Source organism: Rutilus rutilus (genome assembly GCF_951802725.1).
Source record: "Rutilus rutilus genome assembly, chromosome: 24".
Lineage (NCBI taxonomy): Eukaryota > Metazoa > Chordata > Actinopteri > Cypriniformes > Leuciscidae > Rutilus > Rutilus rutilus.
In genome coordinates, this window is record NC_140228.1 from 7,701,303 (window position 1) to 7,845,481 (window position 144,179).

The window sequence follows — 144,179 nt, forward strand, 5'->3', positions numbered from 1 at the left end:
GTGGCGTAGGGCGCTACCTGGACTGATCACCCCCGGCTGGGTCGCCCGGGTAAGGGTGTCTGATGTAAGACCCGAAACACCCTATGACCCCAGGAGCATCACTGACGATGTGTTCAGGTTGCACCACAAGGTGTATTCAAGTACTAATAACACCTAGCTGTCTCTCGTCTTTAGTCTGAACCTTAAAAATTAAACTTTTAACAGTCATCTGTTGTTGATGATACAGAGGAATTTGAAAGTGAACACATGCAAAGATTTTTCTACCCTGGAAATGAACGACTCTGAAGGCAATGTAATCACAGTTCATCGGCTGCATCCGAAATCACATACTTCCCTATTATATAGTAGGCGAAAAACAGTGTATGTGACAAAAGAAGTATGTCCGAATTCACAGTACTTCTTTAGGCAAAAAGTACCTGATGATGACCTTCTACTTCCAACGAGATTCTGAAGTGTGGATATGGACACTTCACTATCCCATGAGGCCATGTTTAAGTATTCTGCCCAATCTCTGGTCACAATGCAGCACTGTGTATCTGTGGCTAATATTACTGGCTTATAAAAGGATGGAGAAAATGCTTTAGTTTCCACATGTTTAGTTGATGACTCACACAATATTTTGGCACACATTCATGTGTCACCTGTTAAAAGCTTGCCAAATTAGGCAGATGGTAACACAGACCAGTCATGTGACAAACCCACATCCTCAAAAACCAGCAATATTTGCTTCCAGTGTTTAATTTTAAAGACATTTTTGTTTACTTTTGAACAATGATGTGTATTTCAATTCATTTCCAGTGTCATGAAGTCCTGAAGCAAAATAAGTTGAGATGCACTTTGCTAACTGCCAGACAATGTCTACGACAACTCAGTATCAAATTAAGTTTGTGTAACTCATTATATAGATATACCGAAAGTGTTGTTTACCATATCTTTATGTACACAATAATAATCCTTTACATTGTAATCCTTTTAATTTTAATATTTGGCATGTTTATGTGCTGCTGTGCATCCCTGTGTGTTTAATAAGCAGAATGCGCTGTGGACCCACCTTATAGACGCACATTACTAATGCGCTCTTTAAATAAAAAAAATAAAAAAATAAAAATACTCAATGGCGCAGTCTATTTCAGTTGCCTCAAAATAGCAACGGTCCAACAATGCGCCTGAACACACCTCATTTTCAGACCAGCACGCCCATGGGCGCAAATGCATTTGCTATTTAAACAACGTGGCGCAGGACGTGAAAATGATAACTGCGTCGGGCTGAAACTAGCAAAGGATACTTGCATTGCGCCGGGTGTAAGATAGGGCCCTTGAATGCATGTTGTTTTCAACTAATCTTAAGCAAGCTATTAATGGGTAACATTTGCCAAGCAATAAAAAACATTTTCAGTTTCTGGAATCAATAAGACAGTAGCGATTCGAAATGATGTAAACCTCTAATTTAGTGAACTCAAAGCATGCTTCTTCTTTTCTCTGTAAAGTGCGTTCTGAAGCAGACAGCTATCTTTTGTGTTATTATATCTGACACCAGAACTTAGTTATAATGCTTCTCTGATTACTTTGCCCCTCTTGAACACTGCAATTAATTCTGGTCTCATAGCTGAGAGTTAAACAAGAAAACGAGTGTTTCATCAAGGTCTATGATAATTAAAGCCTCATCCCTAGCAATTAGCCCTTGTCTCACGCAGAGGAAGAAGTTGCTCAGAAACGCTCATCATTATTAAGGCCACCGCATGTCAAACACGAATAAAGCTCCATTGAGCTCTTCTGTGCCTCGTCAGCCAATGCTGAAATGTCTAGAATGTGTCTTTGTAGGCCTACTTTAATATTAACATAATGTTATGCTATGTATATAGCTTGCAGAAAGTTTTATTTTTGTCAGAATATAAGTCAATGTACAAACATTTGCTCACAAAATGGTCTAGTTACGGTGCCGTGCAAAACCCCAAGAGGTAGCCGTTTCTGATGGATCTGTTCAAACTGTAATACATTTGTGCAGTATTTTCTACATGTTCATAATAGCTGATATCTGGTTAAACTAAATCTGTTTCCCAATGGAGAAAATGAATGGGATTTTTACTTTTGGAACACAACTGTGCTCTTTAACAAATGTTTCATTTAACCTTTCATAGCTTTATTTGGGTATGTCATTTAAAAGACGTTCATCAGCTTTTATTAATGATTAAGGCTAAATGCACCATATACAGTGATTTTCTATCATTTCTAATGAAGTATGTTGTTCCAAATTCAGACAATGTCTGCTCAAGGCTCCTTTAACCTTTGACCTTCCTTCCTTCCCACTAATTTGACTTATGACTTTGGCTAGAAGCAGTTGACCTTGATGGCCTTTTCATTTGGTTGGTGGCTAGCAGCAGTTAAGCTGGTTTTGAAAACAGCATTCATACGTGCCACTGACCACAGGCTTTAGCAGTGAAGTCTCTTTTCTCTGCCCCAAAACCTTGACCTCTTAACTGTAATGTCACATTACAGATTCATACAGACTCGACAGCAGTGAGTGCATGAATTAGCCACAAAAGGCACAGAACACAGAACATGTACGGTGCCTGAGGTTATTAAACCCATCTGGGCACAAACTCTCTCAAAGTTCACTCTGAGCCAGTTATAATCACAATATATCTGTAGAATAAAGTAAAAAAGACCTTATCAGTCCTTTGGTGACCAGAATGATAACACTCTTTACAGTATTTAACTTGCTTTCACATTAAAAAACTAGATGTTTTATAAGATATAAATGTAATTATCGTTCTTTCAGCCTCACAAAAATATATTTATTTGTGAGGCATGGTTTTTGTCGCCTTTTTTTTTCTTCCGAAAATGTGTTTTGTACACAAAATACATGCAATTAAAGTAATAATCCATTCAGATCAGCTGTTCATTATAATGCTTCTTATGTGGCTACCAAATAATAGTACAAAAATTGATGTATTATTCATATTATGTTATATTAAAATTGTTATATTATGTGAGAAGAAAGTAACCACAGAGCGGTAGAAAATACATGAACTAGCACTATAGAAAATCAGTTGCTCAGGGCAACAGACAGTTTAGCTGTCATTATATAAAATATTTGTCAACAGAATGTTGAGTCAGCTAATAAAAAAGTATTGCAGTTGCAATTCTCAGCCACTTTTTTTCTGTTCTGCAAAACAATAAAAAATTCCAAAGTAACTTAAAAGTTGACATATAGTGGGCAAAAGTGATGTCCCTAGGGTGCATATTTGTTTTAATGACCATACAACACTGTAAAAAGTGAACAGTTGGATCAACTTTAAAAAATTACTTCAATTGGCACCTAAAGAAATAAAGTTTTCTCAACTTAAATTATCACGTTTTTCACGATAAAACGTGATAATTTAAGTTGAGAAAACTTAATTTCTTTAGGTGTTACCAATTGAAGTAATTTTTTTAAGTTGATCCAACTGTTCACTTTTTACAGTGAAGTTTGATTAAACCATCAAAATGTGAGAAAAATATTTTATATTTTTTTATTATTTTTAATATGAGGGAAGAGCAAAACATTAAACTTGGTTAAGGCATTTATCTGACAAACTTATTTTGCAAAAAAAGGGAAAACTACTACGGAAGCGTATTGCATTCACTTGAGGAAAAATAATCTACTCTGTTTTTCTGAATTAACGAGTTAATTATCTCAGAATTACGAGATAATTTTTCATGAATAAAAAGTTTTTGCTCTGTTTTTCTGAATTAATGACTTAATTATCTCAAAATTATGAGATCATTTTTCTTGAAATAAAATGTATTTGCTCTGTTTTTCAGAATTATTGAGTTAATTATCTCAGAATTATGAGATCATTTTTCATAAAAAAATATTTTGTTCTGTTTTTCTGAATTAACGAGTTAATTATCTCAGAATTATGAGGTAATTTTTAATGAATAAAAGTTTTTGCTCTGTTTTTCTGAATTATTGAGTTAATTATCTCAGAATTATGAGATAATTAAGTCATTAATTCAGAAAAACAGAGCAAATACATTTTATTTCAAGAAAAATGTATCTCATAATTTTGAGATAATTAACTCGTTAATTCAGAAAAACAGAGCAAAAACTTTTTTCATGAAAAATTATCTCGTAATTCTGAGATAATTAACTCGTTAATTCAGAAAAACAGAGTAGAATATTTTTCCTCAAGTGAATGCAATACGCTTCCGTAAACTACAGCTACTGTACAGGTTTTATGATAAAAATAACCTAAAAGCTCACAGGAACATGCATTGACTACAACATATTCAGTTATTGTTTTTAATTTTTTAGTTCTTTGTTGTTTTTGCATATGCACAATTTCTTTGTATGACCATAATAATAAATAATAAACCAATTGACTCCAAGCAAAGCTACGCAATATGCTTACACAATCTTGAACAAAAACATTTGAATAAAGGGTGAAGATGTCAATTTTCCTGTATTGGACATCATTTTTGGCCTCTGTATCCGTATAAAGTTTTAAGAACACATTGAAATCTTAATTCAGATAGAATTATGAGTACCTGCGCTGCCATGAATGTTCATGAGCTTGTTTTGTAGATTCATTATCGCATTTGTTGGTTTGTAAAAAGCAATATTCTCTGTTTTGACAGACGTCTCTCTAGAGACCATCCCAATGCTCCCTCTCTTTCGTGTATCTCTCTTGATTCCCCTAAATCCCTGCTGGTGACACAGATTGCCCTTCACAGTGTTTCTGGAGGAGATAATGAAATCTGTAATGGAACAGCAGGTCCGTCTGAGATGTGTGTCCCTGCAGCTGCTATAGACCTGGAATTACTGAATCTGAACAACACCAGTCAGACACTACCATACTGGAGTTTGTTAAACACAGTTTAAAAGGCTGAATTGTCCATGTCATGTTCCAGTTTTACGGTAAGAGACACACGCACGGATACATTTTCAATTTAAGGAAAAATCTTCTGAGTTTCTTTCTTCTTTCGCTGCTTCTTGTGGCCTTTCTGTCTTTGTCAATCATCACTTTTTCAATTATACTATTAGTGATTAAAGACGCAGCAATTTCTTCTCATCAGACCCAGTGTCTTCATGATTGTAATCAAGCCCAGATCAATCCTTCCTGCCTTCCACTTAATAAAACAGTGTAAAAAGGGAGAAACAGTACAGTTTCATTAATCAAGATGCATCTTCATATCAGACGTTTGAGATAGAAGAGCTAAGAAGAACTACAAATGTATGTACAGTAGGTCCAAAAAGTATTCTGATGCCTAAACCACTCATACATGAATGTCATTGCATTGCAAACAACATATCAACATTTGTTTTCACGTTTTGAATAATGTGCTTGTCCTCAATCAGTTTTTATTCCAAGTGGTGCACAATGGGAAGTGAGTTTCTGCCATTTTTCTGAAAAGAAATAATAATAAAGGTATTTGCGTTATTTCTCACACAATTCTGACTTTATTTCTCACAATTTCTAGGATATTTCTTCCAGTTTTGAGTTAACACCTCGCAATTCTGACATACAAACTCGCAATTTGAGTCAAAAACTCAAAATTTTAAATGTAAAATAATTTTTTTTTTCTAAATGTATTAAATCTTTTGGAATATATATATTTTTTATTCCAAGGGTTCTGACTTTATTTCTCACAATGTCTAGTATATTTCTTCCAATTTTGAGTTAACACCTCGCAATTCTGTCATACAAACTCGCAATTTGAGTCAAAAACTAAAAAAATTAAATTTACAATTTTTTTTCCCTAAATTAATAAAAAATTTGGAATATTTTTTTTATTTATTCCAAGGGTTCTGACTTTATTTCTCGCAATTTTGACTTTTTTTTCTTGCAATTCTGAGTTTACATCACACAATTTTAACTTCTTTTCTTGAAATTGTTAGTTTACAATTCAGCCTTTTTTTCTTTTTTTTTAAATTGCGTGTATTTTTTCCCTCAGTTCTGAGATTACATATCACAATTCCGATTTCTTGAAATTGCGAGTTTATACACTATCTCGAAAATGTTTTCCTCTAAATTCTCAGCCCATTATGAAATTATGGTGCTCTTGGATTGATTCTGACAAAAAAATGGATTTTAAAATTTTAAAATTTAATTTGGATTAATAACCTAAAAAAAATATTAAAAGAATAGGCCTACTGCAAGTTATTTCATTCATGAACGCAGCTGTCACGGTCATGTTCTGTTTCTTTGTCTTGTTTAGTTTCTAGTCGTAGTTTTTCTTGTCACTGTTTTGCCCGAGTTCTTCATTAGTTGTCATGGTTTCTTATTAGTTACACACCTGTTCCCTGTTCCATTGATTATCATGCTCAGTGTATTTAAGACCTCTGTTTCTTTTCTTCCTGGTCTTATGCTAAAGTTACGCTTCTGTGTGTAGTGCTTTCTGGTTCCTCTTTATTGAAAGGTATTATAATTGTTCATTCTGCTATATGCTAATTCTTGGTTTTCACCATACATGCACCACCAGACAGCTACATTTCCCCCGGTATCACATGCAGACAAGCCATAGTCCCAGACTAAAATGCATGTCTGAGCTGTCTTAACTGAAAGTAACTTGCACTGACATATCTTAAAATATGTTAGTGCCATTGTTTTGTCTCAAGATGCACACCAGTAAAGTTTTTCTTTTCTTTTCTATGGCATGCTTATAAAAGCTACTTGCATGTCCTTAATTGAACTAAGGCCTAATCCTGGCTTAATCTAAACCCTGTCTGTGAAACCCGGTCTTTTATTATAGTATATCCTTATACGTTCTCCACCCACGTGCAATTGAAACCAATGTCCACTAGAGGGCAGACGAGTAAAAGACTTGGACTAGAAATGGAACAGGATGTGGAACGGTGCCATTTACATACTAATGACTTCATTAGGCGATGTAAACAGCATGTTTTAATTACCTTAACCCTGTAAATATTATATAGGAATAAGCATAATTGAATTAAAACATGAAGTATTCCAATTTTAATTCGATTATTCCATGCAGGATGTTCATCTGACAGAATGTCTGGATTTCCTCAGTCTAAAATAATTATTCAAATGTGATTTTATTTAGGTGAAGGCAACAGAAAAAAAAGAGATATTGGTTTAATTTCAACAGAGTTTTTTTTTTAATATATTGATCCTGCATATCAATGCCAATGTGCAAAATCCTTCTTTAAGATTGTCATCATTTGCCTGGTTTTTGCCCTTTCCTTTCACCCTCAAGAAGAAATGGATTTGGGTTTTCAAGGTAAGCATTTAGTGAAATTCATATGATAACATGATGACAATTTTTTTTAAATCCACTCTAAAAAAGAATGTGGATGTCTTGCAACTGGGTATTGATATTCAGCTAGTTAAGCACGCAGAGAACTAATCACTAAAGGAGATGATCTCATTTGGACTAATGATTGTGTCCAACAAACTACCTTTAATTAAATCATAGAAATGTTGTGTTGCTCGTTGCCTGGATAGATCCTGCTAATCTGTTTATTTTTATGACAGGGAAGGTTTTTACTGCACAACAGAGAAGCATTTGAAAAAGCCCCTCAAAGTTCAGTTCATTTTGCACATCGAAAATGGAAGACAAATACTGTTTATAAAAGAATGAATCTGATTGTACTTTAAAAGGTTTATTGAATTTGTGTAAATTTGTTGACAGTTTGGTCTTATGGTGAAAGAGACACAAGTTCATCAAGTTTTTGGTCATTTGCAATAATTATACACAACAGAAAAAGTTGAAGCAGTGTATAGCTGTGGTCTTCAACAGTGTAAACTACAGACTTTGTGGTAAACATAAACCTGGTTAAAGCTGGTTTACTCAGTGGCCTATGTTGCCTTTTCAGCTCTAGTACAGCTCTATTAACATACCGCTCTAATCTGGCAATGCAAAAAAAAGGCACTTAAAGCTGTTTTTCTTTTTTACTCTTAACAGAAACAACAAAAGAAACTTCATTCTCTTCCTCTTCTACTCCAGCGTGGATCTTCAGCTCTCTAGTGCCCCTACTGGTCACAGGTACACATGCGGTTCATTCATCATCCTCGTTTTGGGTAGACTCGTTAATTATCTGTGATGATCGAAAGGTCAAAAGGTTATCATTTTCATATAAAAACGTAATATCTTTTATAAAAAACTCTTTGCATGCCACTCACATGTCCATCTCTTGTCTCGATAGTCTTTATCACCACTTTCTTTGACTGGTGGTCTATCTTAGGTCTGATTTCGCTCATGGACTCTGCAGGCAGAATATCAATCCAAATATAGTCATTTCATCATAAAAGTGTGATTGTGCTTCAAAGGGTAATAAGCCCAAAAATATGCAAAGCTATTCACTTGGGCTCAATAGGAAAATGTACCATTTTGATTTCTAAATTAATGTTGAATTTCAATGGTTTTATACTCAAACCATGTTTATTCCGACTGCATGTAAACATGTATTTGATTTGATATGATTGGATGCAATTTTAACACAATATATGGGACATGTGAAGCATCTTCTTGGCTGTTTTAAAAGTTGATAAGCCTATTCATTTTACTATAGTATAATAATTCTGCATGTTTTTTAGTTAGTTGTCATACATTATTTACATTCAGCATTGTTTTCCCTAACGTTCACGACATTCATAAGGATGATCTGAAGCATACTGTACCTCGAAGGGTTAATGATGTGATGTTGGGAAATGGTGTGGTGATCCTTGAGAGAAATAAAGAGAGAAATGATGTGTAAAAACCAATGTCAAGTCAAAAACATCAAGTCTTAAATTTCCACTCAGTATTTTTTCCCCATTAAAAAGTTTTAGCCCTAAAGAACTAAATAGTACTTTTGAAAGATATATTTATATATTTATTTACATTATAGGCCACTTTAAGAGCTGACATGTTGAGATCAAGTGACCAGCTGAATACTATTCACTTTTTCTTTTGCTCACAGAATATTAATTTTAATTATAATAAAATTGTCTAGTTAACAGGGTTAAAAATGCTTTCATTAGTTCTAGTTTTAGTTAATGATAATGTCAACTGAAACTAAAACTGATAAAAACATTTTTTGTCAATTGAAATAAAATAAGTATTAATGAAAAACGTAAACTAAAAGGACAATTAGAAATGTTTAGAAACTAAAACTGAACTGAAATTATAACTGGAAAAAATTAAACCTAAATAGTAATATTTTAAAAACGAATAAAAATGACAAAAACATTTATCAAAATTACTAATAATTTAATTAAAATTAAAAAGAAAACTGAAAATATATATAAAAAAGCTCATTCACAATATTAATACAACGTATATAAATAGTAAATGTTTTTATTTTATTAATTTGAATGTATTATTTTAAAAAACAATGGTTTGAATGAATGATTCAATGACTCACTCATAAAGACTACTGGATGAATCAGAGTTTTTGAATCAGCTATTGTTTTCTTGATGCTGCATTTATTCCACTAAGTGTCATTATGTAAGTCCATGTTGAGTGCACCTTTAAAGAGAACATACTATAAACATGCACAAGCAAGAATTCACCTGCTTTCTTCCCCTTCCAGCAGCTTCCTGTAGGTGGCGATCTCAATATCCAGGGCCATTTTAACATTCAGCAGATCCTGGTATTCACGTAGATGACGCGCCATCTCATCCTTCATGTTACGGATATCCTCCTCTAGATGGCCGATGCTGTCCTGGTAACCGGATGCCTCCATGGAAAAGTTATCTTCCATCTCTCTCATCTGACGCTCCATGGACTCATTCTGAAATTATGGATCCGATAATTTGACATTTAAGCAGCCATAATATAAAGCACTTTAATAAATGCTAATCAGGGTTATTATAGTTAACTAAAACCATAAAATAAAATAAAAAACACATTTTTGTCATTTAATAATAAATAAAATAGTGCTGTCAAATTGATTAATCGCGATTAATCGCATCTAACATAAAAGTTTGTGCTTATATAATATATGTGTACACACACAGACATATACTGTATATATATATATATATATATATATATATATATATATACAGTGCAATGCATAAGTTAATACACCCATGCTAAAGTTGACTAAAAAGAGGAATAAAAAATCATATTTTGGAAATTGAACTTAATGCCTTAATTAAATAAATTAGGAAAAATCCAACCTTTAAGGACACCAATTTTCTTTGTGAATGAATAATGTATCGTAAATAAATAAATGTTCTTCCTTAAAATACAGGGTGCATAAGTTAGTGAAAGTGAAAGAAAGTGAAAGTGACACGTGACGGCCAAGTATGGTAACCCATACTTGGAATTTGACCTCTGCATTTAACCCATCCAAGTTAATGCACACACATTAGGAGCAGAGTAGTGAGTAGTTAACACACACACACTGCAAACGTGGATACACACACCCAGAGCAGCGGGCAGCCTTTGTGTGGCGCCCGGGGAGCGATTAGGGGTTAGGTGCCTTGCTCAAGGGCACCTCAGTCATTTCCCACCAGTTCTGGAATCGAACCAGCAACCTTTGGGTTACCAGTCCAACTCCCTAACCACTAGTCCTTGACTGCCCACTGCCCACTTAGTACACCCCTATGTTAAATTCCCATAGAGGCAGGCAGATTTTTATTTTTAAAGGCCAGTTACTTCATGGATCCAGGATACTATGCATCCTGATAAAGTTCCCTTGGCCTTTGGAATTAAAATAGCCCCACATCATCACATAGCCTTCACCATACCTAGAGATTGGCATGGTTTTATTTCAGTTAGCCTAAAAGCTAGTTTGATTTGCATTGCTCTCAATGCAAATCAAACTAGCTTTTAGGCTAACTGAAATAAAACCATGCCAATGCCAAAAACCATGCCTGGATCCATGAAGTAACTGGCCTTTAAAAATAAAAATCTGCCTGCCTCTATGGGAATTTAACATAGGGGTGTACTAACTTATGCACCCTGTATTTTAAGGAAGAACATTTATTTATTTACGATACATTATTCATTCACAAAGAAAATTGGTGTCCTTAAAGGTTGGATTTTTCCAATTTTTTTTAATTAAGGCATTAAGTTCAATTTCCAAAAGATGATTTTTTATTCCTCTTTTTAGTCAACTTTAGCATGGGTGTATTAACTTATGCATTGCACTGTATATATATATATACACACACAGACACACAAATATATATAATATATATATAAGTATAATAATATATATACACAAACTTTTATGTTAGATGCTATTAATCGCATATATATATTATATATATATATCCCAGCTAACAAAGATATGTTCTAAGCCCATTTTGCTAATATTCTCATAAAGTTTGCCATTATGTTTTTATGTATTTAATTTCACTTATTTCTATTTGCTTTTAATGTACAGTACCAGTCAAAAGTTTGGAAACATTACTATTTTTAATGCTTTTGAAAGAAGTCTCTTATGCTCATCAAGCCTGCAGTTAAAAAAAAAAAAAAAAAAAAAAAAAAAACAGTAATATTATGAAATATTATTACAATTTAAAATAATGGTTCTCTTTTTTAATATACTTTAAAATGTAATTTATTTTTGTGATGCAAAGCTGAATTTTCATCAGAAAGTACTCCAGTCTTTGGTGTCTTATGATCCTTCAGAAATCATTCTAATATGCTGATTTATGATCAATGTTGGAAACAGTTGTGCTGCTTAATATTTTTTTATAACCTGAGATACTTTTTTCAGGATTATTTGATGAATAAAAAGTTAAAAAGAACTGTATTTATTTAGAATAGAAATCTTTTGTAACAATATACACTACCGTTCAAACGTTTGGGAACAATAACTTTTTTTTTTTAAAGAAATTAGTACTTTAATTCAACAAGGATGCGTTAAATTGATAAAAGGTGATGGTAACGATTTATATTGTTAGAAATGTTTTTATTTTGAATAAATGCTGTTTTTATGAATAAATGCTGTTAACGTTTTACTCATCAATGAATCCTGAAAAAAGTATTCCAAAAAAATATATTAAACAGCACAACTGTTTCCATCATTGATAATAACTGAGTATCAAATTATCATATTAGAATGATTTCTGAAGGATCATAAGACACCAAAGACTGGAGTACTTGCTGATGAAAATTCAGCTTTGCATCACAAAAATAAATTACATTTTAAAGTATATTAAAAAAGAGAACCATTATTTTAAATTGTAATAATATTTCATAATATTACTGTTTTTTTTTTTTTTTTTTTTTTTTAACTGCAGGCTTGATGAGCATAAGAGACTTCTTGCAAAAGCATTAAAAATAGTAGTGTTTCCAAACTTTTGACTGGTACTGTATGTTGTTTTGTATGTAGAGACTTTGCACGTTGTCCAAGACAAATTTCCCAGTGATGGGACTAATAAAGTATAAAAGTAAAAAGAAAGTAAAGTAAGTAAAGTTATGAACGTTCAAATATGTTTTAAACATTTTTTCTTGGTTATGCGAATGTTAAAGGAACATTCCGTTTGATCTTTCTTCAAACATTATGGAAGTGTTACTTTTGAATGTTCTCTGAACATTCCGAAACAAGTAGTCACATGTAAAAAATGTTAGACAAACGTCTAACTAAAATATTTCAGTAAGAAACGCTCCATGAACTATTTATAAATAATGTTTTTGTGACGTTTTGAGAACATTATTAAAGACCAGATAACTTTTAACTAACATTCTATTAATGTTACTGGAACGTTACTATGGCGTTCTGAGAACGTTCCCTGTTAGCTTGTATATTATCTCAATGATCCTAAAATAACACTGATGTTAATATAATCTTCTCCAGCACTCACAGTTCCCTTAAGAGCTTCTAAGTCGCAGGTGAGAGACTGAAGCTGGCGACGGTAGTCATTGGCCTCCTGCTTGGCCAGACGCATCGCGTCGTTGTTGCGGGCAGCAGCTTCTGACAGGTCAGCAAACTACAAAGAAAGAGAAAGTCCAAGATTAGGATAAAGATAAAGCTCCATCTGCCTCTCTCTTTTGTTTTCTGTTTACCACTGAATGACACTGATTGTGCTAGTTTCAAGTTTGAAGATCTAGGCTAATAGATCAATAGGTCCATTAGGAAGATCAATACTGTGACACAAGAGCAGATGGTCTCGAAATCCTCTACGTCGACCATCTGCCACGTCTGAGTCGATACTTACTCATTCCTTAAACATCTCACACTGTCTTACAAGATCAGCAGCACTTCCACTCACAATAATGCTAAATGATCCTTTGTTTTATTGTTTCATTGTTCATTTGTTGTTCTTTAGTATCTCAGGAGATTTAATAGATGTTCATCAACTTTTTATTTGGAGAAATATAAATACACATACAGTAACAGAGCTATAAAATTTGCATAGCAGCTCAGACTCTTCAAATCTAAATGTTTTGTAAGGCCTGGTTTCACAGACAGGGCTTAGATTAAACCAGGATTAGGCTTTAGTTCAATTAAAGTAGCTTTAATAAACATGTCTTAGACAAAAACATTACTGGTGTGCATCTTGAGACAAAACAATGGCACTGAAATATTTTTAGATGTGACAGTGCAAGTTGCTTTTACAGTAGTCTCAAACATGCATTTAAGCCTTGTCTGTGAAACGTATGGTAAATGTAGTAGTGTATCTGAAATACACAGGCCTAACAACATGTGGTTGGGACAAAACATGTTTATTCTTGCTGATCTGATTTGAAATTGGTTGCACAACTTTAGATATAGAGAAAGATAATGGAATATGGGAAAGTTTTTTCCTTATTATAAAAATGAATTTTATAATGCATGATTGTTTATTGTTGTGATGGAAAAACGATTAGCTGAGATACTGACCTTGGATTTGTACCATTCCTCAGATTCCTGGATGTTCCTGGAAGCCAGAGTCTCGTACTGCTGCCGAACGTCTTTCAGGGCAGCGGTGAGGTCAGGTTTGGACACTTCCATATCAATCTGCACATGCTGCTCCTGCATCTGGATCTGGATTTCGGCAAGTTCCTGAGGAGATGTCGGAAAAACACAGTTTGTACCGTTCAAAGGTTTGGGGTCTGAAAAGAAGTCACCAAGGCTGCATTTAGTTGATCAAAAATACAGTAAAAACAATAATATTGTGAAATATTTTTCATATTTAATGTTTTAATTTTATTGCTGTAATGGAAAAGCTGAAATTTCAGCATAATTACTCCAGTCTTCAGTGTCACATGATCCTTCAGAAATCATTCTTACATGCTGATTTGATGCTCAAGAATTATTTCTTATTATTATAAATATTGAAAACACTTTATGTGGAAACTGTGATGCACTTTTTTCAGGATTCTTTGATGAACAGAGGTCAAAAGAACAGCCGATAACATTAAAAATGTCTTTACTGTCACTTTTTTATCAATTTAATGCATCATTGCAGAATAAAGTATTAAAAAAAGAATAATAATACCTTACTGATCCCAAACTTTTTAGTGTAGATGTCATTTTTAGTTTTTGATTTGAATGCAAACAGAACAAATATGGCTGAAATAAAGTAGCGATAGTTTATTAGCCCTGAACTAATGTACTGTGTACGTCCTGATCCTGAAACAATGTCTCAGCTTTATTCTCTTGGAATTACTCCCGTTTCCACAACCCATTTAATCACTATGGCAGCCGGTCACACATGCCTGACAATCCCCTGATATTAACAAGCCCAACAAAAGAGTCAGTCGGCCAGAAAACCAGGACTGTGAGCAGAAGAGTTGAATTCCCAGAGGAAATTCAATTCATTTTATTTGATCTTTTAATAGCTCAGGAGATTCTGAGTTGTTTCTTTTAAGTGTCAGCTTTGTCTCAGATGCTTCTCCTTCTAAATCTATAAACATAATGTGGATAGTATTGCTCAGATAATCTGAGACATGACTGATATCTATTCTGAGACGCATATGCGATTATTGGGGTCTTTTTGTCAGGAGCAAAATCTGTGAAAATTGTCATTTGCATTTAATGTTATTGTCATCAATGAGAAACAAGTGAGATATTAAAGGGGTGGTTGATCATGATTTCACTTTTCTTACTTTAGTTAGTGTGTAATGTTGCTGTTTGAGCATAACGAACAACTGCAAAGTTACAAAGCTCAAAGTTCAAAGCAAAGGGAGATATTTGCTTTTAAAGAAATCGCTTTTTAAGGACTACAACAAATGGCTGGTAGGGACTACACGACATTCCTCCCGGGTTAGTGACATAACCAACCCTAGAATTTACATAAACCCCACCCCCTGAACACGATTTATAGATTATCAAGACAGAATATGCTAATCAATGACTAGAAGATAACTACACATAAGCTACATAAATTCATCAACTAACCATTCAGAAATGTCCTGTTGCTTCTATATGTTGTCACTTCTTCTTGAGTCTCTCCATCATTGTCTGAATCCGGTTTGAACATAAAATGCTTAAAGTTTTTGAAATTTTCAGTGCATGTCTTTGTGAGTGCAAGCTGATGAAGCTCCGCCCTCTGTGCCGGAAGCAGCAGCTCATTTGCATTTAAAGGGACACACACAACGGTGCGTTTTTGCTCACTCTCAAAAAGTGACAATTTTAACATGCTATATAAAAATATCTGTGGGGTATTTTGAGCTAAAACTTCACATACACACATCTGGGGACATCTAAGACTTATTTTACATCTTGTGAAAAGGGCGTTATACCACCCCTTTAAAGAGATCTCATTTTTGATGTTTCTGTCTCCAGGTGGTTCAGTACCTCATCGTGAAGCTTCCTCAAGAAAGCGATCTCTTCTATCAAGGACTCCACCTTTCTCTCCAGGTCCAGTCGGGCCAGGGAGGCGTTATCAACATCCTGTGGGCATAACACATGTAAAATATATCAATTATGTGCCAACCTAGGAGACATCTCTCCTAAAAATATTGGGTTACACTTTGTTTTAAGGTGTCCGTGACTCCGTGCTACAGTGTAATTATACATTTAATTACTGAGTAATACTACATGTACTTACTATAGGGTTAGGGTTAATAATAGGGGTTGGTTTAGGGTTAGTTGCATGTAATTGTGCATAATTTCTAGTTATTACTACAGTAACTACATGTAACAAGGACGCTGTAAATCAAATGTTGTTTTGAACTTGTGCTTCCTTGACTTCATCTGAATTCCACACAGTTCCTTTTTTCATTCTTCTATTTCTCTGCACTAAAAGAATCACATTATACACTACCGGTCAAAAGATTAGTTTTTTTTTTTTTAAGGTCTCACCATATGGGCAGCCACTACTCTGGTCTTCAATGTCACATGATCCTTCAGAAATCATTCTAATATGCTGATTTGCTGCTCAAGAAACATTTCTTATTTTTATCAATGCTGAAAACAGTTGTGCTGCTTAATATTTTCGAGGAAACCATGATACGTTTTTTTTCAGGATTCTTTGATGAATAGAAAGTTCAAAAGAAAAACATTTATTTGAAATAGATACAATTTTGTCACTTTTGATCAATTTAATGCATCCTTTCAGAATAAAAGTATTTAATTTCTTTCAAAATGAAAAATCTCACTGACCCGAGACTTCTAACCATTCCTGAATGAATTAAGTAACAATAGCTCGCCTGCTGCTAATTGTTTGTAGAGCTGCAGCTGGTGGTGGCAGACACCCTTTAAAGCGCGCACACACACACACACACACACATCCTCTTCTCTGCGACCATAAGTCACCAATGTCCCCTGGTAAATACTGGCTCCTCCCACTCGTACAACAGTTTGCATTGTCATGAACGCCCAGCCTGCTCTCAGACAAAGCTCTCTTTTCAATTGTGTGTCTGAATCTGATGCCGGATAAGAGGGCAGCTTGACCAGGCCCTGCACTGACCCTTTTATTGTGAGGAGGCTGGCAAACACTGACTGGAACGCTAACTGATCACATGCAACTGGTGCTGGCGCTCAATTAAACATCAGGCCCAATAATATGCCTAAAAAGTGGTTGTTAGTGGATACCTGTCTGAAGCTCCGAAGGCTGTTCTCAGCATCCTCTTTCAGAACCATCTCTTCTTGAAGTCTGAAAATGATATGAATATTTGAGCAAAGCCACACCCTCATAACACAGCCAAACCCACTCAAGCAACTCATGCACTGGAGCATCTCACAAACGAAATATGTTCACCAGATAAAGCCTTTGATATCAAACTTAAATCAATTTCTTTTCATTTGATGATGGGTAGGTCTTAATCTGGTAAAGAAAAAATCAAAGAGCTTTGTTCTTATGCAGAATCAACTTGCACTGTAAAAATGTTGTAACATTTAACTGCTTTTATTAAGGTCATAAATATGATTTAATTTGACTGAATTAACTTTTAGTCATTTAAAAGTCAGGTCAGGGAGAAATAGATCCTCAGCAAATCAGATTTTAAAAGAAATATTTCATAGGATTATAAAATCTTTCTATATTTTCTTACTAACCCACGGTTTATACAGTTTTTTTTTTAATCACATTTCATATTCTGGAGATATGAAATATGAAACTTTAGACAACATTTTGGTTTTATTTGACCTGGTAAAGAAAAAAACTCTGCCTATAAGGAAGAGCTTCATCCTGAGTGAATTAATCATATTACACGTCCAAAAAAAAAAAAAAAAAAAAAGGCAATAAAAGGGGAACATATATTTATGTAGGTGAAAATATGTTATTAAACATGACTGAATCAACCTGACTGTCTTATGCACAAATCATTTTAAAGAAAACTCCGCCTATAAGGAAGAGCTTTGTCCCGAGCGAAATAAACAGCATAATACACTGACAATAAAAATAAATGGGGTAATATATAATTCTGTTGTTAAAAAAAGAATTTTTTATTAACCATGATTTAATCAATCTGACTATCTTATGTTACACAGCAAAAAATAATAATAATAATAATAATAATTTAAGGATCACCAGGTAGAAATAGCTCCTTAAAATGTACAGCTATTATCACTTTTTACAGTGACAGTGAAAGAAAATTTAAAGATTATACAGGCTATATTCTTTTAGGATTTTAAACAACATTGGACCGTCTACTCCAAAATGCATAGCCTTCCATGTTTTGTTGTATAAATGCAACATTTAAAAAATGATATTATAGCTTATATATTTTATGAATGCATTTTTGTTAGCCTATTTATTATTAATTTATGTTAAATGCGAAATGACAATAATCTGATTTAGACTAAACCCAAAATCTAGTTTGCAAAAACTGCCTTTATAAAAGTATGAACGTGCACCTGCCACATGTAGCCTATTTTTTATTATTATTTACTTATTTCTTTTACTTTGATGAGTTTTTGTCAGTTGGACATACTTCTCTTTGAGGCGCTGGATGTCCTCTCCCATATTGTCCCGGTCCACCTCCACTCTGGCCTTGTCGTTGGTGAGCTGATCCACTTGTCTCCGCAGTTCCCTCATCTCATCCTCGTACAGATCCCCGATCCGGGTCGCGCCTTTGCCCCTCATCTGCTCCAGCTCCGCCGTCAAGATCTTATTCTGCTGCTCCAGAAACCTCACTTTCTCTATGTAACTGGCAAACCTGTCGTTGAGATGTTGCATCTGCGCTTTCTCATTGGTTCGGTTGGTTTTGAACTCGATGTTGATGGCGTCGGCGAGCCCGAAATCCAGTTTATCGGTGGCGAGCCTGGGCAGGGGCGCGCTGGAGCGCGTCCTCACGCCCCTGCTCATGTAGACGGACGAGGAGGACGCGCCGCCGCCGTAGGACACGCGTGGGGTTGTGCGCACCGGGCTGCTGTACTGCCGACTCGAAAAATTGGACCGGGACATCGCTTCTCGCTCCCCACCGAACATCCTTTTATAAGAAGAGGTGCTTGTTCGGTTGGCCATTGTAATCCTTTAGTTCTGGGTTGTTGTTGAAGTCTGCGTCTACTTTCACCCTGTCCGGACCAACCGAGACCACTGCAGAGGTTCGGCTTGCATTTATAGTCCACTCCCTATGCTAATGACATAACGGCGCAGGGAGGTTTAGTGACGTAGAGGTGTCGGGGCGGAGGAGCAGATGTGCCCCTCTATTAATGAAAGAGCTTGACCATGGCAAACACTACAGGGAAATTATATAGCTGTAAAACGAGATGTAGGCCTAGATATAGCCTGTTTACGGTACAGTTTATGTGTGTAACAAATGCAGGTTACCACGTTTTATAATATTAATATTTCAAAATAATGTAAACATAAATAAATATAATGTTATTTCAAATATTACTACGAAAATAAATACATAAATACAAAATATTTATATATTCAAATTATACACTATATTATTAATTTATTTGGCAATAGGCAATTTTTACTGTATTTGATAGGCTATATATATTAATGTATTTAGTAGAATATATTAGCCTATATAATATTGTATTTAGTAGAAAATTATATTAATATTAAAAAGAATGTAAACATAAATAAAAAATAATATAATGACAAATTAAATAGGCCTACTTATTATTAATCTTTTATATCATATAATATATTATTATTAAAACAATAATAATATAATAATTTAATTAATTATATATATATAGGCTATATATACAGTACAGGCCAAAAGTTTGGAAACATTACTATTTTTAATGTTTTTGAAAGAAGTTTCTTCTGCTCATCAAGGCTGCATTTATTTGATCAAAAATACAGAAAAAAGTGTAATATTGTGATATATTATTACAATTTACAATTGATTATTGCTTATTGATTTATTTCAAAAAAAGAAAGAAAAAAAATTACTGACCCCAAATTACTGACCAGTAGTGTATATTGTTGTTACAAAAGATTTCTATTTTTAAAACATTTGCTTCTTTTTTTTACTTTTTTTTTTTTTTTTTTACTTTTTATTCATCAAAGTATCCTAAAAAAGTATCACAGGTTATGAAAAAATATTAAGCAGCAGAACTGTTTCCAACTTTGATAATGAATCATCATATTAGAATGATTTCTAAAGGATCATGTGATAGACTGGAGTAATGATCCTGAAAATTCAGCTTTGCATCACAAAAATAAATGATAATTTAAAGTATAATAAATTGAAAACCAATTATTTTAAATTGTAATAATATATCACAATATTAAAAAAAAAATCTGTATTTTTGATCAAATAAATGCAGGCTTGATGAGCAGAAGAAACTTCTTTCAAAAACATTAAAAATAGTAATGTTTTCAAACTTTTGGCCTGTACTGTATATTAATGTATTTAGCAGAAAATTATATTAATATTAAAAAGGAATGTAAACCTAAAACAATATTATTTTAAATAATTACTACTACGAAAATAAATAGGCTACATACACCATATTTATATATTCAAATTATATAGTTTATTATTTATTTATTATATATTATTATCAAAAAAGTTTATCATTTTTGAAGAATGCGTATTGCATTCACTTGAGGAAAAAATAATCTACTCTGTTTTTATGAATTAACGAGTTAATTATCTCAGAATTACGAGATAATTTTTCATGAAATAAAACGTTTTTGCTCTGTTTTTCTGAATTAACGAGTTAATTATCTCAGAATTACGAGATAATTTTTCATGAATAAAACGTATTTGTTCTGTTTTTCTGAATTATTGAGTTAATTAACTCAATAATTCAGAAAAACAGAGCAAAAACTTTTTATTCATGAAAAATTATCTCGTAATTCTGAGATAATTAACTCTTAATTCAGAAAAACGATTATTTTTCCACAAGTGAATGCAATACGCTTCCGTAATAACGTAATCTACTTGTACTGTAACAATTTAAAGCCCAAATGACATTTTAATGTAAAATTATTATTATTATTATTATTAAGAAGAAGAAAAATAGAAGAGGAAGAAATAAAAAAAGCGGAACGATTCGCGTATGGATTTGTTTCTAGACGGTCATGTATTCGGGATTGCACATGCGGCATGTCTGAGACCCTGTCAAAATATTACAAACATCATCCAGCAGTGAAGAATGGACAACATGGACCGACTCCGTGTTTTGGAATTATACAGCGGAATAGGCGGGATGCATTATGCTTTACAGGGTAACGTTCACAGTCTATGGTAACGTTACGTGATTTTGTTTAAATCCGGAGCGATTATTGAAACACATGACTGACACAGGATCAGTTGCAAAGGCTCTGTCTCTGTCAAGTTATTGGCACGCTGGTAAAGTGTCTGTTGTCTGATCCCCACAGGTGTCACTGTTCCCTTACTGTACTGTACATTGTTCTTTATAAACAAAATATAAAACAGATTCACTGGAGTTGTTTAGACTAGCTAAAACTCTCAGTAACTTTAGTTGAATTAATTTGCGTTTCTTTCAGAGAGCTCAGTTCCAGCTGAAGTTGTGGCTGCTGTGGATGTCAACACAACAGCCAATGACATCTACAAACACAACTTCCCCAGTACCCCACTCTTGCCCAAAACTATCGAGGTCAGTCCATGCCCACTTGAATCTAATTTGATTATGTAAATATTAGACACATTTTGTTTGGACGCATACACATAACACGAAATGGCTCCCATAAGCAGTTTTGTATGAATCAGTCTCTTCTTTATGCCGATTAACACAGGCAAACAATATGCATAATTAGTACTTGATTACAAGTAAGATTATTACCACTGACTTGCATAGATTTATGTCACTGTAATCACTGTATTATGTATGCTTGTGCGTATTCAACTGATTTATTGCACTCATAACTACATATCGCTTTTGTAACATCCTTAAAATGACGTTTTTGGAAGTCCTACCAGCACACAGTCCCATGACAGGGCTTTTAAAAGCAATAGGAGGTAAAAGTGTAACTGAGTGGTTTTTGTGGTGGTTAAAGGTTCTGTGCTTTGTCAGCATGTAATAATGTACCTGCCACTGGCCTCAGTTCAGAAGAATATACAACAATGGATGGAGATTTTAAAAAGTGATAAAGAATATGGATTAGCTATTCAAATGGTAGTATTGTGGAGTAAATTAGTATGTTTATGTTCAGGACTTAAAGCATAAATAACTTAATAATCATAAATATTTTTTTTACTTTATATCATCTTTATATGTGGATTGTTATAGGATAAGCTTGTGTTTTTGTCATTTTATTAGTTTTTTCTTAAAAAGTTGTTTAATGCTGTCTCTTTTGGTTTTGTGTGTAAGGGAATGACGTTACAGGATTTTGACAAGCTGAACTTTGACATGATTTTGATGAGTCCACCATGTCAACCATTCACCAGGTGATCTGCGTTTTTCTCTTGTTCATTGAAGAAATAATTCACACACAATTAAAATTCAGATTTTATTTTCTCATGCACATGTTGTGTCAAATTATATGCCTTTCTTTCTTTTGTGGAACGCAACAGGAGAAATCTTGAGTATACCGTGATGGTCGTTTTGTTCCGTGCAATGCAGTAAATGGAGACTGGAGCTTTCAATCTTGGAAAGGGATCATAAAAGCATCATAGATGTGTCTCATACAGTTTTCTGAATCCAAATGATAGCTTTTTGTGAGAAACAGACTGAAGTTTAAGCCTCTTATGATCCTTTATAGTGCTTTTGCATGTTTTTACAAGATTGTTTGCCTCAGTTCCCATATATTGAGATTGCATGGAAAAGAGTGACTGATACAAATCTTTAAAATTGTTCCACAATAGAAAGAAAGCCATACAGGTTTGGAACAACATGAGGGTGAGTAAATAAAATAATATCATTTCTGGGCTGAACTATTCTTTCATAATATTAACATCTCCACCTTTTTCCTAACAAGTCAGCTGTGTTTTAGATTATGGGAGGCACTTCCGGTTTGTTTGGAGAAGTTCCACTCAAAAAGACCGAAACAATCATTTACAATCATAAGGTTTCGCTACAAATAATCCTTATCTGTCGTTTTGACTGAATGAGCTGTAAAATGTCCTTCATATTATATTTTCAGACGTCATGAGAATAACGTGGTATTTTAATGCGACAAGAACGTCTGTCTATGACGAGCTCTTTTCAGTCGCTGCATTCTTTAACTCCTGATCATTCTCTTGTTTTCCCTTTGTATTTCGCTGTAACGGTATGAAAAAAGACAACATATAGTCCGTGTTTGTAGTCTGCTCTCTAGATTTAATATATATCCCATGGATAATTCAGTGGAATGCATTAAGAATCTTGTTTTTCTCCCCAAATCCTCACGCCTCTTTCAAGGTTTGTTTTCACATGGATGCTTTAAAATGTAATTGTCTCCCCTTTTCGCTTCTAATCCCTATAGCAGTGTTTACTGGAATGTTTCTAAAGCAGGTAAATACAATATTTTTTGTCTGTCAAAATGACGAAAATCACTTTGAAATATTATCACGTAACGTTCCAGTTAATTAACATTTTTATTAAGGCAATGCATGTTGCATAATACATGCATGTATTACAACATTGATATTTAACATGTAATATTGTTGTGGAAATAATCAAGCTTATTCATAGTCTGTTTTAGTCATTTAACGGAAGTCACTCTCATGATTTGTGCAAAGCGTAATGGCGCATGCCATGGCGCGTAGGAAAAAGGTGGATACTGTTAAAAAGTTTAGGGTCAGTAAGGCTTTTTATTATTTGTTTTTGTTTTTTGAAAGAAATAAATGAATACTTTATTCAGTGACACTGAAGACTGGAGTAATGATGCTGAAAATTCAGCTTTGCATCACACAGAAATGGTTATTTTAAATTACAATAATATTTCACAATATTACTGTTTTTACTGCATTTTTGATCAGACAAATGCAGCAATCCTAAACTTTTGACCGGTTGTGTATTACTGCTGTATAGGCTAATGTATATCTGTAATGTGAAAAAGGCTGCTAAATTGGTTGACTAAAGCTAACGTGTGTTTCTCAATAGGATTGGTTTGCAGGGAGATGTTGCTGACCCCAGAACAAAGAGCTTCCTTTATATCCTGGACCTTCTGCCAAGGTCAGACTGATCAATCTGAGCTCTTTTGAACGCCTGCTACAGACTGTGCCATTTCAGCAATCCTATAAGATCATTACAAATCACACTGTCCGACATGGATCTTGTAAACTTGGGGACGACACGTGTGTAGACTGTACGATGATGACGCCGTCGCCTATTGAATCATAGGCGACCCAAGCTAGTATAGAACAATAAAAACGCTATCAGCATGCGCTAGTTGTAATTGTGCACTTAGACAATTGTGTTTTTTATGTGCGTTAATGCCTGGTTCAGATTACACGATTTTTTTTGTCTGTTATGATAGTCACTGTGTCAGATTACACGATTTTGACACCTAAAAATCTTGTCATGTCGTGGACAAGAAACATGTCAGACTACACGTTGTTTTCCGACCAGTCATCGCGAGCCGTCTCACACACTCATTCACTCCCACATATACACACGCTCACTCACATAGCCTACACGCACTCACACATGCACTCACTTTCTCTCTCTCTCTCTCACACACACACACACACACACACATGCTCTCTCACTCACACACTCACTCTCGCGCACACACAGTCACACACACTCGCTCACTCACTCGCGAACACACACTCTCACTCACTCTCCCTCACTCACTCACTCGTGCGCCGTCGTCGTGGAGGACCGTTAAAAAATTAAACATGCTGGTCTTTCTGTCGTGATGTCGTGAAGCATCGCAGACGCAACGTAGGTTGTCGCCCACTATGACACATTATACGAGATGAAACGATCGAATCTTGCGTCCCGACGCCCGTTGTCATTTGCGAATCCCCACGACCCTACGTCAAACGGATCGTGCCAAAATCGGCCTAAAATCGTGTAATCTGAACCAGGCATTATTAAACAAAAGAGGAGGAAGCGAAAGAGGAGAATATGAACACGGTCAATGCTAGGGAAGAGAGGCCAACTTGGCATGACAATTTTGTAAGTAGGTTTAAGTTTTAGCGCAATGTCGCATTGATCAATACACCATTTCATGTTGCATTTTTATTGGCTAGTCAGTAGGTGTATTTCGTAGTTGAAAACACACTGAGATGATCATGCTAAATTTCAGTAAATTATCACATGCTATCTTTGGTCACAAGACCGTGACAACCGCCGTCTTTGAACATCTCTCGCTGTAAGACGTAGGACCATCGTTTAGTCGCAACGACCACAGAAATCGGCACAATTGGTCATCTTTCGTATGGGACAGCCCAAAATCGCACAATGGGTACTGGGCATAAGTCACTGAAACGGTTCTCTGATATTGATTTCCAAATTTGAGTTAGATTTCTCTCTCTCTCTCTCTCTCTTTCTCTCTCTCTCTCTCTCGCTCTCTCTCTCTCTCAATACTTCTTCCTATGAACAAAGCCAAATTTCCTGGCAACGTTCATTCTACAGTATTTTTGCACTTCTCACATTATTAATTCATGTTTAATAAAGGAATAAATAATTGCTTCCTCTCTCTCCCTCTCCATTTGCCCTTTCTCAAGTCTATTGTGTTATTCCCGAACTCAGCCAAGGTGTTTTTTTTCCCAGAGTGTGTTTGTGAAAGAATGTGCCTCTCTTTGTCCCTGCAGGCTCAGCGAGCGGCCGCGATTCATTCTGCTGGAGAATGTGAAGGGCTTTGAGACTTCTGCTGCAAGGTAACCAGGGCGCCACAGTGGCTTTGAGATCACCATGGTTATGTGGCTATGAGCCAATGGGGTCATGGGTTTCCCCTCTGTGTTACTGTCATGTATTGTGTTAATAAGAATCTTATACAGTAGTTGTCTGCGCATTAAACTGAGATGGATGAAAGTATTTTAATATTGAAAAAGTACACACTTTGCCTTAAAGTGGTCTTATCAATGTTTTATATTGTCTAAATATATATTAGATGTTCTGTTTTTTTAATTGACAGGGATGCTTTGCTTAAGACACTGAGAGAGTGTGACTACATCTTTCAGGAGTTTCTGATCTCACCAACATCTGTGAGTATGTCTCGTCCTTTGACATCCTTGAAAATGTCGCTTAAAAACCTCAGAAAGTTAATGCCAGTCTTGTTTTTGTGATGGTTATTATGGTCACAGCTTGGAATACCAAACTCTAGGCTCAGATACTTCCTCATTGCAAAGAGACCACCAGGATCCTTCTCATTCCCAACATCAGCAGAGGTACTTTTCTGGTTAGACCTATTCTAACTAAGATACCACAATACAGTAACTATTGAATACTAAAGCTTTCTATCTACTGGCAGATTATAGAGGGTTTCCCCATGTCTGAATCCCCAGACAGCCTCGCTGTTCCACACGATCATCCTACACCTTCTGAATCTGAGAGAGTAAAGACTGGGACGATCATTTTTAAGCTGGAGACTGAACGAGAGTTAGAAAAGAAGAGGAATCAGGACAAACAGGAGACTGTCCAGAGGCTGCAGGACTTTCTGCAGAAGGAGGAGGAGGACATGGACCGGTATCTGCTGCCTCCCAAAACCCTGCTCAGATACGCTCTACTGATGGATATAGTTCAGCCCAGTAGCAGGAGATCAGTTTGCTTTACTAAAGGGTGTGTATATTATTAATATTATTATATTTTATTATAATTAAATTATAATTATTATAAATATAAAAATTATAATGAATGATAAACGAATTAAAATATATGTTTATATACTGTGTACATAATATATACATAAATTGTGTGTGTGTTTATTTATATATATATATATATATATATATATATACACACATAGTTAACATATTTAATTATTTCTCATTAATATTTTTATATTTTAATTATATTTATATATTTATTACATATATATTTATTACATTTTTATTACATACATATATATATATATATATATACACACAGTTAACATGATATTTAATTATTTCTTATTAATATTTTTATATTTTAATTATATTATTTATTACGTTTTTATTATATATATATATATATATATATATTTATATATAAAACAAACACCAAAATATGACAATTTAATTTGTTTTTCTTCCTCATAACCTTTTATAATGTAAAAAAAATCCTCTCAAAATTTTTTTTTACATGTTTTCCTCATTATAATAGCATTTTTAATATTAAAAGTATCATTATTAATATATATAAACTGTTGATTTTCTCTGTGTAGTTATGGTCACTATGTGGAGGGCACGGGCTCCGTCCTGCAGTCCTGTGTGGATGTGGAGCTAGAGAGTGTGTTCAAGAGCCTGGAGCTGCTTTCTGAAGAGGACAAACTGAAGCAGCTTCTCCAGTTAAAGCTGAGATACTTCACACCCAGAGAGATCGCCAACCTCATGGGCTTTCCTGCAGACTTCTGTAAGACGTTCACCAGACACCAAACAGCGGCATCACACACATTCACCAACACAGCACTGAAGAAAAACACACAAGTTAACAGAAATCTTCCTAACTTAATATTATATGCATAGACATGGTATTATGGTATTATATTTCAGACCATAAGCTTTAAAGTCCAGTATGTCATTCCACTGGCGTGTGAAAAGGTTAATGAATAGCTTTCCATTATTTACTTTTGGCTTCCATTTAGATAATTAACTGTTTCAGGATTCATAATTTGTTTTTTGCAAGAATGCTTTACAGACAAAGCAAAGGTGAAGACAGAGAAAAAGAAGATTAGAGAGATTTCTCCCTCTCTGTACAATTTTAAAACACTTTCACTCATATTTTCTGAGAACTCAGACCCATTCATACTCATAAGAAACAGCAATGTGAAAATGCAATAATATTGTCGTTCAATTACATTTATTTTGTGTTTCAGCATTTCCAAAGCACATTTCCATTAAGCAGCAGTACCGTGTGCTGGGGAACAGCCTGAACGTCCATGTGGTTTCACATCTTATACGTCTCATGATCTCATAATAAAACATTGGGAAATTAGATGTTATATATATATAATCATTCATTTTTCTGTAAAGTTGTATATTGTTGAATAAAATATTTTTTTTATACAGTCCATTTGCTTCGTTATTACTGCCTTCTCTCATTTGATCACACAATACAAACCAGTTACGCTATATCATTTTAATGGTTATATCAGCTGCCGGTGATTTACTGTGAAGCTATTCACACTCAGAGGGAAAATTAGCCCTAAGCTGCAGGTTCACTGCTTTAACTTTGGTTACTGATCTCCAAAACACATGTGACAGCCCCTGACACACACACACACAATAAAGTCAAATTACGAGTTAAATGCCCTCTAGACTCTTACATATTCTTTATAAATGATTTTGGGAAATGCAGCGGTGTTAGGACTTCTCAGGGCCAAAGTGCATCTCTGGCTGGTTGGGCTTTAGGCAGATCTTGGTGTGAAGGTTCAGTACAGTGTCTGATGAGCGTCCTGGGACGAGCTCTCTCAGCATGGCTTGGACACTGAGCTTCTCCTGGCCCTTCATCTTTCTCATCTTCCTCTCTGGACTGCAGTGTGACAGTGGCGGTCAACCCCACAACAGACAAAAACGAGACATCAGCAGTGACCAGTAAGTATCTTTTTTTAAATAAGTTTTTGCTTGAAAGATGCTGGAAAAGACTAAAATATTACGCCTTTGGTTTGAGACCACCTAAAGTTTGAATTGTTCATTTGAATGCGAGTTAGAAATTAAATGAGGACGTGCCTTCCAAAGTTACCTGGTAATTGATTTGCAGGCCTCGTATGATATCAGAGAACGGTCACCTCACATTCTCTGCTGGCTACAACAAAGACATTCGCTTCACAACCTCAGGGACGGGAAGTTTGAAGGTGGGAGCAGAAGACCTCGTCCAGCAGATTAATCAGGTGAGTTTGACTGAAACATCAGATATTGTCTGTTAGAGTAAAATTATGGCTAATAATAGAGGAGCTAATAATTGCAAGATACAAGTGAATATTTCTGTTGGTCAAGCATGTTGTGATGCTATAGTGATGTCAGTATCACTCACATAATCTGAAATTAGATTTTGATAAAAATAAAAAAACATCCCAAAATGCCTTTGAAAATGAATTGATTTTGGGTAACACAGTGTCCTTGTTACATATGTTACATGTACTTACCGTAGTAGTAACAGTAAATTATGCATAATTACATGCAACTAACCCTCAACCAAATCCTAATCCTACCCTAACCCTATAGTAAGTACATGTAGTTGCTTAATAGTACTCAGTACTTAAATATATAATTACAATATATATCATATTTTAATGACACCTTAAAATAAAGTGTAACCTAATTCTGTATTGCTTATTTTGTTTTGTTTCAGTTTGTTTTGTTTTGTTGTTCGTGTAATATGTAATTAGTTTAAATGTAATGGTTTTTGTTTAGATTTTTTGTTTTATATATGTTTTTTTTTGTATTTTAGTTTGATTTGATTTTGTTTTGGTTTTATTTTTTGTTTATATTTAATTGTGTTTGTTGTCTTGCTTGTTTCATTTTGTTTTAATGTTTTTATTTTTTTGACTTGTATTCCGTTTCATTGTTTGTTTTTTTTGTATGCGTGGGCATTTTGTTTTGTTTAATTTCGTTTCATTCCATTAACATTCAATTTTCTTCATTCTAGTCTGCGCAGATCAATCATTTTGTGTATGTTATTGAAGCACTTTGCGCCCCCGGGAAAAGTTGTAATAAAGCCTAATCAAGTGCAACTCTGTTCCAGATCAAAATTAACAAAGATGACATCAATACCATAAAGAACAGCGGCCCGTCTCAGGAAGTGACAAACCAGCTCAATCAGCTCAACACCAGAGTGACTACACTTGAGTCAAAAGTTCAGACAATAGAACAGGTATTGCTGTAATCATCAAATTCACTCGAGGCTTATTGCTGCTTATGTGATTACAGGCCTTCCATTTCAGCCTTTACGATTTCATTTCGGTTTTATGATATTCTGTATTTCATAGACAGTCCAGCGGAAGACATGCAGCAGCAATCCATGTCAGAACACAGGAACCTGCTTGAACTTGTTGGACGCCTTTCACTGTCTCTGTCCTGATAACTGGCAGGTCAGTCTCTCAGATATACGTCTGTGCTTCTGTCCTGTTCATATGTGATTCTGACTGACACTTGGATCATGGTCTCTTCAGGGTCCCACGTGTGCTGTAGATGTGAATGAGTGTCAGGTGTTAGCAGGAACTCCTCTGGGCTGTCAGAACGGGGCCACATGTGTGAATACACCCGGATCTTACACGTAATCCTCCGTTGTATGTCTTGTTTGGGGGTTTTAGTGTTTTTTGAGACTTATATATTCATATTTTTCTTTTCTGTTGTTTACCAGTTGTACCTGTACTCCAGAATGGTACGGTCCACACTGTACATCTCGCTATGATGACTGTGCAGGCGGAAGTCAGGATCTGTGTGTCCACGGCTTGTGCATTGATTCAGACAGAGTCAATCCCAATGAGGTGATTCGAAATGATGTGTATTTATTCATTCTTAGTACTCTTCAGTTCATTTTTGGACAGAGAAAGACAATGGCTCACCCCAAAATAAAGGAATTCAGTCATCATGTACTCCCCCCTCATGTCGTACCTGTAAGAGTTTATCATAAAAAGACTGTCATGAGGGTGCCATACAACTTGTGTGCTGTATTCCAAGTCTCCTGAAGTCATACAATAGTTTTGTGTGATGTAAATGCCAAAATTTAAGGCACTGACAGTTTAACAGGATGATCATGTTACCCTTTTCCAATTCCAGTCTCCAAAAATGTCAAAGAGCACCATAAAATTAGTTTATTTGACTATTATAATAGCTTTAATTGGAAGAATAGACTAACATTTCAGTCTGTTCTTCAGAAAAAAGTTATCATACGAGCTACTATTCAAAAGTTTATGGTCGGTATTAATGTTTTTCAAAGAAGTCTGTTATGCTCAACAAGGCTGCAAACATTTCTTGATATTATCAATATTATTATCAAAAAAAAGTTGTCCTGCTTAATGTTTTTGTGGAAACATACATTTTTGCAGGATTCTTTGACGAATAGAAAGTTCAAAAGAACAACATTTATTGGAAATAGAAATCTTTTAAATAAATGTCTCTACTATTATGATAATAATAACATTTTACTGACTCCAAACATAGTGTCATGTATGTGACTTAGGAATCCTGCACACGAGTCATATAAACAGTACACAGAGTTTTGTTGTTGTTTTTTAGTTTTCTTTAGCATTTTGGTCTCCATTCACTTCCATTAGACGTATGCTAAAGAGCAGTGTGAACATCCTGCTTAATATCTCCTTCTACATAACGAAGTCATATGGCCCTTTTTTGCCTCTTTTCAGCCCAAGTATAAGTGCATCTGTGATGCTGGTTGGATGTCTCCACCCGGGGTGTCCGCGTGCACAGCTGATATTGATGAGTGCAGTCTCCAGAACAAGCCCTGCTCCACAAACCCCCCTGTGCAGTGCTTCAACACTCTGGGCTCGTTCTACTGCGGCACCTGCCCTGCAGGTTAGACCACTCAGCTGAGCCACATCACATATGATTATTACAATGATGTCAATATCCATGATGCCAATTACTTATGCCTTTTTTTTTATTTTTGATAGTTTATGTAAAAGATTATGAATGCATTTACATTTGAAGGCAGATTTTTATCAAGAACATCTTTTCATGAAGTTCATTTTTTTGTGTCCCCCAGGATGGCAGGGTAACGGTTACAGCTGCCAGGATGTCGATGAATGTGCCACAAACAATGGAGGCTGTTCCAGTTCCCCTTTGGTGCCTTGTCTCAACACCATGGGTTCCTTCCACTGCGGACAGTGTCCTCCAGGTTTAGCTCACATCCTCATTCTCATGCATTTTAAAATAAGACCTGTTTTCGAAACGAGAATAGTTCACCCAAAAATGAAAATTCGTCCACTACTGTTCAAAAGTTTGGGGTCGGTATGATCTCTCAATGTTTCTGAAAATCTCTTCTGCTGATCAAGGCTGCATTTGTTTGATCAAAAATACTGTAAAAACAGAAAATCAAGATAAATCAACATAACTGTTTTTTATTTGAATATATTCTAAAATGTAATTTATTATTGTGATTCAAAAGCTGAATTTTCAGCATCATTACGTCACATGATCCTTCAGAAATCATTCTAATATGATGATTTGCTGCCCAAGAAACATTTCTTATTTTTATCAATGTTGAAAACAGGACTGCATTTTATTTCTTGTAATAGTCACTCAATTTAATACACACACACACACACACAAAAAAGCTTAATTTCTGACCCCAAACTTTTGATTGGCGTTATGTTGTTTGAAACCCGTTTCTGTGGAACACAAAAGGTGCTTTTTTGTTTTGTTTTTTTGAGAACTGGGCGTTACTCTTAAAGAAAATTCATCATAAAATTTGAAAACTTGTGCACTTTATTTGCAAGTGTTCTGAGGCCATATAATGGCTTTATGTGAGAAACGTTTTTGGTGAACTTTGCATTTAATATCTAAATCTTTAGAATCAAACTTTTGAGGTTGTTCTGTTGGTCTTGACTTTTTTTTTAAAATTCACTTTTGCTTCATAATATCCCACTAGAGATGGCTGGGAAAATGAAACATGCCTATTTTTAGTACATTTCATATGTTTGTTGTTCCTCTGTCCTGCTTACAGCACAGGCTGGCTTGTAAAATCCTGCTGAATCATGTTTTTTTGCTCACTGTAGTACGTTTCAAATAAGAGACAGATGCTTGCTTGAGCTGAAATTTCATTATATTCCCTCTGGGAGAGATGGAGATGGACAGCTAGAGGTGGAGAGGTGCATTTACTGGGTTCATTGAGGACAGTACTGTCTGCTAGTCCTGCTAATACATTCAGCTTTACAAGTCTCAATTGACTGCTAGATTGCAGAGAAAGACCAGACACACCGAAATGATCGAGCTAAAATAGCCATTAAATGTAAGATGAGACTGCTGACCCCCGTGTGTGTGTCCTCAGGCTATGAGGGAGACGGGAAGACTTGCACTCAAGCCAACATCTGCTCCTCCAACAATGGAGGATGTTACCCTCTGGCCACCTGTGCTTCCACTCCAGGTACACATGCATACAAACACAAATCCACTACTTTACTGCAGTTATCCTTTATAGCAGCGCATGACCAGTAGCATTTATGTTATAACAGGAGTAATAAAAAGGGTGTTAAACTTTGTGTTGCAATGTCACCTCCTGATATAAAAGACATTATTGCTATCTCTGTCCGATTTTACTGGGTTTTTTGTTTTCGTTTTATATCTTGCCATATTTATTAATTTTAGTAAATTTTACTCTGAGTAAAATGACTTTTCATTTTAGTAGATAACATTATTTTTTGACAAAAAGTGCAAAATTAGGTTACACTTTATTTTGACTCCACTTTAGACATTCTGCTAACTACTTTGCAACTACATGTCAACTAACTCTCATTACTTGCAAAGTTACTTATAAACAGTAAAATGTCAAAATAAAACCATTGTCATTTAACTTTATTATTTCAAAATGTTAATCAATCACAGAATCAAATCATAAAATACAAAACTAACACGTAAAAATAAACTAATTACTAACTACTTTTTTTAACATCAACATTTATCAAAACCAACATTATCATGACCCCAAAAACGTTATCATGTTCACTATTTTAATAGAATTCTTATGAATTCTTTGTTTTAGAGTTTATTCATTGTTCACGTTTTAGTGCATTATGTATTCATCACAACATCACATATACTGTACATTCTGTCTAGTACATTACGTTCAAGTTCACTGTGCGCCATTTTGTTTTGTGAAATCTGACACATTTTAATTCTACATTTGTTGTACATCTCATATTGTATTGTTTAAAATGATCATATTCTTTCTATTTTTTCTTCTTCAAAAACATATGTTGTGTAATATATTGTAATGTTTTCTCCTAATATTCTCGTCAGCCATATATTTATATGGTCAGGATGCACATTTCTTTTGTCTCATCTTCTCTATCATTGGCAAAATCAATCTTTTCCACATATTGCTGCAAAATAAATTTGAGTAGAAGAATAATTTCTGATTTGGATCATAAATGGGTTAATTTTTGGTCTCCTTCCAGGAAGTATTATCCCATCATGCACCTGTCCTCCTGGTTACGTGGGTAATGGTTATGGACCTACGGGTTGTACTCAGATCAGCGACATTTGTGGCACTAGTAATCCTTGTGTAAATGGCCAGTGCGAGGTTAGTGTTCATCTCTAGCAATCTCTTATAACTTCCCAAAATGCAGTAGCCGGCATGTTTTTTTTTTTTGTCTTGATCTCCCAAGAATACAGCCAGTAGCTACATCTGTCGCTGTGACCCGGGCTGGGCGGGTCAGAATTGCGATCAGAACGTGAACGAGTGCTCTAGCAATCCCTGCCAAAACGGAGGAACCTGCACTGATGGCATCAACGGCTACACCTGTACCTGCACCTCCCAATGGACGGGCCCGCAGTGCCAAACTCCACAGCAAGGTGTGTTTGTTACACAAGTGAGTTAGTAAGTGATGGTATATGTTTTTTCATATGGTGACATCATGACCTTTTATGTGCATTAGAGTGTGGAGGAGTTTTGGAAAGTCCCGCTGGCACTTTCAGTTACCCTACAAATCCTGGAACGGGTGATTATGACCACCTGGTCAGCTGTGCATGGGTCATCAGAACCGACCCTAGCAAGGTTAGTAAAGTTATCAGTGAACATTTTCAAAACCCGGGCTACTTGGTTTTGTGCTTGTGGTCAGTATTCTGTTGTTCTTCCCAGATTCTGCGGATTACCTTCCCGTTCTTCAACATCGAGAACAGCGCCTCCTGCAACTTCGATTTCCTGCAGGTCCACGATGGCGAGACTGCCTCAGCTTACATGATTGGGAAATACTGCGGCACTGGCGCCCCAGCCGAACTCTTCAGCTCTCATAATTCTCTGTACTTCTGGTTCCGCTCCGATCATTCAGTCAGTGGACGCGGCTTCACCGTCGCCTGGCAATCCCAGGCACCAGGTAAACAAAGAATGCCCTTAAAGAGGCCATATCTTTTACAAAGTCTTGATTTTGTTTTTAGGGTATAGTAGAATAGGTTTTCATTCTTGAAAGTAAAAAAAACAAACATTATTTTTCACATATTCGACATTGTTGCAGCACTTCTCTTCCGAGTCTGCAAATAACACTCAGGTGTGCGTTTACCAAAAGCATCGTTAGCCGGTTGACCAATCACAACACACTGGTCCAGTCGACCAATCAGAGCACACTGTTCTATTCCGAAGGAGGGCTGACAGAAACTAAATAAGGATGCGTTTCCCAAAGCCAGCTATGGACGCAAGTTCTTTTGAGTTGTGTTGGTATTGATGGAACTTGCGACCATAGTTGGGTTAGGGAAACGCATCCCTATTTCGTTTCTGTTTTCTTTCCGGAAAATAACTCAAGACTACAATCAAGGTGTTTCAGGGAGTTCAGAAACAGTGCGCACTGATGTGAAGAGTAGTTCCTTTTGGAGTGGACTTGTGCTTTGTAACTTTGCAGACTTGAGAATGTAAAAAAACAATAGGTCCTTGAAAATGTGCGATTTTTTTGCTAGATTTTTGCCGTTCTGTCACCAGTCAACTGTCAGTAATGTAGTAATTGAATGAAGCACAGCTCAGACAGAAGGCACTTTCAAACCAAGCAGCTTTCTGTCAGTCAACATGGTGAATCTAGGTTTTCAGCTTGATCCCGTTGTGAAATATGCATAGGGAAATTTTTCGTCTTTATGCAAAATCCCCAATCACATGGTTTTCTATTAAAATGACTGGAACAAATTCGCAGAACAATGGTAAATATGACCACAACTGATTGGTGCAAATGATTTCCAACCTTGGGATAATAGCAAATATTTGCATTAGCATGAATCGGATCTCATTCCACTACTCCTTTTTTTTTTTCTCCAGTGTGCGGTGGGGAGTTGACCAATACATATGGTGACATCAAATCACCCGGTTACCCAGGTAACTATCCACCTAACCGGGACTGTTATTGGACAGTGAATGTGAACCCTGGTCTGCTCATCACATTCGCTTTTGGCACCCTCAGTCTGGAGCACCATAATGACTGTAACTTTGACTACCTGGAGGTACGCAAAGCTTGTTGCATCCTGGATCTACATGAAAATTTGAACTGTTTTCTGTGCGTATGTGTTAAAATTCTTCAGTTTCCTGCTTTATTTTACAGATCAGAGATGGACTGCTTCCAGAGGACACAGCTCTGGGAAAATACTGCAGTACAGCGTCGCCACCACCTCTACAGACGACGGGACCATCTGCTTGGATCCACTTTCACTCTGATTTCAGCATCAGTGATCGGGGTTTTCATATTACATACACTACCTCACCATGTAAGTAAAGTCCATTCCATCAAAACACAAGACAATGTGTTTTGATTGTCAGACAATTTACGCAGGATAATACACCTGTATGCTACCATTTAAAAGTTTGGATTTGGCAAAGCTGGCAAAATATATGAATTTTCAGCTTCATTACTCCAGTCTTCAGTGTCACGTGATCCTTCAGAAATAATTTTTATATGATGATTTGATGCTCAAGAAACATTTCTTATTATTATCAATGTTGAAAACAGTTGTGCTGCTTAATATTTTTGTGAAAACCGTGATTTTGTCAGGATTCTTCGATAAATAGAAACAGCATTCATTTGAAATGGAAATATTTGGTAACATTATCAATATCTTTACTCTCGCAGCATTTAATGTGTCCTTGTTGAATAAAAGTATTGATCCCAAACTTTTGAACGGGACCCACAGTTGAATTTTACGCCACTATTTTCTTGTTTGCATTTACTTCTTTCAGTATGTAAATGATGTGTTGTATTTGTAATGCATTAGAGGTAATTCCAGTAACTGAGTTATGGTTCATTTTAACAGATCCATCAGTAGAATACTGTCCTTTTAAATGCTCATAAAGCAGTTTATTGACGTTATATAGATAGTAAAAGTCAGGAGTCACATTCTAAATGTTGTAAACTCAGAGTGGAACATGATCCTAGGTCCAATGCTAGGTTCAAATGGGCAAAGCCAACTGTCTTGCAATATTGGGACAAATTGCTTGAGTGTAATTCAATTTACTCTGTGTGCCATCAGCTGACCCAGGCTGTGGAGGCGTCTTTACAGACACAGAAGGCATCATCATCTCTCCAAACTGGCCTAATAACTATGCTCACAATAAGCAGTGCATTTATATCATCAGACAGCCACGCAGTGAATTGGTGGCGCTCAACTTCACCCACATGGACCTGGAGAATCATAGTGGCTGTCTTTTTGATTTTGTGGAGGTATGATTTGTGTAATTAATGTGGATGAGAGGAACAGTAAGTAGCATTTTGATCTTATCATGTCGCCTTATCTATCAAATCTCTCAGGTTCGAGACGGGACGGGTGAAACCGGCCCACTCATTGGGAAGTACTGTGGAAGTACCCTGCCAGCACCAATATTGTCCATCACTAATGGACTCTGGATCCGTTTCAAGTCTGACAGCTCTGTGTCCCGTGCTGGCTTCAGGGCCATGTATGAAATTGGTGAGACAATGAAACATCCTTTTTATGTAAAGCTTATGACGCCCACTGTCATTTTTCTGAAATGTTAAGGAAAAGAGTAAAAACAGTATGGCCAGAAACATACTCTATGCAAGCAAACACATGAATGCTTTGCTAACACATTGCAAGCATGCAGTCCCATATTAAATTTATAATGTTTGTGCCATTAAAGTCACAATGAAATGGAAGTAGTGACAGATCTTTGCTTACGTATTGTGACGCACATTTGAGTGTAACGGATTATCCTTTTTTTTTTTTTGTTCTATTATTCAGTTTTTAATTGGTGTTTGAAATGTGCGCATTGCACTCAAAACTGAAGGTAGATGAACGTTTAAGTGCACAACATTTTTGGAGTAATCCTGCATACGTCACCAGAGCGAAGTCTGTCGTTTTCACTGGAAGGTCCAGTTATGACATTCTGGTTAAACGTTACAAGATCAAAACTTAAAGATCAATAACATGCATTTAGCTAAACTGATGCTTCACCATTTTGGTATGCTAATGTCTTCAAAATATTGTTGAGATGCTCAATATATGCATACTTGTGTTACACTAAGAATTCTGTTTACGCAATGACAATTGCACAATTTGGTTTCACTTGTTACATGTGTCACATGTAGTTACTATAATAATAACTATAAATTATGCATAATTACATGCAACTAACCCAAAACCAAACCCTAATCCAACCAAAACCTTATAGTAAGTACATGTAGTTAATTAATATTACTCAGTACTTAAATGTATAATTACACTGTAACAAGGACACCTTAAAATAAAGAGTAACCCACAATTTGATGGTGTCCATGTTACAGTGTGATTATACATTTAAGTACTGAGTAATAATTAACTACATACATGTACTATAGGGTTAGAATTAAGGTGCGGTTTAAGTTAGTTGCATGTAATTATGTACAATTTATAGTAATTACATAGTAACTACATGTAAACAAAAACATGAAAACATGAAAACACACTTCCTAGCAGTTTACTTTACTTACTGTGTCCTGTCTAGTCTAGAATTGGGTTTGAAATGTTAAAGTCAATGAATATGCTTCTGCTTTAGCTTTAACTGTCATAAATATTTAAATATAAAAAATGTACCCCGTCCAGTATAGACATGATCTCAGAGTTGAACTGTTTTTGCTAGCTTGCGGAGGAACGCTCTCTGGAACCGGTCAGATCCGCACTCCCATGCACCCTGACCCATACCCCCACAACAAAGTGTGTGAGTGGGTCATTAACCAACCCGAGGGCTTTGTGGTCACTCTCAACTTCCTCACCTTTGACGTCGAGGGAAGCAGCACATGCGCCTACGATTATGTGGAGGTACAATGTTAGCGTCGTGCTAATCCTATTCAGTCAAAATACAGATTTCACTGTGCATTTCTTCTGAAACTTCACTCTCTGCTCACTCAGGTGAGAGATGGTCCTAGTGCTAGCTCCCCTCTGATTGGTCGATATTGTGGAATTAACACGCCTCCCATGCTGGAGTCCACCCAGAAGTCCATGTTCATCCAATTCAAAACCGATTCAAGTGTCTCCAACCATGGTTTCACTGCTGAGTTTGCGTCCGCAGAGCAAGGTAAACTATAGTTTTGTTCTTTTGAATAAAGATTGTATATTAAATATATTGTATATACTATCTAATGAGTAGCCTATCTAGACTAAGCAGGCATGTTCTCAAAATTCACCATAAACAATGTGGTGGCAATGTTTACAGTATTACGGGATGCCTGTATATTTTACTCCTTTACCGTATATGTATTAAGTGACAATATTAATATATCAGGTGGGACAATAGAAAGCCAAACAATGAATCAGAGTTAATCGGAGTTAAATGACAATATTCATATACCTCTACAGTATAGATGGTGCACATGGTCATACACAAAAAGACTATCAGGGTAACACAGATTACACTAAAAAACACAAAACACCTTAATGTACATTACTAATAACAAAAATAAGAGGAAACAACACAATAAAAAAATAAAAAAAAGTATGTGATGGGTAATGCAGAAAGTCCTTTTACTGTTTTTCACCATAAAGTATATGGTAATTAATAATTTTGATAGTATTTTATAGTAAAATTACATATAATGCAATTATAAAATTTTTCACTGAATATGATAATGTTCAATATGGTAATTTTATTGTACCATTGTTACAGTATTGTATTTTTTTTACAGTATAGGCAATATTATGCTGCCTTCTGAAATGCTTTTTTGGCATGTATCCTTTGCATATGATTGGAGGCAATCCCAGAAGTCAAAAAGTTAGTCAAAAAGTTAATCCAAGATGGCAGATGTCTCTATTATAAATATGCTTATATTTCGTTCAATAGTGAAAAGTGGTTCAATCTAACTAAAAAAGTTGACTCTCATTGTGCTAACTTGTATTTAGCTGTTAGATTAGCAACATGCTAATCAACTGTGAGTTGAGTTTACTGTCTTTATGCTTATGTTTGGCAGTAGAACAGGAAACCGAAAGGTTGTGGGTTTGATTCTCATAAAAATTTTTTATGGGAACCATTTTGAAATTAATTGATAATTTTCACAGGTTGTGGAGAGACTCTCACTGAACCGACGGGTTCATTCACCAGCCCAGGTCATCCCACGGCCTACCCTCATGGAGCCAATTGTACCTGGTACATCTCCGTTCCGCCCGGCAACATCATCCGTCTGTCATTCACAACCTTCAACCTGGAGTTTCACACTAACTGCGCATATGACTATGTGGATGTCTATGATAATGGCACAGCGCTGACTGGCACTCTTCTAGGCAGGTCAGAATCCAAAAAGCTTGACGTTTGAGGACACTTAATTAAAGATGTGTAAATGAATATGCTGGAAAATGTTGGTTATTTTGTGCTCAGGTTCTGTGGGCGGTCAGTTCCTCCATCTCTAACCAGCACTGATAGTCTGATGACCGTCCTGCTGGTCTCTGACTCCAGTCTGTCTGCGGAAGGCTTTTCTGCCGACTATGTCTCCATCGATGCGAGCACAGGTATAATTTTATTGCAGTAACTGGATATGAAAATCCAATTTGAAAATCCGTGAAAGTACTGGTCTCATTGGGAAGCTTGGGTTTAGATGGCCTTTTTAAGTCAAGTCAAGTGAGCTTTATTGTGATTCTGCTGCATGTAGAGACTAAAGCCTCATTCAGACTATCAGTCCAAATCAGATTTTTGTGCATATGCGATTGGTATCCGATCATATTTAGCAAGTGTGAATGGCAAAAAATCACATGAAATGCCATTTTTACGAATCTGTTTTGAGCTACATTCAGCAATGTGAACATTTGCGTTTCTGGAAATCCGTTTCAGTCCGACCAATCTGATTGGATTTTGCATGGTTTTATGTCACTTTCTCGCTCCATGTACTAGGTATAGGAATATATGCTGAAAGTCACTGCAGAAACAAGTCTCTGTTGTTGCAAAATAATCCAATTTGGACTGACATAGGCTAAATGTCGTGCCTCACAGGACCACGGTGTTACATATATTTAAGATTTTATTGTTATATTATATGCTACATATGTAAAATATTTCATTTCATTGTCATTAAATCTATGTTTTTGCCCATGCAGATTGCAGTGAGGTGTTTAGGTCACCCACCGGGGAGTTCAGCTCACCAAACTACCCTGACAATTACCCCACCAGTCGGGAGTGTGTCTATAGAATCATAGTGGAAGTCAACATGCAGATCATGCTTAACATCACAGACTTCGAGCTGGAGGGATTCAGTTCCTGCGGTTTTGACTATTTAGAGATCAGGTGAGGGACTCTTCCAGTGTCTTGGGTCAATGATTTGGTCACTTTATGGTTTTAAAACACTTTTCTTTCTTTTACAGAGATGGAGGCTATGAAACATCCCCCCTGATTGGTCATTATTGTGGAACAAATGGTCCACCCATAATTGTATCCCATAGCAACAGGCTGTGGCTAAAATTCCGATCCGACCATACGCTCACCTATAGGGGGTTTAAAGCCCACTGGGATGGCACACAGACAGGTAATTATTTATTTAGAATAATTAATAATATTGAATATTTTACAATATTTATAATGCAATATTTTTTATAATTTTTGTACTTTAACCTATTTTCAGTTAGTGCCAAGACATTTGTAATTTTTGTTTAAAGTTTTTAATCTACTATTTTAATTTTATTTCAGCTTTATTTCAATAAAGAAAACGATTTTTAATAGTTTTAGTATTTTTGTTATGTGCTTTTGTAATTTTTATGTGTTTTTTTTTATATTTCTATTTGGCTTTTTTTTTTTGTCATTTAGAATATTTAATAATATTTATAATATAATATTTGTAACTTTTTTGTGGATCCGTGTAAACGGGGATCATTTTAAAAATGTTGTCGTCTGTACACGAACATTTTTAGTACATCACTGTCGTGTAAACATTAAGTTAACAATAGCAACACTGTTCCAAAAGTATAAGTAATGATAGTCTTGAAGTAAAAAAAAAAATCTGAATATCTTTAAAATATTTTATGGAATAAACCTTGCAAACCCAGCATATATTTCTTCCTCATATCAAGCACTAATATCAACCTGCTTACCTGGTACACACAATTTTGACTGATTAAAAACCCAGAAATCGCATAGCAATTTGATTGGAACATAAGGTTTGCGTTCCAGTTTTATGTGTGATATGCACCAGATGGTAAGTGGACTATATTATGCCATCTCTGTCATAGGTTGTGGTGGGACATTGACCACAAGCGTCGGAGGTTTCACCTCCCCCAACTACCCCCTGCCCTATCACGCCAACGCTGAATGCTACTGGCACATCAAAACCAGTGCTGGAAGCAGAGTCGTGCTCAGCTTTGGAGACTTTCACCTGGAGAACTCTATCAACTGCTTCTATGACTACTTGGCGGTTAGAGAACAATGAATTAGACAATTTACTACACAGTTGTAGTTCTCTATACAAGATATTAAGTTTAAATCCATCCCTGATGTGTATGTTTTACCAGGTGTATGATGGCAACAACACCAATGCTGTTCAGCTTGCCAAGCTGTGTGGAAATCAGATTCCACCTCCCATAGATTCCTCCAGAGAGAACATGTATGTGAAACTACGTACAGACAGCATCGTCCACACAGGAGGATTTCTGGCTAACTACCAAACCAGTGAGTGACACCCGAACACCTGGGCCCATAAGCCCAGAAAACCCAAGCAGCGGCCTGACTTTGTTGCAGAAGTCTCTTACAAAACTCTTACAAAAGAAGTGTTATGGCAGTACCATGGTAGAGAGATGTTTTTAATGTATTTATACTTTGGAACAAACACTAATGAGCCAAAACTTTATTATAACTAGTCACAGGTGAAGTGAATCTTGTTGATCATCTACTAACAGGGCAACATATTAAGGTCTGGGTAGATTTGATGGTAAACAAGACAAACATACTGAATGAGAATATAATTTTTGCAATGGATTCCATGTTTTTTATAATTATACTTCGAATACCTTGGTATTACTATGGTGCATTCCCAAAAACTTGTTTTTTTTTTGTAAATGAATAATTAAAGATTACTGCAGTGCTGCGGTTTTGGTTTTAAATCCATGAATAATACACTTGCTCCTGTGTTTGTACTTGGCGGTTAAGTTCACCCAGAGGACACTGACTTTTTTTGGATCTCTGTTTTTTTGTCTTTTTTTAATTATGTTTGTGGAGGTGAAATGTCACAGTTTAGAGCTCAGCACAGCGCTATTTATCTTGTTTTGTGCATTCTCTTAGTCGTTTGCCTTTTCTTAGGCTGTCAGTGGTCACATGCCACTGTGTTTCCCAGACTCTAAAACTTTACTGCAGGGTCAAATCAAGCTCTAGGCCTTATGGCAAGATGCCACCGGTTTTAACGTATTCCTGCCTTAAAACTGCACTTATTGGTGTTTAAAATATTCTCCAAGTTCTTGATATTACATAATTCTTCCCGTCTCATATTATTAATATGATATTATTAAAATGAGGACTGGCTTTTCTCCTGTAGTTTGCCAGGGTGTGCTGATTGCCAATCGGAGCCGGGGAAGGATTGAGAGTGTGAACTTCCCCAATAACTACCCATCTCGTGCCAACTGCAGCTGGACCATCCAGGCCTCCATGGGCAACACCATCAACTACACTTTTATAACCTTTGAGCTGGAACAAACCTTCGGATGTTCCTATGACTATGTGAAGGTCAGCACATGCTTTATCAAGCCTAAAAACACAGTTCATGGTTAGGCCACATCTTAAAATATACTGGTACTCAACATTGATACTTAAAGTCAACTTGGAAATCAAAATGGACTTTACTGACAATCTTAGTGAACTTTGTTACTCTACATGGTATGTAAGCATGTTATCCTAACAAAAAAAAAAAAAGTTTATCTTTGTAACCTATCATCAAAATAAATTAATAATTTGCTCTGCCTCTGAAGGACCAATACCAATAACCAAATAGTATCGTTTTCAGGCTGATTCTTGTCTAAAATTATAGATTTGAAAAAGAAAAGGATGTGTTGAGATGCTTTCGATCGTGAATTTGACCTTCGGCCTTTGGTCCAGCTCTATTTTGATATGAAACGCTCACTACTCATGATCCAATCAATTCCTGATGGATAGAATCAATCTTGCAAAAGGCAAAAAAAGTCAATCTTGTTTTGCTTTGAAATATGTGACTTTGTGTAAATGAAATGGGTTGTGAATGCTGGTTCTTGTTATCCTTGTTGAAACCTTTCTTCACTATTGTGACGTACATCCGAACAAGAAAGAATGTAGGACGGGACTTGATTTTGTACATCGAGAATTGGTTGAATCATCATTTGCCATCATTAGCGACTGCAATATTCCATAAAAAAAAATAAGAATTGTCTTAAATTGGGGACTTTAAGAGATCTCTTTCGAGTTTGTTTTTCTGACTCAAGGATAGTATACATGTCTTTTCAAGCTTGTATTATCTTATTATTTCTCTGTGAATGGGGTCGAGTAGTATAATTCATGCTAGACAGTTTGCCATTCAATTACACTACACTGATTTACTGGCAGAGCCTTTGCAAATGTACAATGGGCCTTTGAGTTCCTCTTAGTTCCTCTTAGTTCACTCATCACCATGGCAATCCAAACAGTGATGACATCATGGGGCCTTTTGTTGAGATGGAGTTATTTTCTGAGCTCAGAGCCTACACTCTGTTTTCATAAAACCTCATTCCATAGATGGGCTTTTATCCTGTGGGTAAATACATAGACAGTTGTGTTGGATATTTTGAAATGTGATGATGGCTACTTTATGGAATGTGATATTTTGTGTGCAAGCCAACAATAGCTCAGCACACATTTGTTCTGAAGGCAGTAGAACAGATGGTCTGAATTACTGATGGTTAGTTATTGGTTGCATTTCCTGTGAAAGGTCACTACTAAATATATATGTGTGTTATTTCCAAATATAAATTCCAAAATAAGCCAGATACAAAAATAATGTGCCATTCACATACACACACAATATATACAGTGTATATATATACACATATATATAGATAGATGGATAGATGGATAGATGGATGAATGGAGTATGCAGTATGTATAATATGAAAATTAACAGGCTTTTACTGTAAAGTAGATATTATTGTATAAATAATCTCTATTCCTGTTCCCGTCTAGCTATATGATGGTCCAAACGAACAGTCTCCTCTGATTGGTACATTCTGTGGGAACACACCTCCTCCAGCCAATACCACCACCAGTACCAGCCTTCACATTGTGTTCCGGTCCGACATGTCAGTTTCATACAGAGGCTTCCAAATGGACTGGTACCAGAATGGTGAGATCCAATACAAAGCTGACTGGCCACTTTTTTTGAATAGAGTACAAAATAGTGCTTAACCTTCATGGGATTTGTGCCATTTCTGCATTCATAAAAAGTACCACATTTATTACCTGTGTCAGCCTCAAAGCATTGTGTGAAACATCTAGACGTGTATGACAGTGGAAAGGCAGATGAGGTTCTCACAATAGAAGGAAATAACATATGCGGAGACGCTGCTGGGCAGCCAGGGGTCAGCGACCTGTAGTCTCTTGAGTAATGATGACACTGAATCTGTAAGGAAAAATACCAGTCCTAATGGGCAAACCAGTGACATCACTCAGGAAGGCTTCACTCTGATTGGCCAGCAGGGAAAGAGCTGATTGCCAGCGATGAATGAATCCAGCAAAGAAAGAAAGGACAGATTAAGTGTAGCCACTGCTGATGCTGTAGAATTTCAGGATTTGGAGTGGATTTTATGCACATGTATTAGTTTATATCCTGTAAAAATCTTTTCCAGAATGACAGTGTGGAAAACAAGGCTACAAGCTTTTCTAGAGGGGGCGGATCTCTGTCTTGGGAGACGACCCTGTTTAGCTCTGGCTGTGTCACACTTAAAGTCAACACAAATTAATCATTCGCAATAAGAGAATACATTTCATTTAATCTCAAACCTTTCATTTAATCCATATCCTAATCGTATATCGCAAAAGAATGACCAAGACATACATTTCTGAGATGTATATTTGTGTGCAGCCATGTATGTTTCTCTGTCTTTGTGCTTGTGGGACTTCGAGTCACATTGCTGAAGGGTGTGGACTGTTAGGATCAGAGTGAGAAAGAGAGGTACACTCTGAAATCATATGGAACTTTTTAATCATTTATGCACCCCTGTCTGTGATGATGTCATTATTTGGAAGGAAATGATCTTGGTTTCCATGGACACAATGTGTAGAGAATGAACACTGCAATGTGCACTGTTCTGCAGCTGTAAAAACCTTCCTGAGGGAGAGAAAAATGACAAACGAAGAGTAAAAACGGATACGAAAGACATCCCTATCATATAAGAGAAAGTAATTTGATGGATAAATCATGCCAGTGCTGTGGAAATTCCTCAATTCATCAAAGTATTTAATGGCCCACAAGCCAATTGATCCATTTTGAAAATGTAAAAAGTAGCTCCACCCTTCCTTTGTCCTCTCACAGACATGTGGACGCTGCTGAGATTTATCTTATTGATTAAGACAGTGGGGGGTGGAGAGAATGAAACCGTTCTGACCGATCTTCGGTGAATATCACATTACACTGAGCGCATTTTAGTCTTGTTGCTACTGCTTTGCTTGTGGTGAGGGTCAATATGGTTTCATATTTCCTCTGATAAGCTTGATGTGAGACATTTTTCCTGTCTGGACACTGTAATGCAACTGTCTCTGTCCTCTGTCTTCAGCATCTCAGACCACATTTACAGAGTGTCTTTAACTAAAAAAGTTGCAAAGTAGTGCAGACACTGCCAGACTTCCCTTAGAAAATATACTGTTGTGATGTCAGATGGAAATAACAGGGTAGTGTGATTATAATCATGATGCAAGTAAAAAAAAAAAAAAAAATGTTAGTGCCATATTTGCTCTTTGGTTGCCTTCTATTGAGATTGCAATTTATACAAAAGATTGTGTTACATGTTCTGTTTTGCAAATATTGAACTTTAATGCGTATCCCTGATCAAAAACAGGGAAAGAAAAAGTCAAAGTACCTCACTGTCACCCCCTGCAGGTTGTGGTGGAGAACTCTTCGGGCCGGCTGGTGCCTTCAACAGCCCAGGCTATCCTGACAAATACCCAGCTAACCGTGAATGCATCTGGCACATCCATACCAGCCCTGGTAGTAGCATCTCCATCACCATCCTTGAGTTTGACGTGGAGTATCATCCTGACTGCAATTATGACAAGCTGGAGGTATGCAAAAAAAAATAATAATCCTAGTATGCAATCACATTTACACTGAGGGCACTTTATGATATACTGCATCCCACAATGCAGTACACTCGGCTACCTTTAGTTTCCAGTTTGATGAAAAACTGAAATCAATATCAAGTATCTAAAATTCAGTGTAGTCTAAGATACTGCTGTGCTTCTAGAATAGTTGCTGCATAAAAAAGCAATTGACATTCCACAGTATATACTGCCCTGTAAGTAGTATGCTAAAGTATTTTAAGTATTAAAGTATTTTAAAAATGATTTGTAATTTACTTTCTGAAATATTATTATCTTTAAATATTAGGTGATGCGTATTAGGTTATTATGTCCCCTGTGTGTTTATGTGGGTGTGTGCCTGCTCATGCCCCGTTGGCATCTGCTGGGCTGTGTGGGTGTACTGTATGTTTTGTAGCGTAGACCTGTGGAATGCTGACCTCCACTGTAGCACTGAATAGAGCCAACAGGGCAGAAATTAACTGGAAATCAGAGCTTAGAAAGAGGGCTTAGAGACAGTCTCACATGCGCACACACACACACACATACACACACGCACACGCACACAAACACACACACATCACACACACTTTCTGTGCCACACAGATGCCTGTTAAAAACCAGACATTGGTTTAGGCAGTGATTCTTAGTGGCCTATAGGTCATTACATCACTGGTCATCACAAACTTTTTGATAGTGTCTGCAAATGCAGTTTTCATCAATACTTTAACATTTAAGCAGCAGTTAGAAATCTAAGTATGACTGTTTTAAAAGGAAAGGGTAGAAAGCAATTGTCATGCAAACATTTCACAATATAAAACAATTGATATATGACACTGCTCAAAACTTTGATCCAATTTGATATTTTGACACTTTCTGGTAGTTAGAAAGTAAGTGGAAAATGTCCATAGCCAAATAATAATTGAATTATATACAACTTTGGGACTAGTTGGTGAAAGCAATCAAAGAACAGTCAAGTTTGATAAAAGGGTCTAAGGAAAGCTCTACTATCATTTGATTTTTGAACCCACTTGGTTTGGTATTTTGCTATCTAATGCAGTAGCATTTAGATATTTTTAAATTACCTTTGTCTTGTAAATGACCAGTCTGTAAGTATCCCCTCACCTTTGACCTTTGTTCAGGTGTATGGAGGGCCTGACATCTCCGCCCCACGATTGGCCCAGCTTTGCACCACACGCCCTCCCAATAACCCCCTACAGGTGGCCAGTACAGGTAATGCGATCACCGTCCGATTCACATCTGATGCAGTCGTGAGTGGCAGAGGCTTCAACGCAACCTGGGTAGAGGTCCCGGGAGGTTAGTTATCTGTCTGTTACAGAATTCTTGTATCTGTAGTTGAATACTATGCAATTATATTATTTGAGTTTCCTGCTAATGAACTTCTTAAAATCTTCCCTTTGAAAATGCAGGATGTGGAGGGATTGTCACAGCCCCCAGTGGAGAGATCCACTCTCCGCAGTATCCCAACCACTATCCTGACAATGTGGACTGCTCCTGGGTCATCACAGTGGATGTAGGGCATCGGGTCTTCTTCAACTTCACTGATCTGGATATAGAAAATCAGAGCGCATGTACTTTTGACTACGTGGTTGTGAGTAACTGACCTTTCTGTCGTCGTGTGATCCATTTCATGCCCAACATTTGTGATTTCTTGATGTTATAGACCAGTGTATCACAGAAAATCATGTTCATCTCTCTAGATCCATGATGGTCCGCATGACTCATCTCCACTCCTGGCTAAAGTCTGTGGAGTATCCAGGCCTCCTCCCGTTACATCCTCAACAAACGTCATCTATGTTCGCTTCAGGTCAGATCACACTCAGAACCGTAAAGGCTTCAGTGCCCAGTTCTCAGAAGGTGAGTCCCATCTTCATTCATGAGCCCAAGTGATTTTGTCACGGTTTTGTTTCATTGTTAAGCTTAATTGATTACTCTTATGATTTCTAGCATGTGGATCCAATATAATAGCTGATGATGTGGGAGGGGAGATTGCATCTCCTCGCTATCCATACTCTTACCCACCTAATCAGAACTGTAGTTGGATCATATGGGCACAGGAGCCATGTAAGTTATCCATGCTCTCAAAGTCAAAGCCCAAACCTTGTGTACCTAACTTTAATTTGTGAAACTTCATCTACCATCCTATATTTCCTTCAGTCAACCACGTGACTCTCTCCTTCACTGACTTCGAGGTAGAAATGGTGTACAGTAACTGCTCTCATGATAGTGTGGAGATCCTGGATGGAGACAATTATCAAGCCCCATCTGTCGGTAAAGACTACATCTGTTCATCATGGAACCATCAGTGACATACTTTTAGGGGATTATCACACAAATTAGATATTATAAATGAGACCTTTTATGAAAGAAATGGCTTTTATTGCTTGACACTTTATTGCATTATGCTCGGTTAGGGACACGCAAATGTTTAAAAAATGTAAATGCTTCAAATAGTACTGATGTAATAATAGTTAGTGGTAACTTTTTTCCAGGTCGTTACTGTGGGAATGAGTTGCCGCACCCAGTCACTTCATTCAGCAATGCCCTTGTGGTAAACTTCGTCTCAGATGCCTCAGTAGGAAAGAAAGGTTTTAGAGCAACCTACATGGCCTCAACCTCAGGTTAGATTTTAGTATTTAGTTCAAAATACATATACATTTTTCTCCAAACTTAGGCTCCAATTTAACACTAGTCTGTTACCTGTTTTTCCAGGCTGTGGTGGACATCTGTATATGGAGTCAGGTGCTTTTAACAGTCCAAACTATCCTGATGTATACCCACCTAATTTGGAGTGTGTGTGGACCATCACCAGTTCCCCCGGGAATCGTCTACAACTGTCCTTCATGTAAGCAGATCAGGATGTTACATGGATCTCACAAATGTAATGGATTCATCAAAACAAACAACTCTGTACTTTTTGTGATGCAGAATGTTTCAGCTGCAACAAAGTTCAGATTGCAGTAATGACTACCTGGAGATTCGTGAAGGACACTCCAATGGCACTCTGGTTGATCGTTTCTGTGGTGACTCCCTTCCTTCCAACTACACCTCTATAACGGGCCACATTCTCTGGATTAAGTTTATCTCTGACTCCTCAGTCAGCGGATCTGGATTCAGAGCAGTATTCTCTCACTGTAAGTCAGGGCGATTGATGTGGACCCTACTGAAAAGACCAGCTAACACTATCCTGAATTTTCATGCTGATACAGGGGGTTAAGTTGATTAATGCTGGTTTGTTGGAGCTAAATAGTCATTCTGTTGAGCAAAAACCTTTGCTCTGGTTGTACAAGGAAGTCTTGCTGGTTAAAATCTTCTGAAGTTAGAAAATCTGGCATGGTTCTCAGTGAATATCTGTACTCTTTTTCTGCCTTCTCAGTGTATGGGAATGAGATCACAGGCAGTTCAGGACAGATAGCCTCCCCTCTTTACCCACGCACCTACCCAAACAACGCAGATTACCGCTGGACCATCACAGTGAATTCCGATTCTCACGTAGAGATACACTTCCTGGACATCGACATTGAGGACTTGCTCAGTTGCTATTATGACAAGCTCAAGGTCTGCACTCTTATCTAAAATATAGTCATTAAATACAATAATGGTTTAATAGAAAATAAGTGTATGCAGGTATATGATGTAGATTAAGTGGAAGTGGATGTTTTCCTTTCCCTAGATATATGATGGTCCGAGCACCAGTGCTTTACTTCTGGGTGAGTTCTGCGGTCTGACTCTGCCCAACCCAGTAAGAAGTTCAGGCAGCACTATAACTCTTGAGTTTAAATCTGATACTATGATTGGAGGGAAAGGCTTTCTCATCGAGTGGATGGCCGTTCAGGGCTCTGGTCCCTTGCCGACTATAGAACCAGGTTAGTTCCCCAAGGATTCTTCCTTTGAGATCTTGCTCAAATTTAGTAAAAACCTTACTGTATGATCTCAATTCACAATTGGTCACTATTTGTATCTTTTCAGGAGCATGTGGAGGAGCATTGATGACAGGAGACACTCCCAAGTTCTTATTCTCTCCTGGTTGGCCCGAGCTGTATCAGCATAACCTTGAGTGTTCATGGGTAATCCGGTCTCCCAGCTCTATCGTTGAGTTTAATCTGCTCTCTCTGGACGTGGAAGATGAGGTTTCATGTCTCCATGACAGTCTGGTCATCAGAGATGGTAATGCTTTTGTCAAATGAAGTCACTTCAACATAAATCTCAACTTGAAGCTGACTTTAAATACTGAATCAAAGGTTTGTTTTTCTCCTAAGGTGACACCAACTTGTCTCCACTGATTGCAAGGGTTTGTGGGCGACAACTGCCTGGCTCTTTGCATTCTACTGGTGATGCCATGTTCCTGCGATTCAGCTCTGATGGAAGCATTAATGGCAGGGGGTTCAATGCATCCTTTTCCAGAGGTGAGCAGCATGTCCATTAACAAAATCAAAATATGTTGGATGTGCATAATACATTTTGTTGTACATTGAGCTATTTCTCTCTTGCCTTCTCCGTCAGGTTGTGGTGGTTTCCTCCATACAGACAGAGGAGTTCTAAGTTCTCCTCAGTATCCACAGACCTACAAGCCCAACCTGAATTGCAACTGGCAAATAATGGTCACCCCAGGGTTTAGAGTGTCCGTAACTTTCCAAAGTCCCTTCCAAATACAGGGTTTTGGTAATCAGTGCAGCACAGGTGACTACTTGGAGGTGAGTGACTATAGGAGAAGGTGTAATATGGGCACTTTTCCAAACAGAATCAGTACATTAAATAGTTTGATTATTTTGTATTAGTTACGGAATGGACCTGATGGCAACTCACCGACTCTATCAGGGCGTCTCTGCGGGTCCAATGCTCCATCCACATTTCAGACCACAGACAATGGCCTATATGCCCACTTTGTTTCTGATGCTTCCAATGAGGGGAATGGCTTTAAATTGATATTCGAGGCCCACAGTTCAGGTAAATACTTTAGCTGATATCTATAATATACCAATTATTTTAGATTAATTTGATAATGTATGGAAATTATGAAAATAATAAGAGTAAATCCTGATGTTTTTTTCCAGCTTGTGGTGGTCACCTTGTGCTTACTGATGGAGATCCACCAGGATACATCACATCTCCTAACTATCCATCAAACTACCCCACAAATATTGACTGTGTGTGGATAATCACTGTTCCCAATGGGGAGGCTGTACAACTCGACTTTGAGGATAATTTCTACATTGAGTCTCATACAGGGTATGTTCCATATGTTTTGAACAATTACATTTTTGGTACATATAACCATTTAACCATTTGAAGTGATTACAATCTTCTCTCCTAGATGTTTGTTTGACTACATTGAGATCCGTGATGGTCCCACATCAGACGCTGCTTTGATGGGCAGACTTTGTGGCAACACCCGCCCATCTACTCAGCATTCATCTGGCACTACCATGTATATACGATTCCGAACTGATGGCAGCGTCACACATATCGGTTTCAAAGCCAAGTACTCCATTGGTAATCCATTCTGAATCCCCATAACATTCCAACCATTTTCCTGATCTCAGTGTTTCAATGACTCAGAGTATTCTTTCTCTTTTTAGCTACATGTGGAGGTACCTACTTCGGTCAGAGCGGTGTCATCAGAAGCCCCGGTTATCCGGACTCCAATTATCCAGACAATTCTAACTGCGAATGGTACTTGGAAGGTCCCACTGGACACTACCTGAGCCTTACCTACACTGCCTTTGACCTGCAGAGCTCCTCAGATTGTAACAATGACTATGTGGAAATACGTGAATACAATGCTTCAGGTTTGGGTTCTCCTTACACAAATGAGAGTTGAGGGTTTTTTTAATGTTATGTTTTTTATGAAGGTAGTAATCTAACTTTTTCTTTTCACCAGGTCGCCTGTTGGGGAAACACTGTGGAAACAGCCTTCCATCTCCCCTGGATACTGGAGACAGTTTTGCCTATGTAAAGTTTGTCAGTGATGGTAGTGGGAATGCTGCTGGGTTTAGTTTATCGTTTGAAGCCAGTGTTGAAGGCAAGTGTGTTTAAATCCTTACAGTGTCTGCTTAGGGTCATATAGTTTAGTGGTTGAAGATCAGGACTGGTTACCGGAATGTTGCTGGTTCAATCCCTAGAAGGTGAAATCTATGAAAAAAAAACGTGACCTTGAGCAAGACGCTTAACCCTCATGTTCCACCAGAGGAATTGTGCTTGCAAAAATGTTAAATAAGTTGTTTTGGATAAAAGATGATTACTTACAAAGTTATGCTGTTGGTTATGGAGCAGTTCCATGGGTAACTGGTGACATTGTTCCTCTTGTAGAGTGTGGAGGGGATCTGAACGCACCATTTGGGACCATATCATCTCCCAACTACCCCAATCTGTACCCCCACAGCCGAATTTGCCGCTGGAGAATCACTGTTCCTCAAGGTCGTAGGGTCACTCTTACAATCAATGACCTGAGGCTGGAGGACCATGGGACCTGTTATTTTGACTTTGTGGAGGTGAGGCAATGTGTATGTTTTAGAGGTGCCAAAGTTGGATCATGCATAATGGCACAGTGGAGTTTATGCACATTGTTTTTTAATTAGTCATTCATACCGTAGATTGCTTTCTCTGAATATTGTTAATTTCAGTGCTGTAACACGCTGTTTTGACTCTTGGGTTGATAGGTCCTAAATGGTCTGACACCCAGTGCCCCACATTTGGGTCGTTTATGTGGTACAGTCCCAGCTGGTACCCAGCTGAAATCTTCTGGGAATACTATGACTGTAATTTTCAGCACTGATTCATCTGTATCTAATGGTGGATTCACAGCAGATTACTCCTCAGAGGAGGCAGCAGGTGAGAGAGAAGAACTGTTTTTATTTTTTTATTGTTTTGGTGACCTAATTTGATTGGTGTATATTTGCCCTTCTGGTAGTGTGTGGTGGGATACTGAGTGAGCCTGGAAACTTCACCTCACCTGACTTTGGCAATGGAAACTACAGCAACAACCTGAACTGTGAATGGCTGATCCAGAACCCGCATCATATGAATTCCTCCATTGTGGTTATTATAGACGAGCTCCATCTAGAGCATCACCAAACCTGTGAGTGGGACTACTTGGAGTTCAGATTGGGTAAGATTTTCCAAATACACAAAGAGAGACACAACACTCTATACAATGTCCAATGTACCATTAACAGTAGTTTGACTCTTTAAGCTGCTGCTGATAAGCAAACATGTATGCCATGTTTTCCTCTAATGCAGGAGGTGCAAATGGAGAGCTTTTGACTCGTTTATGTGGTCAGTCACCTCCTACAGTCCCCATAGTAGTGTCCACCACTGAACTCTGGGTTAACTTCCTGTCGGATGAAGCTGTGGGTGATCTGGGCTTCAAAGCCACGTATTACTTTTCAGGTATCATCCATCAATCAGTGGCACTTAAACAGATGGATCTCGACTCTTTAAAATTCTGCATAAGCTCAGCTGACTTTGACTTTTCTCAGAATGTGGAGGGTCACAAAGTGGAGAGGAGGGTGCCATCTCTAGCCCTGGATATCCCAACAACTACCCCAGCCCGAGCCGATGTACTTGGCTTCTCGAGGCTCCGGTGGGCCACACTATCATTGTGAGTCACGATTGCTTCTTGAGTCTGTTTTTTTTTTAAACCCTAACACTGGATTTCCTCATTCATATAACATAATTTCCATATATTCTTGTCTAGCTCACTTTTGCATACTTTGAAGTGGAGGAGCATAGCCAGTGCACCTGGGACTCAGTAACAATCTTCAATGGAGCCTCTTCAGGATCCCCCATTATTGGTCAATACTGTGGCCACAACTCTCCAGGAACTATCCAATCAGGCTCCAACAAATTAGTTGTGGTGTTCCTTGCTGATCATACAGTGTCCAAGGGAGGATTTACTGCCACCTGGTCAACAGACTCATCAGGTATACAGTACAAAAAGATATCCCGTGTGTACTTTCTGTAAACGTGTTACATTTTATCCTGAAATTTCTTTCTCTTCTTCAGGATGTGGAGGAATCATCCATGCTGATGCAGGCACCATCAAATCTCCCAATTATCCTCAGAATTTCCCAGCCAATATTGAATGTTCCTGGACCATCATCGCCCATGATGGAAACCATCTGGAAATGGGTTTTGCCAGTGACTTCCAGATCCCAGACTCAAGTGGACAGTGTCAAAACAGTTATGTCAAGGTAACAAGATGCCATTTTAATAAGAAATCTTCTCTGATGTTGTATTTCATAAGAGCCATTTGGATCTGGTGGTTTATTTATTTTTTTGTATTCTGCCTATGTTTATCTGACAGATGTGGTCTGACAACATACAGAATGATGAGAATCTCTTGGCCACTGGTTGTGGTACTACAGCCCCTGCTGTAGTCATTGCACCCCGAAATGTTATTACGACTCGTTTCCAGTCCTCAGAAACACCTGGCAAAGGCTTCTCTGCTGCATTCTACATTAGTGTGTATCATATGCTTAGTTTGGTCTCTACAGTTTTACTTCCCCTGTCCAAAATTCAAGTAATGTAATGTATCTACTTCACATCATCTTTTAGGTTGTGGGGCCAATTTCACAGCCCCAACTGGTCGTGTAGTTTCTCCAAATTACCCAGACCACTACCCTCCAGGCTCCAATTGTAATTACATCATTGATGCTGGAGATCAGACTGTGACTGTGCTCACTTTTAAAACTTTCCAGTTAGAGGGTATGCACTTCTTCAAAAGACACAAATTGTGTCATACATCTTAACATAAGGGATCTAACAATAACTTAAAGAAAACAGTAGTTTCATAAGCTGAACAATCATGCCTTTCCATCTCCTCTAGCACACTCCACATGTACTTACGATGGTGTGAAGATCTACACAGGCACGACCACCAGTGGCACTCCATTGGCTACTCTTTGTGGAAATACTATCCCAGGTGTCTTCACCACATTTGGACCAATGCTCATCAACTTCTACTCTGATTTTGTAATCAATGACAATGGCTTCCTGGCTGAATACAGAACCATACGTAAGCTTCAACCTTGAAATAAGCTGTACATTTAATGCAATACTTTTTGGTTCTCTATATACTAAACTATCAGTAGTAAGAATTCATTTTTGAATGGTTGTGGTGTAGGTGTGTTATAGTGTAGTTTGAATGTAACTCTGCTGATGTGGGTGTGGCTTAGTTGGAGGTGTGGGTGGTGTGGGTGTGGCTTGGATGTAGGTGCTAGATTAAGTTTGAATTGTTTATCACGGCAGTAATGCAGATCTGATTCACTGAGCCCAGAAATGTGGAATGAGAGGACGCTGGAATGACTGGAATGAGAGGACGCTGCACTTTTCAAACAATATGCGGGGATTTGGGAGAATATGCAAATATGCAAAAGAATTCCATTGCAGATTCCACTGTTACTTCCACAAACAAACTCATTCACCATAAATGGTGCACAATAGAAATGCACAGTCATGCTCTTTGACTTGGTGCTATATAGGAAGACAGCCCATATTCCTCAAAGGAAACAGTTGTCCACCTCCAACACAAGAAAAAGGCATTTTACTTAATATACAGTAGGGCTTTTCGTACAAATTTCAGCCCCACATGTTGGTTTGCATGATTCCTGTGTATATGGTACATATATCAATATGTGTATTTATGTGTTTTCAACAGCATGTGGTGGTGTGTTTAATGGTACTGCAGGGACAATCAGCAGTCCATCTCATTCTATCACCGACTACCATCACAACATCAACTGCACATACCACATTTATGTCCGTGACAACCGTGTCATCGATCTCAAGTGAGTTTGAACTACTTCCTGTTAATAATGCAGACTATGAAAACATAAGTTCAGAACAAAAAAAACTTCCCCCAGTTTACAAAAATAAGTGTTAAATGAAGAAAAGGCTGTCAAATCTTGCGTTGCTCATGGCTATGTGTAGCACGTCCAAGATTTTTCATGATCATGGCTCTGCGAGGTTATTTCAAAAGTTTTCATAGTCTCAATATTAAAATACCTTTGGTCTGCTCACTTCTCTGCTCCCAAATTGGAGCAGCAATAAAATCCTGCTAGGCATCCATCATGCCAGCTATGTTCCACCAGAGAGACAGATGCTCAGAAAGAAAAGCATTCTGGTATTGATCTTCTGTCTTTCCCTTTGTGCAGTGAGATGCACAAAGGGCATTCTTTCCCCACTGAGATGTTGTATTGATGCCAGACAGGAAGCCCCTTTACTTATAATCTGTCCCCTAGAGGCTTTCTATCAGGGCAAACCCCCTCTCCCATTATTGGTATCACTTTCTGAGAAACCAGATTGTTCGCAGCATTTCCATAGCAATCATCTACTGTATGTATTTGTCCCTGTCCTATAGGTTCAACTCTTTCAGTCTAGAAGCCTCCTCGAACTGTCGCTTTGACTATGTGGCGGTGTACGATGGAGGGAGCACTCTGGCCCCACTAATGGGGAGGTTTTGTGGACGTGAGCTGCCGCCCAACCTCAGGTCCTTGTCCAATCAGCTGTTTCTCGAGTTTGTTACAGATTCATCAGTTGTGGCGGAGGGTTGGAGAGCAACCTACAGTGAGACTTTAGGTAATGTTTATCTTCTCGGTAAAGAAATCACGTCTCATACATCAGAAAAAATGATTTATTTGCTCTTTTCCAAAACGTAGTGAGCTGTCTTGCTATCTGTTACATAGGCAACATCCTAACTGAAACAAAACCTCATAAGTGACTAAACTGAAACACTCTACATGGCAACTCCACACACCACTCCTCACGTAAAGGGCACGTTTTTCACAAGGTTTTTTTTTTTTTTATCTCACATTGTGAGAGCATATTTTTTATTTATTTTGTATTACTTTCCACAGAGGTTGTATAAAATAAAAATCAGTATTTTGTGATATTACAATAGTATATTTTTTTATATGCATAAAAATAGAGCATGGTGGAGTATTTACATCCCAGTCCGACAAAGTGCTTGAGATTCCTTAAAATGGAAGATTTGGATTTGGAAGAGCTACTGTCTTATTATTATCTGATTCAAAAGACAGTATCTGATACACCAAGATGTGTGATACTTTGAGCTTGTTCCTTTATGGTTCTCATTTTGGAATAGAATGAATGAGGGAATGATTTCATAGTGAATCACAAAGACAAAGATCTCATTGAGGACTGAACAAAGTGTTCAGGGGTCATAAGCAGTGTTCTTTGTAACAGCTTTGTGCTTTAAATCTTCTGATGATCCAGTCACTTCAGGATGACCAGGCTCTTTAAGAACTGAGTTGTAAACACTTTTGTAGCTCGTCTAGGGGTGTGTGAGTGAACCGCCCCGTCCTACAACCACTACTGTTGTTCTTTGTGAACAAGACAACTCATTCATGCCACAAAAGTCTGTCCCCTCACCACGACAGAAAACAAGACATACGTCTTTATCGGCCAGTGCTGTCAAAGAGCCTTAACCAATAAAGTACTCCCAATTCTTTTGTTGTGCCCTACAATTTATGTCCAAAAGAAGGTAGCATTTTTGTGGCTGGTTTGAATTTTAGGATGAATTAACTGTTAAATACATTTCATTCATTCATACAATTATTATTATTTTTTTACATTTCACATTTATTTATTTTGCAGACACTTATATTAACTGTATTATCTTAATATTAACTTTAATGTATTTTTATAAATGTAAATAAATTATATCAATTACTAATTATATTATATAAATAATTTATATAATAAAGATTTGTAATTTATATACTTTATTATAATATTTTAGTTTTTATAAATGCATCTATATATGTATGTGTATATACACATACATACATGTGTGTATATGTATGTATGTGTGTGTGTGTATATATATATATACATATACATATACATATACATATATATATATATATATATATATATATATATATATATATATATATATATATATATATATATATATATATATATATATATATATATATATATATAAATATATATATATATATATATAAATATAAATATAAATGCACACACAAACAAATACAGTATATATACTGATATATCTATTACGTGGAGGGACATTCTCATTCAAAGATTTTTTGATTTGGACAAACGTGTGTACTCACTGAGAACAATATTACTCTTTACAATTATTTTAGTCTGCTTTCCTGGAAGAGACAGCCTGTACATTTTAAATACATCCGCTAGTAGTTAATCTGTCCAACATTTAAGAGTACATTAGCATATAGATTAATTCAAAGCTAACAAACAAAGACAAAAACTCACATTTTGTCCGTTTTCTGGACTCTACTGCCTCTTGCAGGGGGTTTCTTGAAAGCACATCTTTAAGTTGTTTTAAATCTCTCTCTCACTGTGTCTTTCCATCTCCTCATCCCTCGTTTTCTCCAGGTCCTCAGCAGGGTTGTGGCGGCTACCTGTCTTCCCCCACTGGAATGTTTGGTTCTCCTGATATTGACTTTAATGGGCAGTACGAGCCACGAATGGACTGTTTGTGGATCATTGCTGTTGAGATCAATAAAAGCATTAACCTCACATTCACCACCTTTGAGCTTGAGGGCCCCACTGGAACCCTCTGCAGATATGATTATGTCACGGTAATAACTGTATAACATATAATATAGCATTTTAATTACAGCGTCATTTGCAATACACTAAATATTTATTCCTATTTATAGATTTATGATGGTGACAGTGCTAATTATCCATTGATTGGCACGTTCTGTGGAAATGAAGTTCCTGCCCCCTTCGTCTCGTCCAGTAACTTCCTGACCGTGCACTTCATCACGGACGGCTCCGTTTCACGCCGCGGCTTTAATGCCACATACAGCAGAGTGGACAGTAAGATTGGACTTTTTGTCCCAATGGCTTTATCGTTGGATGTCATTTCATGTTGAATCAGTCATGCTTAAGTGCTTTTTCACTGTTTTAGGTATTTGTGGAGGAGCATTCAATGCCACAGCATCATCTCAGACCGTCACATCCCCGTTTTATCCCAGTGCCTACCCACCGTTCAGTTCCTGTCGCTGGGTGCTGGATGCTCCTTCTCAGGAGGTGGTGAAAGTGTCTGTTCAAGCGTTTCAGCTGGAGTCCAGCCAGAGCTGCACCAGCAACTTCCTGGAGTTTAAGGACTTCCCTGTGGTAAAACCCAATCGCCCCTAAAATAGTCCTACTAGCTAACTAAAGCAATTTAGAATCTCTTCACAAGTCACAATGCAGGGTTATTTTAGTTTTGTTGTAGTTTTATTAATATTTTGAATTAGCGTTTATATTCATATTTTTAGTTTCCATGTGAATTTTAGTTACATTTTTAGTCATTTTAACTTTTTAAATATTGCTTTTTAGGTTTCGTTTACTTATCATGTATCCTCAAGTGGCTAACTGCTTTATTGAAGTTTGCTGCCTTCACTTTTATGTTGTATTGTTACAGCATGTTTAAAATCATTTAAAACCATATTTGTTTCATCTCTCAGGGAGATTATGGACAGTCTCATAAGTTCTGTGGCGTAGACTCACACGTGCCAGATTTCTACAGTTACGGCCGCACCATGCACATCACCTTCAAATCAGAAGCCTTCATGACTGGCAATGGATTCAGTCTTACCTATCAGGTGGCAGGTGAGTTTTCCGCTACCATTCGAAAACAAAGGGTTTTTAGTCTTTTTGGTGTGATTATATTGTCATGTGTGTGTATGTGATCTTTCTGCAGGTTGCAGCAGGGTTTATGAACAGGAATACGGTTATCTTAAGAGCCCAGGCTGGCCTGACATATATCCTCATAATCTTGAATGCAACATCATACTGCAGGCCCCTCAGAACAGTTCCATCTCTCTGTTCTTCTCTAGTTTTGATGTGGAGACTCATCCTTCCTGCAACTTTGACTATCTTGAGGTGTGCATTAACATACTGAACCATCACCATATTAAAAAAAATAATATTTTAAGAATATTTAAAGAAGTGCTGTATTTTTGTGTTAGTTAATTAAGGTACACCGCCATCTTTCTCCGACGAGCTAAAGTCATAACGTCATAAACACGACATCCCAACTCATAAATACGAATTTCCCAGGAGGACTTGAACGCACCACGTGATCAGATTAAAATGCTAGTGTACTCTATACTACATACTTTGCAGTATACACTAAATACAATTTAACAGTATGCTACATTGTCACATGACTTATTACATTTGTCATGTGACCCAGTGTTAAGTGTACTAAAACCAAAACTATTAAAAATATTTTTTGTTCATTGGAAAAACAAAAAAATATATATTAGATGAAAAACATCAACAAAAAAAAACATACAAAAATTAGAAATGTTACCTTGGCAAATAACTGAAATAAAATAAGTTGAAGTTGTAAAATTACAAAACTAATAAATAAAACTAATGAAATAAATAGAAATTAAAGCTAAATAGAAATGTAAAAATGGAAAATCTAAAAATAAAAGCTCATTTAAAATACTAGAATATTATATAAATAATACTAAAATAGCATTTCATTTTTAATTCAACAATCTGTGTCTAGATAGCATCTTAAAAAAAATAAAAATAAATTTTGTAAATAAAAATGATCCAGTTTTGTATAAAAGCGCATTAAGTCGCCATGAATTAAAAATTGACAATTCGTATTATGTATGTAATATTGCAGTGTTTATTATAAATGATTTATCTGTGCACTTTCATGTGCCCTCACAATCTTTAATCAAAAACATTAACCTTCTCTCCCCCCTCGAAACGTCCTGTCATGTGCGACATGTGTCATGCGCGAGGGCGGAGCTATCGGGCTCTGTATCATTTCTACCTCCATTTTGTTAGCAACACCCAACCTTCGCCCTGAAGGACGAAATCAAGCCAAACCCTACATTTTTTTCTCATTTCAGAAGCCGTTTCACTCAGATATACGTCACAATAGGAAAAAAAAATTCACAATTGCAACTTCCGTTTCATGCTGAGTACATTGCATTATGGGATACAGTACCCAGTGCAGTATGATCTGATGCTGCTCATTTGGCCAAATACAGATCATCCAGAAAACTTGCATACTGTATACATACTGCAGAAATAGTAAAAGCAGTATGATATTATGATTTTACTGTAACTGTCTAAAGTATATTTCTTTCTGCTGATGTAGGTCAGAAACGGCAGTACCGCCACAGCGCCTCTGTTAGGAAAGTACTGTGGAAGCACACTGCCAAATCCTGTCTTCCCGGGAACCAACCAGCTCTTCCTACATTTCAAGAGTGACTTTACTACATCCCGCAATGGCTTTGAGATCACCTGGACTTCCTCTTCACAGGGTGAGAAACGCACCGTTAATTTATATTTGCAACGATTTCCTCAGTCCAATGCTGCTGCTGCTGCTGAGAGTCCTAACTGTGTTCCTGTGTGTGTGTGTGTGTGTCCAGGATGTGGAGGTGTGTTATATGGAGACCACGGCTCTTTCGCCAGTCCAAACTACCCTGGCACTTACGCCAACGGCACTTCTTGTGAGTGGGGAATCAGGGCTCCTAGTGGCAGAGTAGTGATAGTCACATTCAACCAGATCAGCATTGATGACCCAGGAGACTGCGAGAACAACTACTTGAAGATATATGACGGACCAGATGCAAATTCACCTGTTGTTGGGCCGTACTGTGGATCGGTATGTGTGAACTTTTTGTGTGATGATTGCAAAAACATAACACTTCTGTTAAGCGTCTGTATTACTATTTCATATATATATATATATACTACCATTCAAAAATTTGGGGTCAACCAGATTCTTTTTTTCTTTTTTTAATAAATACTTGTATTCAGGACACATTAAATTGATCAAAAGTGACAGTAAAGATATTTAATAAGAAGAAAAATGTGTTATTTATATATAAAATATTTATATTTATTTATAAGACAAATTATATATATATATATACAGTGCAATGCATAAGTGAATACACCTATGCTAAAGTTGACTAAAAAGAGGAATAAAAAATCATATTTTGGAAATTGAACTTAATGCCTTAATTAAAAAAATTAGGAAAAATCCAACCTTTAAGGACACCAATTTTCTTTGTGAATGAATAATGTATTGTAAATAAATAAATGTTCTTCCTTAAAATACATGGTGCATAAGTGAGTACACCCCTATGTTAAATTCCCATAGAGGCAGGCAGATTTTTATTTTTAAGTATTTTTTTTTATTTTTTTTTAGGATACTATGCATCCTGATAAAGTTCCCTTGGCCTTTGGAATTAAAATAGCCCCACATCATCACATAGCCTTCACCATACCTAGAGATTGGCATGGTTTTATTTCAGTTAGCCTAAAAGCTAGTTTGATTTGCATTGAGAGATGATCTTATGGAAAGTACCCCATGCCAATCTCTAGGTATGGTGAAGGCTATGTGATGATGTGGGGCTATTTTAATTCCAAAGGCCAAGGGAACTTTATCAGGATGCATAGTATCCTAAATTTTTTTTTTTTTAAATACTTAAAAATAAAAATCTGCCTGCCTCTATGGGAATTTAACATAGGGGTGTACTCACTTATGCACCATGTATTTTAAGGAAGAACATTTATTTATTTACGATACATTATTCATTCACAAAGAAAATTGGTGTCCTTAAAGGTTGGATTTTTCCTAATTTTTTAAATTAAGGCATTAAGTTCAATTTCCAAAATATGATTTTTTATTCCTCTTTTTAGTCAACTTTAGCATGGGTGTATTCACTTATGCATTGCACTGTATGTATATGTATACAGTATATATAAGCAACTATTTCTTAAATATATGCATGTGTGTATATTTATATATATACAAAATAATTATGCACAGTACACACACATATATTATGTAAACACATTTTATGTGTAAAACTTTTATTTTGGATGTGATTAATCGCGATTAATTGTTTCACAGCCCTATTAATATTCAAATAAATGCTGTTCTTTTGAACTTTCTTTTAATCACAGAATCCTGAGAAAAAAAATACACAAAAATTTTAAGCAGCACAACTTTTTTCAACATTGGTAATAATATGAAATGTTTCTTGCAAATCATTAAATCAGAATGATTTCTTAAGGATAATGTGACACTGAAGACTGGAGTAATGATGCTGAAAATTCAGCTTTGCATTACATTTACACTATATTCATATAGAGTTATTTTAAATTGTAATAATATTTGACAATATTACAGTTTTTACTGTATTTTTGATCACATAAATGCAGACTTGGTGAGCATTAGAGATTTCTTTCAAAAACATTAAAAAAAAAAACTTAACCCCAAACTTTTCAATGCTAGTGTATATACAATTTTTCTATGGATATATAATTGTTCTTTGTTCTTTTGTAGGAGACAAATATCGCCCCTTTCAGAGCTTCTTCAAACCTTGTGTTTGTGAAATTCTCGGCCCAATCAGCCGTTCTTCCGTCTGGGTTCAGACTCACATGGAGCAGCTGAGAAGAAATGAAAAATAAAAATTCACACAGAAATATGTCAACACACTTAGCAATCATAAACAGTCTCATTGAGTGAAGAATTGGCAAATCAAACATTAATAATATAACATGAATCCTCATTTGTAGATAATTGAATTTATGTACTATATGTATTTTTTATGCTTTTTTGGAAAATAAAGATGTTTAATGTAGTTCTTATGTAATTGTGTGGTGAAGGCAGTGCTTTTTTTCAGTCAGTAAAGATGTTTTAAATCATTGTATCTCATTGCTGTCACCTGAGCCATTAAAAATATCTCTTCTGTGTTTTTTTAAACATGCATACTTGCACTCCTTTCAAAAGCTGTGAATGTTTTTTAAGTGTTAAATATCGTTTGATATCCACAGCTTCTCCCTGGACTTCATCCAGATTTAAAGCCTGATGCATTATACTTTACACACACAACACAGAGAGAGGCTAAGGGTGACAATGAAAGCTGTCTGAGGAAGAAACAGACAGTGCTAATGGGTCTGTCTGCTCTGTAGAGGGAGACAGGCCTCAGCTTTCTTCATGCAATGCTTCTATACAGAGAAAGCAAACAAACATTTCATCTAATCTTTCATTTCTTCCTTCTGAACGCTGCAAAATACTCCCGTCAAGGTTAAAGAAAAGTGTCTGATCAACAGAAAAACAGAGCTTTGAGACATTACCATCTGGTATTAAGGCCTTTCTCACGATGTTCACAAACATTTTATAATGGTTTTCCCTTAACCTAACAAGGTCAAAGTTCATGAGAAGCTCTGTGTTTAAAAAAATGTGTTGACCTTGGAAATATTGCAAGAAAATGGCCTCAGGAGACCATTACTGCAATGAGGGATTTATATTTTCTGGTTATATTTCCACAAATAAAAATGGATTTTAAGGAAAATAAAGGATTTTAAGGATTATTAAGATAACCATATATATATATGTGTGTGTGTATTTGTATACATGTTGAATTTTTGGTGATTTTCTGAATGTTAGGATTTGTTGTGAGTGTTTTAGAATCATTAATAGGTGTTATTTTCATTATTCAAAATATAATTATCCATTCATTATACATTATAATATAGTATTTTATTATTATTTTGGGGTTAAATGTTTGTACATGTTCTTGACAGGTCTTTGTGACGTTTACCCTTTTATAACTAATTGTATTTCGAATAATTACATTTTTAATATGATAAAAGATTTATGATGGTAACAAAATTACTGATATTAAGGTCATATATCAGAATAGTGCAGATGGATAAAATAATGTGTATTCATTTTATATTCTAACAAAAAATATATATTAATTTTCAATGATCAACCAATGTTCCCTATTTAAAAAATAAAAAAAACAATTGACAAACCATAAAATCCACATTCATTCTGGACATACAACAGCTCATATTGACTAATATGCTGGTGGTCTTCTCTGCTGTATACAGTTCCTCAGGGACATATTTTGAGACCACCTCATAAATCAAAGAGCAGATCACTCAGACATCCACACATTCCCACCTCACTGCCCACTTTTGTCAAGTGTCAGTGCTAGCTCCTTTATGTAGATTCTAATAAAGTACACACCTCCCCGTGCCCTCATGCCATGTCTGAATGCGTCCGCTGTCCATTGGCTTCTGGCCGAGGGTGTTGGTTAAAGATTTTACAACATAAACAAGCTTTGCCCCTGGAATCCAGAACTCCCGCTCTGCAAAGCAAAGTTCAACCACGCTGAGGCATCTGTTGCCACTCACCAAATATAATCAAGCCTATAAATAGAGCCACTGTTTGTCAGTCCCCAATAGACATGATCAACCCTGCAAGAACCAGACACAGACCGAGAGACAGGCAAAGGAAGGACCGAGCCCAGACCAAGATCCAGTCTGTTGATGGTTCCACCTGGGACCACAGGAACCCAAAGGAAAAGAGAAGTGTATCCATACCTCTGCCTCATGCTAGTGTTCTGCAGGAGGAGGAGACAGAGAAGACTCATATTGCTCTTCCACCTTGTGTAGACGTCTAAACAATGTGTCTCTCTTGGAAGGTAGGTGATAGCCGGGGATCTGGGCGATAGACAACAGCTGCCCTCTCCAAGACACCTGCTGGATTCACTAATGTTGCATTATTCAGATGGATGGATATTTTGAGGGGAAAGTGCTCTTTGCAACAGAGTTCCATATATATATATAATTGTAAAGTATTTCAGTATTTATACACGTTGGATGTTGGTAGCATGTCTTGTAAGGGATTTTCTCGATGTTAATTAATTATTTTAAAATCATTAAAAACTCAAAAGTATATATATCATTCATATAACATTCAGAAAATCAGAAAATGACAAAAATTCAACATGTACAAATGTATATATATAAATTCAACATTATATATATATATATATATACATAAGAGAAAGAAAATATATTCCATTCTTTGTTACCCAAAAACATGAAGTGCATTAAATATTACATTATGTCAGGGTTACATTACATGTGTGTGTGTTTGGATATGTTCTTAACAGGCTTTTGTGAGATTTACCCTTTTATAACACTAATTTTAAATGAATTGCTTTTAATACAAATGTGAATAAAATAATACAAGATTAAAATAAAATAAGTCTATACCTCATTTAAAAACTATATCTATAATTATTCTATATAAATCATTCATTTTGTCATTGCCTTCAGATATGCCTATACAAGTTTCTATAGGCTATACTATTGTAAGTAATTTATTGTTCTAAACAGACAGGTTAATAGCTAGCATTTATAACCAGAAACAAGTCAAACATTATTTTTGCGTGCGCGCGTCGATAGAATACCTTCCCGTCTCTCCTACATTTTCATTGATGGATACGCACTGTTTCAGCGGCGCGCGTTCTGATTGGACATTTGTGTTCCTTTTTTCAACGGTTCCACTGACTCTCTGGCAGCTGATTGGACAATGGAACATAATTCTGCCTGACATTCTTTTCCTTTCTCTCGACCCCGGAAATACCCTTTTAAGGAAGGAATGCGAGACTTTTACAGACATACTATCAACTTCCGGTTGGGTGTGAGCGACTGTCTTGCTTTAAAAAGATCTGGTTTTACTGCCCGTAGGGCCTGGATATTTGTTGTCTGTTTTTCCTTCATGCTTGCGTATTTTCCATACAGTTAGGTAAATACTGAGTAAGTTCTTTATCTGATTTTAATGACTAGATTTGAACCACGATTTGAGGCCAAAGTGGCAAAACTCAATTCGGAAGATTCTCTGCTTGTATTCGGTTCTTTTATTGGTTAATCTTCTCTTGTAGAAAATGTCAAAGTCCCTAAAAAAGATAGTGGAGGAGAGTCGTGAAAAGAATATCCCGGAGGTGGATATGTGTGACAGAGGAATATCAAACTTGGTGGATATTCCTGGATTGTGTGAGTCTGCTACAGTTTCTTTACAAGTTTAAAGTTTTATATTGTGCTAATGTTAATAAACTTTATGCTAATGTTAATTAGTTTTGTTTACACTGTAAATATGCGGCTGTCATAGTATGTAGTGTCTATTTACAAAATATGATGGCTGTAGGAGATTAGTGGCGTCATCACGTTGACGTCATCATGCAATGACATCAAGCAAACGTGTCTTTTTTAATTATTTTTATTTTGTAGTCACCTTGTCCAACATAACCCAACTGGTCCTGAGCCACAACAAGCTGAGTGGTAAGTTCTTGTCTCAAGAGAATTCTCTTTTTGTGTTTTATTTTTGCTTTTAATACATAATTATATTTACAGATAATGCATTACGTCTTTGAGAGATGGTACACGTTCTGTAAGTTTTATAGCACGGCTGTTTCCAAGTTGGAGTTAGTAATGGTTACTAAGGCAAATCTCTGGGTCTTTTGGAATTGCAACTTATTTCCCCAAGTAGAAATCCAATAGGAAACAAACAACCAGGTAGAAAGTAATAAAGTTCCAAATGATAGGGGAGTCCCTATGTGATTTGTTGATTTTTTGGAATTAAATCAGATAAATTAGTATTTGCTTGATTTATTTTCTATGCTTTTGTTGCTGTTAATTAAGTTGATTTAATTTTTAAGTGCAGTGTAGTAAACTTTTATAGCACAAGTGTAATATTACATTGGACATGACAGGTTCATGAAGGCTGTAGAACTGGTTAACTCCACTAGAGGGCTGTCTTGTCTTTGTTGATCACTGGTTGTTTGATTTTAGGTTCTGCTCAGTTTAAGTATCACAATAATAGATAGTGAACAATAGTAGCATATTATGTAAAGTTAATCTTCATTGCAATTTGTGAACATTTTCACACTTTTTTCTTTTAAATGTGAGTTTAATAATAATCTTTGTAAGCTGAGAGTTATTAGGAGAAATAATATGTTTGAATCTTGTTTTCCCCACCCACATAATCTTTGGGTCCATGGTAAATCGCCCCTAAGCCATGTTCACTCTCATCTGATCTGAACAGGAAGAGTTTGGTTGGGGATTTGTTTGTTTATGCAGGATATCGTTTCCCATAATCTCCATGAAGATCCCAGAGTGATAATGCACATTTCTGTCAGGTACCGTCTGAAGTAATGATCAAAGCCTTTTAATATGATTTATAAGATTTGAAGATGAGGAAATGACTCATTCCGTTACGGGTCACACCGCTTGTCTGAGGCTGATTAAATGAGGGAGAAAGTGAAACTTTATGGATACACAGTGGGGTCCAAAAGCCTGAGACCACAAGCAAAATGCTTTATATTATATTATATTATATTATATTATATTATATTATATTATATTATATTATATCATATTATATTATATTATATTATATTATATCATATTATATTATATTATATTATGTTATATTATATAATTATAATTTGCTAGAAATGATAAAAGCCTTTTAATATGGTTAAGATTTGAAGAGAAAATGACTCATTCCGTTACAGGTCACATCGCTTGTCTTTAGCTGGATTAAATGAGGGAGAAAATTAAACTTTATGGATACAAAGTGCGGTCTAATAGCCTGAGACCACTAGAAAAATGCTTCTATTTTGCTTTTAAAAAATAAATGTGAAATGAATTAAATTTATATTAAGAAAATTATTATATTATATTATAAATAATATAATATAATAATTAAATCTATAAATCTGAATAATCTATGTAGTCATAAATATGAATAAATGACTTCACAATATATATATTTTTAAATCACTATCTTAACTTTTTAGGTTTAAAAACAAACAAACTGATTTTTACTTTGTTCCTGGACTTCATTGTATAGAAATAGGAGATAGTGTATTTTTATACCCTTTTTCCCCCCTGTGTATTCCACACCACTCTGCATTTTCTCCTCTGTTCCTCTCCTCTCTCTCATCCTGCCTACTTAAAGAGCAGAGACAGGGAATCTGCCATCTTTTGAACTTTTCAGGGTAGTCAGGAATTACAGTGACATTTGGAACCCTTTCATTAGTGGCTCATGAGTAAAGCAGGGCTGCTGTTCGGCCCGGTCAGGCATCAGCTCAGGTAATGAGACCGAGAGGAGAGAGGGGGAAACCTTTCTGCTCCATATAGCCGTGTACTCTTTGTCCTATTACCATCAGCATTTTCTGCCTGTTTTAAAGGCTCAAATAGGGCACACACACACACACACACACTGTTTAAACGTGTTTACAAGCAGTTTTGTACTTGCAACTTGTGCATAAAAAATTAAAAATTTCAAGCAAGAAAAGCCAGCAGAAGAACAGTCTGTAGCGCTGTTAGAGTCCTGTCTGTGGTTTAAGAAGATAAAGTGTGGATGTCTGGTAGAGGCATGTGTCTTAAGGGTGGAAAAGGCAGAACGGATCGATCTTGTGTGTCATTTGGAGACGAGTAGAGGGACCCTGACATGGGGCTCAGAGTTCAGTGTCCTGCAGGGTCTCTTGGTACGTTTACACGTCCGATGAGACACTGGGAAACAAATCGTATGTTTCAAGTATCTTTCATAGGTGAAAAGGTCAGAGGATTGATGCAAAAATTGGGAATTGAAGGGTCCAACTGAAACTTACTCCGCTAGCATGGACACTATTTTTTTATGTCTAAAATGTACATTTCTGTAACACTTTTACTGTTATAGCTTTCAAACACAAATTATATAGCTGTATGTATGTATGTATGTATGCTTAATAACTTTTCAAAGTATTTTAACATTTGTTTGACAGACCAAAATGGATTTTTTTTTATTATTCGCTATGTGTGTCTATATAATAAATTTGTATAAAAATAATAAATATAATAAATTAATAAATTTGCTAGTATTTAAATATGATATAATATCTCAAAATGACCAAAAATAAAGCAGTTAGTCTCTAATTTGAATGTACATAATAATAATAATAATAATAATAATTTGTGTTTTTATTAACATGCACATGTATTGAATAGGGCTGTGAGAATGTACACAATGTACTGATTTCATAACATTTGGTACATATTAGGGATGTAACGATACCCTCATGTCACGATTCGATACATATCACGATACTGAACTCACGATGCGATATTATTGCGATACTCCAAGACCATGTGGTAAAAGCTTAACAAAAAATGTAGGTGATTAAAATGCTAAATTTGATATTACATTGAGAAATGTAAATGAATAGGCTTGGTCTTGGTGCTGGTAACCCAATGCACAGGACAATGGTGACACCAGAATACAAATATTGATGATTCTGAAGCTGAAAATACAGAATTATTTTAGACAAACATGCTTGCAGATATATTTAAAATAATGTAGGCCACTTTTTACTGGTAACATAATTATTATATATTATATTCAACATTATATATAGTAGTTTAATGTAGTACTGACACAACTCTGAAAACTTTTTATTTTGGGTGAACTATCCACGATACATATTGTTGCATTTTTGTATTGTGACACAATATATTGTTACATATACTATTAAATAATTGTTGTATTAATAATTATTATTTTAATATTGTTATATTGTTACAAAGGAACATGGGTTTCACTTAACAATAAACATTCATTAATAACAAATTAATTTATTAATAATAATAATAAATAGTAGTAGTGGAAGTAGTATTAAATGAATCTGCTATTAGTGAACGTTGATTATAAAGCGATCCCTATGTTTCTTAGCAAGGGCTGTGAGAGCGTGTGCATTCATGCTTGTGTTTCCTTGTTGGATTTCTGAATTGTTTGTGTGACGGCTGAATCATTTGTTCCCCTGTGTCTGGCGCGGGGCAGCTCTCGTTGATCTCTCTGGAGGTATTCGTGTCATGCTGTTTGTGTAAACCTCTCCCACCTCCCCTCCTCCGTAATGAGGGGCCATTGATCAGCCAGTAATCGGATAGAGCGCCTGTTCGGCCCATCGATCTCTGTCGACAGCTGGAGGGGGCAGGAGGGGGGAGGGGTGCTGCCGATGATCCGTTATGCTAAGGCCTCCATCATTAAAGTGTCAAATCTATCGCTGGGGGAGGGACCCATAATTGAGCCATCAGAGACGGAACGGGACGTCTGTCTGCTGACTCTGATAATTAGCCGTTAAACCTTCGGCCTCTGTTCGTTAGACCTCATCTCTCGTTTGGGAATGCTTTACCTTGAGGATTGTATTGGTGATTATAATACAGTCAATTGAAACGCTTTGATTGATTGAGATTGATGATACCTGCAGAATGGAAGTTGTTCTTGTTTATTAGTTTATGCTTACCATCTCTCTCTCTCTTTTTTTTTTCAGGTGTGCCTCCTAACATTGCAGACCTGAAGAACTTGGAGGTGTTGAACATGTTTAATAACCAGATTGAGGAGCTTCCAACTCAGATCAGTAGCCTTCAGAAACTGAAACATCTGAACCTTGGGTTAGTCTGATGCGTCATCGTTTCTTGTCTGGGTTTTGTCTGTTGTCTATTATACTTTAATTTCTTCTCCTCTTGTATCCACTTGTGTCTTTTCTTCTCTTTTCTTCAAATCTTCCTGTCTCTTCTCTTGTGTTCCCGTCTGTTCTCTTCTCTCATCTCTCCTCTTGTCTCTCTTCTCTTGTCGTCTCATCTCTTCTCATATTTTCGTCTTGGTTTTTCACACCTCCCCTTTTCTTTCCTCTTGTCTAGTGGCTCTGATCTCCTCTCCTCTCGTCTTTTCTTTTTTCATCTCTTCTCAACTTGTTTGGTCTCTTCTTGTCTCGTCTCTTTTCAACTTTTCACTCCTTTGTGTTGTTTTGTGTTATGCCTTTTGTTTTGTTTCATCTCTTCTTCTATCTCCTCTCCTTTCCCCTCCTCTCATCTCTTTTTGTTTCTTCTTTTGCCTCTTATACTTTCACTTCTCCTCCTTTTGTATCCTTTTATTTATTTTCTTCTCTTGTCTCTTCTCTTGTTCACGTCTGTTCACTTCTTGCCTTATCTCTCAACTTGTCTTCTTTATTTTTCCCTCATTTTGCTTTTTGTTTCTTTTGTATCTTCTTCTATCACCTCTCTTTCCCCCTTTTTGCCCCTCTTGTCTCTTATAATTCATATCTTCTCCTCTCATATCCTCTGTCTCTTTTCTTCTCTCGTTTCGACTCTTCTTATCTCTTCTCTTGTGTTCATGTCTGTTCACTTCTTGTCTTATTTTTCTTCTTGACTTTTTTTTCTGTCTCATCTCCTCTCATATTATCCGTCTTGGTTTTTCACTCCTCGCTTTCCTTCCTTTCCCTTCCTCTTGTATCTCCTCGTCTTGTCTTGTCTCCTCTGCTCGAATATAGTATTTTCTCCTTCCGTCTCCACTGTAATTTCCAAAAATCTGCTAATTTCTGGGTCAGAAATCATTCCCAAAGATCATGTCTGCATTAACGGCATCAATAATTTCATATTGAGGAGGATCATTCTAGTATATGTTGTTGATCAGACACTGTTATCTCCTGGTTATCCAAGCATATCTGGTTTAGGAATGGTTGTCAATCCTTTTTTGTGAGGTTAAGAAGCCTTGACAGTGGCAGTGCAGCTGTCTTCCTCTGTTCTTCTTCCTCTCTGACTCTCTTCATCCCTGGTCATCTGGTCATCCCCTGGTGTTTAGAGCCCACCTGAGCCCCACCCGAATCCCAAGGGTTCTCCTTCTCCTCCGAGGGCGGAGCCTCCTCAATGTCACGCAGGATTAAAGCACGGCACAATCTGCCCCGCGTCTGACTCCACACATTTTCATCGATTTGCTGTCAGACGCACCATTTTCTACACATAATCTTGAAAACATAAGCCGGCTTGTTGTATTCCCGGCCGCTACTCTCGACTCAAACGTGAGGATGTGTGTGTGAGCGTGCGGCCGCCCGTTATCCTGATCTCATTTGTCAAAACAATTCCCCTTCTTGTGTAATTGCTTCGCAAACATGTGGTGGAATCAATTTGTTTGTTTCTTTAAAATCTGTTGCTAAAGTTTCATTGTCTTCATGGCAACCAAGTGTCATTTGAAAGCGAGAATGAAAGAGACGGAGCGCAGACGCTTAAATAAGCAAGAGTTAATCAGCATCTGATTTGGGCGCCCCTCGCTCTCTCTTGCTCTCTCCCGTGTTTTATCCACGGCGTCGGGCACCTTGAGCCTTTCTAATTTCAGATTCCATGTTCTCTGTCGGAAGTTTTCAGCCAAAATTTAATTCGCTACCTTTCAAGGGCAAATATGATTTTAACATTTACAGACTCAACATATTTTTAATATTGGTGAGGCTAGCTGAACATTCAGCTTTCATTAAGAAATACCTTGAGTTTTTATATATATAAAAAGTCGTGTCTAAATGTCTGAAACCATTGAAAATCTGGTTTTCACATATGAAATAAGTCTCTACTCATCAAGGATGCATTTATTTGATCAAAAATACAGTAATACAGTAATACAGTAATATTGTAAGTATTTTTACAATAATGAAAAATGTTTTCTATTTGAATGTATTTTAAAATATAATTTATTCCTGAGTTGGCAAAGTGAATATTTAGCATCATTACTCCTGTCTTTAGTCACATGATCCTTCAGAAATCATTCTAATTTGTTGATTTGATTCTGATTCTGATTATTATCATCTTTTCAGGATTCTTTGATAAATAGATAGTTCAAGAGAACAGCGTTTATTTGAAATCTTTTGCAACATTATAAATGCCTTTACTGTCACTTTTGATCAATTTAATGCATACTTGCTGAATAAAAGTATTAATTTCTTTTAAAATAATTCTGACCCCGAACTGGTAATGTCATTTAAATCTGTAAATAAAAATAAATAAAACTTTTTAGGAATTTTACCAATTAAAAACAAAGAAGGTTTATGACATAAAATCAATAAGACAAATCAGTCATTAATGCAAAAGGGGGACAAATGAAAAACAAAACCATTCTTAAATCTGTAAAAATAAAAATCAGGTCCTTTTTTTTTTTCTCAAATAGTTATGCTGAGAATATAATTGGTAAATGAGTAAAATTAAAAATGGAAGTGGTTTCAGTGGAAGTGGAACTCTTTTGGTTATAAATGTGAGAAGATCTGTTGAGTTGTGTTATAAATCTGAAATATCAATCAAAATCAGTGAGATGGATCTGTGCGCACTGCATGTCTCTGTCTCATGTCTTCAAGTAGGTCGGCTAAGGATTTTCAATGGGTTCCCCTGTGTCAAGAATTGACGGGTGTTTTATAAGTGTGTATCTGCTTGTGGACGTGCAGTGTCTGTTTTTTTTTTAAGCTGATGATTTGGTTAAAATGGCATTTTATGGTCTTTGTGTAGGATGAACAGGTTGAGCACTCTTCCACGAGGGTTCGGATCTCTTCCGGCGCTGGAGGTTCTGGATCTGACGTACAACAATCTGAACGAGTCCTCACTGCCTGGAAATTTCTTTTACCTCAGTAAGTCTGCAACACACACAATGTATTAGCAGTATAACCTGCATCAATCTTACTCATTTATAACAAAAGACTGACTGTTCATAGACCACTTGATGCATATTCCAAACTAAAATAAAAAGAAATGTAGAAAGGGGAAAGGGGAAAGCTATATTCTTATTGGCTGGCAATTTACAAGTGCCAGTTTATAACTTTGCACACTGCACATGCTTTTATTTTGTTTGCCTTAAAACAAAGTTGCATTTCCCAGTCAGGTTTAAAGGGATAGTTTACCCTTAAATGAAAATTAAGTCATTAATTTCTAATTGCTATTCACTGCCATTATAAGTGCGAGCGGGATTTTTTTTTTTAATTCTCATTTTGTGGTCCGTAAAAGAAAGAAGGTCATACGGGATTAGAACAACACCAGGGTGAGTAAATTATGACTTAACTTTCATTTTAGGGTGAACTATCCCTTTAAGGCCCTGATATACTCATGGTGAAGTTCTTTTTCGTTCTTCGCTAAGGGCTAAAAAGAAGTTCAAAATGCGTGACCAGTAGTATACTGTTAGCGAAAGTTCGGACACCACCCTCACTGCTTTCTGACCTCGATGGATTGAACAGAAGAAATGAACCGAAGATGATTTCCACGCCAAAGAAGGCGGAGCCTCAGAGCACACCTATTTTGTTCACAATTACATCACACCAGTTCGTTTCTTGATTGAGCTTGAAGTTTATCAGGGAATTTTAAAAGCAACATTTATGATAAGATTTGACTAATGCTTAGAGATATAGCCTAAAAAACAATGTTGATAACAGTGTTGGAGATTTCAGTCTTTCCTCATTAGATTATAAGGAAAGAAAATGGTGTCACCAAAATGGTCATCAAGTGAAATTAATGACTATTATTTTTGACTACAATGTCAACAGGTTTTTAGTAATGTCCACTTGCATTCTCAATAATTATTGTGGGATTATTGATTTCAGAGTCACTTAAACGAGAAAGAATTGTGGTTGGTTGCTGAAATAACACGGGTTCCTGTCAATAGTTCTTTGCCAGAATAAGCTGCAATGAGGACCAGACTACCTACTAACAATATGCTAACAAAATAACTGTTAACTTCATCATCTAATCCTCATCAGTCCAATCAGCTGGTCCCGTCAGAGGATACTGATGAGCAGTGATGGGCTCTAATAACCTGTTATTTTAATGGCAGCCACATAATGAAAGCACCATCTTAACATTAATCAAGGTCTCTGATCTCTAACACACACACACACACATACACACACACACACACACACACACACACACACACACACACACACACACACACACACACACACACACACACACACACACACACAAACCACTATTTATAAGTGCTGTTTGGAGAGTGGCTGTCATATCGGCTGTGATACTGACATTGACTTCTAAAGCAAGTTGAAATAGATATGATTGTGATGCTTTTGCTTTAACGTCGGATGGTCAGGAAGTGGGTGGGGCCACTAATTAAAAAAAAGACTTTTTAAAAATCTCAGATATAGATTATCAAAATATTTGTTAGTTGTGGCCCTATTTGTGTAGGATTTTAAAACGATTTTTATTCAGAAAATTATTTACATGTTTATTTAATTGGTTATTGCTTTTCTGAACATTTGCAGTGTGTATTTGATGCTTTTTGTCGATCTGTTGATATTGTGTGTGTGCTTGGGTGTAAGATTGTAGCCATGCTGTATCAATCAGAGATGACCATTTCTATTGATCAGTGTTTGCAATACTCCTCTAACACACACACACACACTTCTCTCTCTCATTTCAGCCACCCTGCGGGCGCTCTATCTCAGTGACAACGATTTTGAGGTTTTGCCCCCAGACATCGGCAAGCTGGCCAAGCTACAGATAGTGAGTAATTTATCTAAATTCCCTCTGAAATCAATTGCTTTTGTGGCGGTGCTCTGTGCCGTGTGTGTTGGATTTATTCTCCGCAGTGTGTGTTCTTTATCAAACGTGGTGAGAGGTGATTTAGAGGCTGATCTTCACCCCTGTGCTCGCTAGGATCAAACTCAATGCAGGGTCACAGTCCCATAAAACAGCTAATAATTACAACTTTAAACTTAAAAATAAAATTCAACTATTTTGGTTTGGTGTTGCGTTAAAATATGGGTGTAATTACACCCATGATTTTTATAATACAAGTGTTAGTATATTAAATGGTGCATTCATGTGACATGCTGTCAGTTACCACAGAGAATAATTTTGACTTGTCCTGCAGTTTATAGGAGTGTACAGTAATGCATTTACAATGGAAGTCTATGGGACAAGAAGACATTGCACCAGAAACATAGTTTCAAAAGTACAGCTATTTATATAAATCATGCTCTGTAAGACCGGGGACATTTATTAAGAAAGCAAATAAGGTAAATTATAAACCTTTTGTCCCTTTCTAATTCCTCTGTCTCTCTCTTTTTTCAGTTGAGTTTGAGGGACAATGACCTCATCTCTCTACCCAAAGAGATCGGGGATCTGGCTCAGCTGAAAGAACTTCACATTCAAGGAAACAGACTCACTGTACTGCCTCCTGAACTTGGTAAGACATGAACATGTCCATGTTCCTGGACCAACATCCTTTATATATTCCTATTAACCAACCAAAGCCTGGCCTTAAAACTGGAGTGTAGTGGCTGATGGATAGGAATGCAAACTAATACACACCCTCCTCAACCAATAAAACATCCACACTTACACTTCCAGACACAGCTGTGCATTAGGGTGACCACCATGCTGGACAGTCTCGAAATTGTGAGCTTTGTACTGCATCGTGCAAGACATAAGCAGTGTCCCACATTTAAATTATGTCTTTATTGGTTTTTTCCCCCTGAAATTACAATACCACAATACAAAAAAAAAACAACAAAAAAAAACACAATCACATCTACTGTCCTGCAACAGAGCAGTGACCAGGTGGTCACCCTCCTGTGCATTCTAATTGGCTACAGATTTGTCATCTCTAATGTGATTGGCTGGAAGCTCTGAGTTGGATCACACCTCAGAGTGGTACAGCTGGGGTCAACCCAGGTCGAACTGCTCTCTACCTGAGTGACTTCACTTTGGGAAAACCTCCACATACACACACAGCAACTGCCCTTTTGACAGTAGTTTTTCCTCCTCTCTTGTTCCATTCCAACAGTTTAATTTATGATTCTAGTGTACCGGTATTCCAGCATTATATCAGCACTCACCTTAAGTGTCATATAAATGTCGTGTGAAGGGTAAGTAGACAAGTTCGCAATTATTTTTTAAACATTTAAAGAATTGGCCATTTTTTCGGCTTGAATTTGTGAGGTGTATGTGTTTGAAACAAGCAACAATTGCAAAATTGATGCTAGCAACTGCATCCCAACACCCTCAACCACTCACTAGCACCATGACTGAGAGGTCTGCACAGGAAAATAGCACTGAAATTGTCTTTGAATTTTTGTTTTATGACCTATGTAGTGTTTTGGCAATTGACAGTTGTTTATTGCCGTTCTAGGTGTGTGTGAACGCTCTGGTCAGCAGGTCTTTGTCCTGTGCACTCTGTAGGGGAGACTCTACACTCCCGTGTGTAGCTTATTAGGACCCCTCTGTCATGTCCCTGTAATCCCACTCCACAGACCAGCCTCGTTAAGATGTGTGTATGTGAGTGTGAGAGGAGAGCACAGCTAACAAGGAGCAACCAAGCGCACATTGCCAAGAGCAGGAAAGGAAAAGGAGAGGAGAAAAAGTGAGGGATTTGAATGAGTGTGCAAAGAGGACAGATAGACAGTCTTTACCATTCAGAACATCTCATGTGTAAAGCTGATGCTTTAAACTGTCTAAAATGTTTAAATGAAAAGAGGAAGAGGAGGGTGGAAATTGAACCTGGACCAGCAGACGTCTGCTCGACCAATGAGATCTGAGATAGTTGCACATATAGGACTGTAGTCTAGGTTTTTTAGGTTCAGGGCTGATTTACACCAACGGTCTTGTCTGACTGCGTTTGTGAGGTGTGGCATTGTGTGTCGGGGTCCAGGTTTAATTTCACCCCCTCTTTGACAGGCCGCTCAACACTTGCTAATCAGAAACTATTTAATTAGCCCCTTTGTGAGCTGAGATGAGCCACATTAGCACTTTGACCTGTACTGTTCCATCCGCACACTGTGAACCGGTTCTTTGCTGGTCTTGTGTCTTCACGTCTCATCTCGTCTCTTTTCTTCTCCTATCTTCTCTTCACTTCTGATCCTATTTTGTCATGTCTCTTCTTGTCTCATACCTTTTAAAAAAAAAACTATGATCTTCTCTTTTCATCTTGTTTCTTTTCTTGTTTTGTCTGGTCTCTTCTTTTTTCATCTCGTCTCATCTCCTTTCTCGTCTAATCTCCTCTTTTCTCGTCTCGTCTCGTCTCGTCTCGTCTCATCTTATCTTCTTGTCTCTTTCTCATAACTTCTCTTATCTCTTTCATGTTTGTCATTTTTTTCCTTCCCTCTCATCCAGTTTCATCTGGTCTCTTCTCTCTTATGTCACGTTTCATTTTTTTAGGTTTTTTTTGTCTGGTGTGATGTTTTTTCTGGTGTGTCTTCTCATGTCTTGCTTTGTCTTGATTCTTTTCTCTCATCTAATTTCATCTCATCGGGTCTCTTCTCTTCTCTCTCATTTGTCTCATTTCTTCTTGTTTTGACTCATTAGCTGCCTTCCATCTGACAGGGTCCCTATGCAGTGTTCACTGCTGCCTACTCCCTGAGCAGGGGACATCCATTGAAGTGGACTTCGCTGACAATAATCGTTCATCTGGAACTCCCTACATCATCATCTAAGAAAAGCAACGACGGGGTCGCGCAGATTATGATATAACATAAATATCGTAATATATTTTACTTTAAAATGCATCATATCAGTATCATATAATATACATATCCAAAACAAAGATTATGTATGACTATATTTATTACATGCACTACTTTTGCAGCTATTATTTGAAATAAAAAAATGACAGAGCCTCAGCTGCTTTTCAACACTTGCAACAAATGCAAACGTAAAATTCAGTGTCATAACCATTCATAAATTATTCTAGTTTGTATAACAACAAAATATTTATGAATACTCAAAAACCATGCGTAAACTCCTCTATTGCAGAGCCGTTGAAAAACTCAACGGAGGTACTCTGTCGATATTCCCTTATTCCCTATGTCGTTCGCAGTGCCCTCCGACCTGAACATGTTCGCTCCAATCGGATTGTAATCTCACTTAAGATGGCAGAGTACCCTATGAAGTCCACTTCGCAGTCCACTTATGGTCAAATGGAACGTTTGTTCCTCTTTTTTTTCTCTTTTCATTATATCCCATCTTGTATCCTCGTTTCTTTTTTTGTCTTGTTTCTTTTAATCTCATCTCATCTGATCTCTACATGTCTTATCTCATATTGTCTCTTCCTTGAGTCTTCCTCTCATCTCTTTTGTTTTCTTGTTGCTTCTTTTTCATTTTGTCTGGTCAGGTCTTTTATAATTTTTTCTTTCTTTGCTCATCTTGTCTCTCCTCATTTTTCCATCACACCATCTTATTGCATCTTATTGTCTTATCTCTTCGTGTATCTTCTCTTTTCTTGTCTCGTCTCCTTTCCTTGTTTGATTTTTACCTTCTCTTTCACTTTCCCTTTTGGTAAAAATGTCTAATTCCTCCTCCTCCTCCTCCTCTCTCTCTGTCTGTAGGTAACCTGGACCTGACAGGCCCAAAGCAGGTGTTTAAGGCTGAGAATAACTCCTGGGTGATTCCCATAGCAGACCAGTTCCAGTTGGGCATCTCTCATGTCTTTGAGTACATCCGCTCCGAGACCTACAAGTAGTAAGTAAATCTCTCCATCCCTCTGTGCTGTCAAACATCCAGGAACATGTGCTGTGAATCTGAGTGACACAATAGAGATAGTATCTCGATGGTTAGGGATCCTACTCCTAGCTGCTTGCACAAAGGTTGAAGGTTCGGTCCCTAAAAGTAGTGACCGAGACTGATCATCTCGCCTACCTCCAGGTTTAAAAACTCTTCAACACCTGCATCATTCACTAAAGAATCATTGGGGTGTTTGCTTGACGTATTGCTCAGCCCGCAGTCAGATGTGCCAGTGTTCATTTTTAATAGCCTAAAGGCCAGCGGGCGGCCCTGCTCCGCTCTTGATGCATCGGATGCTACAACTCCAGTCTGTAAAACACGATGCTAGTCGTGGAACTCGTATTAGATCAAACGCACATCAGCAGACCTGATTCAGACAGACTCGATGGGTCTTTAACTAAGAGAAATGTCCTGAAATGTCTTGCTAAATGCAAAGTATAAATTTAGTCCCTCTATACAGGCCAGTTTTATTGTGGCACATATTTTTCTGGAACAACCCTTAGGATGGTGATGAAAGAGAGGAAAGGTGCAGTTCTCTTATTATTTCAGGATCTGATGATTTAATGCACAATCAAACTAATTAAAATGAAAGCTCGAGGCGTTACCCTAAAAGTCTTGTCGCTCTCTCTCTCTCTCTCTCTTATCTCGCATTCCTCTTACATACTACAAAATATTCGGCAAAAAATGATTTATTTGCCTTAGTTTGAAACAGAGTGACTTTTTGCATCGGGTGACAATAGGACTGGCCATACAGCGCAGCTTTTTGCTCTCAATAATCTAGTAGTGGAACCAAAGAAAGTGCAGTTTTTATGTGGAGAAACATTTCATAATATATAAATATATTAAAACTGAACATATGCTAGTATAAAAGAACATATGCTAGTATATATTTTATATTAATATAGCATCATTAGTAGTAGTATATGTTTTATAGTTATACTATAGTATACACTATATGTTTCTATATTATCTAAAAGTAAATGTAATTGCAGTATTTTAATCGTATGTTACTAAACAAATATGTCTCAAACCTGACACAACCTGATGTAATCCCTTTGACCTGGGGGAAGGAAGTTTCCAGACTAATTGTAGTGTATCTTTCATGGCCCTGTTCCACTTACCAATCCCCCTGAACAGGAGAGGCAAATCCCCCCTGTTTGATCATTTAGCTGTGCCGCTGTCTGGAGAGGACCGTCGTAACCCACTTACCGGAACTGATCTTCCCCTACGGGCACAGTCAGAACCACCACGCATCTCAGCGTGTGCTGACACTGTGACCGCGCGTGTGTGCATGTCTGCGTAATAATCAGATATCGCTGCTTGAAATGTTTTGAATAGTTTCGATATGTTGACTGCATATCATCCGTTCTAATGCGCTTGTGTTTTGCGAAACTCAATATTTCGCTTTAGCGTCGGACACTTTCTGTACGCTGCTTTGTATCGAAGTCCACGAGGTTTGAAGGTCGCTGAGAGCTGACACTGCAGATTCGGTTTGATAAATGGGAATTTTTGAGTGAATCAATGCAGTCTGGAGCTGTCATCCATTTTGTGTCAAGCAGTCGTCAAAACAGCCGTATGCGTTAGATTTTTGAGTCCGATATCTAAGTCTAAGCAGTTCTGAACACCATTTATCTTTCTGTAGTTATCTTTTGTACTTTGTTGTGACATTTAGTCAGAATTACTCCTCAAGTTTTAGTTTCGAGAGGAGCGACATCCAGAAGGGTGGTGTAGCATTGTGGTGAAAGATCTGGGCTGGGAATCCAAAGGTTGCAGGTTTGAAGCCTACCAGGGTTGATCCATGAACTATCATCATGTTTACCCAACGTATGTATCATTGGGAGGTTTTTACATGGTCAAGTCAAGGAAAAGCATTAAAAACTAGAGGTGTAACTATACCCTCAAGTCACGATTCGATATACTGAACTCACGATACGATATTATTGCGAATGCGATACTCCAAGACATACAAAAAATGTACTGTTGATTAAAATGCTAAATTTTATATTACATTGACACGTAGATGAATAGGCTTGGTCTTGGTGCTGGTAACCCAATGCACAGGACACCAGAATACAAATATTTGTGATTCTGAAGCTGAAAATACAATTATTTTAGACAAACATGCTTGCACTCTGTCACTGACTAGAAATATTTAAAATAATGTTGGCCACTTTTTACTGGTATAAGACATTTGGCATTTACCAGAACCCACAAATATTCCCTCATTACATTATTATACATTATATTCAACATTATATATAGTAGTTTAATGTAGTACTGACACTAAAACTCTGTAAACTTGAATTTTTTCTCACACAGTAATTTTCATTTTGGGTGAACTATATATTGTCACTATCCACAATACATATTTTTGCATTTTTGTATTGCGATATATTGTGACACGATATATTGTTACACCCTTATTAAAAACCCATTTTACTTGGGTAATGTGACACTTTTTGAGGAAAAATATCAGGTAGGATTTTATCCATTGGAGATTATATTATAATATACCATATGTTATATGCCAAATGATAAGACCAATTTTTTTATTATTATATATTTTTTTTTACAAATGTCATTATTTGCTATTATTATTGTAAATTAGTACAGTAACTATTAGTAAAACAGTTAACCAAAACAATGGCTAAATCGCTAAATTGCCAGGTAAATGTGCAAAGTTTTGTCATGACTTGTTTATTGACATCCTGAGCACAACATTTTTTTTATAGGTTCTGGACTAGGTTATGAGGATTTTGACACAGAATGAAAGTGCATAAATATTAAGATGCTGTGTGTTTGTTTATGTGCCTGGCTTGCGAATGTTCTCGAGAGCGAGAGAGACAAGTAGGTTGTCTCACATTAGACAAGTGTTAACGGTGTGTGATTCTCAGTAGGTGTGTGTCCACGGTTCAACAGTTTCATTCTCACCTGCCTAGATGTCCTTCAGCTTAGAAATCACAATACTCACACCTCTGTCCCTCTCTTCGCCATTCCTCACCTCATCCAGTTTTCACTCCTGATGGACATTTTCTCATTTAAGATCACTGATCCAGCGTTTCGAAATACCAGTATGTTGAAACAGCAGAAGACAGACACATCCAGGCTTCTTTCATTTTTAATTGGCAGGGCCGTAACAATTTACCCTGGCATGCTACATCTATTTTAAGTGGGTGTGCCCAATATATCTATCCCATTTAGCCAATATTAATGTTTTTTTGTTCAGTATGTATCAACCAATATTGTACATTAGTATTGTTTTTTAATCTAATATGTAATCTCATCAGAGAACCATTGAAACCAACATTTGGCATTGGCGCATTGGCTGGCTCAATGCTAAGATTTTTTTTTAGGTTCAAAATTATACTTGGCCTGCAAAAATATTCACTTTTTTATTGTAAATAAATAAATAAAATAATAGAATAATATATAAAATAAAGTGGAAGACAAGACATTGTGATTTCTAAAAACTATACTTGCATATAAAAATTCAGAATGTAAATGTAAATATTGGCTTATCTTACAGATGTGCCTGAAGCCGAATACTATTTTGGAAATGACGCATTCTACGGAGACCCTAAAGGGACACGGGGATGTGAAAAAATATGATATGAGAGGAAAAAATACATTTCAATGCTTTTGAGTTCTATATAGTTGGGTAATTATATTGCATCAGGGAGCTGCTATCAATATGCGGGTTATTGAAATCGCTTTTTCACTTTCCATTTCCAATTCGCGATCACGCATGGTCTGTGCAAGTGTGCATAGGGAGCGGCGGTACTGACCACACATTTTACAAGATAAGATATTTGTCAATGAAGCACCAAATTCTCCGACATCGTCCTGTCAGTCATCTGTCCTCACTATCTTCACACGTGATAAGTGAAATCTGATGTGATGTAATGTAACCAGCCACTGCAGCAAGCCTAACCATGTCCATTTAGGGCCTCCGTAAAATGTGTTATTCATAGCTCCTTTCCGAATTCGGAATTAGGCTTTGGACACATCCCTAGTGTATATATATATAAATGTGTGTGTATATAATAATACCAAAATTTGCTGTGCTTTATGGCAAATCAGGTATACCTACTGAACAAATCAGGTAGAACTAGTGGGCAAACATCACCACACTTAATTTAATATTCATGAGCCAAGCTCATTTGCTAAGCCCGATTCGAAAACCAGATCCACCCCTGGTTTTAGGATATTATTTTATAGTTTTGTTGTAAGCGATGTTCCATTTGATGGCCGTTAAGATCATGAGTCATGTTGCTTCTTGAGTGCTGACGTTTTGTCGAATATCCTAGTCATTTATCTTGAATTCACGCTGATGTCTGGAATTAAAACTGTTGACAATGAGTCCTAACCCTCCTCTCGTTTCATGCTCTTCTGTCAGTAGGTTTGGTCGTAGCATGAACCGCGAGTGGAGGAGGAGGGGTGGGGTAACCTGTCATGCATATTTCATGGGGCGGCTTGTTAACCTGACAGAAGGATCTTATATCTGACTGACAGCATTGGGGAGACTCTTCGTGCTCATAATGCATTAACATATTGTAAAGCCGTCTTCCCGCCATCTTTTATTCATCGCTAACTCTAAACGCTTGTTGACCGCGGTACAACCGCCACAGCTCTCTTCACAGCTGTCCAGGGCTGACTGAAAAACCAACCGCAATTAACTTCCCAGCGGCACAGACCCTGACATGCACACATATAGGAAGTCCCGCATCTATCTGCTCGTGGACCAGTGGTATGAGTCAGCGGGAAGGAAAGGTCGCAGATCAGGAATTGTTGCATACGTGTGTTTTTGATAAAAAGACACAGAAACACCTAATTCTGAGACAGATTGGGTCAAAAGTCACATTAAATGTGATTTAATATGATTTGTTACATTCATTCATTTTCTCCGACTGAAATTGCATAACATTTTATTATATAATGCAATAGAATGGCATATTTTAGTCAACAATAACATTTTAGTTGTTGGTCATTTCCAAAATGAATTGTAACAAACAAAAGATTTTGTCAACATAAACAAAATGAAACAAAACCACTAGAAAACTTTGAGCATTGTGCTGAAGTATTGGCTGCTTTTTGGAAGTTTCATCATTTTTGACACGGACTAGCACTTAAATCCATTCACTTAATTGTTTGCACAAATGTAAGCTGTAATATAATGTTTTTATTGTGTGTATACCTGCCTCATATATCTTTTTACTATTATTTATACACTATTACAGCATGTTTTTTATGTTCAATTTTGCTATAGATTTATATTTATATAACAGTTTTAATATTTCCAGTTCTTCACATTCAACTTAATTTATGTCAGTTAGTGGCCAAGACAAATTTTTTTATAATTTTCATTTAGCTTTTTCGTTTTTCATCTAATATTTTATTTAGATTTAAAAAGAAAAGAAAAAAGTTTTAGTTAATAACAACTGATCTAAATAGGCAATGTTTGTGAGCTAATGAAAGTGTTTGTTGTTGGTGGTGTCAGCACTTTTGGCTCTATAATAACTTGCATAGCCTTGGGAGACAATCATTGGCTGTGACCGTGCATGCGCCATCTTGAGACCATCCCAACAAACTGATTATGTGAATCAATTATTTAAACGTTTTTCTTCTAAAAACATCGTTAGTGCATTAATATCTTGCAGAGTTATTTTATCATCACATTTTTGTTTTAATCAATCGTTTTACTGATGATTAAAATAAAATAAAACTCCAGTCAGCTGACTTTTCGTCAGTAATTTTATTGATGAGATTAAGTCTGCTGAGAGCGCTGATAATTTACTCCCAGTACAAACAGAGAACATGACAGCATAGTGCCAGTAATGTGATGTAAAAGATCAGTTTGCATAACAGGATTAAAGATGATATCAATACTGATATACTCTCGAGATTATGAGGGTTACTGTCTGTACAAACCATGAAGCCACTTGATTTTCTATTGCAGTTTCACTAATACAGTGACTTTTTTTATTTGTTTTTGTGCAAAGCTGTTGATAGGGACTGCGCTTAAAAATAATTTATGAAGACGTAAGGAATTTGTCAATTGTGTGTGTGAATAGTGACCCATATGAGACACTGCAAGTGCCTTCCAATTGCTTTGTGTGACCAACATTTAAGCCATTAATCACCGAAATGCTTCCTGGTCGTCTCAAATCTCAATCGCAGTTAGTTTGAATTTGGAAGAAAGCTCGATTGGGAGGTCTGAACACTAATGCAATGAGTTTCTGTAAGTTAAATCCACTGTGCATGTTTCCACAGACAGACTCTTTCCTTTCCATATTCGCTCTAATTATATTCATGCATTGCTGCTTCGACTGAGCCCTGCTGCAAAAGAACTGACACCAGCTTTCCCATAATGCCCCTGCAGTTTAAAGAGGAAAAGAGTCAGCGTGGACTTTTTCTCTTCGTGTTGTGTTTGTGAGTCCACAATAACAAGTGAAACTGGACTCATATGTGGATCCCTATGAAAAAGTTTCTTTTCAGATGAAACAGACGAGGTGTGTTGCTGTTTGGTATTATCTTCTGAATCTCTGTATTTGTTTGATTGTGTCATCAACATGAGCTCTAGCAGCACTTGTTTACCTGTAGATGGATCACGACTAGCTACTAGATATTAGATAGATCGCTATTGGATATTGAATTGTGCATGCTCATTTCCCCTATTTTTACATTTAGATTACTATTGCCAGTGATTTTCCTCTATCCTCTCTTTCTGTCTACATCCTTAAAAGTACATTTTCTCGCACACATTTCAGTGACTATAATCTCTCATAACCCTGCTCCTCAGTTGCAGAAGTGTTGGAGGAGAGTTGTTAACTAAATGTGGAAAGAATCTGAGCAGTGTTGTTTTTTTCTCGAAGGGTTTATGTAATTAAACCAAGAAACACCTGATTGATTGTAGTGAATCAGTTGGTTCATTTAAATAATTGTAAAGTAGATTTATTTTTTATTTTTTATGAATCAGTTGTTGCAGTATTTGAATGGTTTATGAAAGACTAGTTCGTTTTAGTGAATCTGTTCGTTAGTGCGGTTTATGTTAATGAATTTAAAAAGCGGTTGGTTGGTTTATAACTGAATCAGAAAATTTGATTCATTGCAGTAAATATCAACATTGTAAAATTTTAGTTTCTAAAACTGGTGTTTCCATCATGCACTATGGCATGCATAATTAATAAGGTTGCATTTTTCACTGTTTTCCAGCTGTAATTACACTGTTTTATCATTGAGTTTGTTGTTAGGTTTAGTAACTTGTTGTTTTTGTGACATCTGGAGTTACTTTTCTACTCAAAATGACACATTCAAACTCAAAAATTATCCAACGAATGTTACTGTTATTGTGTACCAAGTATTGACATTTCTTTGTTCGGGTGGGTACCACATTACTTCTATTATGTAGATAGATATGTTGTATACACTAAACAAATATTTTAAGATATTTTATTTAGATTTCTTTAAGATTTACGCAATTTAATTAATAGTAAAATTCCATCAAATTGAATAATCCTTACGTATTTTTATTGAATTATTTATAATCCTGAATTATTTTATTTATAATCCTTAATAATTTATTCAATTAAAATACAAAGTATTATTCAATTCAATTTGATGGAATTTTACTATTAATTAAATTGCTTAAATCTTTAAAAAAGGCTTCTTTTTTATTTATTTTTTGGGAGTGTACACAACATCTACTTATTTACTTGAAATAAGTATTGCAAAGTAAACTTCAACTAAGTAGAAAATTGCTTAAACTTTAACTGGCCAAGTTATTTTCTTATTTTCTTTAATAAGTTCATTTGAATTAATTCCATATGTAACATTTACTTAATTTTTCTTTTGCAAGTTTTTCCATGCAAAGTAAAGTAAGTAAATTTTACGGGGTTTTTTTTCAGTGCACAGTGAAGCTCTTTTGATCCTCCCAATACGCTTTCATTGGGATGCCTACTGGAAACCAACAGTCCTGTTGTAACAAACTGGACTTGCAATTTAAATAAACCAGTAGTCACTTAAAAGTTCAGGGTACTCGCAAGGCATTAATGAATAAGGGGAATAACTGAATCAACACTTGTAATCAGACAAAGATAGGCATAAGCAGGTTAACCAACAAAGTATATTGATAACTCAATAGTCAAATCAGAAAAAATGACACTTATCCGAGAGTCCTTGATCAATTAGTCCATGCTTGAGAAGTATTGTCCTTATGTGTGAATCCTTAGTCCTTGAGCCCCAAAAAACAAATCAGAATGTCCAAGAAAAATGATAATAATCCTCCAAACGTGATGAAATAGCAAAAAAAAACCAAAAAACAAGGTAATTAATCCATAAGCGACTTCAAAGGAGAAGGCTAAAAAACAGGATCAACTCGCATGCCTCACCTCTCAACTTGCTTGGCCATTTCTCTTAAAGAAGGCCTTCCTTTCCCTAGGTGCTCTCCTGTCAAAATAAAAGTCCATTTTGCCTACTACAGGATGTTTCTCCACCAAACATAAAAGTCCCACATACAAAAAAGACAGAGAAATTCAACTAGGGCCTGAAACCAATTAAATCATCCCTATACATATTTGACACATTATCTAACGTTCAATGTCTTCCTCACATTGGTAAAATAAAGTATATTTGTGTATTTCTCTTAGCCCTAATGTAGTGTCACACTGTGACTAACTGAAGAGATTAGTTGAGTCTGGGTGTGTGTGTTGCGCATAGTCTGTATTTGTGTTCTTCATCACTTGGTTCTGGAGGTTTTAAAGGTTGAGAGCAGTTCCATCACTCCTCATTAGTTTGAACTCAGACAGGAACTCCTGCTAGAGTTTATCAATAAAAGGCCACGTTAACAGCCCAAACTCAGCACAACCTTTCTGTTTACCGTCCAGACATAGAGTGTGCTGGGTAACTCAGCCGAACAATAAATGTTTCATAAAACATTCATCTTGTAGATGATCTAATGTAGCATGACTGTACGTATACAAACCGGGTATGAAGGGGTGGTGAAGCCTGCTGTGATTGGCTGTCTCATGTCCTGTGCAGTAATGGGGTCGCTCGGTCCTGCAGATCTTGTTGATAATGGGGGCGTCAGGGGAGAGATCAGTTATGAGCCGCTCGTTCGCCATCCGTCTTCATTATTGTCATTTACTCTCATTTACCTAGTGCATGGATTTCCATTGGTCCTGTCAGCGCGGATAGTGTTTTATACCGAGATGAGTCTAGTGATTGTGTATTTGTGCTGAAAGAGGTTTAGCTGCAAGGTTCTTTGTGTTAAACCGTAGTTATGGGTACAAGAAATGAGTGCGCCCATGATGTGCTTCCTCATCCTTCTCTTTCTCTCTCTACATCTTTTAAAAGTACTTTTTCTTGAACACTTTTCACACTTATCTCCCACAACCCTGCTCTTTAGTTGCAGAGTATCAGTGTTGGAGAGTAAGTAAATCAATTTAGCTTAAAGGAACCTGAAAGTGGGTGGATCGGGACGGTTTGTTAATTTAATCAGTCAGAAAGTCTGATTTGCTTTAGTGTATTGTTTTGTTTGAACTGATTACGTAAATGAATCAGAAAAGTCTGATCAATTTGCACTGCTTTTATACTAAAATATACAACAAATGTAAAATTGTACTTAAATTGTAGATCATTTAAATGTATATTTATTGTATTTTATTGTAATATATAAATTATATATGCAAGTATACATAATATAAGTGCATTATCTAGTGTGTGAGTGAAATTTTTGCATATGTGGATAAATTATATAATATATCTTAAATGCATACATGCAAACATATATATATATATATACACACACACACACACACACACACACACACACACACACACACACACACACACACACACACACACACACACACACAAAAATGTACGTACATGCATACATTACATACATAATATATTGTAATATATAAATTATATATGCAAGTATACATAATATAAGTGCATTATCTAGTGTGTGTGTGACATTTTTGCATATGTGGATAAATTATATAATATATCTTAAGTGCATACATGCAAACATATATATATATATATATATATATATATATATATATATATATATATATATATATATATATATATATATTTTATATATACATATATATATATATATATATACATATACATATACATACATATACACACACACACACACACACACACACACATGTACGTATATGCATACATTCAGTCAGTCAGGGCTAAAAAAAATATTATATTTGTTGTTTTTTTATGACCTTACAAGATTGATTAACCCATCAAAATATGAGGAAAATGTTTTTTGAATATTTTAAATATGAGAGAAAAAAAACCCCTTGGTTAAGTTTGTTTGGCAAAAAAGGCAAACTACAGCTACTGGTTTTATTGTACTATGCAAAAGAAAAAAGGATAGAAAAACAAAAAGCATACATTCTCTTGTTTTTGCATGCGTTCATATAATTTTTACAGCCTGGCCTAAAAGTATGTCCACACAATTTGCCATGTTCCATTGTGTTATCACAAATAAAAAAAAGCTGCATGCGTGGCATTTTACAGCTCGGGTTCAAGCTACTTCAGTTTAGGCCCTGTTTGCCACTGCTGTTTTGTAATATTTGAGTTTGAGGCTTGTTTACCTGATCTCATTCTCTAATCTCAGATCTCGTGTAATGCAATGGCAGCTGGAACGTCATTTACAAATTACCTCCAACCTCAGTGACCGATCAATGATCCACAAGTCAGCCACACATTTATCATTAAGTCATTCCCTCTCACCTCTGACACACCTGAACATGCTTTGGAAGCCACTCTGTGAAAAACACAGTCTCTGACACACACACACACACACACACACTTATGACTGGCCACCCTGACTGTGTTAGACACGCTTGACTGTAACTGAGAATAATTATCCTATGTGGAACTGGAACACTCGCAGGAAAAAGACTGCGTCTGGGAGCAGCTTCTGTAGATTTTGCTGTCCCGGTCCACTTTTAATTGGCTGTAAATGATGAGGAAAGCAGATAAATGGGGGAATAAATCTGTATGTTTACTCTGTAGCCGCTCAGCACTGCAATGCTGCTGTGGTAACATGTTTTCTTACACCAGGGCCAGATCTTCCCATCCTTACCGGACTACAGTTATGCTCTTATATGAAGATATAAAGAGTGAAATCACAGCTTTATATGACAGTTTCCCTTTTAAAGATGCAGTTGCAACATTAGCTTTGCATTTATCAGGCAAAATATTTGTTCTCTCTCCAGCTGATGCAACATGCTACAATACTCCTGCTATCATTCCCCCCTCTCTTTTTTTTTTATCTGATACAAATATGTAATTATTGTCACAAATAAAAAGATTTGAATTGGTTTTAGATGCTGAGGAGTACTGGAAAGTTCAATTATATGAAGCGAATTGGTTCGTTTGAATGATTCATTTTGAATCAGAACTCAAAGTGTTCAGAGATAATTTTTTTTCTTTAATTTTTGGCATCAAATAATTTGTTTAATTGATTATGGCATACATAATGCACAGCTGGTCGTTTTCACGAAATGATTCGACAGACACAATGATTCAAAAAGAATCAAATTCATAGTGGACCGTTCATTATGAAAATTATTACATGGTACTTTCCAGATTTAAAAAATCCCCCCCCCCAAAAAAAAAAAGTATGTTATGCAAATCCGCAGAGTGAGACGAGACAAACCAGTAAAGGTATGTAAGAAATCAGTTGCCTTGGTCAGTTAAAAAGTTTAGCTGACAAAGTACAAAATCAACTGCAGAATGAGTCCAGAGAAATGTTTTATCATGTGGTTTATCACTATGGTTTTGATTTAGTCCATATAGGTTACATTTATGTTGTCAGCCATCTCACATCTTGACAGTAGAGTCATTTTTAAATGCTTTGGTAATAAGTTTGACCAGTTCATTCAAAATAATGATTTGTGAATCGGACATCAGTCATTTAAAAAGGCTTTGAGACGAGTAGTTGACATTAAGAGTTTGGTTGTTGGACAGGCTTCGGATGCAGTCTTTGGTCAGTTGATGACAGCATTATGAAGCCTTCATGGGTTGATCTTTAGACATTGTGTTAGATGTGGTGGGAGTTCCTCTCAGCAGAGGGTCCGTCAAGCCTGCGGGACACTGACAGAGGGAGAACGGCTTTCAGATTCAGATCACACACCCCTGCATATCAGCCTCCTGTAAAACAGCCCAATTTAGCCCTGACACCAGCGCAAACATCTACGTGCATCTGTCAACACTGATTCCTTCAGTCAGCTCCAAAACGTCTCGCAGTCTACGCACATACACACACAACTTTCTTTCTTACACGGACGTATGAGCTCACTAACATGCTCTCGGCTTCTGCCTGTGCGATCACATCAAGGGAATCAAACATGAACCCTTTTAAAGTCACCTGATCTGACTTTAAATGACCTTGTCATTTGGTTCTGATAGTTACAAATGCTTAATTTAAAATACTTCATTAAATACTCAATTAAAATACATTTTAAATATGGTTACATTGGAGACAGGGCAACATGTTTAATGCACAGTGAGACACTGAACTCAGTCGCCACAAGTTTAATCAATTAAAATGGCAAAAAGAACAAAAATACATATAAAATGCATCTATTTCTGTTCTTTTATTTACATATTTTGAATGGAGATTTGGTTGTTAATGGAAGGCCATAATCCTTCAGTCTGTTATTTTACTAGGACATGTCAATGATCGGTTTGTTTTTTCTTTTCTTTTTATTAGTTTTTCTTTTATATTTATTGTATTTTGTATTATTTTTATTTTATTTTATATATTTATTGTAATTAAAAAAAAATTGTTTTTAACTTATTTTATTTGTTTTTAATTATATTTTACTTAATCTTTATATATATATATATATATATATATATATATATATATATATATATATATATATATATATATATATATATATATATATATATATATATATATATATATATTATTATTATTATTATTAATATTATATATTTATTATTATTATTATTATTAATATTATATATTTATTTATTATTATTATTATTATTATATATTTATTATTATTATATTTATTATTATTATTATTATTATTATTATTATTATATTTATATATATATATATATTTATTATTATTATTATTATTATTTATATTTATTATTTTGTATAGTATAGTATAGTATAGTATAGTATAGTATAGTATATATTTTTTTTTTCACTGAATAGATTCCATGCCATTAGCAATATAGTGACATCATTATGTGACAAATGAAAATCAGACATCTTGGCTAAATATAGCACATTTGCATCGGTGGGATGTGTTAATTTATGTGTATTGTCCCTGTTAAACAATCTGGAAGGTTAATATTGTTGTCTTTTTATTTTTTGGCAGTGGCCTGTTTCTCTTTTTCCTGTAAGTTATTGGCTTCACATTCCCTGTATCTTGATCATCAAACACTGAATTAAACATTTGAAGAGACATGCTTTACAAACCAGCACATGCACACACTTTACAGCCTGTGCTAATTTTCGTGTGTGTGTGTGTGTGTGTGTTCATGTACAGTAATATATGGTTTATGAGGACACGTGAACTTCCTGTTGCTTAAAAAAACATATTAAACAATTCAAATTTTTTTTTTTATTGGTAGGTTTATATATAGGGTTAGTATAAAGGGACAGAATATACAGCAGTATAAAAACCATTATGCCTATGGAGAGTCCCCTTAAACCACATAGACAAGTGTGTGTGTGTTTGTAATATCTGAAATCCTTGTCCTTGTGGGGAAACCTTTTGGTCCTCATGAGGAAAACGGTTTATAAATCATACTAAGGGATGTTTTTTGAAAATGTAAAAATGCTGAATGTTTCCTGTGATGGGTAGGGGAATATAATATACAGTTTGTACTGTATAAATATCATTAAGTCTATTGAAAGTCCCCATAAAACATGAAAACACAGCGTGTGTCTTTTTCCATTGGATGTGTGAGATATAAATCTGTATTGGAGGTCTCTGATATTCTGGAACTCTGAGGGTCCGTAGGGGTTTGAGTAGCGCCTCCCTGCTGGGCTCTTGCCTCTGCGCCTGGCTGGGCAGAACGGGAACCTCCGGGTCCCAAGGGAACAACCTCAGACAGGACTACGCAGTCGGACAGGCAGCTTGGAGCTTAAGAGAGATACAAAGAGACCGAATGAACAAGAGAGACTGACTTGTTGATGAGAGGAGTGCTCACTGACAAGTCACAACTATAGAAGACAAAAACAGATCATGCACATGCATAGTGGGGGAAACAATGGTTTTCATTTTGCAAACCTGCTTTGCTGTGTTCTCGGATTGTGGTGTATTCGTTGAAGAATTGAATTTGTAGGTTGTATGTTCAAAGTTGGTAAAGAGCATTCACCGAAAAAATATTTCACCTAAAAATACAAATTCTGTAATTTACTGAATCTTGTGTCATTTCTTTCTTCTAGTAGTGCAGATTGTCCTGGTTGCCTTTTTTTGTAATCTAAGTAATTGAGGAAGGAGGTCACTGAGCTCCAAAAATGACCAAAAACACCATCAAAATAGTTTATACGACTTCTGCATACGTCTATACATTCAATTCCAAGTCTTCTGACGTCATATGATAGCTTTGTGTTGCGAAAAGAAAAACATGAGGCTACAACGTGGCTCAGATGTATTGTGCCAGGTTTCACGTCAATGTCATTTGGTCATCACAACCACACTGGCATTCTTGTCCCTTCAAATATGGTTCATCAAGACGCTCAGTTTGACATTAAAGAATAAAGATGTAAACGTTGTTGTCTTTGTCACTGATATCCGAGCTATTATTTCCAGTTCTCCTTTCTTCAGGTGTCTTTCCTAATATAGGGTTAATATATACTGTAGGACACTTTGCATAAAAAACTGCTGAATGACTGCTTACACTAAGAATATTTAGCGATTTCCTCTTGCAATGTGATTAAAATGGCTCAAACGCTGAGCTGGGCTGAGAACGTCTGCTCTCTCTCTCCGCTCGGGCCGTGTGTGGTCCTTCGTAAATATTTGATATGAACTTTAGTCATGAATCTGAGCTGCCGCTTGACATTTCACTGCACTGCAATTAGAATTCAAACTCAAATAGTATTCTTAATTACACTTGGGAATGTCATAGTCATGGTCTAGATATGCTTGGTGTAGAGCCGGCAGCCCTGCAATCACCAGCCACTATGTCAACATCCAATCAGGGAGAAGTATTAATGAGGTAACGGAAGCAGTGGAACTGCTGTAAAGACTTTATTTATATCACTTTCAATAGATAGCTTAAAATCAAGCAGCTTTACCGTATTAAACATGAAAAACGGTGTCAGTCTCTCGTTTCATCAGAAGTACAACTTCATTTCACAAGTACAACTTAAAAAAATAATTATCTATCTATCTATCTATCTATCTATCTATCTATCTATCTATCTATCTATCTATCTATCTATCTATCTATCTATCTATCTATCTATCTATCTATCTATCTATCTATCTATCTATCTATCTTGTGTTTCACAGAAGAAAGTCATACAGGGATGACAATAGGGAAGAAAAGTCGGTCGCAATTTCCTGTTCATGCCGATTTCAAGATCTGAAAGTCCCGCCTTTCATTTAAAGGATCCAATGTTGTTGTTTTTTCTTTAGCCTGATAAATTGTGTGTGTGTGAGATTTTAGAAAAAGAAGCAAAATTTATGATGCCATTGTTGTTTTGTTGCTCTTTCTCCATTCAAGTTGATAGGAGCTTTACCAGTTTGCCTAAAACGTCCTGGTGGCGTCACCAAGATGACAGCTACATAAATTGACATGAGAGACTTCAGTAAAGCGTTCCAAATCGGTTTCTCTCAGGATGTTGCCTATGCAGGCGATGTAGAGCAAAGCAGCTCAGCAGGTTTTGGTACATCCTGCCAACAACATTGTCGCTCTCATTCACTTCAAGTCTGTTTTTTACTCTCTCTTTCTCTTTGTCTTCTCCCTTGTATCACTGAAGCCAGCCTTTGAGTGCTTCTGAAATAGAGAGGGACCACTGGACTGGAAATTGCTCTCCGTACATGTCCTCCTCTCTCTCTCCGCTCTGTGTGTAGGGTGGTTGCGGATAATTGTCTCTCTGTGCCATACACAGCTGTAGCCGAGGGGTGTTGGACAGCACAGAGAGTTCAGTGTCCCAGTGGGGGACCCGTCAGTGTGTTGGACTCAATTAATCCTCTTTCCGCTGGTTAACACTAAAAATATAACTCCTCTTCCTCGCTACTCTGTATTCAAGCCTTTTGCAGAACCTACGAGCGAAACAGGTGTGATCACACAATGTCTGTTTGTGTTTTGCAGTCTTTACGGGCGACACATGCAGGCCAACCCCGAGGCGCCCAAAAAGAACGCCGACAAATCGAAGAAGATCAGCCGCAAGCCGCTGGCGGCCAAGAACAAGTGAAGAAGAGCTGATCCGAACATCCGAGATGAACCTCACTGCATGTGCCTTGTTCATTTGATATTTATTCATAAAGTATGTTTTTTATTGCTTCAGTATTACCTTAATCATGTAATCTCCAAACGGCCAATCATTTCTTCCACGTTTAAGAAGTGTCCTTCTCGTCCAATGCCACTTTTTGCCTTCAAAGTGCCACTTCTGTCAATTCAGACCTGCGCTGGGTGCTAATCCGATTTCTGAACACGTGTCTGTTGCGTCTCTTGAGAGGCGGCGGGAGTGTTGTCCTAGTCAACCATCCAGATGAGGGGAGCAGTGAATTTTGGGAGGTGGCGACGAGTGTTTTGTAACCGAAGAGGGATTTAGCAGGAGTTTGTGGGTCTTAGTGGAGTCTGAGCAGGATTGTGTCAGGTCTCCGGCGGGACACCGCCGACTGCTTTCTCTGCCTCTTAATGACAGATATGAATGGCTGCAAACGGAAGTTTCAGATGGTACACAGCAGATACCAGACACAAACACCCCGGTGGCCATTTGAGAGGGTCAACAAGATATCGTGACAAACCACAGATGGTGTTCTTTGAAGCGGTTGGCCATTGTTTCTTACTGTGTATTCAAGTTAACATGACGGTGCAACTTTTTACAGAACTATATATAGTAGCGTTTGTAAAGAACCAGTTTGGGGTTGATCATTCAACAATAATTGTCATTTCTGCTGTCCTTTTCACTACAGATTGCGCACACTAACATCATGTAAGCTTGGCTGAATTTAAGTTTTACTTTTTTACGGATGTGTTATTGTTTATTTTAAAAAAGGTCACAAGCTGTTTCATTGCAATCACGTTTAAAGTTGTAATATTTTCATATCTTTTATCATGTGCACACTGATCAGTGTGCTATGTACTGAATTTTTGACATTGAAATAAAGTCACCATCTTGTTGGACGATTCAGTTTTTCTTTCAGCAGATCATAAAACCTTCTAAAAGTTTTTGACAAAAGTTCTAGAAGTCTCTTTTGCTCACCAAGGTTGTATATATTTGATCTCAATTATAGTAAAAACAGAAATACTGAGACTTTTTATTTTAATATATTTTATTAAAATATTTTATTATATAGTCGTCAGTGTCACATGATCCTTCAGAAATCATTAATATGTTGATTTGCTTTTTGTGAGCTAATTTAAGTTTTTATCTGTTATGTTGAAACTGTATCTTATTATGCTTCTCATAATTTAAATAATTACAAAAAATGAGCTACTTTACAAGATGCTCACTAAAAGTAGCTTACTGCTTAGGGGACAATATTTGTTTTTAAAAATATAACTGATTATCTAATTTACTCTTTTGTCACTTTAATTTTGCAGCATTGTGTCTCACCACACTAAAAGTAGCTCATCATTGAAAAACCTTATAGTTTGAAAACAGGAACCAGAAAATTGTCACTACTTTTAGTTTCTCTCCAACATTAGTAGTCACCTTATCAAGTATAATCAGTGTAAAGGTGCGGGAAAAAGCCCATTGGTCAAAAAAGGTCCATTGTCTATAGAGTGCAATGGTTGGGTTTTGGAAGTAAAAAAACTCCAGTAATTTTCTCCAGGCAAAATTATTTTTTAACAATAAATGATAAACAATTAAAGTCAGCCCTACTGTGAGCTACGAGGTTGTTAATGGATGGTATTTGCTCTTTTTGAAGCCGTCAGTAAATGATCGTTTAACAGCTGATTTTGTGGTGAAACTACATTACCCATGATGCTGTACAGAAAATTACACCAATCAGAGAGTCGAATCAAGCAAAACACGCCAAAAGATCTTGTTAGCTCCGCCCACTCTCATGAAGCACCTCGATTGACGTAATCGAGTCGGTTTCCCTACCATATACGTATATATTTATAATCAACATGAGTAATGAATAGTTTTATACATAGATATCATATAATAAAGGCTAGATGTCTTACGGCGGAGTCACTTCCGACATCACCGGCGGCCATCTTACCACAGGGAAGCTGTGAATTAAAGGGATACTCCACTTTTTTTGGAAATAGGCTCATTTTACAACTCCCCCAGAGTTAAACAGTTGAGTTTTACCGTTTTTCGAATCCATTCAGAAGAATATCAGTAACCAGACAGTTTCTGGTCTCATTGACTTCCATAGTATATATTTTTTTCCTACTATGGATGTCAATGAGACCAGAAACTGTCTGGTTACTGATATTCTTCTAAATATCAGAAACTCGGCTGAATGGATTTGAAAACGGTAAAACTCAACTGTTTAACTCTGGGGGAGTTGTAAAATGAGCCTATTTCCAAAAAAAGTGGAGGTATCCCTTTAAGGTGAGTGATCAGCACGCACACAAATCCTCTTATCTCGCTGAAATCTTGACGGATTTACAAACGGTTTGGTTTCTTACAAACGTTATTAACGTGGCTATAATTCTTTCATATGGAAGTCCATTGTTATAATTATTCATATGTATGTAGTGTCATAACTACATCTCTGGCGTTTATAACAAACCAAACCGTTTGAAAATCGGTTGAAAATTGAGCAAGTTATGGTTATTTAAAAGTACATGCACCATGTTACGAGTGAGCGAGCACCCTGTGGTAAGATGGCCGCCGTGTGCGGACGCCGACCTCCATTGGCCAGCAGCGCTGACGAGACATCTAGCCTTTATTATATGATATCTATGGTTTTATATTCCTCCATCTTTTTAATTCGATTGAGCTGTTCGCAATGCTTCATGGGATTGTAGTTCTTTCTATCACTAAAGCCGTTAAGTACACAGTCTTGTACCTTTATCTTTCTATCCGATTTTCAAACACTTTTTTGCTTCAAATCAAGCTTTAATGTTGTGATCGTAGCTGGTTGGCCTGGTTCATGGCTAAAAATGCTTTAACCATGACTTCTTTTTTTTTTTTTGGAAATCCCTGTGGGAGAAATGAATGGAAAAAAATACTTCCAGAACCAGCGCCGCAGAAAAAGCACTAGTGGGCACTAATGCACTCGATTGTCAATAGTGTAGCAATGAATGAAGCACAGCTCACAGTCACTTTCTTTTTTCACAATCACAAACTACGCAACTTTCTATTGGTCAATGCAGCAAATTCAAGAAACCAATTTGAACCCGTTGTGAAATCTGCTTGGGGAAATCTTTCGCCCTCACGCTAAATATGGGATTACATAGATTTCTATTTAAATTACTGGATTTCGAAGATGAAAATTTGCCGAACAAAGGTAAATGTGACCACACCTTTAGATTGTGCATACGTTTTTGTTAGCATGGCCATTTAATCTCCTACTGGTAGATGTTGTAACTTCACTATTTAAACCCTGAAAGCATGTTTCTTCTTTGACGCCCGTTCCAGGAAAGTCCTGCACCAACGATTGAGATGAGACTGCTTTCTCCAGGTATTCTAGATCTCATTTCTGAGACCGCTTTCTCCAGGTATTCTAGATCTCATTTCTGAGACCGCTTTCTCCAGGTATTCTAGATCTCATTTTTGTTGCCTCTATAAATCAGAACCATGCATTTGCTATTTTGGTAATTTTCACAATCATAAGTGCTTGAAAAATAAGTTAAAGTTCTGAAGCAGAATGCTTTATTTGCAGGGTGTGATCTGAAATGGCTACAGAGGATCATCACATCTAAAAATGGTTTTCCCATTGGAGGCCCTGTCATGGTCCAGGCCACCTCCATGACGGGAGATCAGGGGTAAAGGAGCTGACCTTTCAGTGCTGTGAGTCAGATGATGTTGATGGGCTGTGCGCTTGTGTTTGTAGAAGGTCCATGATAGCCGTGTGGGATTTCCTGTCTCTCTTTGCTAATTTTCTGCTCACAGTATTATTATTATTACCCCGTCCAGACGCCGTGTGTGCGTCGCCCTGTCCTCCTCGTTCACACTCTCTGTTCTCTCGAACGCTCTCAGCAGGCACATCTGTCCAGCGCACCTACGCCCAATACACTTTCCTCTTGCGCTCAGCAGGAACATCTGTCAATGGCAAAGTCCACACCGCGTACCGAACCTCTTCGACTGTGAATTCTTCATCCACTTCCGAAAGTTTTCTTTGCATTTCAAACTGATGAGTCTTGGAGAGAGGTGTGGCTTTGAAAAGTTTTCCACAAACTGTTGGACATTCATTATGGCCTGAAGTCTTCAGGCGATCAATCTCTTGCTCCGCGGAGAAACGGTTCTTTAGATCCCGACCCGAGCTTGTCCCATCCTTCTGCCAGTGTCGATAGGAAGTGGGACGTTGAAGTTTAAAAATGAGTCCGAATGGCGATGAATCACCAAGCACGCGGCACGGCCGACAATTACTCACTGACCTTTCAGAGAAATCCTTGAATGTCTTTTTCCCTTGCTTGAGTTACAGACTTGTAGCGATTTTGTTTGGCTTGATTAGTTTTTTGTTTGTTTAGTTTGTTTTATCACCCTGTTTAAAATGATTTCTCGAGGCGTACTCTCTATGCAGCTCATACGCTGAAGGGCATTACGGCCCTCGCTAACCGAGGTCATTGATTTTTGCCACTTGATTTATGGGGCGAGGGAAACTCCTCTGGAGAGCAGGTCTCATGCCGGCGTCGTCGGAGACGCTGTTGAACCTAGACTTTCATCAAACGCCCAGGGTAAGCAGTATGGATGGTGGTCCATTGTGTTGTCCGAAGATAATTGGGTGCGTTGAAGACCTCACTGAGTCAAAACTCGGAACAATACAACAGATCCAGTGCCGATGCCACTGCTGTAGAGGCAACCAGTCCGTCTAACCAATGATCCTGCGAAACAGAGGCCACTAACCTGTTGAGTTCAAGAGACGCACCTCAAGCGTTCAGTAGCACACAGTCGTGCAACTGCAAGGTGGTCGATTCCCAGATTGGAGGTAAATGAATGATTTGTTCTTGCATCCGGTAGTGGCAGTGCATCACTGGCAGGTCTATACTATTGGCATACGTGTCGTTTTGTGGTTTGCGCCGTTACCTTCAAAGCTCATTCTCAGGGATACGTGAATAAACATTTCCAATAGCTTCATTTTTCACTGTGCAGTGACCTAGAACATCAGCTTGACTAAAAAGGGGACTGTACGAATGCAGAAGTTTGGGTTGCGCATCCAAAAGTTAAAGAAACACATTTCAAGTGATGTAAACGTAAAATTCCAAAAGCATTGATGCTTGTTTTCTCCATGGTGGTTATCTGTCCAAACTTTCCATCCAAATTTTCATCTTTTGACATAAAACATAACATTTTGTAACATATTTTGTATGTGTGTGTTTGTGTGCATATATACATATAGCCTATACTGTGTCTATATATATGTGCTATACACACACACACACTGCCAATTTATATATATACATAATTTATATATATTTACAGATAATAATTTAATTATTATATATTTGAATTATACTCTTCATTGATTACAATTTCTAACACCCAAAACAATTTTTTATATTTTTATTACATTTTTATTGTTTAAATACTGTTATTATGATTATAATATTGTATTTATTTAAATATATATACACATTTCTGGCCTGATATTGCTGAAAATCCTAAGTAGTTTGTAATATAATTAATAAACTTTAGAAAGTATATCATATTTAAAAAAAGTTATTTATCTTAATTGTTGGTTTAACTTAAAAAATTAAGTAACCTGGTTGCCTTAATTTTGAGTTCATTGAAATAAAAAAATTGAGTTAATACAAAGGAGATCGGTTTAATCAACAGAAACTCGAAATATTATGTTATCTGAACCACATTAATTATCTAAGCTGATTTGACCAAAGAAAAAAGTAGAGTGTGACAACATGCCCCGCTATATTTCAATTGCGTTTAACAGTCTAGACTTTTTTTTAATGTTTCTGTCTGTCTGTCTGTGTAGGTGTTTGATTTAGTAGATGTCTATGATTTTGCGTTTTGGTGTGTTATAAGCAAGCGCTGGATCTCTCCCTCCCTCTTTTCTCTCGTGTCCTGCGCTGCGCTCACACTCACACTCACGCAGAGCGTCTCAGTTCTCCACATTTTCATGACATCCACCTTTATCCAGCTCATCCCGTCGTTTGTGCACTGAGGAAAGACTTTAAAAGCGAGGAAAGGATATCGGGGTGTGTTCCAGGATCTCGGGCAGCTTTTCTCGTGCATCAGTGGAGTTTTTCTTTGCGCCTCCACATGTGGAGAGACGCTGACGGTGATGCGCTTCTGGAGAGATGCTGATGCTGAAGCAGGGCTGTGAGTGAGCCAACATCAGCAGAAAAGAAGTTAAGTGAGAGAAGAGGACAAGAAGAAGAAGAAAAAAAGAGAGAGGCTGTTGGGGCCCACGCCAAAAGTTCATTAACAAAACCAATCGGGACTTTTTTTCTCATCTAGTGGTGCCTCACCAACCTTCAAAATTTCGCCCAAAAGCAGACAGGAGGATCGGCCGGTGCTGACGAGACTCGTCAGCAGGAAGCGGCTGATCGCGGCTGGGGTGCTTGGTGTGGTCATGGTCCTGGTGCTGGTGATCCTGATCCCGGTTTTGGTGAGCTCTGCCGGGACATCCGCCGCGCACTACGAGATGCTCGGCACCTGCAGGATGGTTTGCGATCCTTATGGTACTAAATCCCCGACCAGCACGGTCTCAGCAGAAACAGTCCGGGACAGCAACCTTATGCAGTCTTTACCAACTTTTATACAAGGTCCGAAAGGTGAACCGGGACGCCCGGGGAAAGCGGGGCCGAGGGGCCCTCCCGGTGAACCCGGACCACCCGGACCCCCTGGACCTCCCGGAGACATGGGGCAACCGGGACGACCTGGATTACCCGGGCAGCCGGGACCAAATATGGCCACCGGTGCCATCAGCGCGGCCACCTACAGCACCGTGCCCAAAATCGCCTTTTACGCAGGGCTAAAAAAGCAGCACGAGGGCTACGAGCTGCTGAAGTTTGACGACGTGGTCACGAATCTCGGGAATCATTACGACCCCACCACGGGAAAATTCACCTGCTCCATACCGGGAATATACTTCTTTACCTACCATGTGCTCATGCGAGGAGGAGACGGAACCAGCATGTGGGCTGATCTGTGTAAGAACAACCAGGTGAGCGCGCGCGCGCACACACAAACAAACAAACACACGCACAACTTAAGACAGATAAATAAATGACATAAAAGATTCAAAGACATCTTTCTTTCTTTCTTGTATTGATTCATCTATTAACGTTAAAGTTTGTTTCCATCCTCAGAAAATCACACTTGAAAATGTTCTGTTCAGTTCCAAATGAAGGGTTCTTTTAGCTTTACAAAAATTGCAGACCTTCTCCGTGTAAAATATTTGTATTTAATATTGGTATTCTCATGATTATATGTAGATAATTTCTGACCTATATTTTTCAAAGGGGCTTTTTAAATATACATGGGATAAAAGTATCAGACCATCAAACCATGACCAGTAATTAATTATAGTTATTAATGACTATTGTTTGTATATTTATTAATTAGTATTATTAATATGTCAAGATTTAATACTAATACAAATAATAATAATAATAATAATAATACATTTTTAATAGTAGTCCTATTATCATTGTTATTGTCTTATTAAACAATTTCACTACAACTGCTGAAGTTTTCATGTCACATTATGGTTTTCTGATATGTTTTTTTTCCCCCAGCTTTTACTAATTTAATCAAGAAGAGAAAAAATGCATTTGCCTAATGAAATTAATCGACATCTTTATTTCAATAAAGTAATATCAAACTTGAGTTCATGTAGGAATTAAGATTGGGTTTTCATGTCGAGCGCTTCAAAAATGATATTGTGTTGAACAGTTTCACAAGGTGAAAATGAATGATTGGAATGTATTCACACCTAAGTTAAAAACTTAAATAAAATGTGTTAATAGATGCAACAGCTTGACTGAGTCAAAGCAAGTTTACATGCATCATGCAATTTTTTTGCTCACATAACAACATGCAATATATCACAATATCTTTGCTGAAACCCAATAAATAATTGTCATATTTCCACATACTTAAAAGAATGGCATGCTTGGTCTCAGACCAAATTATATATATATATATATCGCACATAGTAAATATGTAATAATATGCAATACAATTACATAATATGCAAATATGTAATTTACATATTACAATAAAATACAAAAGTTACATGCAAGCCACTTTTTTAAGTCCTGGTGCATCTTAAAGAAACTATTAGGCACTTTTCATTAATACCAAAGGTTTGTGGGTGTGGCCAATATGATCACACACATATGTGTTATACATTTAATATGAACTTATTTATACAGTTGTCACCATAATGTGATTTACTAAACACTCAGACCTTACCCAATCCTGTTTTTGCTGGGTCTCATATAAAGACTTGAGACCTAATATACAGTATACGCATGGAAAGCCTGTATATCATATGCAATTTTTTAGCATCCGACAGCTGAAACGTTGCACTAAATGTTCCTTTCCTCCCGCAGGTCCGTGCCAGTGCCATCGCCCAGGACGCAGATCAAAACTACGACTACGCCAGCAACAGCGCCGTTCTTCACCTGGAGCCCGGAGACGAAGTCTACATCAAACTAGACGGGGGAAAAGCCCATGGGGGGAACAACAACAAGTACAGCACCTTCTCTGGGTTTATTATATACGCCGATTAGGACATACGCACCTACTCCAGACGGTCTATCCTGTCCCCCTCTGCTATTTCTCCTCCTCTTCTTCTTCTTCTTTTTTTTTTTTTTGAGCATATTTTTCCTTTGGGCCCGGGGCAAGCAGACAGACCTGCTCAAACACCCCTCATCATTAGTCTCTAGATGTGGGTTTGAAGGCAGAACTCTTTGCCCTGCAATCCAAAAATCAAGAACCAAAAAAAAAAAAAAAAAAAAAAAGCCCGGAGAAAGAAGCACTTCATCACAGAGGAAAGATGTACGGAGGAGAAGAAGCTTTCCGAGGAGAAGGAGGTTACTGTGTGTCTTTCTATGTCTGTGGCCATCAAAGAAGCCTGTGAGATGTTTTATAATATGTAACCTGACATAATCAGCTATATGTGCAATAACGTGAACTAAGATATTTGTTACTCCAGTTCCATCTCGGTAATACCTGACTAGTCAGATGCCTTGAGTTTTGAATCATGAAGCATTAACCCAAATTATATCATCATCCATTAGATATCCAGTGTAACCTGACCAAAACTGATCCTCTTGTGTTCCTCTTGCATAATACATATCTGCTAAAAGACTGCAGATATTTGTTCCCTGACTGTTTTGTGAGTGCTAATTATGAATTAGGGACATACAACAAAACAATATACATTGGTGGTAATGGCTTGCAGTGAAATAATATTCCAGTTAAAGCTTTCAGCGATTTAATTTTAGTCTGCAGTGTCAGGGTGTCAAAAGCCTGTTTTTTTTGGTATGTAATGTTAGCCGGCATCTTTTTTTGCACACAGACGTATTAGACCGAGAAGGAATATGTTTCTTGTGATATTTAGAGCACTATGCAGAGTATGGGTGTTAATATGTAAATGTGTATCTATCTTCAGAGATTTCCAGAATGTGATTAATAATATTGCATCTTATTTTCAGTGTAAATATGGAAATGGATCTCTTTTTTTTTTTGGTTTCAATATGAAAGAGCATCAGGTGACCGTTATGTATATGCGTCACTCTTATCTCCAGGTTGGGATGGCAGGGAATGTGTGTGATGAATTATTATCCGAGGATTATTTTTCTTTTCCTGTCCTGCTGCTGTAATTCTCATCCACATCTACAACCCTTCAAACACATTTTCCATTAAATGGAAATTTGATGAGATATGTGCATTTTCCTTATTTTATCTATCAATGAATCAGTTTCAGTTTGGTGCGTCCGAAATGGCGTACTGTCTGAGTAGGTGCTAATTTGAATTTGAATTTACTTCACGACCGTTAAAAAAGTACATTCTATATAGTATGATTGTGTGTAGTATAAATGTAATCAGGACGTACTACATCCGCCATGTTGTCACTGTCATGTGACCTACCAGCGCCAGTTGCATCGCTTCACTGCCATTCATAAATGCTCTCCGATGGCCTCATGGGATAGTAAAGTGACCATCGAATGCGCATCCAGGGACTTTTTGCCTATAAAAAGTGATCAGTTGACTTAACTTAAAAAAATTGAGTTAAGTCAACTGATCACTTTTGGACATATTATTTGGACGTATTTGATTTCGGACACAGCTTATGTTCTCTTATGTAATCACATAGGCCTGTTGTTATGGTTTTGGCCCTCAGCTTGTGGTGTGTTCATGGATACACAACTCATTTTACTTCTGTAATGTGTCGTACAGTGTATTTCTGAATCGGGAAAAAATGTGGGAAGGGATTTCATCCAATGGGAACTGAATGGAAGAGTCGGTGGCCTAGGTTTGAAATGACATGCAATGAATCATTTGTAATTAGACAAAAAACTATTAAGTATTAAGACTCAATTTTAATTTCATGGGCAATTTCAATGAAATAAAGGCTATTTATTGGAGTCATGGTTCCATGAATAATCTTTAACATCCATGGAACCTTTCAAGGTTCTTACCAGGGTTCCTACAGTATATGTTCTTATAGGAAACTTAAAAGGAACCATTTTTTTCTTAAAGTGAAGAGCATTTTAATATTATAAAGAACCATTTTCCACTATAAAAACCTTTTGTGCAATGGAAAAAAATTCTTCGTGGAACAAAATAAAGAACTTTATTTTAAGAGTTGAAAATGTTCTTCACACTAAGAAAACATGGTTCTTTTTAGAACATTGCAAAGTTCCAAAAGCGGTTCTTCTATGGCATCAGTGCGGAAACCCCCTTTTGGAATCTGTATTTTTAAGAGTGGAAAGTTTTATAGTAGGACTGATTGAATCTTCAAACGGCATTTGAGTTTGGGGTGAATGTCTTATAAACAGTTCCTGTAGGTAGTAAATGTTTTTACCTTCTATCACACTCAAGTGGAAGATGTTTGTTTCTCCGAGTGCAGTGAGTCCGGCGGGTTGTTTGGGCTTTATAGGGTCCTTCCTCTTTCTCAGATTAAAATGTAGACAGTGGACGGTGAAGGTCAGATGGAGGACTCGCTCACACACTCCAGATGGAGGTCTGGCTTCTACAGCTGTGATTGAACCAAAATGAATCACTTTTAGTCTTTTAATAATGTCAAACAGATCCTCAGTAATAGAGATGGATATTTGGTGCAGTGTACGTACCACTCTCTCAAAGTTGACATGAAACAATTGCATGCATTTCCCTTCATGCATTAAGTTTTATTCTATAGGAAATGTGTGTGTGACCGGGCCAATCAGCAAGAGGTCAAACAGGAGTCAACTCTCTGTGTAAAACATTCACGAACCATAAAGATCCCTGGCATAAAGACAGCCTTTTATAATGAGCTCACACTCTTTCTTCCTCTCGTTATTTCGCTTTCCTTTTTCCTTTTTATTCACTCCAAAATCAAACTAAATAAAAAAAACGATGAATGGTCTGATATATACACCTCATTGTCTTGTGCAAAGACAAAAAAAGTACATTTTTAGGACCATCATTTTTTTCTTTTTTTTTCATGAAAAATAAGCACTTTAATTTCCCCACAAATATTCTGTAATGTGAACATTTTTGAAATTCTTAATTTATTTTATCATTGTAGTATAGCATTTTTTACTGTACTATTGTGAAAATGTACAGAATTCTAGCAACAAATTTTTTATCATAATCATAACTTATTCATAGTAATAATTAATCAAAAAACATCCAGAAAAGTTTCAGGGGAAATGTGCCTAATTGTTATGAAAAAAAAAGTCACATTTCAATAATAACAATATTTTGTATGCTAATATAATGTAAAATAAAATAATGTTTTAGCATGTTTATTTCATTTCCATCTATGATGTTTCTTTTTATGATGTTGTTCATAAAGACAGAGCTTTACCTTTATTACAACCTTATTTCACGAATCATCCAATATTTACAGGTCTGATAAACAAAAGACTTTAGAGCTAACTAATCCGTTTTTATAAGCTTTTCTGTCCCCTCAGCTTCAGAGGTCACAGGGCAACATGTTCTGAATCAGATTCCAGGGCTCAGAGGATTTGTACAGGGTCAGTCACTCATTCAACTGGAGACCAAGGCCAAGAGCGACACCATTTTTCCCTCTTCATGTGACTAAACAAAATCTTTCTTGCACCCCTGAATGGATGTCATTCATCACCAGGAACCCTGTCCAAGGAGCCACCTGTTCAGAAGACACTCTCGGTCCTTTCATGGGGCGTCCACGACGGACACATCACTCAACATCAGTCACCTCTCACCCAGGATACTGTCCTCGGGACCAGACAACGTGAAGAGATTTCAAAACACATCTCGGTCAGCTAATTAGACATGCATAACATGTCGGAAATGTTTAAGTGAATTTGTCTCTCTGTCGGAAAAGATGTCTGCCGAACGTGGCTTTTTAATAATCAGTCAGTTTCTGCACTTTTTGAACAGGTCTAATGCTCAGGGAAGCAGTGATTGGCTGTAAGGAAGTGGGGGTGTGGGAATGACTAATCACAGAATAATGTAAGAAAATTATAGCATTTAAAACAAATATATATATATATAGCCTATGTGTGTGTGTGTGTGTGTGTGTGTGTGTGTGTGTGTGTGTGTGTGCGCGTGTGTGTCTGTGTGTGTGCGCACATATAGAAAATTATATAATTAAAAGAAATGATATAATATATATATATATATATATATATATATATATAATTATATTTTCTACACACACATATTTTAATTTTATACTCACACACACACACACACACACACACACATATATATATATATATATATATTTAAATATTTAATATTTAAAAATTGATATATATTTTATTTTTATTTTAATAGATTTTTTGTAAGGAAGTGGGGGGTGGGTAAATAGTTCAGAATGTCTAATCACAGTATAATAATATAAAAAATATTTCATGTTTTAAAATGATTTTTTATTTTAAATGTACATATTTTTATTATATATATTGTAAATAAATTAAAATAACATAGCCTATATATTAAAAATAAAAAATATATACATTTATACATCTAAAAATATCATATAAAATACTTAATTTTTTATATTTAAAATACAATATAATTTATACCAAAGAAAATAATCCTAAACTAAATAAAATATAACTCTTTATAGACTATCGCCTGGGTAGGAGTTTCTCTTAGCACTTATATTCACACAAATCCTTTTACAGGTGGACCAGTGTAAATATGAGACCTTGATATGAATTTATGGGCCACGTCTGTACAAAACGACAGTGCACAGTTTATGAGCTAATTATGCAAACGCTAAATAAAATTGCCACGCTATGAAAGGTCAAACTCACACTTCTGACTCGGTCGCTCATCACGCGCTGCCCGGTATCGGTTACTGTGAGCCGTCGCCATCAGATCTTCAGCTGCAGGAAGTATAGGCCTATCGAGTAAAACAACACTTTTGACTGAAGGTTTGTTAGACGCACTCATGGGGCTGAAGCTAACATTGTTTGACTGGATCTTAAGGAATCTTTAAAGCGGCGAGTGTGTGTCCTGACTTTCCCTCAAATGCTTTGTGAGTTTAAAACGCTGCTCTGCTTTGTCCTAGTCACTCTGGTGTGTTGGCCCAGAAAACCCTCATCCTACTTCCTTGCTCTCGTATTTTTCTCTTTCTAGGTGTCGTGTCTGTACGTGAATATGTGTATGAGAAACATAAAATCTGGTATGGGGGTAAAAATAGTCTAGTCAGAATTTTTTGGGAGTAGTGATAAAGAGATCATAAAGAGATTGCATCTTTTGGGATGAGAAACGATTATTGTCAGACAGAATTTAAAATAGTTTTAAAACACAACACTATATTCTGTAATGAACAAGAAGTCTCAGTTGAAATATGACAAACACACAGACACACACACAGAGTGCTGTAAGGGACCCATGGGTGTCATTACTGGGAGAGAAAGAGGGTCTCTAGGACAAAATTCAATACAAATTGATAAAAATGTTGAGGGAATACATTGTGTATCATTTATCTAGCAGTGCTAGTAAAAGGAATTGGACGACTGTAGGCCCGCGGACTGGAGAAGGAGAGGCAAAATCAATCTGTATTGTTCATTTCTGAGAGCCGTTATACCTAGAGGACATTCATAATGCTGGCATGGTGTGCTACTTATTGGGGATCACAAACAAGATTCAACCCAGTATTTCAGTTGAGGTTCACAGAGCTTCACATTCTTCTTTATGTCTTGCCTTGAGAGGATCACACTCATAATGTAACATCACATTCAGCTGTAAAAAAAGGGAGCTTTTAAAGGGATAGCTCATCCCAAAAGAAAAAATGTAACAAAAAACCTGCCATTATTTTTGCATTCGAATATAAATATAGTGCATGAGTTACATTTATGATGCTTTTTTTTTTGCATTTCAGATCTCATTCAATCCCGCTGAAAGAGTGATGTGTGAATGACATGAGGGTGAGTATGATGACAGAATTTTCACTTCTGAGTGAATTATCCCTTTACTAAAACCATAATCAGAAACAGTTATCAGGTCAGTGTGCATTGTAATAAGATAATGCTCTTTTAGAGCTAGTGAGTGAGTGAGTGAGAGAGAGGAAAGAGAAAAAGAGTGGAGGAAGCATATTGTTCTTGCTGGATAAATGCATGTGTGTGAATAAGTGTCTCATGCTCATCAGATACACAGACATTTGAGCATATCAAGGTCAGAGAGATGAGAAAACTGTTCTGAAAGTGAGAAAATACAAGTAACGTTAAGTAGGTCCCATATATATGGGACCTACTTAACGTTACTTGTATTTTATATATACTTTTTATATATATAACGTTACATATATATATATATATGGACTGCACATATACACTCACCTGAAGGATTATTAGGAACACCTGTTCAATTTCTCATTAATGCAATTATCTAATCAACCAATCACATGGCAGTTGCTTCAATGCATTTAGGGGTGTGGTCCTGGTCAAGACAATCTCCTGAACTCCAAACTGAATGTCAGAATGGGAAAGAAAGGTGATTTAAGCAATTTTGAGCGTGGCATGGTTGTTGGTGCCAGACGGGCTGGTCTGAGTATTTCACAATCTGCTCAGTTACTGGGATTTTCACGCACAACCATTTCTAGGGTTTACAAAGAATGGTGTGAAAAGGGAAAAACATCCAGTATGCGGCAGTCCTGTGGGCGAAATTGCCTTGTTGATGCTAGAGGTCAGAGGAGAATGGGCCGACTGATTCAAGCTGATAGAAGAGCAACTTTGACTGAAATAACCACTCGTTACAACCGAGGTATGCAGCAAAGCATTTGTGAAGCCACAACACGCACAACCTTGAGGCGGATGGGCTACAACAGCAGAAGACCCCACCGGGTACCACTCATCTCCAATACAAATAGGAAAAAGAGGCTACAATTTGCACGAGCTCACCAAAATTGGACAGTTGAAGACTGGAAAAATGTTGCCTGGTCTGATGAGTCTCGATTTCTGTTGAGACATTCAGATGGTAGAGTCAGAATTTGGCGTAAACAGAATGAGAACATGGATCCATCATGCCTTGTTACCACTGTGCAGGCTGGTGGTGGTGGTGTAATGGTGTGGGGGATGTTTTCTTGGCACACTTTAGGCCCATTAGTGCCAATTGGGCATCGTTTAAATGCCACGGCCTACCTGAGCATTGTTTCTGACCATGTCCATCCCTTTATGACCACCATGTACCCATCCTCTGATGGCTACTTCCAGCAGGATAATGCACCATGTCACAAAGCTTGAATCATTTCAAATTGGTTTCTTGAACATGACAATGAGTTCACTGTACTAAAATGGCCCCCACAGTCACCAGATCTCAACCCAATAGAGCATCTTTGGGATGTGGTGGAACGGGAGCTTCGTGCCCTGGATGTGCATCCCACAAATCTCCATCAACTGCAAGATGCTATCCTATCAATATGGGCCAACATTTCTAAAGAATGCTTTCAGCACCTTGTTGAATCAATGCCACGTAGAATTAAGGCAGTTCTGAAGGCGAAAGGGGGTCAAACACAGTATTAGTATGGTGTTCCTAATAATCCTTTAGGTGAGTGTATATGTTGAACTCTACATAAATGCAAAAAAGGAAACTAAAACACTAACATTTAAAATCGATTATTGTTGTTATTAAAGTGTTTTTAATGATTACATTTCATTGAGCTTTAGATGATGGCAAAGGTATATATTCTGAAAAAAACATATGGTTTTGATATGTGTCGCTAATTGCTTTAATTACAGAAGATGGAACCAGTGATTGTTGCACTTCAACTCATTTAATATCTGAGGCTGGAACTTCTAAACCACATGAAAGGGTTCAAATCAAATCTTTTGTTGGCATACTTCTCTATTGAAGCAGCAAGCTATCAAAGTACATACTGGCATTTATTTTTTTCCACTTTTAGGGGTACACTAATATTGTCTTAACCACAAATTATTGGTCAGAAAATGAGCAAAATTTAAGCAAATGCACTACTTAAAGGATTAGTTCACCCCAAAATGAAAATTTTCTAATAATTTACTCACCCTAATGCCATCCAAGATATCCATGTCTTTCTTTCCTCAGTGGGAGAGAAATTATGTTTTTTGAGGAAAACATTTCTGGATTTTTCTTCTAACAATGGACTTCATTGGTTACCATCGTTTTTAAGTCCAAATCAATGCAGTTTCAAAAGTCTTTGAAGTGTTTAAACGGGCTGTACGCGATCACAGCTGAAGAAGAGGTTGTTATCTAGCGAAACGATAGGTCATTTTCAATTTTTTTTTATAATTTATAGACTTTTAACCTTCAATAGTTCGGATTGAGCTGATCAACAAACGGACAGGGAACTACGTCATCACGTTGAAAGGTCACGCCGACAATACTATTTGAACTACTATTCATATTCATCAGAATGTTATTCATATACTATTCATATTCACTGAATACTATTACTATATATATATAATAGCAAACAATACTATTTGAACTATCCTCCTACGTACGGTCGCATTGTAAACAGTGGGGCGGTACTTCTGCCGACGCCGGCGTGACCTTTCAACGTGATGACGTAGTTCCCTGTCCGTTTGTTGATCAGCTCAGTCCGAACTATTGAAGGTAAAAAGTCTATAAATTATTTAAAAAAAAATTAAATGACCTATCGTTTCGCTAGATAACAACCTCTTCTTCAGCTGTGATCGCGTACAGCCCGTTTAAACACTTCAAAGACTTTTGAAACTGCATTGATTTGGACTTAAAAATGATGGTAACCAATGAAGTCCATCGTTAGAAGAAAAATCCAGTTCTACCAGAAAGACTCGGGAGATGAAATGATATAACAAGAGTAAATTTATTAATAGCTCAGCAAGCATAGTCTTGGCGTAGGCCCCGTCCTTAGCAAGCAATGCGAGGGTAACGGAATCTGCAAATCCCGCCTGAAGATGAAGGCAGGGCCGCAGCCGACCCCCTGGAGGTAAAGGAAGGGACCATCCTGGTGGTGGTGGGGAGGATGGAGGGAAAGGACCATCTTTTATACTGAGAGTGTTAACACATGATTGGTTAGAAGTGAGTTAATTCATGACGCGCTGATTGAGTCTTCCTGGCAGAACTTAACGCTAAGCTTACATAAATGTTTTCCTCAAAAAATATAATTTCTCTCCCACTGAGGAAAGAAAGACATGGATATCTTGGATGGCATTGGGGTGAGTAAATTATTAGGAAATTTTCATTTTGGGGTGACCTAATCCTTTAAGAAGCCATTGCTTCTCAGAAAAAACGTCAAAGGCAGAATGAAGTTTTTGGCAGAATATGGGAAGTTGTGTGTGGAGTGATGAATCACACTGAAACACGAGTTGAACGGTGTTGCTCCAGAGCGGTGTCTTCAAAATTCTGGTGAGAAATATAATAGTAAATGCATCTCTATTACAGTGAAGAATTGAGGAAGAGGTGTCATTGTGTGCAGAGCCTTTTTAGCTGATGGGATTGGTGAGCTATACTTCACTGTGAAAAGTCATTTAATGCTTTGGAGTACAGGAGAATTTTGCAGAATGGCTTGCTTCCCACAAATGAAAAGTTATTCGATTTTAGATCATATGGTATTTTTAAACAAGACAATGCTCCTGCCCATATAGCAAAGACAACTAAGAAGTGGCTCGAGAACAAGTCCATCAGGCTCATGTTTTGGCCTGGTCAGAGTCCAGATTTGAACCCTATAGTGGATATTTGGTCTCACATTAAACTCAAACTAACTGGGAGACATTTTTCAACTACTCATGAACCGTTTGAAGCCATTAACATTAACTGTCTGCAAGTCGGGGAAGGTTATTCCATACTAAATTACATTATCTACAGTGTTTGTGCAATTCTTGCTAATTTCCTGACTAGTGATCTGTGATTAAAATGGTTAAGACCATTAAAAGACCACTAAATATTTTTGCCAATTTTTGGCTTGACCAATTTGTTTTGCCCAGGAGTGTATTTATTCATTAAGCAGATGCTTTTATCCAAAGCTGCGAATAAATGAAGAACCTATATGGCCTAAAACTTAACAGACACGGACTAAAAGCCACAAAACTCCAATTCTGACCAATTTCAGGGGTCTTCAAACTATGAAGTGAGCAGTGAGGAGAATTGCACATTAAACTCTATCCTTTATCTGCAGGGTTTGATTTCCAGACTAGAGAGTGTCTCTGGTGGTATGTATGAATACCAAACAAGCCACTGGCTGTGATGGCAGATGACCCTGTCTGAGCTAGATGGACTCTGAGATCTTAAAGCTCTGTTTGGAAAACAGTTTGGGCTGCTGACACTGTTGTCCCTGACAAAGCTCCAAGGAGGATAATTAAAACCCAACACGGAACCGTCTCTGACAGCCTAAAATCCTCCCGGACTTTGACGGATCCACAGTGAAAAAAACCAATATGTCCAATTACCTTTCCCTGCCCCGCCCCCCACATCCCTCAGTCAAATAGAGAGACAGAGAGAGGGAAAAATGAGAGAAACGCATCTCAATCCTCATCCTTAAAACAAGTGATTCAATTATGAAGCTCAGAAAATGATTTTGGCAAAATATATCTAAACAACACATTACAGGTCATGTAGATATAATTCATATTCTCCGGTTTCACAGAAAAGGCTTAGGCCTAGTCTCAGACTAAAATGCATGTTTGAGCTGTTTTAACTGGAAGCAACTTGCAGTGACATATCTTAAAATATGTCAGTATTCTAAGGCATATTTATAAAAGCTACTTAAAGGGGTGGTTGATTATGATTTCACTTTTCTAACTTTAGTTAGTGTGTAATGTTGCTGTTTGAGCATAAACATCTGCAAAGTTACAACACTCAAAGTTCAAAGCAAGGGAGATATTTTCTTTTAAAGAAATCGCTTAAGGACTACAACAAACGGCTGGTAAGGACTACACAACATTCCTCACGGGTTAGTGACATCACTAACCCTAAAATTTACATAAACCCCACCCCGGGAACGTGATTTATAGACTATCATGACATAATATGCTAATCAATGACTAGAAGATAACTACGCATAAGCTACATAAATTCACCAATTAACCATTCAGAAATGTTGTCTACATGTTGTCACTTCACCTTGAGTCTCTCCATCTTTCTGACTCTGGTTTGAACATAAAAGGCTAAAAGTTTTTTAAATTTCCAGTGCATGTGTGAGGTAAAAGGACACAAGCTGTTGAAGCTCCGCCCTCTGTGCCGGGAGCAGCAGCTCATTTGCATTTAAAGGAACAGACACAAAAACGGTGTGTTTTTGCTCACCCTCAAAAAGTGACAATTTTTACATGCTATATAAAAATATCTGTGGGGTATTTTGAGCTAAAATTTCACATACACACTCAAAGACTTATTTTACATCTTGTATAAAGGGCATTATACCACCCCTTTAAATGGCCTAATTCTGGCTTAATCTAAGCCCTGTCTGTGAAACCAGGCCTTTATATTGTAAAAAAAGAAAGAAAAGTATAACCTTAAAGATCCGTTCACACCAAAGACACCAAGGATAACTATAACGATAAAGATATAGTTTTAAAAATATAATTTGAATCAGTTTCAGAACGATTTCCTCCATCTGATCAATCCAAGCTGGAGCATTTAAACCAGAATGCTTACAATAAACAGAACATTATCGTGTGTTTTGTGTAGATGCTAGTTATCTTTATAGTTATCATTCCTGGTGTGAACAGGCCTTAAGGCCAGTAACGGACATGCACAGCGGAAACTTCCCCAGAATTCCCTATTGTATCACTGACAGTGCTGTCACAAGCAATGCATGCATTTGGGGAACATGAAGGCATCTGATGCTTCGTAAACAACTGATTGTCTGTGGTGGCAGAGATCAGGACGCCACACACACATTAACACACACACACACACATTAACACACACACACACACACACACACACACTGGCCCTCTCTTCCCTACCTTGATGTTATCAGTTGTGACAGTGCTGTGGAACTATTTGGATGGGGATGTGATACACGGCTCTCCATGCTTATCAAATCTCCCAGAGAGGAGACCATTAACTCAGAGCAAATTGTGCCATGTAGCTTAAAGGGGCTTGTCTGTTCCAATATCCCTAATATCTCTATTTGTTGTCGGAGTGTAAAGAAGTCTGCTGTGCTCTGTTAGGGGGAGTGATGAAAAAAGAACATTGTCATGCCTTCTCACTCTCTCTTTTTGTGTGTGTGTGTGTGTGTGTCTTGAGAACCAGATCAAATTAAAGTTTGATCATCTGTTAGTGTTTAGAAGCATCTCTAATGAACAAATAACTTTCAGATATTGAGAAAATCTCTTTAGAGTTTTACATTATTTCCAATAGCTGTGAGTTTCTTCTACCTTAGCATGCATTCTCAGCCTGATAATTGCCATTAGTGTGATTTGTGCACACTGTGGTGAGACACTTTGGCAAGAAAATGTCTAATAAAGACATTTAAGGATTTTAAGGACTTAACCAACATTGGTGTACACATTAATTTCCCATAAATTATTGTGCTAACAGAACAGAGTTAGCTCCTTATAGCGTCATTATAAAAACTCACTGAATCACTTGTGGTTTTGAAAAAAAAAAGCCCTTTTCACGATTTTTTATTGAACACTTGAAGTTAGTCAGAGTAACTAAAAACTTAAAGAGTAACTTAACCAGTTACCTTCTTTCCAACCCATATGCCTGGATGGATTCTGCACTCTTTTCTTTCTATAAAAATGAACATAAAAGCTAATTCAAAACATTAATAAATACTATACTATATAAATAATGCTAAAATATCACTGAAAATTACACAAGCAAGATAACTCAGATGTTGATATTCAGACCAGCACTATTTCCATTCTGATATTGCTTTTAAACATTTAATATTAAGTAACATACATTTTAGATACAACATTGTCAGCTGCTGTTTATTAATTTCAATAGTTCAAAATGAAGCCAATGAGAATATATGATCAATCTAACAACATACTCTCTTCAAGCGCGGATTGAAAATGAAGTCAAAATGTCAAATTTGTAATTCGTTTGAGATCCTGACTTCATCCTCTCTAACCAGTGACAAGCAAACCAAACTAATAGGAAACACCTCACTCAGTTTTCACCCAATGCCAGAAAGAATTTAGCCATCAATTTTCAAAGCACACATGTGTGTTGCAGACACACAGACAGGTGTGTGTGAGTGTGTCTAGACTAAAAACACAGATCACAGGCCCTGAGACATCGATGTCCTGGTGGCTTTCTCATTCCATGACTCGTCGTTTTAAGACAAGACATGTCAAATCACACCCTCACCATCACAAGCGCTCGTAGCGTACGTCCATCACGGTGGATGCGGGGTCAAACCGGAAACGAACTGGCGCATGGACTAAAAACCAGTGCACAAGGCAGTCTTGGGAATAAAGTGGACTTTAGACAGGCGAGACAAGCCAATCAGGGGCCGCACAACCCTAATGGGCTCGTGTTCCTATGGTCGCCATGACAACACAGAGTCTGACACATTTACAATGACATGACGCTTCAGTTCGGTCCACTCTGACAGAAAGGAAGTGACAGAGAGACTCTTATCGTTCCATCTCTTGCTTTGCCATTGTGGAGTTAGTTGTAACTGTGTGATGCTTTAACACAACCAAATCACTGAGCCAATCGTCAGAGCCTAAATATTCTGGAGACATCAGAAAATTGCATCATGCCAACATATGAACGTGCACAGATCCCTTCACAAGCAACTATCTTGAGCTTTGACGTCAATGGCAGAAGAGCCTTCCAAAAACATACACACTAGTAGAATATCCACTCAAATATTACTAATAATATAAAACATTTTATTTTATTAGAATATACCTGCACCACTTGTCAGAAGTGCACTTATTCAATCCCATAATGCACAGCAATAACGAGTGTACAACTTATGTACACTCAACGGCTAGAGAATACCCATAATGCACTGTGAGGGTCATGCTGAATGATGAATCATCCATCCATTCATTTTCCAAACCGCTGGTCCAATGGGTACAGCGTAATATCATACAGGTAAATTCCTTTTTAACTGATTACTAAATTGTTTAGTTAGTTAAGTTAGTTGTACTTTATTGATCAGCTAAAAAAATCAGTCTTTGGTCTCGCCATACAATCACAATACAATTAACAATACACAACATCCACTTAAACATCATAAGCTAAAAATATTCACATTTCCTACCCCTTAACCGAGACTTATTGCATTTGGTACAAAAGTTTGCTTATATTGCTTTAATTGCTTTTGGTGTTCTATAACGTTTACGAGATGGTAATAATATAAAAGCATGATTCAGCGTGTGTGTTGTGTCTCTCGTTATAGACAAAGCTTTTCTCTGAACAGCAATTTCATATAATTGATCGACTGAATTTTGCTTGGATCCTATGATTTAACCTGCCACTCTTGTAATTCTGTTTAATTTTACTTTAGATGTAACTCGTCGGAACCACACAGTTATGTTATACCCTAAAACACTCTCAATTAAACTAGTATAAACTCTTTGCAGAACAACCTGACTTGTAGAAAATTTTCTCCATTTCCTTAGGCAGGAATAACCTCTGATTTGCTTGCTTACTGATAAGATCTAGCCTAGAAGTCTAGACGCACCCTAGCGGCAGCAAAATTTATTTTGCAGCCAGGGCAGTCTAGCAACTCTCCATTGACTTTCGAGCTGCAAAAACCTAAATTGGGTCAGGCCAATCACGTCGTATATAGAGTAGGCGGGGCGGGCTTAACATAATGACGACAGAGATGAGACGGTTACCTGCTACTTGAAAACAAAGAATGGCGGCTGCTGGCGAACATCTTTCGAATCGGTTTTGTCCGCGACTCTGGAGGACTTGGAGTTAAGTTTTTCTTTGAGAAAAGAGCATAGAACAGCACTTAAGTCATTCTTTAAAAAAGGGAAGATGTGTTCGTAGTTTTGCCGGCCAGATATGGCAAAAGTTGAATCTATCAACTAACGTTAGCTCCGCTGTTGGGAAAACGCTCTGGTTGGTTGAAGCGCTGTCCTATTGCGTGCAGAGGGAATTTGAAAGACAGCCGTTTATCCCGCCCCTCGGATTGAGCCGTGTCTATGGTGAGTTGCCAGACCCAACATTTTGATGTAGGTCTGGCTTGCCAGGCTATAGATAAGATCCACATTATCAGAGAAATTCAATTTACAGTCAATCATAGGCTACTTAAAAGACTTCACAATTTCAACAGGTTGATCACATAACATTATTTATGTTAAGGGCTCTAGGTAATTTAAAATCAACTTTTTTGTTTTACTGACATTTATCAATAAAGAACTTGCTTCACGCCATTTTTCTAAATTTTAACACCTGCTCCTCATACTTAGAATTTACAGTCTTTCCATAAAAGTGCCACAAGTGCCATGTCATCTGCATATTTGTATAATTTATAATTCTCACTCAACATTCTTATTTCACTTGTATAAACAGAGAACAACAAAGGTGACAGAACACATCCTGAGGTGCCCTTGGGAAAAACATTTTGATCCAATGAACTATTACCTTAATTAAGGTTTATATAGGCTAGTTTCCACGACAGAGTTCAAGATAAATCTTTTAATTTCTACTGGACCTGCCAGTTTGCTAAGTTTCAAATGACGGCAAGGACAAACTATGCAAAAGCGGCACTCACTCGTCTCCATTCACTCCTTCAAGTGGACTTTATTAGTAGAGTAATGTAGCGAAGGCTGTGAATGCGATTTCAAAACACAGCTATTGTCTGATTTCCGAAACAAATGACTCTTCTGAGCCGCTTCTTTGAACTGAATCAACAACAGTGTAGCCCAGTTTCCGAAACGAATGACTCTTGAGCTGGTTCTTTTTGGTGAATCAACAACATACGTGAACCGATTCTTTTTTCAGTGATTTTATAACGTACAGCGAGACCAGTATTCAGACTGGCAAAATGAATGATTCTTTTGAGACGGCTCTTTTTAGTAAATTAACATACAGAGTGAGTGTAATCAGATTCCTGAAACTAATGAATTAATCTGATGAATAAAAGTCATCAGTCAAAACAATCCAAAACATACCCACCCTAAACCTTAAGGCTACCCTTAAAACCATGCAAATACAGTGCTGGTATCCTAATAGGTAGCATACAGTATGTTATCAGAACACTGGCTCTTTGTAGTGAATCAAAACCACACAGCTGAACAACCAGTTAAACTGCTAATACAACCAGTGAAGTCCGATTCACAACCAAATGACTCTTGAACCAATTCCTTTAATGAATTATTCAACAATTCGAATGACCGGTTTTGCGCATCTTACTGAACTGAATCAATCAAACCGGTTACTGAATCAACATCTGACTCACTCACTGAACTGCATGGTTATCATTATATGATGTCCATATGGAAAAAAAGGTTTAGTGTCAGTACATAAGCCTACTACTGAATCATCAGATAGAAAAGGACATGAAGAGCAAGTGTTCAGGGGCAAATAACATCACTGGTTTTCCTTCATTCTTCACTTATCCATGGAAAGATTGAAGTAAAGTCATTGGGCACAGAAGAAGATAAATCAATTGTGACATTTCTGGATGGAACGTTTTGCATTTAATTAGCGTGAGACACACAGGAGAATGCCGAATTATCTGAAGACACGTCTGCGTAGAGCAGCAGTCAGGTTGTCTGTTAAGACGCTCCGCGTTGGGTTATCAGGACGCACTGTCCATTTATTCTCCGCTTTCACTTAATTTCACTCAACGGCCTCATGTAGGGTGCCGGACATCTGATAGCTAATTATTTATCAGCTAGCTGAGGCTGCCGGATCTCAGCAAAAGCCTTAATTCTGCGAACAAAATCCACTTTCCATCCTAAACGTCTGATATAGCTGAACTGGTTTAGTGGTTCTCATTAGCATCTGGCTCGTCAATCTGATAGACGGGGCCAAGAGTTAGACACCGGGAATGAAGTAAAGTCTCCCGTTTCAAACAACATTGCGGGTAGATCGAAAATATCTCTCAAAACTGGGTTGGAACAATATTTGGCACTGAGGATGGATCATTACATGACCCCTCAGACCTGTGAACAGGGAACAGTATTGACTTTGCGAGTCCCAATGGCCTTGTATCTTTGCTTGCTCTTCTTTGGTGTATAAGAGCTATAGAATTGGATAATAGGGAATCTGAAGCTTCCTGCAAAGGAGGTTTATTGATCGCGATAGCGGTCAGACCCTTATTTGTCCGGCTGGTATTAAAACGCTCCCACCTCTCTATATTTAAAGGTTGATAAAAAATACATGGACTGTGGCAGTAATGATTTATATAACAGACCTCAGACGATTAGTCCATAGGTTTAATATGTGTGTATTTCCCCTCAGACGTATCCTTTGCCCCGCTCATAAAGACCGTGGTAGGACAGCAAATTTGAGGAGAAACGAATCCTCTTGTGATTTTAGAATTTTATGCAGAATAACATACTGTTAATCTTCTATTGAATCTTTTAAATTGAACGAATCATACTGTTTCTCTTCATTTTAATAAAGGAGAAAAAGAATTCTGTCCTAAAAGACAAAAAAAGATTGCGATTCACTGATATCACAGTAAAAGACACTCATTTTTCGTCACTTATTGGTTGAACAGTGCAACCAACAGAAATCGTCCCATACCCTCTTTCACTATTGAGAGAGTTTAAGGGACAGCTCACCCAAAAATTAAAATCCTGTCCTCATTTACTCACCCTCAAGTTGTTCAAAACCTGTATCAATTTCTTTTTTCTGCTGAACACAAAAGAAGATATTTTGAAGGATTTCGGTAACCAAACAGTTGATGGGCCCCATTGACTTCCATGGTATTTTTTTTTCTCCATAAAAAATGGGTTTGGATACCTATATTCTTCAAAATAACTTATTTTGTGTTCAGTAGAAGAAAGAAATTCATACAGGTTTGCAACAACTTCAGGATGAGTAAATGATGACAGGATTTCCATTGTTGGGTGACCTATCCCTTTAATGAGTGAATGAAAACAAGTGAGCGAATTCGGACACTGAGTTCACCGGAAATGCTGCAGATGCCACTTATCCATGCAAAGATACATTGGTGTTCTCAATAGCGGCTAGCCGTTGAATGTACATTGGTTGTACACTCATTATTGAAGTGCAGTATGGGATTGAATGAGAACACTGGATGATGTCCAAGATTTCGGATACCACTACCAATGGCTGTCCCCTCAAATAGTTCACTATATATAAAGGTATAGGTAACTCGATCTGCACACTTCATGTTAAGCAAAGGGTCTCAACTTGGTCAATAGGAAACAAATTGAGTTTATCTTGCCCTGCAAGAGCTCTCTCTATCTCTCTCTTGTTTTATCTGAACTGTAGATTCAAACACACTTGTTTGGGATAGCCTGTTCTTAGGTCCTTATATCCTCAGTCTCTTGTTGTGCATCTCTTGTCAATTGCTCTGCAGCCAATTTGTTAGGAGTGCATGCCTGACTTTGCTACACCTCACTAATATATCACAGTCGTCTGGAGCTGTTCACACACAGCCTGAAAGTCACGTACCGTTCACACTCCTGAAAGGTTGAAATGCAAACTCTCATAAAAAAGTCCTGATATCTGCTTAATATACACATTTGAACACACATGAACAGACTGTGATGACGCGTTTGGTTTTAACGGTCATCAGCATTGTAAATCCTGCAACGTTTTTTTACATCTTCATTTTTTTTTTTTTTTATGTATACATGAACATGTAATTACAAGAAACTATTTACTGCTCTCTATTTTTTCCTTTTTTTATTTTTTTTTAGTTGTGAAAACACTTATGTGTTTTTTTTTTGTGCTATTTGAGCAAATTGGTACACACACACACAAATGTATTTTTAATATAGTCTCATTCACCGAACTATGATGCCTCCCGCTTCTGAGAAACTTGGAAATTTGAAAAGGGTCAATGATACAACAGCTAATATTCATATGGATATTTTTTTAGAATGTCCAGTGCATATTTATTTTTTTAAAAAGTCACTTTTCATGTTTTACTACATAAATTCATAAAAACATCCATGAAAAAAAGAAATTAAGTTCACTTCCCCAAAATATTCATCTTTATCTGATCTCATGTAAGTTAAATTTGAAGTCATTGATTGGCTCCAGAGATTTTCTCAAGATTCGAAGATGGTTCCTGGGAAAATTGACAACTTCAACAAAAAAGAAAGATTAATATATACAGTATATATAAACAACTCAACTCTATAACAGTATCTCGATACTACAGGAACACTGATCTCCAGATATAGTGTACAGCTTTGGTTCCTCTTTCAGTGCAGAAACAGTTTATTCAAATAATAAAACACAGACACAGAAACATAATCCAGACAGGGGCGACCATGAACGCAACAGCTTATAAAGAGAGACATGCAAGAATAACGACCGACAAAAGACAACTGAAACACAGGGATATAAATACACAGGGAACACAAGGGCTAATGAGGAACAGGTGTAGATGATAAGTTACTATGGAAACTAATGAGGGTAACTTTGGAGACAAACAAGGCAAACATGACCTAAACACAGGAAGAAAACTAAGGGACAACGGGCACAGAAAATAACTTCAAAATAAAGAGTCCATTATGACAACATCGACGAACACAGAATCAAGGCACATGTTACACTATAGAATTTTCACCAGTTTTATAGCCAACAAGATGGAAATCATAACTTCCTTCAGTTAGACAAGTAATAGCACACCTCTCCTCAAACGAACACCTTGCCTGATTTGAGATATCAATCAGATGATGTAAGAAGCGTTGCCCTCTTCAGTATCCCGGGACATCTGCTCTCAGGCCATGCGACTAAAGAGAGAGAAAGAGACAAGACAGACTCAAAATGTAGTTTCTGCCGTTCTGTTGCATTTGACTATTAATAGAGCAGACAACTTCAGACAGGACACAGACAGATTAGGGGCTCAGAGCCAGTGGGCATGATGGGTAATGAAACTAGTACAGCACTGAGTGTTCATTGTTTGTTTGGGTGAATGACTGTCTCCATTGAGCACCTTGTGTATTTTTCATGTGTCATATGCTGCAGGGATCAATGGGGGTAATTAATATACTTTGGTGCGCGCACATACACACCCTTTATAATCCACAAATGTTTTTGTTGCATCACTTGCAGTGTAGACACGATGTGAGAGTCTTGACGCTGATCTTTGCTTTCACTGTTGAGATTTTTTATAGAGAAAAGTGCGTCAACTCAACACCAGACAGACGCAAACCAACAGGAGATTATCTTTGTCTTCCTCTTTTTCCTCCGCTTTATCTCTCTCTATCGTCAGTGCTTCTTCTCCAGCCCTCTGGGCCACAGTGATGAATAAAGATGGCTCATATAACTTTCGATCACCATGGAAACGCAGCACTCCCAGGGATTTAAGAGAAAGAAGCTGACGCCCAAATCTGTGAGGAATGTTCCGGCACGCTCCAGAGCGCTGTGCAGCTATGCCTCTCTCTCCTCACTATATGCGACATCGAAAAACACACTCTGACTGTAACGCTGCCATGCCGCCCAGAGGAAGTGTGTACCATTTTATACTAACTTAAATAAGTGGTCTCATCAAACTCAAAGCTTACTATGGAAAAATGTTTAGTTGGTAACACTTTAGAATACTGTTCCGTCATTGATGTATAACGACACAGGAAAAAATAAGTAACGCATTTTTAACACTCTAGTGACTTCTAATACCTAACAATTATATCTCTCTAATATTGACTGAAGCTTGTGAGGTTTTTGTAAGGTTTTGGATAGTAATTCTGATGGATACGGTAACACTTGACTTGAGCCATTACTAGTAGGTTACCATGATCTTCACTTTAGAATACTGATCCAAATAGTAATTCCTTTAGAAAGAGTCATTACTTTAAAAAATCTTACAAAAACCTCAAAAGCTTACAATGACTTAAAGGTGCTCTAAGTGATGTCGGGAGACGTAACTTCTTGTTGACATTTGAATTGTTGTCAAACAAATCAGAGGCTAGCTAGACCCTCCCTCCTCCTCATCCCGTCTCCTCCCTCCTCCCCTCCCTTCCGGCATAAAGGAAAGTCAAAGTTGAGTTTTACTGATACTTCATTCAATGTGTAATGTCACCAAGTTAGATAAATGCTTTTATATATTGCAGAACAGAATGCAGAAAAAGAGAAAAATAAACATTATCTTAAAATCGTTTCACCACCTGAGGTTATAACTATAGCTCCCATACAAGGACGCAATAATAGCAAGATAACGTTAGCTTCGCGTTTCCCAGTGAGCATAAACAACGGCGGCGTCGTAAACAAATTGACGCTTTTGACATTTCGTCTACATCCAACGCACATGGCACCCTTTAGCGTCAATATGAGACGCAGATAGATATGGGCCAGAAGGCGCCTCCTAGTGGTCTAACCCTAACCCTACCCCAGACCTAAACCTACCCATAACCGAACAAAGCTATCTGCGTCTCATATTGACGCTAAAGGGTGCCATGTGCGTTGGATGTAGACGAAATGTCAAAAGCGTCAGTATATGACGCCCTAGGATGAGAATGCGTTGAAAGTTGTCAATAGCCTATAAATGAACATTCAAATTCATAACAAACAGTGGGTGAAAACAATCATTCACACAAATTGTGACCTACTGTGAATTTGCTTGATGATTTACAATAGAGATTGATCGCTAGCTGCTAGAAACATATATGTTGTATTCACCAAAGTTAACGCTGACTGCATAGTTCTAGCTAATTACATCCTTGTGTTGGTTTGGCGAACATGAACGTCTATTTAGAAAGAAAAATGGATTTACCTGTTCTGCAAAAACAGAGCAACTGAATGTTGGATTGGAAGCCCTTCTGCCGGCGGAGTTCTCGCCACCTTTCGAAGGTTTTTCCGATGTAAATTCGGTACTTCGCACGTTCCTTATCCTTTTTTCCCTCTTCATCGGAACGTCGTCTCTTTGGTCGTGTGTCGGCCATAATTCAAACTTCCCTCTTCATGCTTCTCTCTCCTCCACACCCCCTTCATGTGTACGCACACTAACCCCCCAAACCCCACCCTCAAATACTTCTTGCCAGTGATTGGCTGGAACACTGTTTGTTATGTTTCGTGGTGCGGGTGAGCCCAGTTTGATTTTGTTGCCGTTTGTGGAGCCTGGGGTGTCTACAGAGACCGCGTTTTTTTACAGTGTGTTCAGGGGACAGGCAGCTAGCGGATGGTGAGGAGATGTTTGCTGTATGTGACAAAAAAAATGTTGGCCTAAAAACCGGGTGACATCGCTTAGAGCACCTTTAAGTCAATATTAGGGAGTTATCATGCTTTTCACTTTCTGATCCAAATAATTAGTAATTCCTTCTGAAGGATTTGGCAATACTTGAATCATTAGGCAGAGCTGGGTAGACTACTTACAAATTGCAGTCGGTTACTGATTCCAAATTACATGACAAAATGTTTTGTTAGTAACGTAATTCATTACATTACACATTTAAGGTAATATAATTAGACTATTTGATTACTTTTAGATTACTTTTGACCTAACTCGCTTATCACATTGATTTGAACAGGATACTCCTGTCGAGTGACTATTTACAGACATCGGAGAACCATGAACTTGATTCTATTATTGGACTTAACTGTATTATTGATCTATTAACTTAAAATCGCAGGTGGTATACTTCAAATAAATATATTAATCACAGAAGTCAAAGAGGTAGAGCTGACAAAAAAGTTGTGGAATCCCTACATTGCATGTAAATATGAAATGACATGAATTTGTACATTTGAAAGTTTGGAAGACAAAAGCCTTGGTTAAATGACTCACTGAGTGATAATAATTCAAATGATAATCAATGTGTTTGTCAAGTGTTGATTAGAAATGCAGTGTTGCAATGTTGAGAAAACTCTTCTTTAAAGTGTTCAAATGATCTCAGTTTTCAGTGATCGGCTCATGACTAGTGTGTGCAATTCCACAAACCCTAAAAACCTTCTGAACGTAAAAAAGGCTTTTTTTAGAAAGGAAAATTAAAAAAATTCAAAAGATAGTAGGGAGAATTAATGAATTATGAATAATTCACTGCCATTGTGAGAGTAAAAAAGTAGCTGTAGTGTGATTACGAGTATTTTAAAATGTAATATAATTTAATTACAAGTACTTCATATTTGGAATCTGATTATGTAATCCAGATTACATGTAATCAGTTACTACCCAGCACTGCTAGTAGGTTCACTTTAATATTGGTATCACTTTATTTTACAGTTCTGTTCCCCATACAGTGTACTTATTATAGTAATTTCAGTAACTGGGTAATAACTAAGTACTACATTTAACCTAACCCCTGTTGTTACCTTATATTACTCAGTACTTTCTTAGGTAAGTACACTGTAAGTACACATAATGCACTGTAAAACTGAGTGCAACCGAATTGAGTGCATTATTCACATTAATTATGAACATGTATACAGTGGTTCTCTGGGAAGTATGAAAAATAGTAGTTATTGATTAGCTACCACATTCAACTGAGCGCTATTACTTACTAATTTGTTAATCAGAGTTTGTTAGTTAGTAGTTACTAGATTGCTAATAGTGCGTTACTCATTTGTTCCTGTGTAGTATTCTAAAGTGTTACCGTTTAATGATAAAAAAAAAAAACTAACAGATACCCTTATACGTTTACATAGTAATCTTAAAAGTTGCAAAAATGCCACGTTTAATTGTAAATGTAAAGGCCGCTTTTTAACCGTCGGACCAAACCGTTCTCTTTACTTGAATATTTCATTCCAAGCCAAGCCAATCCAGCCGATATGGATATGGTTTCATTTTCCACTGTGGGTTTGATAACAGAGCTTGATGGAATCTTTGGAATGTAGTTTAAAAATGCGTAAGTCATTGCCTTGGTACGCAAGAGTTTACAGACGACATGAGATGTAAATAGCGATTGCGTTATGGAGGATGATTAGATATTTATTTTAATTTGATTAATTTGTGTATGTCACTCAAATAGCGTGCTGGCAGCCAGGCAACAGACCAAACACTTGAGCCTATAAGTGGGAAAAAAAAAAGGATATGTTTACATAGAAGTTTTGAAGTTACAGTAGCAAAAATATATTAAATATTTGCGATTCATTTTAAAATCTTTAAAATGACAAACTGGTGGAGATTGGTGGCCTATAAGATGGCATTACATGTACTTTGAAAATGCATGTGATTATCAATATCATTAATCAGCAGCTTCTCTCTTCTCTGTGTGTGTATTTGAATTATCTGGTTGATTAGCTCCTTGCACTTCTAATCAAGCCATCAAGACCCTACAATGCTCCTCAAAAAAAAAAAAAAGAAGAAAAATCATGGCTGAATTGAGCATTTGTAATCAATATGTATATGAGAGCAGAAAGAAAAAGTAGGGAACTTTGTGTGTGCGCACACTCGCGCAGGTTTGTGACAAAGAGGCAGAAAAGACAGAATGCACACAGACGAACAGAAAAAAATTCAGCTTGTTTCGCCTCACACAAAAAAAAACAAAAAAAAACACAATGTCCCGTCCAGTCTGCAGATCAGTAAGTCCTTCTCTCTGCACACATCTCTGGATTTATTGTCTGCTGAACGCAGGAATTCTCAATCTCTTCTCAGCCTGGAGTCTTTGGTCTCATCTCTCCTCATCTCACTCTGAGCCTCCGCAGTGGATCCACGGATTCATGCTGTCTGAGTGATATTTCTCTCCACGCTTCTGGAGAAGTAGACTACATGTTGTTCTATCCTTCCTTTATTACATAATACAGTATAGAGTTGGAAACCCCCCTCAGTGAATGATAAGGAACAAATCTCTAGAAACTTATGAGACTGAGTCAAATATGTGACCTCTGAATCCTCATGAGACAAACATTGTGTCTGGGACGTTACAGAATCCTCTAGAGTCTTGTAAAAATAATTCGATTTATTCGCAAGAATCAACTCCCTAGATTGGTGAGAAAGATTAAAGTTGGCATGAAACGGAAGTAGTGATTATTTTCTTCCCTATTGTGACGTATATCAATGGAAGCTTGCATCCGCCACAGAATAAAACATTTTTAAAGATAATTGCGACTTTTTATCTCACAATTCTGACTTTATTTCTCAGAATTGCAAGATATAAAGTCAGAATTGTGTGATATAAAGTCGCAATTGCGTGTTACAAAGTAAGAATTGCGAGATATAAACTCACAATTGATTGTTATAAACTCACAATTGCGAGATATAAATTTATTTTTATGACTTTATTTCTAGCAATTGAGTTTATATCTCGCAATTCTGACTTTATAACATGCAATTGTGACTTTATATCTCGCAATTATGACATCTTTTCTCAGAATTGTGAGATATCAACCTCGCAAATGCACGTTTTAAAACTCCCAATTCTAAGGAAAAAAAGTCGCAATTACCTTTTTTATTATTTATTCTGTGGCGGAAACAAGCTTATAAATATCTGAATGAAATAGCTTCTCGAACAAGAAAAAATGTAGGGCAGGAATTGATTTTGTCAATCGGGGAATTGATTGGATGGTTGTGGATTGCTATTGGTCGATCTAATGTGAGTGACAGGTAAACACGCAGTCACTGCAGGGGAAGTTATTTTGACAAACCAGATTAAACAATTCATCATTACTTTCACACACACGCACACACAAATCGCATTAAAAGTTTGTTGAAGCATTTTGAATCCTCAAGCAAACAAATACATCAAAACAACATGTCTTTCTCGTCTGCCGAAATCCTTAAAACCCCTCCCGTTCTCAACCAGCAGTCTCATCCAGAACAGGTTTAACTGCATCTACCTTCTCTTCCTTATTTATCTGTGTGCAATCTGTGAGCTATGAGAAAGATTCAACCCTGAGTGTAGCTGAGCAGTTCACCCTAAAGAAAGAGAGAAGCAGGTGAGCATATCAGGTAAGTGCACTAAAAAATTGAATATTAATGATTTGATATAAACTGAACTGATTCAAAACCTCTGTGATGTCTTATTCTTATAGCTTATTCTTTTCAATGACCTGCAGACCTATGAAATCATTGCTCATTTAACTCCCAGCTGATCATGGGTGCTTCACAGAGCAAAGATAAGATGCATTGCACCAGATACCTGAACGGCAAAGGTCCTCCACCGCTGGGTGAGACGGGTGAGTTCATGACACTGAAAGATAAATATTACCCAAAAATAACTATCTACGTGTTTTTCCGCTTTTAAGAATGCATGAATGCTATTGCATTAGATAATTAAATATCAGTAACACTTTACAATAAGGTTTCATTTGTTAATCTATTAATCTAGTCGATGTTAATTTCAACAGCTAATATATTACTAAAATGACCATATTATTTAATGGACCTGAACTAACATGAAGTAACAATGAACAGTTCTATTTTTATTAACTAACATTAACAAAGATGAATAAATACTGTAACAAATGAATTGCTTATTGTTAATGTAATGCTTTTACTAACGTTAACTAATGGGACCTTATACAAGCTCACTTTTCAATCAAATTATTTCACAAAATAATTTTTTTGTAGGTTTCAAATGATAAAAAAATCTATATATTGTTCAAAATTAAGATTTTTTTTGTGTGAAACATTAGCATAAACCCGCTCAGACAGTTAATGTAATAAACTACTAATACCTGGATATATAGGACACCTGATATCAATTAAAAGTAGCTCAGGAAAGTCAATTTAGTACTGAGAAACAGTGCCATTTGTATTCTAATGCAACACCATTAATGCGTTTCTGTTATATTTTATGACAATTCAAGCGGAAACTCAAGGATCAAAAAAACACAAAAAGAATGATCTGATAAAACAAGGAAACCAGCCAGATGGAGGGCAGATGAATTATAACATCGAAAGACGGAGTTTGCCGGGATATCCTGACTGTGACACCATTCAAATCACCTTTCATTTTGATGATGGAATCCAGTCGGTGAGCTCATGATGAGTTCTTGTGTTTTTTATTTTACAGTATCTCTTTGACAGTGTTTAAATAACAATGCCAATTGACACACCTTTCAGTGTATCACTGAGAACTCTTAAAACATCTCAGCTATCTGTGTCTCTGCTCTGTGGAATCCTGTCCGGCCTGTTTCTCACACAGAGCACATGCAGACACTACAGAACTGAAATCCCCTGTTATGATATATAGACTCTAATGCCTAAAGTGTTTATAAAGCGCTGTGCTTGAACTTTCATACAGTGTCCATTTTTAAATCAGATGAGATTTTGTTTTTGTAACTCGCCTTGCAGGATAAGCATCCGCACCCGGGACACAGCTACAGGGGGAATGAATCTGTGGCCTACCTGCCTCAGAACACCACGGGGACCAAGATCTTCCGGCTACTAGAGCAGGCCTTCGAACACAAGCTGCTGTTCACTGTGGCGGCCAATCTCAGCGGCGAATACTGCGTGACGCCTGCAGATATACCCCTCAAGACTCGGGACAACGGGGGAGCTGGAAGGTATATAATAATGATAAAATAATTCCAAATAATAGATGAGTGTTCACCACAGGTCAAATATACATATTCTTGCTTCACTAAACAAACTTTTAATTTAAATTTACTTTCTATTCATTTGCAGTGTCTTTCCCCCCCCACTATTTTTAAGCCTGAAAATAAATATTTTCAATTCAATTCAAATTTTAGTTTTTGTTATAGTTAGCTTTTCTCAAGTTAATTTGATGATTTCATCTTTAGAAGCTATTAGAAAAATGAAAACCATAATAATATAAATAATAAATGCATTATATATAGAAAGACAAAACATTTATAAAAAAAAAAAAAAAATCTATTATAGTATAAAAATGTTCTATTTTTGTTTTTATTCAGAATTCTTTCTGAATTCAGAATTCATATAAAAAAATGTTTATCATATTTTGTCTTTAAAACCATAAGGAAATCATTATGTTAAAAATCTTAGGATAACATACATTATGTAAGATTTTATTTCTCTCATGTTTTCTGTGTTATTCATCTTTAATGTTGAACATTCTCTCTCCTTTTGTGTCAGCTTGGGCTATCCAGATCCAGATTATTTGAAATCAGTGAGGAAAAGTCTCAAGGTAAAAGGGATCAAATGAGAGGAAACGGAATACTATGACTACAACAAAATTTCCAACCTCATCATGACCCTGATCTGCATGATGAGGATATGGATATGGATATGGATATAGATATGGATATGGATATGGATATGGATGTGGCATGATTACGTGGAGTTTGACGTTTACAGCCAAATCAACAGAACATTGTCATGGCTGTTCAATTTGACACAGTTCATGAGGACCTTTATATGCAAAGCCAGAAACTGAATTGCATACGGCACGCTGGCGACTTGTGTATTTTCTATAAAACAGAGTTCTATCATGAAGTAAGACAGTATTGTATACATTGCTAGCTATTGCTTATTTGCTTAAAGTGTTTTTAAATAATGAAAAATGTATATAACCCCTTTATGGAAAATCAGTAAATGTTGTCACATTTTTCTTGTTCATATCAATTTTATTTGAGTATTATTTATATACTATTATTAATATTTTGAATCAGCGTTTACTTTTATTTGAGTTAACTTAGAAATTTTATTTACTTTTGTCATTTTTATTCATTTTTTATGTTTCTATTTAGCTTTAATTTATTGCTATTTATTTCAGTTTTAGTCATTTTAGTACTTTTAGTTTCAGTTAACAATCACAACAGATTCATATTCACATGCATCTTTAAATTAATCAGACTCAAATATTGATTATAATTTAGTGTAAATGAAAAAAGTTCCAAATTAAAATGTTAAAGGTAGTGAGGTGAAGGTAGTCTGCCAGGTGAAGTCAACACATCCTCTGCAATATTTCCTCCGTGCCTGAAATGTGTCTTCACATTGCCGAGTGTGAACTTTCCCAGGCTGACGGTGGCCCTCTGTTCTCCTCAAACTGAATTACACACCAGGCTTCATACTCACAATAAAGAGTAATCGGATTGGCAGGCCCCATTAGAGAGGGCTCCGTCATCTCCAGGGGCGTTCTTAAACCACTTTCTCGTGGACGCTCCACCAGGAGTCATCCGTCCCGACTGTCAGCTTCCACCACGACTCTGACAGCTATCAAATCTGTTCCTGCCCCATCCTCCTTCAATCTGCGCAGCTCTCCCCTCCTCCGTCACATCCCCCTCTCTCTCTGTTCACGACCTGAAGAAGCCAGGCTCTGTCTGAATGTGTCACAAACCTGCTTAAGACTAAACCTACCCTTAAATTATGCCCAAAATCTTTCTATATCTTAGAGCTTTTCCCAATTGAAATAGTTAACCCTGAGCCATGCTAAACCCCAGGTAAATGGAATCCTGGCTTATCTTGCTTCAAGTTTCACAGTACTCACAATTTACCAGGGGTTAACAATTAATCATATTCATAAGCTGCCGTTTCAGTCGCCTACATTCTTAAACCCTGGGTTAACATTCTTATTTGAATATTTGTGGTGTCAGTGTCAATGTCAATGGTTGGATTAACACGCATGCAACCTGTTCACATAAAAGCTCTAGCATTGTGCTTTAAGAAATTAAAGTCTCTTTACTCCAGTTGTCGCATTTTCTGTCACTGCTGAAACATAGCCTACAGTTTATACAAAACATGGTTTTTCTGTGACTGTACAAAGTGTGTGAATATAAGGGATGCGATTGGCTGTCGCCTGCTAAGCAATCTAGTCGAAACATTCTAACACTGCAACGTTTGACGCTACACGATTGGAATCGCAATGCGGGGTTAACAGCGCAAAAGCGGAGCAGGGTTTATAACCCTGGGTAAAAAGCGGTGTTAACCCCGGTTCTAAATTGTGTTGTGAAGGAAGTGAAACGTTCCTTTATCCGGGGTTAAAAGTGGGGTTTAGAACGATGATAACCCAGGGTTAAGTGTGGGGTTAACAGGGCAGAAGCAGAGCAGGGTTTATAACCCCAGGTAAAAAGCAGTGCTAACCCAGCTTCTTAAATTACAAGTGTGAAACGTTCCTTTACCTGCCGTTAAAAGTGGTGTTTAGAACGATGATAACCCAGGGTTAAGTGTGGGGTTAACAGGGCAAAAGCAGAGCAGGGTTTATAACCCCAGGTAAAAAGCAGTGCTAACCCAGCTTCTTAAATTACAAGTGTGAAACATTCCTTAACCCAGGGTTAAAAGTTTAGAACAACGATAACCCGGGGTTAAGCGTGGAGTTACCAGCGCAAAACCGGAGCAGGGTAATAACCACGGGTAAAAAGCGGTGCTGACCCCGCTTCTAAATTACAAGTGTGAAACATTCCTTTACCTGGCGTTAAAAGTGGTGTTTAGAACGATAATAACCCAGGGTTAAGTGTGGGGTTAACAGGGCAAAAGCAGAGCAGGGTTTATAACCCCAGGTAAAAAGCAGTGCTAACCCAGCTTCTTAAATTACAAGTGTGAAACGTTCCTTTACCCGGGGTTAAAAGTGGGATTTAGAACGATGATAATCCGGGGTTAAGCTCGGGGTTAACAGCGCAAAAGCGGAGCAGGGTTTATAACCCCAGGTAAAAAGCGGTGCTAACCTCGCATCTAAATTACAAGTGTGAAACATTCTTAAAAGTGGGGATTAGAACGATGATAACCCGGGGTTAAGAGCAGTGTGAAAAGCCTGAATTGAAATCATTTGTTAGTAATGACTCCGTCCTCTCCTCCTCGTTATGCAAAACAAAGTTCAAATTGTCATTAGAAATCAATTCCCACGAGATGAGTGTTTGTGGTGTTTTGCTATGTATTCCCCACTGGGGGGCTGAGTGTTGGTCTGTGCACCGGCAGCTTGTGATGAATGAGCTGAGGGTGTGTTTTCATTAGGCTGTTTAATTTGGAGCACAATTAGACTTCATCCTCTTTTAGAAGACAAAGCAGATTCTAAAGTTGTTAATTAAAAGGCAGAGTCGCAGACAGTGAAGATGGATGTGAACGCAGGGAATCCTCTCCAACAACAACAGCGCACTCCAAAGTCAATTCTTCCTCGTCTAACTAGTTGCTCTCCTCTCATCAAGAAAAACTAGTCATCACAACCTAGTTCCTCATTTTGTTTCCTCAGTTCTGATTTTCATTTACTCTCTTTTCATCTAATCTCATCTCTGCTGCTCTCCTCTCATCTGCCTTTCTTTGCTCTTGTTATCTCATCTCTCCGTGTCTCATTTCATTTCGTTCTGTCTCGTCTCGTCTCATTTCGTTTTGTCTTGAGCTCTTTTTGTGCTCTCCTCATTTTGCCGTACCTCATTTTCTCTTCTCGTCCAAAAATAGTGTTTACAATCTAGTTCCTCGTTTTGTCTCCTCTGCTCTATACTCTCATCTCATCTTGTCTCCTCTGTTCTGTTTTATATCTCTTATTATCGTCTCATTTCATCTCATTATCTTATCTCCATTACATATGTTCTTCTTGTCTCATCTGCTGTTGTCTTATCTCAAATCCTCTCCACTGTTCTGCTTTTGTCTCCTCATGCTTCTTTTCATTTCCTATCCTATCCTATCCTTTCTTTTCATCTCATCTCATTTTCTCTGCTCTCTTTTTTATCTGCTTTCATCTCATCTCCTATCCTCTCATCTCATTCCGTCGAATCGTGTCTCCTTTCTCCTCGCCTCATTATGTCTCCACTCCTTTTTGTGCTGTTCTCATTTAGCCTCAACTCTTCTCCTTTGTTCTCTCTACATTGTCATTCTTCACCTCTTCTCTCCTTTTTTCATCCCATGTTCTCCCTTTCAGTTTCTTTGCTCTGATCTTATTGTCTCTTCTCATCTAATTTGATCTCACCTCCTCTTTTCTCCTTTTGTTTAATCTCATCTCCTCTATTCTCTTTTCTCATCTCCTATCTTCTTCTGTCTTCTCTTGTCTCATCTCACCTGTTCTACTCCTGTTTCGTCTTGTTTCGTCTCACCTGCTCTAGTCTCATCTCATTTCTTATCTCACCTGCTCTAATCTCATCTAATTTCTTATCTCAACTGCTCTTCTCTCATCTCGTCTCATTTCTTATCTCACCTGCTCTCATCTCATCTAATTTCTTATCTCACCTGCTCTTGTCTCATCTCATGTTGTCTCGTCTCATTTCTTATCTCACCAGCTCTCGTCTCGTCTCATCTCATTTCGTCTCGTCTCGTCTCACCTGCTCTCGTCTCATTTCGTCTCGTCTCACCTGCTCTTGTCTTGTCTCACCTGTTCTCGTCTCATCTCTTGTCTCACCTACTCTCGTCTCATCTCTTATCTCACCTGCTCTTATCTTATCTCACCTACTCTTGTCTCATCTCTTTTCGTCTCATCTCACCTGCTCTCATCTAGTCTCACCTGCTATCGACTCGTCTCGTTTCACTAGCTCTCGTCTCATTTCTTATCTCACCTGCTCTCATCTCATTTCGTCTCGTCTCACCTGCTCTTGTCTTGTCTCACCTGTTCTCGTCTCATCTCTTGTCTCACCTACTCTCGTCTCATCTCTTATCTCACCTGCTCTTATCTTATCTCACCTACTCTCGTCTCATCTCTTTTCGTCTCATCTCACCTGCTCTCATCTAGTCTCACCTGCTCTCGACTCGTCTCGTTTCACTAGCTCTCGTCTCATTTCTTATCTCACCTGCTCTCATCTCATCTCATCTCGTCTCACCTGCTCTCGTCTCATCTCATCTAATTTCTTATCTCAACTGCTCTTATCTCGTCTCGTCTCATTTCTTATCTCACCTGCTCTCATCTCATCTAATTTCTTATCTCCTGCTCTTAACTCATCTCATGTTGTCTCGTCTCATTTCTTATCTCACCAGCTCTCGTCTCGTCTCGTCTCACCTGCTCTCGTCTCATTTCGTCTCGTCTCACCTGTTCTCGTCTCATCTCTTATCTCACCTGCTCTCGTCTCATCTCTCTTCGTCTCATCTCACCTGCTCTCATCTAGTCTCACCTGCTCTCGACTCGTCTCGTTTCACTAGCTCTCGTCTCATTTCTTATCTCACCTGCTCTCATCTCATCTCGTCTCGTCTCACCTGCTCTCGTCTCATCTCATCTAATTTCTTATCTCAACTGCTCTTATCTCGTCTCGTCTCATTTCTTATCTCACCTGCTCTCATCTCATCTAATTTCTTATCTCCTGCTCTTGTCTCATCTCATGTTGTCTCGTCTCATTTCTTATCTCACCAGCTCTCGTCTCGTCTCGTCTCACCTGCTCTCGTCTCATTTCGTCTCGTCTCACCTGTTCTCGTCTCATCTCTTATCTCACCTGCTCTCGTCTCATCTCTCTTCGTCTCATCTCACCTGCTCTCATCTAGTCTCACCTGCTCTCGACTCGTCTCGTTTCACCAGCTCTCGTCTCATTTCTTATCTCACCTGCTCTCATCTCATCTCGTCTCGTCTCACCTGCTCTCGTCTCATCTCATCTAATTTCTTATCTCACCTGCTCTCGTCTCATCTCAGCTACTTTTCATGTCCACTGTACCCTCCACACCCAAAGCCGTGTTTAACATGTTATATATCAATGATGACCCCGGGTCGGGCTCAGCTCAGCTCTGTGTAAATTGCGCTGCTCCTGTGGGACATTTAACTAAATCAATTTGCAAATAACATTACACTTGCCTATAAAAACAGCAACTCTGCAGTGCACAAAAAGAAAACAAAGGTTTCAAAGCAGCACATATCTTCTCCACCGTGACACAGGATGTTTTTTACAAACCGTCACGAGATTCCGTAAGGCCATCAAAACCAAGAAAGCATGTTTTGACGGACACGGCACATCCCATTTGTGTCCATTTTACAGTCCCTATAAACCTTGGCGACAAGGGAAGTGAGAAACAATACAACGTCTCTTCGCTCCGAAGCATCCGTGCAAAAAAGGCACCTGTCGTGGCACGCAGAGAGTGAATCTTCCGGAGGAAATGGTTTATGAAGTACTAAATCTCGATGTGGAGATGGATGGAGTGTTTCTAGCCCTTGTCCCCGCATGCTGATAGGACGGACCTGTCCCTTCAGGTTAACGCTGAGATAAAATGAAGTCTTAGGTAAAAGATGACACATTTAAGAGGGGGAACGTCGGTAGGAAGGGAAAGAGGAATTACCCATAATTCTTTGTGAACGTATTTAGAGAAATATCTTTTACAGAAGTAACAATATGAATTTTTGATGATGGATGCCGAGTCTAGTCAATGCTAATGGCTCAAAAGCTCGACTGAAAGAGCGAGGAGATAGAGCAGTAGATGTGTAGACAAGTCGCGGTCGGGGAGGGGAGCGTGTCTCGGTTTGATTTACGATGCTGTCGTTCGATATCCTCTCAGGTACCTGTTGTCTTGCTTTCATAAAGCCACCAACACAAACGCATTCACTCTTTAGCCTTCCAGCTCCATTCATCAGCGCAGAAGGTCCCCGTTCGGCTCTTTTCATCTCAGACGCACAAGCTCGGGCCCTTCGCAAACGCGCCACTCTTCTTCACACGGCCAAATCAAAGCGGTCAGAGATCTGCCCGTGAGATAACCTCCAGCCTCTTTGTGCTCTAAGGTTAGTCCCGCTATGTGTCCGGCTGCCACACGCAGTCACCGCGAGCAGATATCTCACTCGGAGCTCAATGGGCCCGGGGTTTCTAAAGAGTCACTGATACATCCCTGTGATAGTGGGGGATAGTGTGTCGGTGGCCTTTAGCTGAGAGAGATGGAGAGATAGATGACACTGGTCTCCATTTCTCTTTTCTCAGGACCGTACAAAGAGCAGAGAGCTTTGGGCCTGAGCGCTTTTAGCAGTCTGGTATTAGAAAGTCACACATGGTGGATGTGAGCCGTGATCTTTTTGTCTCTCTGAGGCCACAGTGATTTCAGTCAGCTAAAGACGGCAGAATAATGAATTATGCTATTGATTGAATTTCAAAAGCGTGTAAAACGCATGTTTGTGTTACCAAAGCCCTCATTATTTACTATGGATCCAAAAGAAACAAGCAGTGATAACAAACTAGACATCTCTGAAGAAAATATAAGTGATGTTTGTCCATATAAAACTTGATTGCCAGGTTCTTAATGCAGAAAAGTTTCAAATTAATTCCTGTATTTGAATTGAGAAGTGTTGTTATTGTTACCTAAAACTATTAAAATCCTTTTCATCAATTGAAAAACACAATTTAAATACATCTTAAGATTAAAAACTTTGAAATGTTGTCTTTGCTACAAACTGAAATAAAATAAGTTTATGTTGAAGTACTAAAATGACCAACTAAAACAAAAATTTAAATTAAAGCTAAATAGAAATATATTAAACTAAAACTAGTAAAATTGACAAAAGCACATAACAAAATTACAAAAACTGAAAAATGAAGTCTGAAAATATAAAAAATAAAAGCTAATTCAAAATATGATTAAATATTATAACAGTAAATAACATTATATAAGTAATACTAAAATAACATTGGAATTGAGTTCAGAAACAGCTGCAGTTCAAGGAAGTAGAATTAAAAAGAACTGAAATTGAAAGAGATTCATAACTCATTTTTAATTAGGAACGTTTCGAAACTTTGAAGGTTGATAGATAGATAGATAGATAGATAGATAGATAGATAGATAGATAGATAGATAGATAGATAGATAGATAGATAGATAGATAGATAGATAGATAGATAGATAGATAGATGTAAAGTAAGATTAAATAAATGATGAACTCTGCACTGTTATTATTTGATATTTCAGTTTAACAGAAGGGACAACAGAAGATGTTGATCTATGAACATGTCCTACTTGAATAATTACGCTAAGTGATCTGTACTTTGAGACACTTTGTAAGGATTTTATGATGCTTTAATACCGACTTTTTGTCCCCAGAATTGATCCAAGCTTGTCCTGGTGGGTGAACAGCTCCTCTAGGAGGATGAGCTGAACTGCCCAATCTCTCCTGGCACTTTGTGATTTATGACCTTTTTGGTGACAAATCGCCTCGGTTACAGCGCATCGGAATAGCAGCGTGTAGAGTCGGCCTACCTTAAATCAATGGCCCATTGTTCCTCCTCCATGGACTCTCTGCGGCTGCCGAACAGGGACAAAGCCACCCAGATCTGCTGGAGAACAACAGCGCTTTTAGAGAGCTCAGAAAATGGTGAACTTCTGCTGAGACAAAATAACTTTGACCCTGAATTAAAAATGAGGCATGTTTATTTTTCACCATGATTTATTCAGCTATTCTTGATGATCTGTCAAGTCTTCAGTATGAAAATATGAAAGTTTGGAATTACCAATTAACCAGTATGGGACATCTGTAAAGCAACCGACCAGAGTTTTCTGTATGTAACATTTAAGGGCAGGTACATCTAAAATTGATGGCACTACTATAAACCAGCATGCAGAAAAGTGAAAACAAAATAAATACATAAATAAACCAAAGTAGGTCATTAAAGGGATAGTCCACTCTAAAAAATTATAATTTTGTCATCATTTAGGCCTCACTCTCATGTTGTTGTAAACCTGTATGAATTTGTTTCTTCTGCAGGACACAAATGAAGATATTATGAAGAATGTTGGTAACCAAACAGTTTCGGGTCCCATAGTGCGATCAAAAAATATAATGGAAGTCAATGGGAACCAAAACTGCTCAGTTACCATCGTTCTTCAAAATATCTTCTTTTGTGTTCCCCAGAAGAAAAAGTCATGAGAGCAATTAATTTTTGACTATCCCTTTAAGGTCTGTCCATCTGATTGGCTCAAGATTTCGACTAATAAAAATGTGCCTGACCTTACAATAAACTCTGATGACTAACTTTGTTTTCCTGCTCCTGAAGGTCATGGTTTCCTCGAACTATGTCCAGCTGGATGCACTGAGAGCTATTCTATGTTGTTTTTTTATCATGTGTCCATGTCACATACAATACTTCACTCAGGCCACTGAATCTGCCTTTTTATTTGTACAATGCTGTTGCATATTTTTCTCTCTGTAATAGTGGAGAATTCTAAAGTACAATATGATTGTTTGAAGATGCCCATCTGTCTGTTTTCAGTGACAAATGAGGGGTGATAAGTTACAGTGGCCATCCACCAGGTCATGTCCGGTGTGCTACTGAGTTATTGATAATGAGTAATTGATAGTTGTCTCACCAAAGAGTTGATGGTAGCCATTGACTTCCATAGTATTTATTTTCCTACTACTGAAGTCAATGGGGTCCATCAACTGTCTGGTTACCGACATTCTTTAAAATATCTTCCTTTGTGTTCAGCAGAAGAAAGAAATTCATACAGGTTTGAAACAACTTGAGGGTGAGCAAATGATGACAGAATTTCCATTATGAAGTTAACTATTCCTTTAATGCATTCTTGCAGAATAAAAGTATTAATTTCTTTTAAATAAACACACACACACACACACACACAAAAACATCTTACTGACCCCAAACTTTTAAACAGTAGTGTTTTCTTGACTTGGTATCCACCGCTAATTGATCTAACTATTGGCCTGAAGCTGAATTGTCTTAAATTTAAGAGTCCAATTTTAAAGATTTCCTGAACCGAGTGTCTATTCTGATCAGTGGTTACAGCCACACAGCTGACAGTGTGAAGCACTAATGGCAGGCCTGAGAACTATCTTTTATGTCTTAATAAACCTCGCTCTCTCTCTCTCTTTTTCTCCTGCCACCAATGAGAGACGATGCTTTTTCTCCTTCTGAGAAAGGGGGCTGCCCGCAGAGGATCAGCTTCCTGTCAGTGGGTCTGTCTCTTAATGAGTGGGACTTCACATAACCTTCAAACTGGGCCGTGGAGCCGCCCAGTGCCTGACAGCTTGGCCCATCTCCCCTTGCACCAATAAATGTCAAGCGTTGATCTCTCTCTCCATCTCTCCCATCGCCTTGCTCGGTCTTAACGGGGGTCCCATAAATCT

General features: G+C 37.2%; 6 protein-coding genes across 11 annotated transcripts; 5 read left to right on the plus strand and 1 right to left on the minus strand.

The window, feature by feature from the left end:
* Window positions 1-7,593: 7,593 nt before the first annotated feature.
* vim (vimentin) lies at window positions 7,594-18,894 on the minus strand. Its single transcript, XM_084398495.1, has 9 exons — window positions 18,251-18,894; window positions 16,911-16,971; window positions 15,672-15,767; window positions 13,773-13,934; window positions 12,754-12,879; window positions 9,502-9,722; window positions 8,628-8,671; window positions 8,130-8,212; window positions 7,594-8,044 (listed from the first exon to the last, which is right to left on the minus strand). Exons 1-9 carry the CDS (start codon window positions 18,781-18,783, stop codon window positions 8,006-8,008), a joined length of 1,365 nt encoding a protein of 454 aa, XP_084254621.1. The 5' UTR covers window positions 18,784-18,894; the 3' UTR covers window positions 7,594-8,005.
* A 1,903-nt stretch (window positions 18,895-20,797) lies between these two features.
* On the plus strand, window positions 20,798-27,837 carry trdmt1 (tRNA aspartic acid methyltransferase 1). Its single transcript, XM_084398496.1, has 10 exons — window positions 20,798-20,958; window positions 21,241-21,350; window positions 22,065-22,141; window positions 23,778-23,849; window positions 25,439-25,504; window positions 25,762-25,831; window positions 25,931-26,014; window positions 26,098-26,405; window positions 26,992-27,179; window positions 27,643-27,837. Exons 1-10 carry the CDS (start codon window positions 20,886-20,888, stop codon window positions 27,741-27,743), a joined length of 1,149 nt encoding a protein of 382 aa, XP_084254622.1. The 5' UTR covers window positions 20,798-20,885; the 3' UTR covers window positions 27,744-27,837.
* Window positions 27,838-28,241: 404 nt separating this feature from the next.
* On the plus strand, window positions 28,242-64,816 carry cubn (cubilin (intrinsic factor-cobalamin receptor); the record flags this gene model as incomplete). The annotated part of the gene is made up of 66 exons (XM_084398508.1): window positions 28,242-28,360; window positions 28,527-28,656; window positions 29,511-29,639; window positions 29,755-29,856; window positions 29,938-30,041; window positions 30,129-30,255; window positions 31,132-31,300; window positions 31,491-31,622; window positions 32,775-32,870; window positions 33,901-34,025; window positions 34,111-34,297; window positions 34,381-34,499; window positions 34,584-34,818; window positions 35,742-35,923; window positions 36,022-36,184; window positions 36,944-37,134; window positions 37,222-37,378; window positions 38,547-38,725; window positions 38,816-38,981; window positions 39,959-40,184; window positions 40,275-40,405; window positions 40,988-41,174; window positions 41,252-41,412; window positions 42,113-42,294; window positions 42,392-42,548; window positions 43,408-43,595; window positions 45,057-45,216; window positions 46,969-47,150; window positions 48,308-48,482; window positions 48,596-48,777; window positions 48,887-49,043; window positions 49,134-49,250; window positions 49,344-49,457; window positions 49,679-49,807; window positions 49,899-50,031; window positions 50,115-50,320; window positions 50,563-50,744; window positions 50,860-51,052; window positions 51,156-51,353; window positions 51,446-51,592; window positions 51,690-51,880; window positions 51,965-52,133; window positions 52,241-52,415; window positions 52,501-52,679; window positions 52,766-52,975; window positions 53,068-53,208; window positions 53,496-53,677; window positions 53,846-54,017; window positions 54,097-54,294; window positions 54,426-54,575; window positions 54,665-54,786; window positions 54,883-55,108; window positions 55,191-55,378; window positions 55,492-55,648; window positions 55,743-55,892; window positions 56,014-56,202; window positions 56,845-56,974; window positions 57,547-57,764; window positions 59,574-59,779; window positions 59,861-60,023; window positions 60,115-60,323; window positions 60,656-60,800; window positions 60,892-61,073; window positions 62,317-62,482; window positions 62,591-62,826; window positions 64,519-64,816. The coding sequence occupies 66 exons, from the start codon at window positions 28,242-28,244 to the stop codon at window positions 64,624-64,626; spliced, it is 10,881 nt and encodes a 3,626-aa protein (XP_084254634.1). The 3' UTR covers window positions 64,627-64,816.
* Window positions 64,817-66,432: 1,616 nt separating this feature from the next.
* On the plus strand, window positions 66,433-98,720 carry rsu1 (Ras suppressor protein 1). 3 transcript variants are annotated; one of them, XM_084398502.1, is made up of 9 exons: window positions 66,433-66,670; window positions 67,919-68,030; window positions 68,265-68,315; window positions 72,347-72,467; window positions 75,339-75,457; window positions 77,257-77,339; window positions 77,910-78,024; window positions 81,161-81,293; window positions 97,683-98,720. In XM_084398502.1, exons 1-9 carry the CDS (start codon window positions 66,653-66,655, stop codon window positions 97,783-97,785), a joined length of 855 nt encoding a protein of 284 aa, XP_084254628.1. In that variant the 5' UTR covers window positions 66,433-66,652; the 3' UTR covers window positions 97,786-98,720. The 3 variants fall into 3 exon arrangements, with proteins under 3 accessions (XP_084254628.1, XP_084254630.1, XP_084254629.1); XM_084398504.1 differs by lacking the exon at window positions 66,433-66,670 and adding an exon at window positions 67,627-67,793; XM_084398503.1 differs by lacking the exon at window positions 66,433-66,670 and adding an exon at window positions 67,627-67,782.
* A 4,743-nt stretch (window positions 98,721-103,463) lies between these two features.
* Window positions 103,464-108,395, plus strand: c1ql3a (complement component 1, q subcomponent-like 3a). Its single transcript, XM_084398505.1, has 2 exons — window positions 103,464-104,845; window positions 106,239-108,395. Exons 1-2 carry the CDS (start codon window positions 104,252-104,254, stop codon window positions 106,416-106,418), a joined length of 774 nt encoding a protein of 257 aa, XP_084254631.1. The 5' UTR covers window positions 103,464-104,251; the 3' UTR covers window positions 106,419-108,395.
* Window positions 108,396-131,791: 23,396 nt separating this feature from the next.
* dtx3la (deltex E3 ubiquitin ligase 3L a) lies at window positions 131,792-134,843 on the plus strand. 4 transcript variants are annotated; one of them, XM_084398923.1, is made up of 5 exons: window positions 131,792-132,250; window positions 132,334-132,477; window positions 133,111-133,277; window positions 133,598-133,809; window positions 134,360-134,843. In XM_084398923.1, exons 2-5 carry the CDS (start codon window positions 132,396-132,398, stop codon window positions 134,427-134,429), a joined length of 531 nt encoding a protein of 176 aa, XP_084255049.1. In that variant the 5' UTR covers window positions 131,792-132,250; window positions 132,334-132,395; the 3' UTR covers window positions 134,430-134,843. The 4 variants fall into 4 exon arrangements, with proteins under 4 accessions (XP_084255049.1, XP_084255051.1, XP_084255048.1 ...); XM_084398925.1 differs by having other exon boundaries at window positions 132,358-132,477; XM_084398922.1 differs by having other exon boundaries at window positions 131,792-132,237.
* The last annotated feature ends 9,336 nt before the right edge of the window (window positions 134,844-144,179 follow it).

Coding starts and splice junctions, on each gene's coding strand:
- vim (XM_084398495.1), bottom strand. CDS start 18,783: ATGGCCAACCGAACAAGCACCTCTTCTTATAAAAGGATGTTCGGTGGG. Junction 15,768..16,910: donor GCCTTCGGAGCTTCAGACAG/GTATCCACTAAC, acceptor TTATGCCCACAG/GATGTTGATAACGCCTCCCT. Junction 13,935..15,671: donor TGAGGAAGCTTCACGATGAG/GTACTGAACCAC, acceptor ACATCTCCTCAG/GAACTTGCCGAAATCCAGAT.
- trdmt1 (XM_084398496.1), top strand. CDS start 20,886: ATGGACAACATGGACCGACTCCGTGTTTTGGAATTATACAGCGGAATA. Junction 25,832..25,930: donor TTCTGATCTCACCAACATCT/GTGAGTATGTCT, acceptor TTATGGTCACAG/CTTGGAATACCAAACTCTAG. Junction 26,406..26,991: donor TCAGTTTGCTTTACTAAAGG/GTGTGTATATTA, acceptor TTCTCTGTGTAG/TTATGGTCACTATGTGGAGG.
- rsu1 (XM_084398502.1), top strand. Junction 68,031..68,264: donor GGTGGATATTCCTGGATTGT/GTGAGTCTGCTA, acceptor TTTATTTTGTAG/TCACCTTGTCCAACATAACC. Junction 81,294..97,682: donor CGCTCCGAGACCTACAAGTA/GTAAGTAAATCT, acceptor TGTGTTTTGCAG/TCTTTACGGGCGACACATGC.
- c1ql3a (XM_084398505.1), top strand. CDS start 104,252: ATGGTCCTGGTGCTGGTGATCCTGATCCCGGTTTTGGTGAGCTCTGCC. Junction 104,846..106,238: donor ATCTGTGTAAGAACAACCAG/GTGAGCGCGCGC, acceptor TTCCTCCCGCAG/GTCCGTGCCAGTGCCATCGC.
- dtx3la (XM_084398924.1), top strand. CDS start 132,396: ATGGGTGCTTCACAGAGCAAAGATAAGATGCATTGCACCAGATACCTG. Junction 132,478..133,110: donor TCCACCGCTGGGTGAGACGG/GTGAGTTCATGA, acceptor TGACAATTCAAG/CGGAAACTCAAGGATCAAAA. Junction 133,810..134,359: donor GACAACGGGGGAGCTGGAAG/GTATATAATAAT, acceptor CTTTTGTGTCAG/CTTGGGCTATCCAGATCCAG.